This window comes from Anguilla anguilla, chromosome 5 (assembly GCF_013347855.1).
Source record: "Anguilla anguilla isolate fAngAng1 chromosome 5, fAngAng1.pri, whole genome shotgun sequence".
In the NCBI taxonomy this organism is placed as follows: domain Eukaryota; kingdom Metazoa; phylum Chordata; class Actinopteri; order Anguilliformes; family Anguillidae; genus Anguilla; species Anguilla anguilla.
In genome coordinates, this window is record NC_049205.1 from 42,824,363 (window position 1) to 42,968,541 (window position 144,179).

Below are 144,179 nucleotides of genomic sequence, written 5' to 3' on the forward strand. Positions count from 1 at the left end.
TAGGGTTAGGGCTAGGGTTAGGGTTAGGGTTAGAGCTAGGGTTAGGGTTAGTGTTAAGGTTAGAGCTAGGGTTAGGGTTAGGGTTAGGGTTAGCGCTAGGGTTAGGGTTAGGGTTAGGGTTATGGTGTAGCGCTAGGGTTAGGGTTAGGTTTAGAGCTAGGGTTAGGGTTAGAGCTAGGGTTAGGGTTAGGGTTAGGGTTGGAGCTAGGGTTAGGGTTAGAGCTAGGGTTAGGGTTAGGGTTAGGGTTAGGGCTAGGGTTAGGGTTAGGGTTAGAGCTAGGGTTAGGGTTAGAGCTAGGGTTAGGGTTAGGGTTAGAGCTAGGGTTAGGGTTAGGTTTAGGGTAAGGGCTAGGGTTAGGGCGTAGAGCTAGGGTTAAGTTTAGGGTTAGGGTTACAGCTAGGGATAGGGATAGTGTTTCAGCTAGGGTTAGGGTTCCAGCTTTGTTTAGGGGTAGGGCTGCAGCTAGGGTTAGGGTTTGAGTTACAGCTAGGGTAAGGGTAAGGGTTACAGCTAGCATTAGGGATAGTGTTACAGTTAGGGTTAGGGTTAGAGCTAGGGTAAGTGTTAGGGCTAGGGTTAGGGTTAGGGTTAGAGCTAGGGTTAGGGTTAGGGTTAAGGTTAGAGCTAGGGTTAGGGTTAGGGTTAGCGCTAGGGTTAGGGTTAGGGTTAGAGCTAGGGTTAGGGTTAGGGTTAGAGCTAGGGTTAGGGTTAGGGCATAGAGCTAAGGTTAGGGTTAGGGTTAACGTTAGAGCTAGGGTTAGGGTTAAGGTTAGAGCTAGGGTTAGGGTTAGGGTTAGGGTTAGCACTAGGGTTAGGGTTAGGGTTACGGTTAGAGCTAGGGTTAGGGTTAGAGCTAGGGTTAGGGTTAGGGTTAGGGTTAGAGCTAGGGTTAGGGTTAAAGTCAGGGCGTAGAGCTAGGGTTAGGGTTAAGGTTAGAGTTAGGGTTAGGGTTAGAGCTAGGGTTAGGGTTAGGGTTAGGGTTAGGGTTAGGGTTAGCACTAGGGTTAGGGTTAGCACTAGGGTTAGGGTTACAGCTAGGGTTAGGGTTAGAGCTAGGGTTAGGGTTAGGGTTAGAGCTAGGGTTAGGGTTAGAGCTAGGGTTAGGGTTAGGGTTAGGGTTAGAGCTAGGGTTAGGGTTAGGGTTAGCACTAGGGTTAGGGTTAGAGCTAGGGTTAGGGTTAGGGTTAGAGCTAGGGTTAGGGTTAGAGCTAGGGTTAGGGTTAGGGTTAGGGTTAGAGCTAGGGTTAGGGTTAGGGTTAGAGCTAGGGTTAGGGTTAGAGCTAGGGTTAGGGTTAGGGTTAGGGTTAGAGCTAGGGTTAGGGTTAGGGCTAGGGTTAGGGTTAGGGTTAGAGCTAGGGTTAGGGTTAGTGTTAAGGTTAGAGCTAGGGTTAGGGTTAGGGTTAGCGCTAGGGTTAGGGTTAGGGTTAGGGCTAGGGTTAGGGTTAGGGCTAGGGTTATGGTGTAGAGCTAGGGTTAGGGTTAGGTTTAGAGCTAGGGTTAGGGTTAGGGTTAGAGCTAGGGTTAGGGTTAGGGTTAGGGTTAGAGCTAGGGTTAGGGTTAGGGTTAGGGTTGGAGCTAGGGTTAGGGTTAGAGCTAGGGTTAGGGTTAGGGTTAGAGCTAGGGTTAGGGTTAGGGTTAGGGTTAGGGTTAGAGCTAGGGTTAGGGTTAGGGTTAGAGCTAGGGTTAGGGTTAGGTTTAGGGTTAGGGCTAGGGTTAGGGCGTAGAGCTAGGGTTAGGGTTAGGGTTAGGGTTACAGCTAGGGATAGGGATAGTGTTTCAGCTAGGGTTAGGGTTCCAGCTTTGTTTAGGGGTAGGGCTGCAGCTAGGGTTAGGGTTTGAGTTACAGCTAGGGTAAGGGTAAGGGTTACAGCTAGCATTAGGGATAGTGTTACAGTTAGGGTTAGGGTTAGAGCTAGGGTAAGTGTTAGGGCTAGGGTTAGGGTTAGGGTTAGAGCTAGGGTTAGGGTTAGGGTTAAGGTTAGAGCTAGGGTTAGGGTTAGCGCTAGGGTTAGGGTTAGGGTTAGAGCTAGGGTTAGGGTTAGGGCATAGAGCTAAGGTTAGGGTTAGGGTTAACGTTAGAGCTAGGGTTAGGGTTAAGGTTAGAGCTAGGGTTAGGGTTAGGGTTAGGGTTACGGTTAGAGCTAGGGTTAGGGTTAGAGCTAGGGTTAGGGTTAGGGTTAGAGCTAGGGTTAGGGTTAAAGTCAGGGCGTAGAGCTAGGGTTAGGGTTAGGGTTAAGGTTAGAGTTAGGGTTAGGGTTAGAGCTAGGGTTAGGGTTAGGGTTAGGGTTAGGGTTAGCACTAGGGTTAGGGTTAGGGTTAGGGTTAGGGTTAGAGCTAGGGTTAGGGTTAGAGCTAGGGTTAGGGTTAGGGTTAGAGCTAGGGTTAGGGTTAGAGCTAGGGTTAGGGTTAGAGCTAGGGTTAGGGTTAGGGTTAGAGCTAGGGTTAGGGTTAGGGTTAGAGCTATGGTTAGGGTTAGGGTTAGAGCTAGGGTTAGGGTTAGGGTTAAGGTTAGAGCTAGGGTTAGGGTTAGGGTTAGCGCTAGGGTTAGGGCTAGGGTTAGGGTTAGGGTTACGGTTAGAGCTAGGGTTAGGGTTAGGGTTAGAGCTAGGGTTAGGTTTAGGGCATAGAGCTAGGGTTAGGGTTAGGGTTAAGGTTAGAGTTAGGGTTAGGGTTAGGGTTAGGGTTAGGGTTAGGGTTAGAGCTAGGGTTAGGGTAAGGGTTAGGGCTAGGGTTAGGGTTAGAGCTAGGGTTAGGGTTAGAGCTAGGGTTAGGGTTAGGGTTAGGGCATAGAGCTAGGGTTAGGGTTAGGGTTAGGGTTAAGGTTAGAGCTAGGGTTAGGGTTAGGGTTAAGGTTAGAGCTAGGGTTAGGGTTAGGGTTAGCGCTAGGGTTAGGGCTAGGGTTAGGGTTATGGTTAGAGCTAGGGTTAGGGTTAGAGCTAGGGTTAGGGTTAGGGTTAGGGCGTAGAGCTAGGGTTAGGGTTAGGGTTAAGGTTAGAGCTAGGGTTAGGGTTAGGGTTAGGGTTAGCGCTAGGGTTAGGGTTAGAGCTAGGGTTAGGGTTAGGGTTAGAGCTAGGGTTAGGGTTAGGGTTAGAGCTAGGGTTAGGGTTAGGGTTACAGCTAGGGATAGGGATAGTGTTTCAGCTAGGGTTAGGGTTCCAGCTTTGTTTAGGGGTTGGGCTGCAGCTAGAGTTAGGGTTTGAGTTACAGCTAGGGTAAGGGAAAGGGTTACAGCTAGCATTAGGGATAGTGTTACCGTTAGGGTTAGGGTTACAGCTAGGGTAAGTGTTAGGGTTACAGCTACATTTAGGCTTAGGATTTCAGCTAGGGTTAGGGTTTGGGTTAGAGTTAGAGCTAGGGTTAGGGTTAGGATTAGGGTTACAGCTAGGGTTAGGGTTAGGGTTATAGTTAGGCATAGGGTTAAGGTTAGGCTTACAGCTAGGGGTAGGGTTACAGCTAGGCCTATCCTTAGGCCTAACCCTAGCCAGGCCAAAACCTAACTCTATTTCTAACCCTAACCCTAACTCTAGTTGAAACCCTCACCCTAACCCTAGCTGGAGCGCAAACCCTAAACATAGCTGTAACCCAAACACTAACCCTAGCTGTAACACTAACCATAACCTTAACCCTAGCTGTAACCCTAACCCTTATGCTAGCTGTAACAGAAACAATAAACCTAACTCTAGCTGAAAACTTAACCCTAACCCTAATTGTAACCCTAACTGTAACACTAACTGTAGTTGTAACCCCAACCCTAACCCTAGCTGTAACCCTAACCCTAACTCTAACCCTACCTGTAAACCTTACCCTAGCTTTAACTCTCACCCTAACCCTGACCTTAGCTGTAACCATGAACCTAACCCTAGCTGTAACCCTAACCCTAGATGTAACCCAAACCCTAACCCTAGCTGTAACCCTAACCCTAACCCTAGATGGAACCCTAACCCTGATCCTAGCTGTAACCCTAACCCTAGCTGTAACACTTTCGCTAACCCTTGCTGTAACCTAACCCTAACCCTAGCTGAAACCCTAACCCTGGCTGGAACCCTAACCCTAACTAGAACCCTACCTATATCCCTAACCGTAACCCTAGGTGTAACCCTAACCCTAGCTGTATCCCTAACCCTAACCCTAGCTGTAACTGTAACTCTAATCCTAACCCAAGCTGTACCCCCAACCCAAGCTGTAACCCTAAGCCAAACGGTAACCCTAACCCTAAACCTAAACCTAAACCTAGCTGAAGCGCTAACCCTAACCCAAGCTGTAACCATAACCCTGTCTGTAACAGTAACCCTAACCCAAACAGTAACCCTAACTCTAAACCTAACCCTAGCTGAAACACTAACCCTAACCCTAGCTGTAACCCTAACCCTAACCCTAGCTGTAACCCTAACCCTAACCCTGCCTGTACCCCTAACCCGAGCCCTAGCTGGAACCCTAACCCTAATCGTGGCTGTAACCGTAACCCTAAGCCTAGCTCTATCCCTAACCCTAACCCTAGCTGCAACCCTAACCCTAACCATAGCTGTAACCTTAACCCTAGCTGTAACACTAACCCTAACCCTAACTGTATCCCTAACCCTAACCCTAGCTGTAAACATAACCCTAACCCGCGCTGGAACCCTAACCCTAAACGTAGCTCTAACCCTAACACTAACCCTAGCTGTAACACTAACCCTAACCTTAACTGTATCCCTAACCCTAACCCTAGCTGTACCCGTAACCCTAACCCACGCTGGAACCCTAACCCTAAACGTAGCTCTAACCCTAACACTAACCCTAGCTGTAACACTAACCCTAACCCAAACCCTAGCTGTAACCCTAACCCTAACTGTAACCGTAACCCTAGAAGAAACACTATCCTTAACCCTAGCTGTAACCGTAACCCTTACCCTAGAAGGTAACTCTAACCCTAACTGTAGCTGTCACCGTAACCCTACGCTTGCTGTAACACTAACCCTAACCCTAGCTGTAATCTTAATCCTAACCCTAGCTGTAACCCTAACCCTAAGTCTAACCCTAGATGTAACCCTAACCCTAACCCTAGAAGGGAACTCTAACCCTAACTGTAGCTGTCACCGTAACCCTACCCTTGCTGTAACACTAACCCTAACCCTAGCTGTAATCTTAATCCTAACCCTAGCTGTAACCCAAAAAATAACCCTAACTCTAGCTGAAACCTTAACCCTAACCCTAGCTGTAACCCTAACCCTAACCCTAACCCTAACCCTAACCCTAACCCTAACCCTAACCCTAACCCTAACCCTAACCCTAACCCTAACCATAGCTGTAAACCTAATCCCAATTCTAACCCTAGCTGTAACCCTAACCCTAGCTGGCACCCTAACCCTAACCGTAGCTGTAACCCGAACCCTAGCTGTAACACTAACCCTAACCTTAACCCTAGCTGTAACCCAAAACCCGGCTGTAATCCTAACCCTAACCCTAGCTGTAACACTATCCCTAACCCTAGCTGCAACCCTAACCCTAACTATACCTGTAACCTTAACCCTAACCCTAGCTGTAGCCCTAACCCTAACCCTAGCTGTTAACCTAACCCCCACCCTAGCTGTAACCCTAACCCTACCTATAACCTTAACCCTAACTGTAACCCTAACCCTAGCTGTAACCCTAACACTAATCCTAACCCTAGCTGTAACCCTAACCCTAACTCTAACCCTACCTGTAACCCTAACCCTAACCCTAGCTGTAACCCCAATCCTAACCCTAACTGTAACCCTAACCCTGACCCTAGCTGTAACCCTAACCCTAACCCTAGCTGGAACCCTAACCCTAACCATAGCTGTAACCCTAACCCTAACCCTAGCTGTAACCCTAACCCTAACTTTAACTCTAACTATAACCCTACGTGTAACCCTAACCCTAGCTGTAACCCTAACCCTAGTTGTAACCATAACCCTAACTCTAGCTGTAACCCTAACCCTAACTCTCGTTGTAACCCTCACCCTAACCATAACCACACTCTTCAGGAACTGTCTAGTATTAAATATTACTATTATCATAATCATTATTATTAGTAGTAGGTGTATTATTAGTAGTAGTAGTAGTGGTAGTATTAGTATAATTGTTATTAGCAGTAGTAGTATTAGTTGTAGCAGCAATAGCAGTGTATTTTACCATCTCCTTGGTGCTTGGAGGAGATCTTGTCGGGGTTCTGGTTAAATGGCTCCAGCTCAGCACTGCTCTCCTGGAGGGGGGAGGGGGGCATATTGCTTACTCATTGTGAAAGCACCCACCCAGACCCATCCCCAGAACCTGGCTTTAGCACAGACAGTTCATGGTTAGACATGGGCAAACCTACAGCCCAGGTCGGGAAAGGCCTTGGAAACTGGGCATAGGTTCTCAGGGACGTGAGTTCTGCCTCTCGTTCTTTTCCGATTCTCACCTTGTATTCAGGGCTGGTGGGCGTGTCCTGTTTTGGGGTCTCAGAAGACAGGGTGTCCCTGAGTTTTGAGGAGGCACACTTGACTTCAGCCTGCTCCTGTGGAAATGGAGAAATAAGCACAGGCGCACACACACACACACACACACACACACACACACACACACACACCTCTTCAACAACTGAAAAGCAAAGATACAACAGATTTTAAGAGCAAAGATTATCTACACAGCATAGTTATGGTGGACAGCATCCCCAGCGTCCCTTCAAATACATTCCCAAATGGAGCTGGTATCAGGAATAACTCTCTCCTCACCTCCTCCAGCTTCCTCCGCGCCTCCTCCTGCTCCTGCTTGTCCTTGGCCTGCCGGCGTGTCCGCTCCTCCTCCGCTCTCCTGCGGTCCTCCTCCTCATTCTTCTTCGCCATGTTCTCAAAGCGAGCCTTCATGCTCCCAGTACTGAGGCCAGCTGAGAGAGAGAGGGAGAGGGAGAGAGAGAGAGAGAGAGAGATAGAGAGAGAGGAAGGGGGAGGAGGGGGAGAGAGAGAGAGAGAGACAGAGAGAAAGGGTGAGAAGGAGGGAGAGAGAGAGAAAGTGAGAGAGAGAGGGAGTGAGGGAGGGAGAGAGAGAGAGGATAGAGAGAGGGGCAAACACAGAAAAAGTCAGCTGCAAATGCAACTGTTAATGCAATGTTACTGGAATGAAATACAAAGATAAAGTGTGTAATAGAAAGGAAACCAGTTCAACAAAAGTACCCGGCTTTGCCTGCTACCAATTTATACATTATGTTGTAGGCATTTTTAAAATTATGAAAGACAGCCAGCTCTGTTATTTCTTAGATATTTCAGAGGTTTTATAGCAGACCAAACATCCAATGTTAGCAGGAGAGATGATGGAGGTGTGGAGTGGGGTCAGAACCAGTTCTTCACTAGAAACATGCCTAAATCAGTCATTAATACCGATTCACGCATGTATCAGAATTTCAAAGCTAGCCATAAAGATGAATGATAAACGGCTATTTGTTCTGTCCCTTCAACTTAATGCAAAATAAAATAAATAGTGCAATGAAGTAGCACAATAAAAATGTTCCTTTTCAATACGAATGGCAGAAGGGAAGTCTTGAAGCCTAGAAGGCACAGTACTGCTCTCCATTAAACCGGAAGGTCAGCTACGATATTGCCATGTGATATTGAATCCTATGACATAATCCAACAGCAAAATAAATTTTATTTCGTTATAATATGACGTGCTGATGACTCAACCGTTACTGTCACGAGAGAAGAAATATATTATATCGAAGCACATTAGATATATTATAAAAACCAACTTTCATTTGACAGGATGTAGTGCGGCCAATAAATAATGCATCTATAAGCAATAAAGTAACATTGACAATTTGGGCTCATCCATTCCCCTTTTTAAAGGGAATCCTTTTAAAACCTAACGTTGCATGCATATCTCTACATCCAATCATTTTATTCCCTTTTGAAAACCATTCAGGTGAGTAATTCATATACTCAATGCAAGTTAATGATTGCTGAGCTGAGCAGAGCCAATATAAGTGGCGGCTTAAAAAGCATTGTGTACAGTGGGCACAGGTAATGCTATGACAAATAACACTGATGCTAATATCTCACCTGGCAGACAACAGTGTAAAGTGAATGAATTCTTCTGCATGCACGTGCTTTAGTGCTTAAGGCTTCACGCCGAGGTCATACAGTACATGCACCGTTTCATTACATCTTTCAATTAAACCTTTTAAAATCCATTATGTGATGCGCAATGTTAGCTGCTGATAATACTAAGTCTTCACAGCATGTATAACAGCATGAATTTGGTTCGCCGTATTTCATAGAATAATTGCTGAGCAAAGCCATTATTTTATGCAGTGATTGCTGAACCTACAGTAGGCAATCTGACAGGAAACATTCATAAAAACACAATTCTACACTTAAGCTTCCATATTGTACACATTCCTTAATGCAGACCTCATAAAACTGTCATTTACGATTTACATAATGAAAATATTTTTCATTATTTGACACAGAATACAATACTTAAGTGCTTTAACGTTATTCAGATTGACAGTCTTTCCACAAATTTTGAATATGTGAAAATAGGTATTGGTATTGTTGCAATCTCATGAAAAAATGCTGAAACACCCCGAAACAAACATTTAATGCATTGCAGTAATTAACAGAGACTTGATTGATTGACAGCTTGCTTCAGGGAATAAACTATCAAGCCAGAACACACAGCTGAGGGACAGAATGTGCTCATTGCTTCATCTATCACATAAATAGCTTGTCCTATCGAGCTAGCCCATGGCTAGCCAGTTGGCTATAGTATACAGTTGTATCCACAAACCTGCTGTTAAGAATTTGATATAAACTTGAAGCTTTACTTTCAGATGACACAACCCTTTTGCCCCAAGTGCCAGATGTGTCCCTTTGATTTGATTTAAAAATAATATTTCTATTATTATTGCTGCAATGCTGTAATTAAATTTAATTCATAAATTTTGTATGTAAATACAAAATTTATGCATGTACACATGAGGATCTGAGGGAGTTGAAGTCTCGTATTATGAAACTATTCTTGTGATTGCCGTAACTGTGTGGACTTCCAAGCACGTCTCATTTTTTTGGCAGCTTGACTTCTACATGATTTCTACACGTCTGATGAATTGGTCCTGTTTACCTGACACTGACATAATCTACCAGCATTTGGCGGGTGGTCGAGTGCTAGTTTCAGACCCTGCAAAAGTGTCGAAAACATGTCTTAAACTAGCTTGACCAGTTTAGGCTGTTTTAAGCTGGAATTTTCAGCAGGCTTGTGTATCAAGTAAAAGTAGTGCTATTTAGGCATTCTAGTTTTTAGCGTTACTAATACGACACACATACTGTAGAACTCACCAGCTTCTATAGGTTTAGTTTTCTGATATGCTGAGCTTAGCTTCTCCACCTGTTCAAAGGTGCCTGCACTCTGAAAAGAAAAGAGATGAAGTCTGGCAAAAACATGTAATAAAGTAACCGAAGCCAAATCTGTAGTTTTATTAAAATAAAGAGGCATTTGCCTGTTATCAGTTGTAAAACCTAAATGAATGCACTCTAAGAGTTGCCTAATAGGATGTTATTTATTGAGTAATCTAAGTGCGTTTTATTGCAGGTGGTGCAAACCTAAAACCAAATTTAGCCTTGGGCATCTGTAATACTGATGGTAAAGTGCATTAACAGTGGGATACCTTGTCCATTCTGTCCTTCTGAATGCCGTACTTTCCACCAAACCCTTTGGAGTAGTCTGAAACATCACCAAAAGAACATGCTGTGTGTATATATAGAACACAGCTACACCTGCAGCCCAGCTGTGTAGTCATGCATGTTTTTTTCAGTGGCCCAAAAGCACAACGGATTAAAACAGCTGTGTGCCACAGGCGAGAAGTAGGCTACACTAAAACAAACACACAATGCACATTGCTTAAAGTCTCAGCAGACAAAAAGTGAATACTTTAGGACCACAAATGTGTGGCCTCTACAATGTGACAAATCATAGCTTGCACTGGAATAGCTATCTTCATAACATACGTCCTCGATAATTAACGTTAGTTAGTTGTCACATTACTGACAAAAAAGTGAATCCCTGTGCAAATGAATGCAATGGGGACATATTACAGGGAAATTCAGCCATCAATATAACATTCAATCTATATACATATGTACATGTGACAATATCGCCACCTACAGGCTAATACACCGAAATACATTTACGGTCATAACAATGTCAGGTTTAAATTGAGGGCATGCACCACTGCACTACAGAGATTTATTACACAGAGGTACCAATGTAATCATCGAGGTAACCAATGTTCATTTGCAGCAATGACTTTAGTGCAGGTAATCAGAGCCAGCCAGTGCTGATGAGATCCACAGGGCCTGGAACCAGGGATGGAATATGCTTTGCCGGATCTTGAGTTTGACCCATTTCTCCTCAAACTCAAAGCTTAGGGTATGTTAGTTCTGCCTCAACTCCATGCTTAATTCAGAACCCTGGCACAGTCAGAATGTCCCTGCTTGAAGAATGATGAATTCACATGGATTCACTTCATGGGAGGCCCTGAAAGTTTTATTAATTACCCCTGACCCCTCTACCAGTGAGACCTGAAAATATAAATAGTGACATGGACTCGGGCACATTAGTGTAGGGCCTCCCTAGAGAGAGAGGGGTGTGAATGTGTTAATGGACGCTATGTACCTTTCTGGGACTCGTGGAGCTGCGTTTTCTCCTGGTGATCCCAGCCCACGGCCGACTTGTCCTGCCTGTCCATCTGTACGCCAAACTTCCCTCCGAAACCCTTCGCGTAGTCTACGTGAACATACACTTTGGTTATTGCAGAAATTAAACCGGAAAATTCTGGAAACCGAACATGTTAGAAAAGGAAATGCCAACCTGATCTGCTAATTCCAGATGAGGCACAGCAATATAATGTGGTCATTTCAAGGAAATACAAAGGCACTTCAGTGCAGTGTGGGTAATGAAAAAAGCAAATGAAATCTGAGAGCATCAACTGTTCCTCCTTCTATCACACTGAAGACTGGAGTCATGCAATGGGAACGAATGTGCCAGCATAATATATCTGTTCAAATCCACAAGTAGAGTAGCCAAATGTGTGTAGAAAAATTTGAATGGGAAAGAAATGAGGGAAAATGAAAAGAGAAAGCAATTCTGGTTCTAGATCATCTGTAATCGAAGAAAAAGACTTGTCAATTTAATTTGCAATCTGCATGAGCCCCACGGTCACAGATGGAATCCGGACTAAGCAGGTAGCTCTGTGTCACCCAGGATATGGAGGGTTCAGTCGGTTAGTGGTCCACGTTTCAGTACTCTCTAGCGACCTCTGCTGGTAGACCAGGCAAGCGCATGTGGACTGCCATGCAAAAGTGTCTTCCTCTGACTCCACGCAGGCCAGCTTGGGTGTGGGCTGTGGTGTGAGAAGAAGCAGGCTGGAGACAGCACACGTTTGGGAGGAGATCCGGAGGTGTCTACACCCTTCTCAATCAGCAATGGGGTTCGCGGATGAAGGTGACCATAATTTCCACAATTAACTGGACATTCCACATCAGGGTGGGAAATGGATATGTTCTGACTCACGTTGAGCACCGAATTATTTTGAAAAAAAAAAATTCTCTCAGTTTCGAGCGCTAAGCTTGGTCATACAAACCTTTCTGCGACTCGTGCTTTTCCGTTTTCCCCTGATACTCGAAGCCGACTGCACTCTTATCCACCTTGTCCGTTTCCACGCCATATTTACCCCCGAAGCCTTTACTGTAATCTGAAACATGGCATACCAAAGACAGTCAGCATGGGACAGCCGGATTATGCAGATTATTACATTTTATGAGCAATTACTTCAGCTAGGGCTGAGGTGATTAAATAATCAATAGTACATAGCAGTTCAGACCAGCAATTATATTTTTAATAATGATGTGGTGGTTGGTCTACTGAATGATAATTGTCTAATTCACACAATAAATTAAACACAAGTTCATATCAAGCAAAGTATTACATTTTACAAAACTGTTATCAGTAAATATAAACTGACTGAACAAATTTCCCTCATACAACAAGAAATCAAATGTCAGTCCAAATTACAGTAAAGCTAAGTCAAATGTGTTGTGTGTTGTTTTTTATGGATTAATAAGATATAGCCTCGCCGGCTGATTCCTTGCAGTAATTTAAAACTATAATACATGAAGAAACTTAATTTTAGAGATCAACATGCTTGCTCAGGCAGAAAATTGTAAAAGTAAATGTTTTCTGATAATGCTAACATTCAGACAGGCGTAACTTAAGAAACAAACCTGTCTGGGACTCGTGTTTTTCCGTTTTGCCCTGATATTCGAAGCCCACGGCGCTCTGGTCCACGCGATCCGCCTGCACCCCGTACCTGCCCCCGAAACCCGTCGCGTAATCTGCGTGATTCAAGTCAAAAGAGTCAAGCCTCATGCTTCGTCCAGCCAATACACACACTTATTCAAGCAGATCCAGGTTCCATTAGCCTGAGAGACAGAGGGTCGTGTTTTACTGATGCCAAAAGCTGGGACTAACACAAATACTGGTGATTTTTGATAATAAGACTGTGCTTATTCTAAAAAGAGGTCCAGTATGTATTTGATAAAACTCCACAATATGTTTTTGGAACATGAAAAAGATCATAAATACAGATGAATAAGAACATCCCTCTCACTGTCCAGCAGCTCGGCCCATTGCCTCCATTTAAAGATAATAATAAAATCAATTGAGCTGAAGCCTTTGAATGCAATGCGCTGTAAAATTCATAAAAGGGGACCTGATAGATACTGGGCTAATTGAGCTGAAAGACGGGGCTGCCTGTCTGCTGTAATAGCAGATCTACTGTAACAATAGCACAGCTTCAAGCAGTTTCCCTACACATTGTATAATGCCGTTCTTGTGGTCAGACAAATGTTAGAATATCCGTCAAAAACAACTTCTGATAAAGTACTTTTCATAAGGCAGTGCTGCCGTTAATGGCAGAAGGAAACACAGACCTGACCACGATCCGTACACAGTAAAATGTCCCTTTGTAAATTCAACTCTAACAGTGCTAATTCATCTCCTAACCGATAACATGTTATCTATTAAGAGTTGAATTGACACCGGACATTTTACTGAACTCTACTTCATGTACATTTCTTTTTACCTTTCTGTGAGGAGTGTTTCTGTGTCTTGCCAGCGTATTCAAATCCAACTGCCGACTACAAGGAGAAAAGAAAACCTCAGTCATACTCAAAAAAGGGCATTAAATGTGCGTTCAAAGTTATGTGAGTTTTCCCCAGTGTGCAAAAGATAAGATCTGCAACAATACGGAAATGTCTGCTAATATTCAAGCTATAAATATAAATATAGCCTAAACATTAACAATTATTCAAAGTATTATGATTTATCCTGTTTTGGTGACTAGAGTGTGCCAGAAATATTTAATGAGTTGCTTGATGTGGTAGTTTTTTTCTATCCTTTTAGACTACATTCTTTTTATGTGCACAGTGCACGATTGTGTGACTGTACCTGGTCGACCCGGTCAGCCTGCACTCCAAACTTTCCCCCAAATCCCTTTGAGGTGTCAGTTTGGGAACAGTGCTTGGACAGCTTGCTCTGATACTCGTGGCCCACAGCAGACTAGAGACAGAGGATGGGAACAGAGATTAACCAAACTGAAAATGGACGTAACAGTAAGTTTGAACAAGAAAAATAACTCAAATTAGATATGGTTCCGTTACTATCAGGAGAGAACTGGCATATTTGTGCCCGTATTATCTGCACTTGGGAATTGAATTCAGACTGTAGTTGCTTGCTTTATTTGCCAACAAACATTTTCAAGTTCTCACCAAATTGATGTTGCTGTATTCTGACTTTTCCATTCCCTCTAGAGAGCTTACTTTGTTTAGCACTTTATGACAGTTTATTCGGAAAAATATACCAAATACATTTTTTTGGATTGACTGTAGTATTAAAGCCTGCATGTATTCCACTGAAAAGGAGAGAGGTGGGGGTAATAAAGGGGATTTACAACATTTATCATATCAGTGCATGGAATCAGTGTTTTTAGCTCTGAATTACAAACAGAAATAAATATCACTTCTCAGCCTCACAGCCCGAGTCCAAATTCAAGTCACAGCATAATTACCACGAGCCCAGAGTGATAATTAATGTCTGTGTGTGGTGCTATGATCCTTTAAGCACCGGATGACCTGCACAACACTTACGGTCTCCCTCATTAGAACAGTGCTTGATAATCACGTTCACAGCTACCCTGGCCAGGGTGATGACAGACAGGGGTGTGGAGCCCTGACCATGAGTGCATGTGTGTTTGTGTATGTGTGTACGGTACGGTGGGGGGTGTGAAAGCGCTAAAAGGCCTCTCTGCCAGCGGGGTGCTGTTATCCTGTTCACACCTCGGACCGCCGGAGGTCCGGCCCCGCTGACGGCTGCAGCTGCCCGCTGATCCGGGCGATGAGGTGGCGCACGTGCGCACACTCCCGCACGCTCACACACACAAGCACAAACACACAGCTCATTACTGCAGCTCTGGCTGCTCTCCTGGCAGTCTGTGTAATATTATACTTAAAACCGTGTGCAATTTATCAATTACGATGAAGAAGTATTAATTGGGTATGGTCCTGTAATTTCTATATTCTCTGGCATTCTCTAAGTAAAGTTAGCTTTAGTTTGTAGAATGTGATACAAATTCCATGTCATCATATGCTAGATTCAATGCAAATAATTTAAGACAGCAATAATTTCTGATGGACGTTTTCCTGTTGCTGGCTGAAAGAAGGTATGTTTCTAAGAAACACTGCACATTTTATTTCATCCGTGCCAAACAGAGAGATAAAATCATTCTTAATGCTAAGAAAATAATTTTTTGCTATACATCCCATCAATTACAGTTGAAAATATTACATAAATTACATACAACCACTGTTGTTCAAAACAAATACATCCTTGGGTGTTCTACTCTGTGTTCTAAATGTAAACATCGTGTTAGTGTGCAACACTGAGCTAGGCAGCATGGATGATGCGCATTGATAACGCGGCATTACGGTGCTCTGTTCCCGGCAGGGGCGTGGTGTTCACCTTGTCCATGCGGTCCTCCTGCACCCCAAACTTGCCCCCGTACCCGTGAGAGGCCATCGGCATGCTCTCCAGCTCTCTCTGCTTCAGCGCACCGTGCTCTGCTGACACGTTCTGGCGGAGCTCATGGATACTACAAAGAGAAGAGACAGACTAAGCACAGAACAGACCCGAACTGTGGATTTAATGTTACGAGGAAGGAAAAGGGAATGCACATTACGGGAGAGTAAGTACGCACTTTATGTGTTCCTGGTGGCCCGAACCTGCCACCGTCTTGGCCCCCCACCGCTGCTCCTTCTCAGACACATTGTTCTATTTCCAGGGAGAAAAGAAAACGGAACTGAATGGTTCTATCGATGGTGTCGTCGAATGCACATCATGAAGACACGACAATTTATTGCCTTGTAAAAAGCTAGATGGGAGATCGACAAAGCGGCTCATGGAACTCTGGGATGATAAAATGTGACGCGTGACAATTAAAGGGAATCCTTCAAACACGATGATATTCGATGATGTAGTTCTTAACCTCAAAGTCAGGGTCTGTCTCCCAGTCTTCCTCGCCGTCCTGCACAGCTTCTGTGACGGTCTGACCAACTGCTGCCTTCCACATCTGAAGGGCAGGTTAAAAACAGGGCACTCGGATATAGCATAGGACTGAAAAGCTTCACCTGCCACTGAAATTAGAATTGGTTTGAACGGAATTCCAATATCAGATTATACTGCCGTACTAAACTGCGCCAAATTTGAGCACCACCACGCTGTATGACAGCGAATCTCATAAAAGGACAGAAGTAATTACAGTAACCTAATCTTTAAATGTACAAACGAATTATTTTATATTGCATTTCCACGTTAACTGGACAAGCTTATCTTCTGTTGGCTAAACTAGTACTCACTGTAACCCACAAATCTCGCTAATCCCTAGAGAGAAATAATAACGCTAAACGACATTCAGATAATAAGGCTAATAAAATACTATGATTATGATAGACTTACAGGAATACATTTTCAGTCAACATCCCCCACATGGCCACAATAACAAGTGTTAGCAACACACATGCTCATTTTAAAACGTTTTATTATTTCATAATTATCTTCGTCCATAACTAGCTACCTAAGTTAGCAAAATAGCTAACGGTTGTTCGTAGTATGACAGGCAAATCTTAAATCCATAACAAGGGAGCTCGTTCGCCGCTTTCCGTAGCGATGGTCATTCATTAACATTTAAACCAACAGCAGGAAATTAACCTGACTTTCGTATCATCAAAGTCCTCATTGTAAACGCGCATCTATGTACAATATAGTGAACATTACATCAGAAACCTGGAGAACTGTAGTATTATAGGCATGCCACTCCTGATGATCGACCAGCCCTCTGTCTCACGTAGTAGGATGCAGAAATTGGAGGATGCAATTCAACGCTATCTTCGTTTTCAGACTAGGGATAATTTTATACGCTTACCTTATCCGTCGATAGCCTATTTCCCCCCTTTGTTGAACATACAGATGATATCTACACGCCTCCACAGTTGTCTGTGAGTATGTTATAGCAATGCACAATAACGGCTGATGATGCCTGCCTAATGGTCTTGACAGCATGTAGCTTTTCCACACAATTCTTCCGGATCTTCCAATATCCAACTTCCGGTTGTAAGCATCACCTGCCTAATGGTCATGGTATCGTGATTCAACAAAAATATCATTCTCTGCTGGCCCAGAGAACAATATCCGGAATAGGGGATTCTAATATAATTGCCCCCAGTCCTAATCTTCTATTTCTGTGTTAGGCAAGTTAGTTGGAAATCTAAATTGTAAAGTTGTATAAATTCAGTGGTCCATAATCTGAACTCGAGCTCTCGACCTTTAATATTTGAGCTAGGAATATTTTTCTTAAACAGATTGGACACCCAGTTGGCCAGAGTGGGGGAAGACTGGCGTAAGACACAGAGGTCCTGCTAACTAAAACCCCTCTCTCTCTGGTCGACACTATAGCCACTGCAGGGCTGTGAAGCAGTCAGAACTGGCACAGTCCAGATTCAGTACCAGGATGAACCACCAAGCAATCTCCAGATGTTTTACCTTTATTTTATACCATGTATTCTCCAAACCATCAGAAGCTTGCTCACGGTTTGAATTTTTTTAAAAACAGATTACTGACCTAGAGGGGAATTAATAAAAGAGCCTCACATTCAGTTTTTTTTTTCATTTTATTTAAACCAAGACTTAGTCTTTTTATTGGCAGTGGAAAACAAGTTCAGTATTTTATTGAAAGTCAGCAATAAATAATACTGTGATAAACAGTTCAAATGTACATAATTTCTGTTACAAGTTCATGAAATTTAAAATGATAAACTAAAGACAGTTACAAAAAGACAGCGATATGATCCGGGTTTCCACAACGAAAATATCTAAATCACAAAGAAATTAAGGGCTATTGTACGCGCAAGAAAACCACTTCCAAGCTTACATGAGTCTTAGGTTTCTCAACATTATAAACCCATATAAATACTGAGAAACCTGTGTTTGATATCAATGGAGCAACATATTCAGAAATGCACCAGAAATCACAATATGGATATGAATAAATGGCAACTGCTATACAAATACTGACAGACAACACAGAATAAATAAAACAAACAATAAAAATAAGGCTTAATTAAAAGACGTAATACAATGTGTTCAAAGGTTCTTGAAGGAATTGTGCTGCTGTCTTCAGACTCACCATAGGAAATGAGGCCACAGTGGAATTGGTCCTTTAACAAAGCCACGGCGTTAGCAGCTAGCCGCAAGCATTTCCAACAAAGGAAGGGGGAGAAATGCAGTGCTCTGGCTCCTACGGTCGCCAGAGCGTTTATTGTCAGAGTACCTGGCAGCCAATCAATTCACCCGAAACAAGTCTCCGCCTTCGTAGTGCTTATGGCTTCCTGAAAGTTTCCTTTTGGTATCACAATTTTTTTTTAAAGATATGTAGAGGTTTGTGTTGAACATTGGGGGAAACGGTAACCCGTGAGTATGCTCCATTTCTATCACGACCGTGACCCTCAATGTCTCCAGCACGCTCAAGTGCGATGTTAAACAATGTCACTTAAAGAAATGTGCCGGTATGCTGGAATACAGAAATTACTATTGACCTTCAAGCCGAACTCTAAAAATCAAAAGCTATATAATGAAGTATAAATCTGAAAGATTTTAAAGTTTGTGTTAAAGCAGTCACTTTAGATTAAATTCCATTATTAAAAACAGACATCTCTGTGGTCAATACAAGATCTGCAGTATAAAAAAGATTAATGCTCGTAGATAAATATACAAACTTCAGATGTGTAATACATTCATTTACATCTGATAGTGTTTTGCATTTGATAAGGGCACAGGAAAAGTTGCAAGGAGGAAACAAAGATTCAGAATGGAAAAAAAACAGGCAAACGATACATATTAAGTCTATATAAATGAAATGTCCCATACGTTCATAAATATAATAAACATACAATAATCTAAAATATCTTCTCTACGGTACTGAGGAGATCAGCGATATTATTCTCTGTAATTAAATATTTAGTGTCCTCAAATGGCCAAGATTCCATCCTGATTCAGTGAATGTTGATATCTTCAGCTGGATGTGTGGTGCATAATCACCTATAGAAGTAGTGGGGGTAGACTGGAGAGAAACAGAAGCATGCAACATTATTACAGAGAATAAATCATATTTTGCATCATCATTAGGAATTTACTTCTGGTTAGTCATGTTCCGCAGCATTCAGTTACACAAAACCTCACTTCACTCAGAGTTAGTTGCAACTGACAAAGCTGTTGATGCACAATGGACACTTTACTTCACTGTAACACAAACATAACAAGGTGAGTGAAACCGATTAAGCGCTTTCCACATTACGAAAGGGATTTCAATCGGATTCACAGAGAACAGAGCGGCTCCCGTCTTTCGATGGCCCACCCGAACCGAAACTGAACTTACCGAGAGGAGGGCTAACAGGAGTAAGTCCTGACTGTAGCGGAGTCCAGCCTTTGCGTACCAGACACCCCTCCTGCTCCACGGCATCCACAGAGGTCGCATGCCAAACATGCGGTTAGTCAAACCCCAGTTAGGAAAACAAAGCAACAGAACAGCACACTCAGCAAAAAATTCACTCTTTCGCAACACTTTGAAAATGTACACGTCATCTTGACCAAAATCTGTGAATGAATAATATTGCACTAAAAATCTAAGCACCTGAAAGATCGTATACGTTATGAAAATAAGGCTGGATGTGACCTTCTCCAGTGCCCTCTTGCAGTAGAAATGGTTCAGCTCATGTGAAATTTGAAGCTAATGCTGCCTAGCGTTCTCTTTATCTCCCCACAGAAGGGATGTTCTGACCAATACTGCAGTTCAAAACTACAAGACTATAATAATACAAGAACATGCAGTACTGCCAAATTCACATCAGGCTTCATTAGCGTGCAAATACAAACGTCCTTGGCTGCACTTCTACTGAAAGTACTAAAATCACATTAGTAGGACATACAGTACATTTACTAGTGCAAAACTTCTTTATACAATTAGTTAACAGTTGTACAAAGTACATATATTATTTCTGATACGGACCTTTTGTTAATAAATAGAAATGCACTGGTATTAGTGAAATGAATCGGAAAGAGTGGGGCACTGGCCTACTTCCTGCTCAAAATGCATGTCCCACAGAGTCTATGTGCACTTACAGCCCCTTACAGAATCTGAAAGCGTTTGGATGCACTGAGCAGGCCCAGTCCCTGCTGTATAGCCCGCGTCAGGCCGCGAGACCCTTACCGTCCATCTGCATCTTCTTTGGCTGCATAGATGGTGAGGACATGGTGTTTGTGACCCTGAAGTTGGCGGGAAGCGTCTCCGTGGAGCCTGGAGTCATCCCTCTCATGTCTTTGGGTCGAAACTTCTTCCGCCAGGAAGGAGCCCTCCTGAAGTTCTTGTCGTCATCCTGAGAGCAAAGGGGGGGGGGGGGGGATGGGGGCGATCAATACCGGCTGAAGGAGGCTTAGCACAACTGTACGTGCAGTTCTACTCAACACTAAACAATCTGTTCACAACATCCAGAACGATGAACGATACAATGAGCTCAATAATTTTTGGAACAAAGAAATTTATTTCTTGATTTGGCTCTGTACTCCACAATTTTACATATGTAATCAAACAATCACACACGGTTAAAGTGCAGATTCTCAGCATATTTTCATACATTTTAGTTTGGCCATATAGAAACTACAGCACTTTTGATATATAGCCCCTCGGTTTCACGGCACTATAATGTATCGTCTCTGGTGATACTCTGCCAGGCCTGTATTGAGGCCATCTTTAGCTCCAGCTTGTTTTAGGAGCTAGTTGCCTTAAGTTTTCTCTTCAGCATATAAAACTGATGTTCAGTTGGATTCAGATCAGGTGAATTACTTGGCCAGTCTTTGGCTTTGAAAAACTCCTTTGTTGTTTTAGCAGAATGTTTGGGATCATTGTCTTTCTGTAGGATGAAGTGACATTCAATATGTCTGGAGGCATTTGGTTGAACTTGAGCAGATTCAGTTCAGAATTAATACTGCTGCTGCAGAATTCTCAGCAGTTACATCATCAATGAAGACATGATTGCTTCCTTGACTTTCATTTCACCCTGCTTATGCAATAATGTCATTATGCACAACGCTATGTCCTACAGTCCACTGTGAAGGGCTACCATCCTGGCAGGGGGTGGCCCCTCAGTAACACTGGAAAAGGTCTCGTCTCCGTGGGTATCTACGTTAGCACTCACCTCCTCCATTCTTCTCTCGGTGCCGAGGGCCAGGAGGCTGTTATACTCCCTCTCCAGGGTTGCCCGTGCCTGGGTGGGAAAGGGGAGGGAAAACGTTAAACACCCCTGCTTATGCTCTGTTCCACATGTGGAAATGGGTGGAAGAAAGACATGGTAGGACTATTCATTTCTGACCACTGGACTTTCCCCCTCTGCTCTGTTCCAGGTATGGAACCCAGGCTGCCTATTACAGCATTCCATTACGCATGTACCTGTGCGATGCACCACTCATAGGGATATGGAGTTTGAAATTCCTTATCAGCATCACATTTTGCATTGCTGTTCAGGATCGGAGCAATGGGCTTTAGGACTCCGTTGTGTTGGAGGTATAATATGGAGGTCGGAATATGATTACAGTGTTTGCTAAGGCACAGATAATGCATTGTGTACAGATATTTTTCTTTCATAAGTTGATCAATGTTATTTGTGAGACATTTGGAGAATGAGACTAGTGGAGAAAGGGAGAATTAAATAGGGAAAATGAAATAGTAATTTGGTGCATACAGTAAATCATTTTAAAGCTGCTCACAGCAGACTGACAAATGCATTCATTAAACAACAGTGCAAGACTAACAAATACACCACAGAGCACCCCACATCTACAGTTTTTTGGCACCTGCCCATCTGTTATTTTAATACAATATGTATTTAGGTTTAACAGATATTCTGTTGGCTCAGCACGTCTCTAACAGATGCCAAAGACTCTGTACAGAGTATTTGTTCCGAAGGCCTCCATAAAGCACTGTGGGTGTGTAGATGCTGGATGTCAGTTGAGTATGCACCTGAATGTTCTGAGTGGGGATCTGCAGCAGCAGGGCGACCGCGTTGTGGTCGAAGGTCTCGTCCAGGGCCAGCAGGGCTCCGTGCACCCCGCTCTCCAGCAGGTGGTTGGCGTACTCCTTCAGTCCGATGGACTGCACCCAGTTTATCACCCGCTCATTGCTCCACACCAACACATCTTAAAGCACACACACAAAAACACACACAAACGCACACAGACATATACACACACAGACACACGCACACACGTGCACACACACATGCACACACACAAACGTGCACACACACATATACACACACAGACACAAGCACACACACACACATAAACACACTGTTCAGCCCTCCAGCGCACAAATTATTCATTACCTGGCATTAACTTCTCGCCAGCTGCGTGATACGATTGTGTGAGTATCTAATTCAGAACTCAAGCAGAGTGGATTCAATTTCTGGACAGGCCCACTGGGACATATCCTTGAACAGAGCCATTAGTCTGTATAATGAGCTATAAACGCAAGATGAGCCATAAATGTAAGACACAATGAATAAAGGGCAGTTGCAAATAGACTTCCTGTCCACATTATGCACCCTGGGCTTCACAAACAGCTATGAGCATCACTTATCGGTAAAAGACAGAAAATATGAAAGGCCATAGCTTCTTCATTTTTTTTTTTTTTTTTTTTTTACCTTGCATTTCCATTTGGGATTGTTCTCGCCGTCTTTCCAGCTCTTTCCTGTCGTAGTTTAGCCGCCGTAGACACATCACACCACACTGGAAACTATTTCTGTTGCGAAGGAAGTGAAGACAAGTGAAAAAGAAGTGTTGCTATGTTTATTTTACGCTTACCGATGCTCAAAATTGAATATTCATATGACTGGTTATTTATACATTCCATTCCATGAACACCCAATCAAGGTCAGAGACTTGCATGTTAAATCTAATTTTGCATCAAATCTAAATTCTGCTCTGGAAGCCATTTAGGCCTTTGAAGTAGGTTGTTCGGAATGTGTTTTTTTTTCCCCCTCAAAATTCTAGAACTCCAGTACTGATAGTTAGATCAGAGGTTAAAAAAACAATAGAGCACAAAATGGCTTTGTTTGTGAAAGGAACTTGGTAAAAGGAAGCACAGAACGGTAGGTTCCCTTGCCTGTGGAAGCTGTCCACCATTTTGAGCTGGCCGCGCAGGTCCTTCTTGGTCAGGTGGTCGAGCATGCGGGCGTCCACCAGGCACTCCATGAAGTAGCTACGGTACTGCGGGAGGCCCAGGCTGGGCAGCCACTCGTTGCCGATCCACTCGTGGTTCATGTCGCCGTACGCCAGCGTCTGCGCACACAGGCTGTCGTCAGAGAGGCACCGATACCGCCACAAAGCGACTGCTACGGCCCGCTATCCTGAAGCATTACCAAGTTGCCAAGTGCCACCATTTTGACTAAGCAGTCTCTGCAATTCCCCATATTACCACTAGGGGGAATAATGCATATGCTCTGACAAGCAGATCCACAGTCCCAAGGACAGTGAGAAAGTGTTAGTAACCTTTTGAGCAATCATGCAATTCACACTGCATTTTTAAACAAATACTTTGCGACGTTCGTGGGTAAACATGGCGTATTTACATCTTAACTGCTGACCATTCATGAGTGGGAACACAATATTTTCTCTCCTAGTTTACCCTGAATGCATGGGTTACAAACTGCTTCTGTATGACATCAGCAGTTCAGAGTCCTGTTTGTGACAGGCCACTAAACAAGAGTTCAAAACCACTCACTGATTCCTTATCAGGAGGAGCTAATCAGTCCCATTTCATAGGATTATCCAAAACAGTGGTGATTTTAAAATATCAAGAGCTACTTGAAACGTGGAAGCGTCTTTGGACCTTGGTAACGCAGTACAAATGTGGACTTAGTACAATTAATTAAAAACTGCATGATACGTATGGCCAAGAGAGAACACCTGGCCTATACTGTAGAAAATACTGTAGAAGTGTCCTTGTAAATCATAATGAGTTAAAATTACTGTCAATGTCTGACTGTCATCTTCACTACCAATGAAATCTTCACATTATATGCATAATGGGGTGACTGTGCTGTTGCTTTATTCAGATGGATCATATGGGGGGCCAAAGCAGGTCCAACAGCATGCGGTACAGTCTGTTTCCGTATGAACCTGTGACACTCTTAGATACGACCATACGGTACTCTCATAGGCCTGGCCATCCACAGCATCCAATCGTATACTGTTGCCAATCCGCAATATGCAATCGCATATTCCTGGCCATCTGCACCATGCAATCGCATAATGTTGGCCACCCACACTATGCAACTGCATACTGCTGACTCTAGTCCTGGGGACTAGAGCCCTCTAAGAGTGAGTTAACCCAGCACCCTTTCCCAGTAAGCACTTTCAGTAGGGCACATGGCTGGGCGTAAAGAGGGAGACGTTGTCTTAGGCAGTGACTGAGTGAGGCCGTAATGACAGAGAAGGCCCTGGGGAAAGGGCTTACGCTGTAGGTGAGTGAGTCACTGCTGGTCCTAGCGCCTCACTGTGGTGGCCCCAGGTATTTCACTTAAGACTCCGACTTAATGTCTTGAATGAAGAACGTGATTAGTTACTTAGCTGAATCCTGAATTTATTATTTTTTTGTACTTTCTTGTGAGAGTTAAATGTTATATAGCTACTCTCATTTTTAATGGGGGCATTTCCCACTGTTTCTAACAAAACCAATCATGCCCCTGTACAACAGTTAAAAATACTGCAGCATGTCCATAAGTAATCAAACTGAATTTAACATGCGAGTGTCACTTGTAAATCATCAATCGGTGCTTAATTAGTGCAAATTCCTTTATCAGCTTAGATTATTGAGGTGGTTCAAATGGGATAATTGTTTGAGAATTGGGGTTGATAAAGAGGCAATTGAGACCAGGCCACTAGCTAATGGAGGACTGAAGAACAATGCAAGAAAACAAGGGGTATTACTTATCCCTGCATATATACCGGTACTTTCATAATACACGCAGGGTTATGGAGTGGCTGGCAAACACAGCAGCATTTAAATATTGCTAAAAGTCACAGTCAAGGTTTTCAACTTGAACATGGTACCAGATTTCAGTAAGAACATGGGCCTTTTCACAAAAGGCTGTTCATGAAAGACTAGCTTCCACTCAAAACAAGCTGGCATCTCAGTCATCCATTGAGAAATGTGTTAGTCCCTCAGACACAAGGCCCTGCAAGTTTTCAGAGGAAATCAATGTGCAGTGCAATAATCCCACTGCAAGGCCTATCACCGCGCGTTCTCCTGATCGCTGAGGAAGATGAAGAGAAGGTGCTAACCTGGGCCCAGCTACCCTCCTCATCCTCCTGACGTTAGCGTGTTAGAGGCACAAGAGAGAGAAGACTGTTAGTGGTTAGCAGAGTTAAGTAGTTCAGAACAGCAGACAACAGAGATCACCCAAGGCCCTGAAAGCAAATTTCATACAACAGTGGTTCTCAAACTCCCTTCTTCTGAACAGACAACCAAATACACATATCTTGGTGGACTGAGGATATAATTTTATCGTACAAAAAAGAAATAAATCATGAAGACACAAAATGAAAAAGAAAATTACTGGAACAAAAAAAAAAAAAACAATCGCCACTGACAAAAAAGTGGCGGCCTTATGGTCAATGAATTTGACTTTGTCGTTTAAAACGTGCGTTTTCATGGGGCAGATCCAGAACTAGGCTCAACCACATCAGAAAAGAGGGACAACCCCAATGAAGCACTGCCAGCAGCACCACGGCAGCCAAATTACAAAGCAGCTAACACGCCTAACAAGCTAAGCAAACCAGTTTTCATTGATGCTCTAAAAATGTGCATGTTAAAAGTTTAAATAAGGAATCAGACTTGTGATTTGTTGGACAAAAACATCAGGAAAAAATGTTTTTGGTTATTTTCAGAATGGTTTCTTTTCTATAGCAAAATTAGGCTTAACAGCTCAGATTTGGAAGGATCATGTGTGTGCTGCGTTTCACATTTATGCAATTCCATACATTGTTAACTGATTCTGGAACAGATTTAAGGGTCAAATGTTACCGTTTTAATGGTTATCTGATAAGAAATTCCCCCCCCCCCACAACCAATAAGCTAAAAGAACATCCGTAGGGTGGACCATGTAAACACCTCCATATAAGCTAAATTTAATTTGATTATTTAGAATAAATAATAAGCACTGCTTAATAAAACCTGTTTAAATAATTTATGGGAATAGTGTGCCTGCTAACTGTGTGCCTGTTGATAATAACTGCCGAAAACATATCTACAGATAGCAATAGACCACCAGGGGGTTTGAGAAGCACTGAAATAGGAAGGAAAGAACTGGCCTTATAAAAACACCTTAAAATTCCAAAAGAGCCAGTGGACACCCAGGGTTCTACTATTTTCCATTTCTGTGTTGGTGGAGCTTCAGGAAGCTCTCAAACTACAGATGTTCAGCTTCTTTAATTCATTTTATGATTGACCCCAAAGAAAACATAGCTGGGTAGAAGGGTATTCTACATCAGCTTTGGACATTAAATTCAGCACACCAGCATTTACAAAATACTGGAATGTTGAGTTTACCACAGCAAAAGAGCACTTTGTTTAGCCTGAAATTTGTTCTTCGATTTGATCAATTTACCCGTAGATGCAATTACACAGGCCAATCATTTATGAAGAAAGAAGAACAAACGAGACTTAACAACAGTTTAAAGGTGCAGCATTTAAAACATACGTCTCAACAGGCCCGAAGTTTTAAAGCTACAACAGTAACTATGTTAATTATGCTAGGCTAAGACTAGCGTGGCCTCCAGGACGGCGGAGGGGGCGGGTGGAACCCGGTCATGTGACTAACCGTCTGAGGCGTGGCCGCGAGGCTCTCCATCTCTTCGTGCGTGACCCACACATTGCCCGTGGACTAATCACGTGACCCCCAGAGTGAGTGACACAAGCACAGTCCCGTGTGTTAGGAGAGCGGAAACAAAGGACAAAAGAGGACAGGAGGTGGAACATTGAGCACAGGGTCATTAATTGAGCGGCGAGCAGTGGCAACGAGCGAAACCTATTCATGCTGTACGAATACGGCTGGTAGCCGGATTAAAATCACTCGAGAGGAACCGTTGTCATTTTCACAATTAACATTTGTGAGCAGTGAGTGTATCATGCAGAGAGATACAGGATTTGGTGGTGGATTTGTTATGTTGCTTAGTGTTAGTGTGAAAAGGGCATGCAGCCTATCGGAGAAGTGTGAGTGATAATGCAGCAACCACTTCAGACAAAAACAAAGAGTCTGCTCTGGCTTTAGCTTTCACAAATGTCTAAAAATAAGTCGTTCATTTTTTAAATAAAAAAACATAGAAAAAAGCATACTTACATATACTACACACCATTAGTGAAAACAAGAAAACATTCTGGACTCAATATGTCCAATTAAGATCAATTTAAGTCCATCTAAGTGTAATACACATCTTCGTCTTCCAGACAGCGGACGTATTCACAGAGGCAGTCTGCAGCTCTATGCTGGAGCCTGAACAGGAGGAGTCTGACGCACAGCACAATGGCTGTATCCTACAGGCTAAGGGCTACGCGTTCCCTCAGTTACTGGGAGATTTTTACAGCCGGGAGAAAGGTCAACACGCAGCCAGGTCTGAGTCAAATCAGACTTGTACTATATGGACTGCTGTAGCAAAGAAAAAAAAAAGTTCTAGATGACTGATGAGTGGTGTATTATGTCTTTATTAGAGATGGGTCTATGATTTAGTTTCGGTTGGACATGGAGCAGACTTACCACTCAGAGGGGGGCTGTTCAGAGTGGTAGAGCCAGGTGACATGTATAGTACCGTTTGAGAGGGGGAGGAGGGACAGAGGGGCTGGTACCTTCCCATCTAAGGGGAGGGGCTTATTACGTACCGTGCGGGAGGTGGGCGGGGCCGAGGGGCTGGTCAGGGACATGATCTCCTGGATGGCCAGGCGCAGCTTGAGCCGGTGCAGCGGGTTGCTGATGCCGATCTCCCGCTGGATCTCCGTGTCGGACAGCGCCGACATGATGGCGCCGCTCTTCACGTTGGCCCGGCAGGCCGCCACGTACCAGGCGGGCATGCCCACCCACAGCTGGGAGGGAGAGAGGGGGCATCGCTCAGCGCAGGGCTAACGAGCGCCGGCTGTCTGCTAGCATGCGCTACACAGCACTGAGGACTGGATCGGGAGCCTGTGGCTCTACATACAGGTGTATAGGCTATATGAAGGCGTGTTTTATAGGGCTTTACAGTGAGCTGTGTGGGAATGGAGCAGGGCTCACCTCCAGCCATACCACCACTGTGGGCCCGTCCCACTGAGCGAAGGGCAGGCCCAGCCTCCGCGCCTCGTCCAGGAGCTCGTGCCTGCCACAGACCACAAGACAGCTTACACACGCGTAGACACATAAACACGTACTCACACACTCAGACACACAGCCTCACACACATGTACACACTCACACCACACCCGCGCACATGCACACAGGCGCACGCCACACCCAGTAAACGTATGCCTTGACACAGCCAAACCCTGACATAAGAGAAAAATGAAGACCCTGAGTATCACTGTAGCACATTCAGAGAAGGTCTGTATACAGGCAAAGCTTCAGACCGGAAAAGCCAACATATATTTTGTTTAGTATAACGCACAGTGCAAGTCTGAGCTATAGACAGGGACGTAGGGTCTCTCTCACACTCTCTATCACACACACACAGACGTACACACACACAGCATTGATTTTAAACTGCATGAATAATCTTTCATAAACGTTATGAAGCATCGTTAGACAGCCAGGGTTCAGAACTCCATGCAGAGAGTCATTCACAGGTTGACAGAAACAGCCAGAATGAGACATTGCTTTTGTAGAACAAGTTTTATAGCTAATTATAGCACTCAGTGGGAAAAAAGTGTTAGACAGACACGACCATTACAAGGATGATGTCACTATCCTCAAAGAAAAATAAGCAATCATTCTTACAGGTTCAAAACCAGAACCTATTCACTGTAGAATAATGTCCTCATCTACATCTTAGTTAATTAACTCGTTGAGTTCAGCTGGCTGTCAAGCTAGCACTACAAGTAAAACATCCTCAGTACAAATGGAATTTTTTGAAACAATTTCACCATTTAGAGTGACTTCACTGAGGGAAAAAAAGCCTCACGTCGAATAATGAAACACGTATTTGCACTCCACTGAAAATGAAACGAAAACAGGAAGTACCAAAGGCTAAAGCCAACATGTGTTAAAGATGCTGATAAAGCACAAGTGAAGTAAAACGGCTCTCAAAACGCTAAGCCTTTCCTCTTTTCAAAAGCTAATTTGGGTTCAGAAAGATAGAATGAGCGGGATAGTTGGCGAGCGGTTTGGGAAGAGGGTCTTTGGGGTGCGTTAGAGCATTCCGTGGCAGAGCGTAGCCCAAGGCAGAGAGAGGAGAAATCACGGAGGAGGATGCATGGACTTACCCGCTTTTGGGACTACGTGATATGAAAAAGATGGAGGGTGGAATAAAACAAGGACAAATCAGCAAAAACGAGACAAACACAAAAAAAGGCAAAAGCAAGACTAGGCAAACTAGAACTAAATCAAATGATTCCACTACAGATTAGACTAATCATTTTTTATAGCTCCTATTGGATTAGTCCATGAATCACTGAAGCCTATCGACATAATTAATCCATATTATTTTTGTGAGGGTTTGAAAAACAAGGCACAGCAAAATTAAGAATCATTATGTCAAGCCGAATGACATGAAATCGAACTCAAATGGAATGACAGCATTAAATCCAACTGTAACATGGATTTCATTGCTTTTTTGATGAAGATGCATGAATAAAATGAATCATGAATCATGAATAAATGAAAAGAATCGTGAATCATGAATAAATCAAGGAATATCAAATTTGGCTTTGATCAAGACCACTGAAAACGAAGCACTGATTAAATTAAGGAAAAGAGTGAATTATCTGGCATGGTGATCTGAGAGCATGAGACCAAGATGAGGAAAGATTAGTCCACTCTGGGCGCTGTTCTATTTATGGTACATGGCTGCACAATTGATGCCCAGAGGCAGGAAGTGAACAACCTACTTTTTCTGCAGTTTCCTGTTCTTCTCCCCCTGGCCTCCCAGTTTGCCAAGTCCTAAGGCATCCTGGGCAGAGTTCTCAGCTTCAGGGGTACCTGCTGGATGGAGCCAACATTCACATACATTCAGTCAAGTCAACTGCACCAAAATCAGCAATCAACAAGCTTACCATTAATATACAAAGGCCTTAGTCAGCACTCACTGGCAGTGACAGCAATTCATTTTAATACTCCTCTTTAAAATTCAAGTCAACAGCAGTTAGGAAAATCCAATGCACTGCAACAAAAAGCTTATTTGCCTAACTGGATCAATTATTAGGCTCAATTAACCAGTCATTGTGTTTAGTGAATATAAACAGGTCTTGGAAACTGGCAGGACCGTGCACTATGGGAACAGTGCTGACAAACTGAGGGCCGTGGTGCATCACACAAAAACAGTGGGAGGAGCATTGCTGAGGATTCTGGGAGGTGTAGGCGGATAACAAACCTTGGCTGGGGGACTCCTTGCCGGGGGGGCCGGGCCGGCCCTTCTCCTTCTTTCCGAAGAGGCGCCCGATGGAGGACTTGATGCCCTTCTTCTTGGCGGCCTTGTTGAGCGAGTCCTGGCTGCTGTTGCTGCTGCTGGGGTTGCTGCCCTGGCCGTCCTGAAAGCCGCCAGAGCTGCGCAGGCCAGGAGAGCAGGCTGTTACATGAGCTCCCATTCAGTGTGCTGCTACCCCCTTAGCCAGCACAGCCAGGCCTTTATGTGCATGCTTATGCACTTACACATTCTCTTCTGCAGCATTGTATGGGCTATGCACTGGCAGCAGTTACACAAACCACAGTCCTCATGGACAAGTAGAGCCTAGGCTTTTCGATGGCAAGAGTTATATAGCGCAGCATCAGGGCTTTGATTGGTACTGTCTATACACAGAAATGGTCAAAGCCCTGGCACAGACACAGTCAAAGCCCTGACACAGACACAGTCAAATCACTGATGCAGACACAGTCAAAGCCCTGACACAGACACAAAGCCCTGACACAGACACAGCCAAATCCCTGACACAGTCACAAAGCCCTGACACAGACACAAAGCCCTGGCACAGACGCAGTCAAAGCCCTGACACAGACACAGTCAAATCACTGATGCAGACACAGTCAAAGCCCTGACACAGACACAAAGCCCTGGCACAGACACAGTCAAATCCCTGTTACAAACACAGTCTAATCCCTGACACAGACACATTCTAATCCCTGACACAGACACAGTCAAATCACTGATGCAGACACAGTCAAAGCCCTGACACAGACACAAAGCCCTGACACAAACACAGTCAAATCCCTGACACAGTCACAAAGCCCTGACACAGTCACAAAGCCCTGACACAGACACAGTCAAAGCCCTGATACAAACACAGTCAAAGCCCTGACACAGACACAGTCAAAGCCCTGATACAAACACAGTCAAAGCCCTGACACAGACACAGTCAAAACCCTGATACAAACACAGTCAAAGCCCTGACACAGACACAGTCAAAACCCTGATACAAACACAGTCAAAGCCCTGACACAGACACAGTCACTTGCCTCCTGATATCCCGGATGTCTTCGTGGCTGGCGGCGTGAACGGCTCCCTTGTTGAGTCTCATGGTGCGCGGGGTTGAAGGAGGCGACGTCTCACACTTTATTGTAGCTTTGTCATCCTGCGCAGACTACACAGGGGGAAAAGGGCAGGAAAGCATTCATTATACGGGGGTCCTAACTGAGGCCGGGGAGGGGTGGGTGGGTCTGGGGTTATTTTAAGCATGGCTATTTTAGCTGCTCATAGCTCTCTTCCTGTTGTCCTCAAGATAAATCGTTTCGACCGTTTCTCGTCTGTTTGTTCCGTTACAAGCCAACAGACAGAAAGCTGTTAGCAACACCGTGGCGAATCGAGCTAAAGAGAAATTGACTAAGGCATAAGATGGTACAGCCTATTGCAAACAAGCTGAATAAGTCTTGGCTAGCCTCTACTGCAACCTTGTGTGTTTTTCAGGAACTGGGGGTGGGGGGGGGGGGGCGGGCAGGGGGGCTGCTTGGCAAACATTATCCGGGAATACATCGTAAATCTCAGGGTGCAGTTCCAATACATACAAAAATGACACCTAAGATAAGCATTTGGTCAGACTGCCAAAGCCAGCCTGTAACTGAGCTTGGCGTGTGCCCTGTGTACCCAGAAGAAAGAGCAAATAAATGCGGTCTTCAGGGAAATGTTGTGGTGAGATCAGATACTGTGCGTTCGCCCATTAGAAACTTCCTACATTTACCTTCCTGCGGTGTTTCCGTAAGTCACTAGGCTGTCGGAAGCATGGAAAGCAGAGTGGGTAGAAAAACCAGTTAGCAAAACAAATTTAACGCACAACCTTAGCAAAGCACTGCAGACAAAGGTGGGGAGGGTGAGAGATAGATGGGGGGGGGAGCACTCCATAAGTAGGAAGTTAAGTGTTATTTTTAAAGCAGTAAATGTGGATGAGCCAGTCTGATGGATCATGCTAGTGCAGTAATGCACCACAGACCAAACCGTTTGTGGAGTAATGACTGCAGACACAGATAAGGGTGGAGTAACACTCAGAGAACACTCGGGTGGAAGGAGCGGTGGAGGTGGAGGTGGGGGTTGGCCGACGTCAGCCACAGCATCGACTCCGAGATCACATTCTCACATTCTCACGAGGAGCAGTTCTACACTGCCACTTCATCAGATCGAATTTGCACGTACGTACATACTGGAGCTTTAGTTGCAATTTTCTTGTAAAGAGCCCTTGGATGTAAGCATGAATAGCGCTATATAACAGCTCACTGCATTGTTTTATTATAACACAAACTAAATAGTCAATAAAAAACAATATGTGAAACCAACAACCAGCCTCTCTAAGCTCAACCCTTAAATGTTGAGGCCAGGGAATGCAGTATATCTGGAACAGGCTATTTAGCGATAGCGTTATCTGACAGAGTTTAGTTACATAGTTTCCTCTTTTTCCCCGCAAAGCAAAACACAAGCAGGAAAAGAGATGGACAAACAAGATTAAGGCCGCAGAGGTTCTGAGGCAGCGACGAGTGCAGTCCGGCGAGAGGAATCTCAGTGGTCTTCAGCAGCAAAAACATATTCACAGTTTAAACGTGCTAAGCTGACAAACGGCAGTCAATAATTACAGGAAGCCGCGAGCCAAAGCACGCTGGGCTCCTTTTCACACGGTCTGCTAACCTGACCTTTCTCTTTAATGTGTGCGCACTGGCACTGGTGAGAATGTGACTCTCGGGGGCGTCGCCGGGGTTGAGGGGTGGGGGGAGGTACCTGGATGCAGTATGGCGAATAGCTATAAGGAGGGGTGGAGCTAGCGTAGGGGTATGGTGAGTAAGCTACGGTCTGATGGTATAGGGACCTCTGGATTACATATGGGTCATAGAAGGAGTGCTGTGGGATTACAAAAGGGTGTTAAACAATAAAAAATAAAAATAAAAATGGGACAAAACACTGAACAAAAACCATTTCACAAGATGATATAATGCATGAGCACAGTACGTAACTAACAAACCAAAACAGAAGATATTTTAGAGAGCATTAAACAAGGGTATATTCAAACAGTTGCATTCTAGAAAATTCTGAAGCAAAGTTTAAATGGGGAAACTAGCAGTCAAACACGGGGCAGGACTGTGCAAGACTTTAATCAATGAACTGATTGGAAAAAGGTTATTCATCACAAACAGTGGTTAACGTTTCACTCTTCTCCCCGAGATTCGTTATGAGATATCTCTAATCTGTGTTTTCAATAGAAAGCCCCAGGGTGGTGTTCAAAGGAAGAGTGTACAAGAGCTATGCAAGTCGCTCTGGGTAAATAAGTAGGTCAGTGTTTCACCCTTTATATGGTGTTCTGTGGAAGTGTAGGTCAGTGTTTCATACAAAGCCCTTCATATGGTGTTCTGTGGAAGGGTAGGTCAGTGTTTCATATGAAGCCCTTCATATGGTGTTCTGTGGAAGGGTAGGTCAGTGTTTCATATGAAGCCCCTGATGTGGTGTTCTGTGGAAGTCTGGTTAGCACCGATATAGGTTGATGTACTGACTCTGTAAGACCATGGTGGAGTCCTGCTTGCTTAGAACACAACCTGGCCTCAAAACTTCCTTTTATTTCGGCTATAATTCATTCACACAGCGAGGGGAGCACATTTTAAAAGACTACACTGTGAAAGTTGGATAGTGTGGTGTCTGTGTCCATATCCGCTACATAGCCTCAGTCTGAGGTGTCACATGACGGAGTTGGCGGAAGAGTGTGAGGCGGGAGGGAGGGGCCGCGGGGCTCACCAGGGTCATGACGCCCATGCGGTCCACCTCGCGGCTGGGGCTGCGGTTCGCCCGCCGGGGCGTGGAGGTTCCGGAGCCGGGGGGCGAGGAGCCGGCCAGGGAGGAGCCGGCGAAGGGCGGGGGGAGGGAGCCCAGCGAGCGGAAGTGCCCCCCCAGGGAGTCCCCGCCGCCCACGCGGCTCTCCAGCTCCTCCGCCCGCTGCGCCGCGCTGTCCTTCTCCTCCTGGATCATCCTGCGGGGGACGGGCCGCGTTAAAAACGCCAGGCGCCGGGAACGCGCAGCTCAGAGAGACTGAGTACCACACCCAACGCACTCACCCAGACCATGCAGCTCACAGAGACTGCGTCAAACTACAGTACCACACACCCAACGCACTCACCCAGACCATGCAGCTCACAGAGACTGCGTCAAACTACAGTACCACACACAACACACTCCCCAGAACAAGACCAGAAGTGGTATCGCTGTTCACAGCTATGACAGGCTTTCACGGACCACGGTCATACTATTTTCAGACTCCGATATCAATTTTGTGTGTGATAGTCGCATTACTAATCAAATGAATGACCATTTATACTAGTTATTAGTAATACATAAAGTAGGTGCTTGACCACGGACTTGCATCAATTTTGAGACTTTTCTAACAAATGGCTAATGCAACCTTGAAGAATTATCTCTGAATACGTTGAATCAATGTTAATTCACACAAAAAAAAGTGCATCTCTAGAAAACACATGGTAAGCATGCATAGCCGAATGGCACTGAACCACGTGCGCGGCTGCTCTGGAAGCCTTCCTTGCCTGATCTCGGTGTTGATGGCGTCCAGCTGTTCCTGCAGCATCATGGCGAGCGTCTGGGCGTCGGCCTGGCCGGCGGGGGAGAGCAGGTCCGCCGAGCTGAAGATGGTCTCGCGGTCGTCCTCAATGTCCGAGATGTCCACGTCGCTCTCGAAGGCGTGGGCCACGTTGGCCAGCACGTTGGCCTGCTGCACGCGCTCCCACTCCTGCTCGTTCAGCGTCTGTACCTGGGGGAAGGTGGGAAGGAGCGAGGGAGGGAGGACAGGAGAGAAGGGGGAGAAAAGACAGGGAAATATAAGTCAGTGCCTGGTCTCTGTAGAGGAGCTGAGAAGAGCTTCAGCTTCTGCTCTTTTGAGCAATGTTCACCAGGATGCACTGGTAGATGTGCCCTTAATTCAGTGTGAAAAAGAGGATGCTAAAGGTGCTCAAAGCAAAACTTCAAACAGTCAAATCAGTGACCACTCCATTCAGTGTCCAACGGCAGTGCTATCCAACGAGTGCTAACTAGCAGGTGCTTGCCCTTTACCCAACAGCTTACAACACTGGCAAATAAAGCACTGTATTTAAAGAGGATACAGACGTCTCACACGTTCACTTACATGTTTCTGGTGTCCCTTGAGGCAAGAAAGATGGGGAAACAGAAACAAGAGAACGATGAACCATAACTCAAACCCGGTGAGGGTCTTCCATTTAAACCGTGCGTGTTTAAATGACGAGACAAACGTAGCAGAACAACAAGCCAAAAACCCCAAATCACACACGCGCGACGACTCCACCGAGACCCGGGAGTTTACCAGCGGCGGGACGCCGGCGTCGCCGGGCTCACCTTGGAGGGCTCGTCCCTGAGCGCGGCCACGCGGCCCTTCTGCGGCCGCCGCAGCACCAGGGCGCTGTTGTAGATGTCCGCGTGGTTCTCCATCATGGACGAGGCCGAGACCGGGTACCGGAAGTCCGGGGTGCTGCCCAGGGGGGAGCGCCTGCGGGGGGGGGGAGAGAGAGAGCGGGGGAGGATGAAGGAGGGAGGGACGGATGGAGGGAGGGAGGGAGGGAGGGAGGGAAGACCGGCGGACCCCGAGGCTTACCCGTGCTGCAGCAGGGAGTTGCTCCTGTTCCTGCCGTGCTCGCTCTCCGCCCGCACCGTCTCCATCTCGATGAGGAGCTGCTCCTGAGGAGGAGGAAGAGCGCAGCGGTGAATCCGGTGCCGCATGGCTAACTCACAGATCAGGACCCGTGTTTCACAAAGCAGGATTAGCCAGTCCGCCGGATAACCGCACTGAGTAAAACCCGGAAGCTTCCTAAATCTGGAACATGGACTTCAGTTAAAAGAGCTGTTCCGGGTTTTACTCAGCGCAGTTATCCAGCTAACTCAGTCATCCTGCTTCGTGAAAATCCTCTGGATCTTCCACAACATTAAACGGGGAGCATTACGTGTGCACAAGCAAAAGCACTCAAACATGTTCCAATAACAGAAAGCAAGAACAGGAACAACACATCAACATTCATATCTGCAGCAAAACGTTAAGTTTCCAAAACTTTCACACGGTATGAGTTCACTGAACGCTAACCTTCTCATGGTGCGCTTCTTCAATCAGCTTCTTCGTGTGTTCCAGTTCTCGGATGAGGGAATTCTAGCCGGGCAAAGTGACGCAGAAGTTTATTAAGGTCCCAGGAAACGATGGAAAGAAAAACGTAAAGAAAGCCCAGCCCAGCCGCTCTCCTACCTTCTCCTCCAAAGCGGACATCCTCTCCTTCAGGTGGAGCTGCAGCCTCTCGTTGGACTCGGACAGCAGTTTGTCCACCGTCTCCGACAGCCGCTTGTTGTGCTCCTCGTTCATCTTCTCCCGCTGCCGCGCCTTCGAAACAGACCGCAGACCCGCTCAGTTCGCTACCCTCACCAAGTCAAACCCGACCGCACGCGTATGTATGCTAATGAGCAACGTACAGACTGCGGGAGCAGATGGTGGAATTCCCCTGAAACCTGTTCTTATGCACTGAGGTGAGACGGCCGATATTACCTTAGGAGCTGTTCAACAATGCCGCCTGCTGCTTTACCGTGTCCTATTAATTCAGGCCACTGATCTGTCGGCCCAACCATGTTGATACAGTGAAGTGGTGCAATGCTGAGGCAGAGGCCGTGACCAGCAGTAGCACAAACTACATACATTCCAGTTACATCTACATAACATAATGCTGTCTGGAATGCAATGGAATTCTATGGTGGTGGTGGGTGTGGTGATTGGCTGGCTGACGGCTAGCACCACCCCCCTCCTCCTCACCCTCAGCAGCTCCTGGTTCTTCTCCTCCAGGTGGGCCTCCAGCTGCCTCAGGTGCTCCTCCACGTTCCCGTGCCTCTCCTCGGCCTGCGGAGACACCGGCGTGGTCAGACCCCCCGCGGCTAACACCCGTCCGTCCTCCACCCGCGCAAAACCCGCGCGCGCACCGCTACCGGCCCATAAGCACCATGCGCTAAGAAAGCGAGGCAACCAGGCCGCAGCACAGAGCGAGGCGTGGGGGAGCCTGGCTACCATAGCAATGCAAGCCTTAAAAACAGAGGGTTCTGGGACATTGAGTTTTTAAGTCAGTTTCACAATGTTCAGTTAGGACACATGGAACTGAGAAAAACTGGTGTGTTTTCATGGATGAACTGATTTCCCTGAACTGAGAGAGATGCAATCCATGAACTTTCCACGTTATGTATTCCCAACTGAACTGTCTCCTACTGATATGAGTGTAAAATGAAATGAAGGGAGTCCCATACACAGTGAATTCAGCCCAGGGATGGGTAATTCCAGTCCAAGAAGGCTACATGTGTGGTCTTCCACCTCGAGCCTAACTTCATCTCTTACTTGCCCTTATTTGGAAGATTTGTTCGACTCTACTGTAGGAGAACAACAAAATCGTCTGGATCAAAGCCATCCAGGACTGGAATTTACCATCTCTATCCCATTCAATGCGGCTATGAGCTCTACAATGCTGTACACCTCTGTGTCCTTGGATAGGTATACTTTCAATTATGGTTACGTTATAAAAATGAAGGGGGGGGATAGAAAAGGAATAGTGAAAAGCGTGATCAGCAGCAAGCAGCAGGCAGCCGTCCTCTACCTTCCTCTGCGACACAGCCTCCTTAAGGCTGGAGTCAGCACACAGTGAGCGGTCTGGCTACAGTGGGCGAGCCACACACAGGGCACAAAGGAGAGAGAGAGAGAGAGACCGCAGAGACAGGACTTTAGTACAGCTATGGCTGGACATGAGGCAGTGAGTGAATGAGAGAGAGAGAAAGAGAGATGAAGGCAAAGAAGGAGAGAGAGATAGAGAGGAAGGTGGAGAAGAAGGGGGGAGAGAGACAGAGGGAGGGGGAGAAGGAGGGGGGAGAGAGAGAGAAAGACAGAGAGGAAGGGTGAGAAGGAGGGAGAGAGAGAGAGAGAGAGACAGAGAGCGACAGAGGGGGCACAGAGAAAGGCAATTTTTACAAATATGACTGGGAACAGAAAATCTGGACGGGTACATTACTGCAGCTCCATGAAAAATGGCAGTAGATCTGCTGAGAGGCCAAAATGTTTACATCATATGTTAACTTCCCATTGTATGTTTGTGCAGCGTTCAGTACTTCTGTCTCTCCTGTTGGATTTAATTACCGGCAAACTGGCATCAAAATGAACAAAAGCAGCTTAATATCCCAATTTTGCTGCCAAGCTTACGACAGTTAGAAAAGCATCGCATAGTTCTGAAGTGAGTACATTAGCCTCTTAACATTGTGTTAAGTGTGGTTTGGCTCCTCTTTCAGAGCGCACATCCAGATGGAGTATGCAGTGCATTAGCAGACAGTCACAATAACCATCAGCTTGGGAAGGCAAAGGGCTGTGTGAGAGTTCTCATTAAATTCTGCACATAAATTTTCACTCAAATGCCACAGTACCAAAAACAGCCGTACTGCCTCCTTTTAACACAATACATAAATTTATCGTATTTTTTAAAATTACACAATGTTTGGCTATGTCAAGTTCAGTGACGCTAGTGGACATTTTCATTAATGTTTGACAAAGACAGAAGGTATTGAAGAGGAATTTCAAAGCCCAAACAAATCAGCTTCACCCCAATGTCTTCTTTTGCAACGAACCATTCTTGCCGATGACTACCACCCGCCCTCCACAGGCACACTAGTAAAATTTCCTCATCATTTGCTGTCACTACTTCCTGTCAGGTGGTTCTGTCCCTCAGAATCCTAAACAAAGTTTTTGGTAGCATTTCTGCCTGAAGAGATACAAGTACTAAAAATACACTTTAATGCTATGGTAATTATTTATATTCAATAACTAACAGTTTGCCTCACAAACATTATTCACATTACGTTAACAGACTCCCTAGTGGCATGGGGACAACAGTTAGAGACAGGAGAGGGAGCACTAACCGCGTGGAAAGCCTAAAGTGGGGACCGCCTCCGTATCCCGGGAGACGGAATGAGTGGCGGCGGGACTGCTGACTCACCTTGGTGAGCGCCGCCACCCGCTGGGCCAGCTCGGCCTCCACCTCGGGCAGGGTCTCCGCCTTCCTCATGGTCTGCTGCAGCTTCTGCTCGGCCAACTCCAGCCTCTCCTGTAGCTGCCTGTTCTTATCTTCAGTCTGAGGAGGGGGGGACAGGACAGCACAGGTCTGACAATGCATTCAGCCCCAGCTGCTACGCTCACATAAGGCGCTCGCGCGAGCGTCTTCAGCCGACTCGGCATGTGTCATTAGAGCCATCAGTGTTAACAGGAAGCGGCTCATCTGATCTCTGCAGCAAAGGTGATCGATAAACCCTTCAACTGGATCGTTTCTGTCCTGAACAATGCAGCTCAGCTGTAGGGCTGAGCACCGCATTCTCACAGGGCTTATTTATACAGCCGTTTATAGGACTTATACTTTTGTAATCTGAACAGCTCGGTTGACGCAGCACAGTCAGAATAAGGTCAAATTCCTCACAGAACTCATGTGGAGCGGCGATGTGGCACAGTGGTCTGGAAACCACATTTGCAACCACATGATTGCAGGCTCTGAATTCTGAATTCTGTGCTCTGGTCGTCCCACTGTACGAGTAGATATTGACAGAAAGCTATCAATGTCATTCCAGATAAAGGGCCTTCAGTGAGCAAATTATAAACATAATCTTGAAAAGAATATTTATAATAGCAACATTAATAATAGTTTTTCAATAATATTTACACATTGTGTTTTTTTTTTTGTGGAAATTCGTAATGGTTTCCCCCCCATTTCTCCCAATTAGAAACGCAGAATGTTCCCATGGCAACTCTCCCCGAAACCTCCACTGTCGATTCGAGAGGACCGATGACAAGCCTGCGTTCGCCTCCGCGGCACACGGCTTCACCAGCGCTGCTCCACAAGTCGGGCGTGCGCTGAGCCCGAGGAAGACTCTTCACGCACAGCTCAACAGGGAAACTGCGAATGCCCGTTCCACCAGCAGGGATCGCTGGTGTGCGAGAAAACGTCGTCACCCAGGCTGGCTGAAAATCTCCCTGGGCAACCCTACCGCCAATTACCCATCGCCCGGCAGGGCAGCTGGCCACAGCTGGCACGGGCACGGTCTGGGGTCGATACTAGACTGTTGAGGCTCATCCATGAGATGGAACAGTGCCTCAACAAGATGAGTCACCAAACAGCCCAGTGTTTATAAAATACAAGGAGAAAGCTTAAATGCTTAGTTCAAATGTGCAGTTAACACTTCCCAATACCAAAGCTTTTCACAATTTCCGACACAAAAAAACCACCCCCCCCCACCCCCCCCCCCGAAGTTCTCTTTCCGTTTTGAATCTTGCGCAGTGCACTACACAAAGCCAATATTTTCTCAAGGGTTTGTGTCTGAAAAAGCGTCTCTCACAAAGCGCCATTCATTATGGGGGAGAAGAGGGGCTGAGGGCATTCTGTGGCCAGGGCCGCTGTGACTTTCAGCCCCTTCTTGAAAAACAAACAGGGCTCTGAGGCCTCCCATTCAGCGCTGCCACTTCAGGCGACGCGCGATCGGGCTCCGCGCAGCGCTCCGCTGCCAAAGCACCGTGGGCCTTTCCTGCCTTCAAAGGAAGCTGTCACACTGTCCTCCGCCAGCCTAGAGCCGTCTATTCTCTACAGCTCCACAACATGACCGCTTATTCAACGCTCGGCGCAACTCACAATTCAAATCTCACCAACTGCCATAAGCTTTTTTTCAGTCCCAGAGTACCAAACAGCATACGTGTATGTGAGTGTAAGTTTGCGTTTGTGTGCGCGTGCACTGCCCCGTATTGCGTAAAGCGCACGGTGCGGCTGGTGCACCGCACAGTGCTGGGACTCGTTGACCCACCTGCCTGTACATGGACTCTTTGTTGGCGATCTCGGTCTCGAGCTTGTCGTTGAGATCGTGCACGGACGTGGCTTCGCGCTGCGCGGCGAGGTAGCGTTTCTCCAGCGTGGTGATCCTCTCCTCCATGTCTTCCTTCTGGGCCATGGACTGGGGGGTGGGGGGGGGAGATGGTGAAACACACACTTCTACACAGAATGCAGGAGCTTGAGGGTCTGTGTTAGTGGAGACATTGTGTTCTAAATTACCGGGGACGTCACGGTCTGAATTACCGGGGACGTCATGGTCTGAATTACCGTTACCGGGGACGTGACAGTCTGAATTACCGGGGACATGACGGTCTGAATTACTGGGGACGTCATGGTCTGAATTACCGTTACCGGGGATGTGACGGTCTGAATTACCGTTACCGGGGACGTGACAGTCTGAATTACCGGGGACGTCACGGTGCAAACTAGCGGGGACATCACGGTCTGAATTACCAGGGACGTGATGGTATGAATTACCGGGGATGTCACGGTATGAATTACCGGGGACGTGACGGTGCGAATTACCAGGGACGTCACGTTCGGAATTACCGGGGACGTGACGGTCTGAATTACCGGGGACGTGACAGTATGAATTACCGGGGACATGACGGTCTGAATTACTGGGGACGTCATGGTCTGAATTACCGTTACCGGGGATGTGACGGTCTGAATTACCGTTACCGGGGACGTGACAGTCTGAATTACCGGGGACGTCACGGTGCAAACTAGCGGGGACATCACGGTCTGAATTACCAGGGACGTGATGGTATGAATTACCGGGGATGTCACGGTATGAATTACCGGGGACGTGACGGTGCGAATTACCAGGGACGTCACGTTCGGAATTACCGGGGATGTGACGGTCTGAATTACCGGGGACGTGACAGTATGAATTACCGGGGACGTGACGGTCTGAATTACCGGGGACGTCACGTTCTGAATAAACAGGTACATCACGTTCTGAAGAAGCATATATTTAGCCTTGTTGCATACATGTTTATAGTTGTGGTAAGAACAGCAAATGTCAGGAGTTCTGATCATCACTTTTCTTTTAAAAAGCCCAGCTGACTGATGTGAGAGGTGTGAGCAGAGATTAAACAAAATGAGTATGAGCAACTGCGCTAGGGCGACCCCTTACCTCACGGATGTCCCTCTGCAACCGGGTGTTCATGTCCTCAGACTTTATGAGGTCTTTGCGGGCAGTGTCCAGGTCCTCCTCCAGCTCGGCTACCCGGCCCGAGAGTGCGGCCAGCCTCTCCTTCATTTGACACAGGTCCCGGCTCTGCCTGTCAATCACCTCCTGCAGCTCCAGGGCTTTGGCCACGTCCTCCTCGTGGCTCAGAGACCCGTCCGAGGACCGCTGGAGGATGGGGAATGGGGGAGACAGACATGGCAGGTAAGATTCCTCTATATTCTGGTGAAACAGTCACATACATCACTGCAATCCTTAACCAGTCAAAATTCCCGGGTTGGCTGGCTGAAATCAGACTTGTTGTTTGTATTTATTGTTATTTAATTTTATTAAACCCCATTGATCAGGGCTGCCCAACCCTGTTCCTGGAGACTGTCTTGTAGGTATTCACTCAAACCCTAACAAAGGGCACGTCATTCAACAGCCAAACATAGCGTTGAGCTGCTGATTAGTCGAATCAGGTGCGTCAAATTAGGACTGAAAACCTACAGGACGGTAGATCTCCGGGAACAGGGCTGAGCAGCCGTGCCATAGATCATCTGACAACTGGATTCACATTTGCAGCAATGAGCTGGGGAATCACTGACTTTGCAAGATGCCAACTATCAACCTGGGCTAGAAACCAGGAAGAGCAGCAATTGTCTGTTCAAGAGCTGAATGGGATTCATGAACTCCAAAGGGGACTCAAATGTCTGATGTCCAAATATAAAGCAATAAAATGGGGGGGAAAAAACACACAAACAAATTTTGTAAAGGTTCCGGTTCAAAAACCTTCCAGTTTTCTCTTACAGAAAACAGATCCCAACCGCATTGCTGCCACTAGGGGGAGTCTCTTAGACACAAACTTGGCATACGTTTTCTATAAATTATCTACACGTTAAATGCTGATTTTACTTTGACTTTGGCAGAATCTGGAAACAGTCCCAGTGTGCATAAATTAACCCAAAGAGTGTACACACAGTTGAAGTGGCCCACTCTGACTGAAGTTTTGATTGCAACTATTAACCTCTCCACTCTGAAACACTCGACTTTCAAAAGACAACTCTATAAAAGTAATTCAAGAACGCAGCATTGACATTCATATGCTCTTTATGACCTTGCCTGCAGTAAGATAAAAATAAAAATAATGATAATGATAAAATAATGATAAATAATACTAAAATAACACCATTGATATAATTAAATACAGTAGAGTTAAATTATTCACGTGCGTGGGTTTTTTGGACTATGGACAATTAATTACAATTTCCCTGTGAAGTGATAGGGCTACTTATAGGTTTGGATGTCACAGTCACTAGGGTATGTTATTCTCCACAAAGCATTCTGTGAACTCCTGCAACCACCCCAAAGACGTACAGGTATTATGTACGTCTTTGCAACTGTGGGGCCTGCCCTATAAACGCGAATGTCTGTGACTGAGTCACTGAGTGATGAAGTTACACCATTGGTCGGCCGAGTTATGACGTTACACCAATACACGGTCCAGCCATATACTAGGTTTTGACCTGGTCTTGTTCCGGTTAGAACCACATGCAAAGGCTCCAGTTACAATGTCTTCCAATGCATTTTCTTCTATGACAGCCTCCAGTAATGTACACTTGCTTGGGCTTGAGTAATGCGTCCTGCATCAGTGCATCAGCACAGTGCAGTTTACTGCGCCGAGATGCTCAAATTAAACAGAGGAGGTACTTAAGGCCGCCGGAGCCTCAGAGGGAAGCGGAGACGAGCCAAATCCCATTACCCGGGATCTCAGCCGCGGAGCGGGGCCGCCGCGACAAACGCGTGCGAGGGCAGATAACCTACATGGCGGGAGGGTAACCTACATTAGGGCAGCACAAAGGCTGCCCCCACCGCCACCGCCACCCCCACCCCCACCCCGCGGCCGGCCGGCTAATCGGGCTCCGCGGACGTCGCGCGGTCAGCTCCTGGGAGACGGGGGCCGCTCTCAGGACCACAGGCGGTCGCCCCCCTGTGTTGTTTCCAGCACAGATGGGAACCGACCGTGCCGCCTCCGTTTTCTCAGGGGAGGGCTCGGAGGTCATACGTTAGCGGTTAGGCACCACAGTTTGAGAGTCTTTACTCTAATGAAACAAGGGGATGTTGAGTCACGGTCCTGCAGATTCTCTGCACTTCATCATATAGAGATACTAGATACGATGACCGCATAGTATATTCCATGCTAGATTTAGCATATGTGCTAGCTGAGCCTTATAATTGATCCAATTGGCTAAATGGAGCATTTTGATGAATCAGGAAACATGCCTTCCAGAGGCAAGGTTCAGACTAGCTGCTGGAGGCTGCTTACGATCAAGAAGAATGCGAGGCTGGTGTAGCTAAATGGTGCTACATCTGCCCAGCATTCAGGTACACTGTGATAAAAGTACACTGTAATGCCCATACCTTGCCATTGGTGCTCGGAGTATTCTCCCCATCATGGTTGATTTCTACCGCTCCATCAACCAACAGCTTCTTAGAGATGTTCTGCTCCCTCAGATAAACCAGCTGCAACAAAAATTCGATTTTTTTTTATATTGGTGGAGGAAAAAACACAAAGGCAAAGAAACAAATTCAAAACATTTTTTCACAATTGTATAAGGTACAACATATGGAACTTCCAGACTTCCAATCCTTGCAAAACTCATTTTAGAAACCTTTTTTTTTTTTCCTGTGTAGCAAACACCCACAACACTGGCCATTGCTATCTGTAGCTAGCCATCCCTCACCGCAAGCATTCTCTCCTCTTGGCAAAGCCCAGCAGGAAGATGGCACTGGCCCATTTCTGTCATGATGCCATGCTGTGGTTTGAGCTTAGATGTGGCACACTGGCACAGCATCACAAAGTCAATGGGGCCCAAGACTCTGGATCTATGCCAGGATTTCTCAAACTGTTTTCAAACGTGTTAAGCTGGCTTTGGTTACAGCCGATACCTTAATCAATAAAACATTGAAAGGTATTGAAAACATGTTTAAGCTCTACCCTCATATTCCTTTGAACTTCACTGCAAAATGCATCTATAGAGTTCAGTGGTTTCATTAACCAAGTGTCAATGCTTTCAGCAGTAAGGACATCACTGATCTGTTTAAAATCCTACCCTTTCTACAGGAAACAGACAACACGTTATACTAATAAAAGCATTTATTTTATTGAACCAATAAAAAGTCCTGGGTAACAAATCTGGGACATTTATTCTTCATGTCATGCAAGGCAATTATTCAAACTGAAGGGGAAAGACATCGCTCAATAGGCATTATAAGGGTCTAATTAAGAGCATTTAACAGCTCAATGCTGTTCAGTGTTCGCAGCTGTGGCTGGAATGAAAACCAGCATTTGCAGAAGAGCCCTGGTTCTATGCATTTTCACACTGATAAGCAGGACAGGGTGGAGACCAGGGGATTTCCCCATGCTCGCTTTTATTTGTGCTTATGTGTGCATGTGTGTGTATGTGAGAGAGAGAGAGAGAGTGACAGTAAGAGTGAGTATGAGTGTGTGAGTGTGTGATGCAACATTTTGTGGGGGTGTGGGGTGGGAAACTGAACAGTTTGGTTGGTTTCCCATGGTTCAGTTTGCACACGTTTGGTTTTGTTCACTTGCTCCAAACATACCCTTTTATGGGTAGCTATGTTTTTGAAATAGGCACTCACAACATTGTGCTTTATTTTGAATTGTAAAGCTTGTATTGGCAATTTGATGTCACAACACTCAAAATAAGGAATGGAATACAAAGATCAATGAATTCATTTAAATAGTTGAAATAAAAAAAAATGAAACGGAACTATTTTCACAGGTTAAGTTGCGGTGAGCGCAGTTTATAGCTGAAGCACCAGTCAGTCAGTCAGTTTATGAAATGGAAAGTGCATGAGAAAAACCGCAGTACGAGGATCCTCTGAAACACTTTGGAAGCATTATGGATTTAGAGTAAATATTTATTTTAGTGGGAAAAACGGTGGTGGATGTCTGTGTGCAAGCATTGCTTCACAAGTGTGACGTATGCTACGCTAATGGAAACACCCTAAACACGATGGCCCATTTATATCGACGTCACCATGGTGTTACAAACACAAGAAGGAAAGAGTCAGGGAGAGAACATCTCCACTTCCCCCACAGCACTTAAAACACCTTTTCCATGCAGATTCAGACATCCATAACCGAAGCCTTGGGGTTGTTTAAAGCTAAACATGCCCGATACGATCATGGAAGATTCCAGATTCAAGGGCGTAATTGTTGATGGCTGTACCCTATAACGTGGGTATTGTTTTCAGTTTGAGAATAACAAAGCGACTCTTCCTCTATTGAAAGAAATCCTGTCTGTGCTTTTGATAACCATTTTTAACAACACATATAATTATATATAGAGAAAGAGAGATAGGTAGACACAATGTCTTTAAACGCAATGCAACAACACAGAAAATATACAATGCAATAATAAAGCAAAACCCATAAACAGAAATCGTCACTTAAATGCCTAGAAGCAATCATCCAAATACTTGTCAATCATCTTAAATGAAAAACTCTGTCATAAATGTCAGAGTCTATAAATCAGTACTTAATTATAATCCCTCAAAGACAACTCGAGAATTTAATGAATCTAACAAAGGCAAAAACACATGCAGTACACTTGTCCCATGGTATCTGCTACCTTGTTTCCCTATAATTTGCCCTCTCTCAAAATATTAAAATATATAGATTCTACAACCCTTTGCCAGCTGGTGACTTGTGTACTCTGTGCAGACAGGTGGTTACACATGGAAGAATGACTGATGGACTTCCTGCGCAGAACCTGCTGCAGACCTGACTCAATGAAAGGATTAGGTGGCGTAATATTTTAACGCAGGTGAGAAAAATTGGAAGGGCTGCAATTCGCCGTCTTCTGCCCAAAGAAACTCCCTCGACTGGATGGGCCTGATCGGCTGGCCTGTACTCCAGCGCCTAAGCGTGTTCCCCGGGCAACCGAGCACGGCTTAGGCTTTGTTGACGCCGATCGCGCACGCAGGCGCGTTTCGAATTCCTGAGAAGGAAGAAAAACAGCCCAGTTTCCCTTCCAGCGAGGACCCGAGACTCAACCGGGCCATTCCGTGGCTGAGCGCGATTCGGCACAACAAGCGGAGCATTCTGGGACAGATGGAGCATTAAGTACCTCTTTCTGAGAAGACGTGAGCTGCTCTTCTAGTGCGCTGCACCGTTCCAGGGCGATCCGCAGTCTCTCCCTTACCTGGGAAGGACACAATTTAAAGGGGTACGTGAGAAACACATGCAGGGGAATTTACCAATGGGGCTGGTAACAGTCTCACCTCACCCCGGTCACTTTAAAGGTGCATACAAATGGCACCTTATTACATTCAACCTGTCATTTAACAGTTGAGTGCTAACACTGGCAGCACAACATTTATGCTTTTCTGTCACAACTGACTGCTTGGTGTGGGGTGGGCTGGTATCAGACTGGATGTGGAGGTGCAGGCTGAAAAACAGAAGCAGTCTCCCCTCCCCCCGCGGGGTTACCTTCTCGTCCAGGGCTTTGTGGTGCTCGAATAGAGACTTGAGGGCCTTGAGGACTTCCACCTCGCTGGACACGCCGGCGGGGGACTGGGCCTGCCGCTTCACCACCGTCATGCGCAGCGAGCGCTCGTGTCGAGAGACCAGGCACTCCAGGTGCTCCAGGAGCAGCTGCGCAGACATACGGAGGACAGAAACCTGCTCAGGATACACTCCGACACTTACAAACACACACTCACATACTCATACACTCACACACTTACAAACACACACTCGCATACTCACTCACATACTCACACACTAAAAAACACACTCCTACATACTCACTCGCATACTCTCACATTCACATACTCACACACTAAAAAACACACGCCCACATACTCACTCGCGTACTTTCACACTCACAAACACGTATTCACACACTCACTCACATACTCACACACACTTACAAACACAAACACACACCCACCCACATACTCACTCAGTCACATATGTACAAACACACACACACACAGACAGAGAGACACACACATACACACGGGACGGAGGAGCTGCCCACATTCCTTCAAAAGCACTACATAAGGCATTCATAATTGCTACACCTGTGTACCAAACACGTTCACACTTGATGGTGCCAGTAATAGTTGTCTGAACAATAGGCAGTCAACGTACCAAAAGGGCTATGGAAGTAGGCCACGATCATGACCAAGACACATAGGCACAGTCCTGGCAAGGTGTAATCTTGTTAATCTTGGCTGACTGGTCCAAGCAGTGAATTAGCTTGCTATTAAGAAAAAGTGAATCACAAAATCCTGTCACATTTTAATGTGCACATACACTTTTAGGAACTTTGGAAACTTTTGCTTCAGTACATATAATCGATGGACAATGGTGAGAGTGTGTCAGTGTAATTAGCAAGGTAGGCCATCACACATTTGGTACACATGCTCAGTGTACTTTTTTCTCAGTAAGAAACAATGCGGTTTGTGGACGTCTCAGGAAAACAGGCCAAATTTTCCGTGCCTGATGTCGAAACGGAACATTCCCTTATATGTTACTGGGTCTCGAGCTGGCAAACTGCCGGAGCAAATTTTCTGGAATGCCGACTCCTGCTCTCATACACAGATGGCCCCTAAACGGTGAAGTTCCGGAACGTTGCCAAGTCAGGCTCCATGTGTGAAAAGGGTTATAGTGTTTAGCTAGGTCCCGATCCATGCCAAACACAGCTCTTCCTCAATATAAGCTGAAAATTCTCTATGGATAGTAGAGACAAGTTAACCAGCATAAGCATTTTTAGTGATTATGCAGTACTTATAAAGGAGTCATGTAGTCTTACGACCCTCCATAAGGCACTAATGTGCTTTTCTTGGACTCCTCAGTAAAAGCCGAAATCATGACATTATAAAAGAGAAAATCCAATGCTTATTAAAAACACTGTAACAAAATGGTCTTAAATGAACTTGTGGAAGTGCTTTCCTTGGCCACATGTTGTTGCTAAACTCAGACTGCTTTAAAACAGATGTTGTACAGGCTGATAGGAGGTGGGATTACACCACGTTCTGAACCGAAGGCTGGGCTGCCTGTGTCTCAATGGAGCTGACGTCCGTGTTTGTCTGAGTGAGGGTGTGTGCTTGTGTGTGTGTCTGTCTGAGAGTGCGTGTGCGTGTGTATGTGTTAGCGCGCATGTCTGAGAGCGAGTGTGTGTGTGCACGTCTGAGAGTGTGTGTGTGTGTATATGTGAGCGCTCAGTCTCACTCTGCCGGGTCTCTCAGGGTAAACCCCTCTGGAGTCCCGCAGTGCTCTGACATCACCCTGTACCGCCCGCTCTAACTCCCTCCGCCCCCTCTCCCTCCCTCTCCGAGCCCCACTGGAGCAGCACGCAGGAGCCTGGCGGGAATGGCGCTGTGGGGCTCACGGCCCTTCAGGAGCAGTGTTTCATTAGGTCAGCAGGGCCAGGCCCCCGAGGGATTAACCCGCCACAGCCTCTGGACCTGCGTGTGCTCCCCGCTACCATCCGCTAAGCAGAGCAGCCTAATCTCCACAGCGAGGAGGAGAGAAGAATCTCTCACATGCACACAGGCACGCACACAAGCACACAGACACACACAGAAGCACATACATATACACACACACAAGCACACACAGAAGCACATACATATACACACACACACACAGAAGCACATGCGCACACACACACACACACTCACAAACACACGCACATAGACACACGCAAAAGCACACACATGCACGCACAAACACACTCCCACGCAAATGCACACTCACTCTCAACAGGCACCGCATACAAGGAACAGACAGACAGACAGAAAATATACTTTCAAAACACAAACAGACACACACACACTGGTGCACACAAAATCCCTGATGGATCAAATCCACGGCTCACACATCGAAGCCTAAAGTAAATAAGGCCAATCTGTGCAGCCACTGACCCGGCTGAAGGGTTTACTCAAACACACTGTGCAGCATTATTAAACGGGAACACTAACTGTAAGAGGAGAGCTGAGCCAGGGAAGAAAATCAGGCCTCCGAAGGGTAATAGTATCTGACATAAAAACTTTACGGATATTCATTTTCTCAGGCTGGTGGTAAGCCAGATTTATGATTTTCATAGAGAAGCTCATTGTATAACATACTGGAACAATACCTTTATACAGTATAATAAAATCATACTGTATATTGATTATAAAAAAGGCACTTAGTTGAGGCACTAAGTGACATTACCACCAAAAAGAAAGCTAGAGTGAAAAGGGTAGCACTCACACTTCTTTATCCAAAAGAAAGAGGAACAAACCTCATTCACACCACGTACACCCCATTAGGCGTCAGCCAGAACACGTTAGCGTCTCTGTATAGCTAGCTCGAGTCTGGCACAAAGTAGGCTACATGTGGTGCGTTTGAGGTTTTTCCGCATTTGTTAGATAAAGGCAAGCGCGTGCTACCTCTCCCATTCAAAATTTCCCTAAGAGGTGATGTCACGCTGTCGCCTGATCGTTTGAAAGTGGCATCTGATTATGACATCATCGTGAACAGCACTGCAGGGAAGTGCTGTGATTATCTGAAACCAAATCCCAACTGCCTCAAATAATTACCCCTGCATTTATGGCTTCATGAAGCCCTGCTCGGCCATACCGTGTAGCATAATGGGCAGGGTACTAGGCTTGTAACCCAATGGTTGCAGGTTCCAGACAGAAGAACAGTGTTGTTGTAGCCTTGAGTAAGGCACCAACCTGAACAGCTTCAGTATATAGAGCTGTATAAATGGACACGACGTAAAAATCCAAAACAGTATTTTTACATTGTAAAATACTGTTGTGTAAGCCTCTCTGGATAAGAGCGTGTGCTAAATGCCAGTAACGTACTGTGACATCTGGACAGAAGAGGTGAAAGGTGTGGTGTGTAACAGCAGGAGGACCCGCCCGCGCTGTGTGAGGGGCCTGAGCGTGATGTGTGTGGACGGGGACGGCCCCTCGCTCACCCGCGTGTTGTTCCGCTCGGCCTTCAGCTCGGAGATCTCCTCCTCCCGCTCCAGCAGCTGCTCCCTGCACATGTTCACCTCCTTGGTGAGCGCCGCGAACTCCTGCAGACACAGAGAGCGCGGGAGTCAGACCGGAGGCCGGCTCCACGCGACACGGGGATCGTGGTGACCGCCCTGCAAACGTCAAGTTTTAGAGCAGTCTGCCCGGTTCTGCTGCTCTTGCACAGTAGTTACAGTGCCGGCATTGTGACTCATCATTAGCCACTAGATGGATGCACTTGATATGAACATGAATGGATGGTGAAACACAAGATACTCTTTTCATAGTTGTGAGGATCTTTACATCACATCCAAATGCTGTCAAACAGACTTGGGTATCGCACATCTCTGGGACTGACAGCTCATATTGTCTGTTTACATGACAGGGAGTGTTCAACACAAATTTGATTCATTTCCTCTGTATCTTACAAAATGCGTGGGTCCAAGAAGTTGAAGAGTTGAACAATCAAACCAGGATTCATACCGGTGACCCTAGATTGTTAATAATAATAATAATAATAATAATAATAAAAAAATTCAGTGACTACAGTATACAAAAACAAGAGCTACACAGCGTATTTATTAAATCTCTCATACAGTTAATTCACATTCTAATATCACGCCTTTATTTTGAAACAAAATAGGTTCTAGCAAAGTTTGTGTGGGAAGTGATACAGACAATGTACAATACAGTGAGGAAGATGTCAGGCCAACACACCGCATCACTTTCTCAAATAATTTCCATTTTGTTTGAAAAAAGGGTCACGTCTCAAACGTCTGTACAGGCACCATCAGTGGCTGTGCATGGCTTGTCCTATAGAACGAGCGGGCTAATTCATTATTTACCCACAGGGCGCATTCTTAGGAGAGAGGGCGAGTACGGAAACGGGGGCGCGAGCATTACTGTGAAAGAGGCCCGAGGAGCACTACTCCGGCTCACAGGAAGAGCTCACAGAAAAAACCCACAGAAAGGGCTCGCAGAAGAAAACAGTCTTTGGACAGCAGAGAGTTTAATCTGTCTGATAAGAGGGTTAGGGGGAGTTGTGTGTGTTATAAAAGCACCGATTGTAGGGTGGCGTGTCCTGCTAATGCGCTGGCGCCCGTTATTGACACACCCCGCGGTCTGGCGTCCAATCCCGACTGCGCGAGCGCAGAGGGGCCAGGAGTCGCACAGGGTCACACGTCACTGGCCACAGCTTAGCACAAGGCTCTCGTTTAACTGTGCTCCCTGAACACAAACTCAGCCCATCCCAGGTGGGAGGGATGTGCTGCAATGACAGGGAAACACAGGCAAATAAAATCATTTATTAGAGAATAGAGAGTAAGATTAAAGACAAAGATTAAAGAAAATGAGATTAAAAATCTAAGTAAACTTGTAGACCGCAATCCTGGCAGCTAAGTACTTCAGAGCGTCGAGCACCGGCAGCTCCATTCTGGTTAGAAAATCAACATATCTGGTTTAACATAAAATAATTCCACGTATAGAAACAGAAATTCCTCCAAAGACCCAATAATGACATGAACAAAAAGTAATTACTTTCTCAAGCACCCTTTAGGGCAGCATAATCTATGCGTTAAAAAACCGACAAGGCCAGCAGACTGTTCTTCAATAACGGCGCGTTCCACTGTGGGGGAGGGGCCCAGCTACACAGGGATGCTCAACAGCCCCTCCCCTCAGTTCACCCTGAGCCCCGCCCCCCCCCCCCCCGAACCCCAGGAGAGGAGCATGGGAAAGGAGCTGGCCTTCTCGACAATGCCCGCTGCAAAATTTAACGGCGCCCTTCAAATACAGTTACAGCGTATCGCCGAATTTGACACGTACGTTTCAAAAGCGTTCTGCCATGGGAGACGGCCATCAGCCATTTGGCAGGCAGCAGCGTCATTTTACAGCGTGGTCTGCGCGAGACGCTACGCTTACACTGCAGGCTCAAACACTACTTAATCTGACAAGATCAGTGACTAACAGCTGTTTTACTGATGAGTATCTTCACCTATTTTGCCTTAGGAGGAAAAACGGAGCCTCTGGTGCGCAAATGATTGTAACTAACGGAAGACGGACAACGCGCATAAAATATCCAGCCCTCGGCTGAAGTGTTAAGTGCTGCACTTGAGCGCCGTGTTAATCTTGGCTGCATTTCCATGACATTATCTCCGCATTCGTTCAGCTCATCCACTCATGAAGCTCCTTTCAAGGAGCAGGTAGCTGACGTTCGCGACGCCGAGCTTCACATGCTAATCTTCCCACGCCTGCCCCCAAGTCGACTCCAGTGCTCCTAATGTAAATATAATGGTTAGCCAGTGGCGTTCTGGATTGTGAAATGCATATTGGTTTCGGTGGGGGAGGGGCGGCGGTGGTGGGGGTTGCTGGGACTGAAGCCCGGCGACGCGGAAGCTCCTGGGAAGAGGGCGAGGGACGAGCAGACGCGGCGGAGCGGGGGCCGAGGCTCGTATCTGACGCGGGCCCAGGGCCAGAGTCACACGCTGGACGGCCATTCATGCTGCCTCCCCTCCCCCTGTCAATCTGCCCGCCTCGCAACACTGTCGCAAACTGCCAGCGATATGCCGCTTTCTTAGAGGTAGGCTGCCAAGTGATCCAAAGGGTAGGGTGGGAAAAAAAACATGTTCCGCACTCTTAAAGGGACAGCGCGCCGTTCACATCGCCCGTCGGATCACATCCACGATGCTCAAGTTCAACACTAGCTCAGCTCTGATCTGGGCTGCGCTGCGTTTTTATAGAAAGAGCCACGGTTACGAAAAACACAGGCACACAAACAGACTTGCAGGATATCATCCAACCGGGTGCAAAGCCACAAACTCACTCTGGGAAGAAGGAACCCAATTCAAGTTGAAAAGTTCAGTTCCTAAGCAGGGAAGCCAAGTCAGAGTCTTAAGCAAGGAGGAAACAGGATGACATAAATGGAAACAGAGGACTATTTTAATGTATTTTTAAAAAGAGACAGTACAGGGAAATTTGACCAATCAAAAGGAAAAGAAGCAAGGCTGAACACTGACTAGCCTGTTTAATGAAGCACTGCATCCTGCAGGCATTCTGTATAAAAAATATTTCATGACATCTGTGTGTGAGACATAATGGTCGCAAAGTGCATGTTCAGGTGAAAAAAACAAACCCAGGATACTTCATTTTACATCTTTTTCTGATGACTCAGGTCCACCCTGCCCAATTTGCTAAGCAGAAAAGCATGTGTAACCAATTTAAATATCCATCGTGCATTCAGAGAAGAGTAAAAATGTTGTTTTTAAAAGTATTTGTTAAATATTAGATTTGAGAATCTTGCTCTGTTGCAAAAACAGATGGCACAGATCCAAAGTGATCACACACCAGGGGGAAACATTTCAATGCAGTTACAGCTAAAATCAGCCTTCAGGCTCAAGGTGGTATTGGGAGGAAGCCGAGAGTCAGAGTGGGGGGCGGGGCAGGGCCAGGAGGGACCTGCTGGCTGGTGACCACGGTGACGAGGGGCCCGGCAGAGGTGGCTTCGCGGCGCTGCGGCCCGGTGCCGTTCTCACGGGCGGATTAGGTTCGCGGCTGCGCGGGGCGGGAGCGGGACAGACGACACCGCGCTTAATCTTCCTTTCGCTCGCGAGGCCACCGGGATCCATTTCAGGTGCGGAGGTGGGACAATGCCAGGGGGAGGCGCTGTGGGTCCCTTTCTCTCCGTCTCCCAGGAACGGGGGGTTTACGAGAATGGGGGGGTTTACGAGAATGGGGGGGGTTTACAAGAACGGGGTCGCCGCGGAGACCCAAGGCAGCGGGACCTCCTTCCCTTGACGTCGTCATGTCAAAGCCACTTCCTGTTTCCAGGGTAAATACCCAGCAGTCCCCCTGAAGCATCGCGTGGTCATAAATACACCCCTACCCTTACCTAACACCTCCGTCCCCACAAGTCTATAATACTGTGACTCAACTGAACTGCGTGGCTGCAGCAGCAGGCAAAAAGCCAGCAAGACTAGTACAAGTATGACCAACTCATACAGGTACAGCACACACGCATAAGAGGAATAACTGCCTGTAGACATGCCTGTGACAGCAGCAGCGTCGGCAGCTCTGTCACTGGAACAGAGGGACGTATATTGAATACAGCGCAGAGCCCCCGTCATGAAATATGCATGCCCCAGAAGGCCGGAGTAATGAGTCAGGCTGGCGCGGCCTCCCGCTCCCCGCTGCACATATGTCACGCAGGTAAAGCATCTGTGCAAATTACCCCTCAGCCACACACCTGACGGCTCACAATGCCACTGCCCCAGTTACCCGCCACGGACAGCCGCAAACAAAACGCTGCTATTAAATTACCCACAGTGCTTTGCTCGCAGAGATGCATAATGCTACGTGACCGGTGACAGTAATAATCACCTTTTAGCACAGAGTGTTTTTTTTTTTGTAGCGAGCACATATTAACCCACTTAAAATGGCTACTGCACTGGTTTGAGTCTACTGCAAGCTAATGGCCCAGCTTCCTAGGCCAGGTCTCAGGACAGGTGGAACGAGTTAATATGGGAGTATATGGGACTTCTACCGCTTGCATTTGCTTTGCTTTAAGACGACCATTTATACTGATGTGCTGGTGCCCCATTTGGTCTGAGCAGCTCCAGGTGTCCGAATTACTGCTAGTTCAGCAAAATCCAGTTCGATAACGTGATGAGGACTCCGCAAGGGGGGCCAACGATGCGTGAAGTTCCTTTGTGTGCGAGAACGTCACGCCTTGCCGTTTATTTAAGGTTGCCCTCCACCTCCTCCTACCTTTCTGAGCCTCGAGCACAATGGCATTCATCAGGTTACGTCTTGCGTGCCGCAGCAGTCGCCCGCGTTTTAAAGGAAGGCCGTAAATACGGTTAATTTGATAGCCTCAGAGGTCTGGAATGCGCGGTGCTCCCGGAGGGGGCCGGCGTTGTTCCCGCGGGCGGAGGCTTCCGTTCCCCAGCATGCGTTAAAAGAATCCGAGAGGGCCAGACGCAGGAGGTAGGGCTACTCGTGCTAAAAGGCTACTCGTGCTAAAAGGCTACTCGTGCTTTAGCACGATCTCAGAGGCAGAGTGGCAGTATAACGGGCTGATGAGCGAATCAACACTGCAGATCAGCGATAAGGCCCAGTGAGGGGGCACCCATCACTCCAATAAGCTCTCAGGGCAGCTCGCGTACAGTCGGGGGTGGAGCTACTCGCCTGCTAACGTAGCACGTCCAGGCATGTGACCCGGACTCAGAGGCAAGCAGAAACACACAGTCTTTATTATCTTTTTAAAGAAATGGTATGTTCAGATGCTCAGTCGGGAGCTAAAAACAACAGGAGATACGGAACGACCTCGATGCCGGATTTAACTCTGCTCATCCCCCTGGTCTTTCTGCTGAGTTTAGAGAATGTAACATGTACAGTCCTGTGATCACATGGACACACATTAAAAGCTACTACAAATGTGATTATGTCAACCTGAATGCAAAAACGACATTTTCCAAACTCCAAAAGTACTCTCCCATTACCGTCCACATATGCTGACCCAACACAAACAGTCTCCGATATTGAGTAAACGGGTAAAAACAAAAAAACACCGTTTAACAGGCTATTCTCTGCAACACATTTGTCAACACTACGATATTGCAGGTTAAATATTTGACAGTTGGCCCTTCACGCAGAATCCAGCTACTCCCTACAACGTACGCATATTTCCTCACAAGCCGCTTGTGAAAGCGGCAATTACAGACCGCCGGTTCAGTGAGTTTCCAGCCGGCCTCCCTTCACGTCGGTCCCCTACGCAGGGCGGGACATGATGGGAAAAACAGGGCTGACCCGGGGAAAGATCTCAGCCCGGGCCTCTGCTGTCGCACAGCGGTGTGAACTCGGGAAGGTCTGTCGGTCAACGGTGCCGGGCCTCGGCTAAAGACTCAGCCGCGGACTCTGCACCGCGCTGAACTACCGTCGGCGAGACAGTGAGCTACCAACGCTTTCGGTTTCACCTCTTTGTTTGCACATCAGTGGCACTCTCGGCGCCACTCCAGGCTTCCGACTTCATAGAGCCGCCGCTGTTTGCGTAGTACACAGCTTCTTCCATTTTGCACAGGGCTAGCCAGAGCTGCGCCGGGCTGCGTGGCAGGAGCTACATGCCCGACCTCCCCCTGAGGGGTGGGATTGCCGCAGATCGGCGCTGCCTGATCTTTACCTCCAAACTGTGCCGCGGTCTATCTGGTCGGCCGTTTCGCTGGGATCGGCGCTGGCAGGATGTGGAGTGTGGACAGAAGTGCTGTTATTTACACAGCTTGCAGGCTTGTAAGCGTGCCAAGATCAGTGACCTCAGCTGGATGAGCTGGCATGGGTCAATACCACAACAGAGAGAGGGAGAAACCATCCATAACATGAACAAATTGGGCTAAAACCAGCAAGACGTTTAACTTCCAAAAATGAATGAACTGAATACTTTCTAATGCCTTAAACATAATATCTGCAATAAATACAGACTTTTAAAAATGTTATTACAAACTTGTGGTTTCAGACTACCCTATTGTTCCCCCAGCACTGTGCCCAAATAGTTCAAAAGGCAAAATTAAATTAAATTTAAAAAAGTCTTCTGAGTTTTATGTGCTTGTGGAAACACGTGCTTCATGGATCGTGGTAGGATAAAGAAAGCCTTTCCACTTCCTCATCTTGAGCCAGCTAAACGGGCTGACCAATGACCTTCCTGCTCCGGGAAGGCACCTCCCACCTTAGCCGGAGTCTGTCGCCCCCAGTCAGCTGAAACTGTGAGAGACACAGACTTTTAGCTGAATCTGCAGGCTTTACTAATCTGTGAAGGCAGGTTTCCCCTTCCTGGTCTGAGATGAGTAGCTATGGCAACAGAGATACCATTTGTAATTGCGTATTTAGAGTTGTGGTATGCAGCATTGTACATATTTGGCTGGAGCCCAATCAGTTTAGCATCAATCTGTAACTGCAAATACAGCACAGGGCTCCATTCATACACTGTTAGTTTGTTTCTTTTTTTAAATGGAAAAGGGAGACAAAATTCAATGTGTAAATTGCCAAAATACCAATTTCCTAAAAACTTGGCTAAAACTTGCTGGCTCATTCCTCCAGCACACTTCTTTCCTAGCAAAGTATGCAATTAGCAAAGTATGTACACAACGGATTAGCCAAGGGCAAGTACCTTTACAAAGCTAGTGATCCACACTTTGAGATTAGCTAAGAAGCTGAGCCTATCTATACAAAGAGGGAGTACCTCCCATTGATTCCACAAGGAGTACCATGAGACCGCATTAAGGTATCTGACTTGGACGAATTTAACATGGAAGAAGCTATTTACAAATTCACAGCACCACAAACTTCTCAAACCAATGTTTTGCTTTACTGCCAAACTCAGCGTGCTTCAGTGAATCTGCCCCAGAGCTAATAAAGTCACTCTCTATGACAACGTGCACATCCTTTAGCACTGCCGTGTTGTGCATTTTCCACAAGCTAACACCTGTGACTCATCACTGACAGTTAAAGCCATGGATTCTCATATCAGGACCTCAAATCCAAATCCAGCCCTGGGTTTCTTTTCCCCCAGGTAACTGACTGAACATTTAGTGCTACTGATCGACCAGACACATTCACACCTGACTCCCAGGTAAAGGGAAGGTGGAAAACCAGTAGTTCTGCGGACCTAGAGGGCCGTGATTCGAGTAACAGGGGTTTAAGCTTTCCAGAAAGAAAATCCCCTCCACAGTAAAATTTAAATGTCTGCTCAACATGCAAAAGCGCAAATAAACTCTTACGGACCACTCTAATACTGCCCAGTATGGCCAGACCGTGCACCGGTAAGACAAGGGAACGATGTAAGGTCACGTTTCAGCATGATTTCAGTATAACGCTCCACTACGGAGTGCGATACTGACAGAGGACCAGCTGCCGCTCAGAGCCCAAAACAAACAGCTGTGGCTCACGCCACAATAAACAGAGGGACAGCTTGCAACCCACCTGTAAAGAATTCAGCTTAAGGTTTTAAAAGAGGCCACAGACCTGTGGTCACCTCCCCCGATTATGTATTATCAAACTCACAATGAAGGCTCACACTCTTAACTGATGAAAAAACGATCATGTATTCATTACATCAATTTAAAATTGCATACGTAAACCCTAAATAAGCACGACTATGGCAAAAGCAGGTAACTTGATAGGTGGTCAATGACTTTGCATATCTCAGTTGGCCACATGCCACATTTTTTCAAATGTGAGTAGGATAGCAAGATGACCCATCATGTAAGCCTAATGCTCAACAACCATCCCAGAATCACCAAATGAACTGCAGAATCATCCACTGGATGCCAAATTTCAGCTTCCTAATTTTGTATCAGGAAACTGAAAATGGAACTGTTTTCCACAGCCATGCAATATTCGTCTTCAGTTAACCGCATAATGCACGTCTAAGTTAGAATATTGCAGGTTTTCATTTCATTTCATTCTTTACATACAGTACATAATGGGTACCGGGCATGAGGATTGATGAGGAACCGCTTGCTCCCAAAGGAAAACAGTCAACCACCCACTTACATTACTTAGATTGTTTTAACCAACACAATTAGTGGGAGACACAGATCAACTGACATTCACAGCCACATTACCCAGGAATCACAAATTAATTGTCAAATGAACCCGACTTACTAACCCTAACACTGCTGCAATTATCATGTTGCGGGGAGAAAAAAAGGGCCTCCTTTTCCCCACTGGCCGATAACTTGACCTTGGTGAAGGCATGCGGCTAGGCATTCTCTGCAATTCCGTGCCTAGTACGCAACAATTAGAATTACGCTACCGACAGTTTAATTTCTGTTATTTTATCGTTCATTAATTAAAAGGCCTCTGAAAGTTTTAACAATTCTCATGTTCTATATAGCCATATATTGCAATATTTGTAGGGGGAAAGTGGTTAAAGTATGTGTGGAGAGGAGTAAAAAAGCATTTAAAATGGAAACAGATGGAGTTAACCATTAACTTATCCTTTCTAAAAAGAATTAATAAGTAAAGCCCAACACCAGCCAATGCTAATGACAGTGTCCTGACGTGGTGACATCCTACAATTCAAAACTCCAAAATCAAAACAGTTTCAGTCCACATTCAAATGACTCCTAAAATTTGCATACTGCGACATGTGCACTTGCATCAAACTTGAAATTTCACTAAATTTACACCGCATGCCCTAGCTTTAAGATAACAAGAAAGACACTTTGGAGGTATGGGGGGAAGGGGTATGGAAAGAGAGAGAGAGGGCAAGACTGAAAGAGAGAGAAAGGCGGCAGCGAAGGAATGTGCAGTCCGAGAAAGAACAGAGCCGGTAAAAGCAGCCATTACGCAATTGCATTTGTGTGAAACATTCCCATTTTCTTCCACCGTGAGCTCCTCTTGTCTTCTCCGGCTCGGATCACATGACCGAGAAGCCTGTTCCTGATCGAAAACAGAGTGGGGTGGGGGCGGAGGTTCCGAGGGGGGACTGGGTGAAGTGGTTGCTTTCCCACCAGCACAAAGCCCCCACTGTACTGCAGAAATATAAATACCGTAAATCTCCCGACTCAGCCGGGAAGGGCTCCTTTTAATACAGCAGTCACTGGGAATCGCCAAGAGTTACAGGACCTGGCTCCGACAGGTAAGCCATACTTTTGACAAACACAAATTACAAAATACTTTCCGCAAGTCGCCGAAACGAAACATTTCCAAATAACAATAATAATCTATATTTGCGCTGAAAGCCTATTTCCCAACCGCTTTTCCCGGCCAAAGGGAAGCCTGCATTTTCAGCAAGGCATTCTGCTCTATACTGAAAGCTCCCGGTTCCTTTGTTCCACATAAAAAGCACTTTTCTATGAACACCACAATTTACAGCTTCCAAGACCTGCACGGTGTATAGCCCCTCAAAGTCAAATAGCAATATGTAGCGTGTCGCCCTGGAATGTTTGTGCATTCCTGGCGTAAAGCGCTCGCCCAGGACGGAGGGCAGGGAGAGGAGAGGGGTCAGGGAGCGGAGGGCTTTAGAGGCAGGTGGTCTGACCCCATGCCACAGCTCTCTCTCGAGAGAGACCAATGGAGACGTCCATTTAAAAAGCCCTTCCAGCCCGAGAAAGCGGGGGTAGGAGGCAACGTTTTTAGCCTCCGCCGCTAGCCCAGCCATTACCGCCGAGACGGCCTACTGCTTCACCGCGTGGGAGATGGCGGGAGGGGACACCAGACCGTCGGCTCTGGTTATGGCAAGCAAAATTTCACCACCGAATACGCGACCGCACACAAAGCAAGGCACGAAAATGTTCTGAGGCTGGGCTGTCGTTGGGGAAAACAAAACCGAGCTAACTACACATCATTCCAAATGACTAGCTTCATCAAGTCTGGCTTCCAGGGAAGCGTAGCGCGGTGCCAAAAACCAATCAACAGTCGAGAGTTTGGCCAACAACTGTGACAAATTCAACAGTCGACAGTCTCAAGGCGATGCATAGTCAACACGCACACCCACAAACGCTCAGGGACTGACATAATTGCAAGGAATGCAGTGGAATGCCACGCAGTTGCAACCTGGCAAAAAAGCATACGTGTCATTAGATCATGAACTTCACCCAAATCTACCGGGCGGCAAGTAAACCAGAAACTGGACCAGAGTATATTGGCAGCCTCAATAGACATTAAATTGCTTAATCAATTCTGTGCAAAAACATGCATTATTTATATGCACGTGTAACAAGCAGGAATCACTCGCCTGAGGTGCGATTTGAACCCATACCTCTCACTTGCCCCAAAGGCTCCAAAGACTAATGTGTTTCCAGTCACTGAAAGGCTAAATTGCCCCCAGCTAAGGGGAGCTTCGTTATTTGGAACCCGAGGGTTGGGTCACCAGAGAGCGTTGTCATGGTAACCAGCCACAAGGCCTTAGCTTTACTGCGCTTACTAGCCAAGCTACAGCAAGTTACACGTTTGGCTGCTCGCTAGATTTAAATAATCCAATTTTTCCCTCTCATCTCTAGCTAGCCATAACCGCATATCTTCTGCCAGAGATTTTTTTTTCTTTTCTTTTTAGGAGGTTTCCCTTGAGACAAATCGCAATAGTTTTTTTAACAAATGCCACCCAGCGGAATGCATGCATCTTGCTTCTGCGCAAGGCTGCAACATCGGGATGGTGACTTTCCCTATGCGTGTTGAGCCCCCGCCACTCTCCAGTATCACCAGGCACTCGCGGAAGCGTGCGAGCTGACTACAGACTGGCCTATAGGCACGCTAGCCAGAGGAATTTGTGGAGCCGTGCCGTTCCACTACCTCATTTTGGACGCCGCCGGCTCTTAAGACCGAGCGCTACGATCAGAGGATCGCGCCACGTTCTTCTTCCCAGTGCCGACCGTCCTCCGGCCCGCCGCTCGCACGCCAGCCGCGGCGAGGAAATTCCCAGGAGGCCGTGCAGCTGGCCAGCGAGAGCGGAGGAGCCCTTGGCAGCCCCCCACGCTCCGGCCGCACGCGCTAATCCGAGCGCTATCCCTGCGGTCTCCCGGGACTGGAGGACGGGAAACTGAAGCGCCATGTCCTGCTCGCGGTAGAGGGCGAGGAGGTCAACCCAAAGGGCGGGCTGGAAAGGAGCGATCCGTCAGCCGGGTTTGTGCTACGGTTCGCCCGCACGCGCGACGTAACGCCGTCCGTAATCTCCTCAGGAGAAGATGAGATTAATCAAAGACCTGGCCTGCGTTAGGTTTCCCTGGCGTTCTCCATCAAATTACTACTGCGGTACCTCCCCCCTCTATAAGATAACTGGTGGCCTGGGGTTGCAATAGAACTTAGACGCAATAAACTAGCCTGAATGAAACTGGCATTGCAGTTATCTGCCCCGACACAGAAACCCTGTGATTAAAAATGCCATTTAGAAGAAATTGTGATGCCAGGTTTTCTCCGAGTATACATTTTCTGCTTCGTAGACCTGGCAGCCAGTGGTTTAAATGGCATTAAATTTAATAATCCTAAAGTGAAACTAGCACTGCCATTTCTTATATTAGGCAGCCTTAAAACCATTGCTTTTCTGCTTTTGCCCCCCATTCCCCCACCCCCTCCCAAGTGGAGACCGAGCTACTGCCTCTGCACGGACGCCCCCGGCCCCCGAGCCAGGAAGCAGATGCAGACGACCCCTTCCGGGGATCACGGCGATGGGGCTCGGTCCTCGCCAGCCAACCGCGGCTGGCCGCCCCTGCTCCTTTTGGGCCCGGGACCAATCCCCATTCTTCAGCAGCGAAGCCAGGGCAGGATTCCTTTCAGGCTATATTAGGGAGAGCTGCAGCCCCGATTCCAGCCAAAAGAAACAGGGGGTCTGTCCAAACCGCAATCATCCACTAAGAGGGGGCATTTTTTGCTGCATGGACACGCTGTATCCAGGCTTTTTCGACGGTTGAGAAAGCTTGCCAGTCCGCTATATTGCATAGCTTACACCGCTAATTTAGTTTTTATATTAAATTATGAAGACCTCACTCATAAAATGTGCAATCGCTGCTGGGTCAAAACCAGCAGAAACCCACTCCACATTAAATGCATGATTACGTAATGAATGAAAGCCAAATTTTCTGTGTACGAATTGCAATCCAGTTCAGGGTAATCTATGGCCTAGACCATAGTTTTCTCCTCTCTGTCCAAGAAACTGCACAACAGGAACACATAATCAATTGTAGATTTGATGTATTCACAGTAGCATTTATTTGTCAAACTGCCACAAATGTGCATTCTGCGGCCTAGAACAACATTTGGACAAACAAAAAAATCAGTAACTGATACCATCATGTCTCTGCCTTTAGACCTTTGACTCCAGATAGGCCGGGGCTGTCTGTGATAATGGATAGTCACGTATGGTCATTGAACACAACAGGAAAAGCACTGTCAAAAGTAAACAAATACGTAAATGAAAGATGCTCCTGAGAGGACTTCGTAAAATAAAAAACAGCCACCTGAAAAGTAGTAGAAGCTCAGAGTCCTGAATAGTCAGTAAGTTCAGAAATAGCATTTCCAGTGGCATCCTCTGCATTAACCGTTTAAGGTCTAAGATCACAAATATGTGATGAGAATGTTCTTTAGCACTGGAATGTTCCGGAAAGAACAATCATAACTGGACGGCAGGTTTGGACATCGAAAAACTTTGCCATCTGGCACCCACTGGAATATGTCAGTCTTACAAAGTATCTAAAAATGTTGGAAAACACAGCCCATATTTTGATAGTTTATGGTACTTGTAGATGTAAAAGCTATTTTCGCAGTCAGCCAATCACTAGCAGTGTCGTTGTCTCCAGGCAACTTGACTGACAAGTCAAAATGAAGCCATTTGGGTAGCCTAAATGTAGTGATGCCGTGCCTTTAAGGTGAAGGCGGACAATCCATAAACAGCGATCTTAAGATGAAAACGTAATCTAAAGGTTGGCTACAATTTATTAAAATAGACACTGATTGTATCAAATGCAACAGCTACTATTAAATGCAAGACAGGTAACATGTTGAATATGGAACGGGTGTAAGCTTGAGATACATGTTTTATACTCAACCATTTTACAGGAGACAAAAAACATTGCTAAATCCCTTTCTGGTCAGAACTTTATACAGATTTAATACAGAATCACATTCCAGAGGATCAAATCTATCATTCACATAAGTTTCACAATTCAAATTGTTGTGTAAATATATGAAATTTTGTTACATATAGGGACTAGTTTGTCCTCCAGCATCCGACACATAAAAGACATCTTACACCCGGCGTAATGCTGGAGTCCCAAACAAAATTTTTGCATGTTCGAACATGTTCGTCATTGGTATGGTTTTACAGACAGAGATTTATCGGTCTTTGTGATGACAAGTTGTAATAAAACAAAATAGCCTATTGGTGCTCTAGTGTTAGAAAGTATTCTTGTTCAATGACAGAAACAGCATTCCTCATAGCTTTGAAGCTATCCTAAACAAATGTAAACAGTAGACAGTTGTGATCTTACTCTTTTCTCCCATTTAATTTCATTCTAAGGACCCTCTGTCTAAGCCAGCAGTGTAGCTGATTCCACCCCCTTCTATAATAATTTATATAAACTGCTGGCAAATGAATAAGCCTATGAAGTTTTCATTCATATAAAAATGTATTGAAGAAAGTATTGCGAAGGTATTGAATTAAATTTATCAGTTTTGGTATCGGAATTGAAAAATTTAAAACATCAAACCCCACTGGAGGGGAAAACCGACTTTTTTTGGGGGGGGGAGGTTCCAAAAAACCTACTCTTAAGGACTCATCCTGAGTGCAAAATTTAGTTAAGGAAAAACTCTTCAAAACTTCTAAATATATTTGAAGATCCATCTATGAACCACACCACAAGATTACATTATTACATTAAAATAATTACATTATTCCATTTTTAAAAATTACATTAAAATAGGCACAGACCAAAAAACAAAATACAATTTCTATGTGGTTTTGTCATCAAAATTTTCCAAAGGGGGTAAGCTTTGATTTGTCCAAAACTAAACCACTTCCATGTAAAAATACATCAAAAGTACTGTATTCATGAATTAGGCCTATTGGGCGGAAATTAAAAACTGATCCACAAGATGTAGAAAAAGATATATGTAACCTGGGCCAGGAGAACAATGGGGGAAAAGATCTCAATGAATTCATTGTTTTCTAATTATTTGTCATAAATAATTCAACGGCACCCAGTCATCACAGCTAAAGTCCGTTTGCCTGTCATCCCACAGAACGTGGCAAGGAAAGTGATGTAATCGACCCGGTTCAGAGCACCATGAGTGTCCTTTACCGGAGGACCACGGTAAATATTTCATCAACGGATAACAATAATGCAGTTTGATATGACAACAAGCCCTTGGTCAACTGAGCGAAAACTGTACCCAAGAAACAGGCTGTCGGCCTAAAAAAAATCAATTGTTAAGCACTTAGCTAATATCAGCGATTACAAGAATGAAGAAAAAACGAAACTTAACACGTCAGGTGAGGGTCAGCACAATTTGTATGCCCATCTGCTGTGAAAAATGCTGAGTAACTGGATCTAAGTTTTATCATTACACTGCAAAGAATATCATGTCCCCATCGATGAGGTCTGCTGTCATCTCTTTCAGTGGGTTTGCATCCAATAAGAGGAGAGAAACTTCACATTAAACATGTGAATTCAAATTTCACCCATTTTACAAACTGCATCACAATAAGTCTAAAACAATATGAAAAAGAGCCATCATTGTCAGTGTGCAGAGGGAGAATAACCCTCTCGGCACAGCAGCAGGAACCTGTCAGACAACACGATTGGACGCCGGGTCAGTGTGATGTCACAGAAGGAGGGGCGGTGACGGTTACCTGGGGCAGCGCGGTGTTGAGCTGCCTCTGGAGGGCATCCCTCTCGTGGCTGACCTCGTGCAGCTTGCCCTGGGTCAGGCCCAGGTTCTCCTGGGTCTCCCGCAGCGTGTCCAGCAGCCGGTCCCGCTCCTCCAGCATGGACACCATCAGCGACTCAAAGTGCCCGTCCGAGTCCGACTGCAGCGGCGACGTCGAGCCCCGCCCTCCGGCGCCGCCCGGCGGGATCTCCGCCTCGCTAATCGTGGGCATCACCTCGCACATCATCTGGGGGAGGAGGAAGATCGGCGGAGTGACTTTAGACCGACGGGGCCATGAGCAATCCATTAAATAACGGCCCGAACCACAACTCGGATGTATGAAAGGCTTTAAATAACACTCCCAGCACATGGCTGTCTGAGCTATTACAGGTCTGTCTTACTAGGTAGTGGACCGAGAGAAAGCCACAAGCAGGCAACTCGTTATGCTAACCAGCCTACAACGAGACCTGGAAAGGCACAACCTGCCACACTTTCTGATCCTTCCATATGACTATTAGATGGATGGGCTATAACTTACAGTATATTTTAACTGCCTGACAGCCTTACAGGGGACAGAATGGGTGGGTCCTCTGTATAGAACCTCGAGCTTCTGCAAGTCATTCCAGCTGCAGTCCATAAAGCAAACTAATATCTGACTGGTGCTTCGTTTCAAGGTGGCTCAGCAGACGAGGACCTACATCAGCGCTCATCATGCCTTTGTTGTGCCACTTTAGGGGCAATTTGACTGCGCCACGTCAAATCAGATACAGATCTAACTGCTATGCATCAGTCCTACCGCTCCGATGACATCACAGAGGGAGCCGGCTTCCATCTTCCATTTTGAAAAGGAATGGCTGTGGACAAACCGCTACCGCTGAAGGCACTTGTTCAATGTGGACTGCACGTCACAGGCCTTTGTGTTCAGTTCACTGACCAATGAATTTATACCCACTTAACATGTTATGTGCCTTGTTTACAGCCTTCCCCCAGTCCATCCCACCCCCACCCCAATGTCCAGCTCCCCCCAAATCTGCCAAGTCGAGACAAATAATGTCTACAAATTTAACCCAATTTCTGAAAACACATCAGTCTATATTGAGGTCAGATGGGTAAGCTTAACAATGGAGTTCAACACAAATGCAGCTTTATAGCACTGGAGACAAACTGACAGATGGTACACCTCTATCTCCATAAGCCTGTACGATATATACAAAATCCCGCATGGTTTCTCTCACACTGCAGCAACTATGTCGCAGCCATGGGGGCATACAGTGCTCTAGCTTCTCTCAAAGGTAAAAGCAAAAACCTACAAGCGTGACTGTCTGCAACCAGAATTTAATATCTTGCGGGAAATGTCCTTGTTCTTTAAATTAACAACTCTACTAGAAGAATGTACTTCACACTTTGAGATCTGTGATATCAATCTCTCATCATGAACGGGATTATACATTTGGATACATTTCAGTAACTGCAGAGCAATCATTTTTAAAAAGCAGTCATTACAATTTCAGCCACCTCTCCACTGCAGTAAAATAATTCTCTGGGTGGCCATTTGCACAAGCTATGAAAAGTAAGGTCAATGTTACTCAATTCAATTGTCATCGAGTGGGAAAAGTTTTAGCTAGCTGACGTTATACGTGTAAAGAAAAAAGGAAATTCTCAATCAGCTCATTTTAAAATTTTACAGGCCCACCTCGGAAGCGTATTAACTACGGACGTGTGGTTAATTAACCCACTCTCCGAACGAAGTATAAATGAACTCAGCGAACATACTTCTGGGCCTTTGCAGGTAACCAACAAAGCAATTTATTTACTCAATTAGTCCCGAAAGCTTCGTAGGCAAACGCCTTTGAGTTGTGCGTGGAGTGCTTCGCTTCCATGACAGATTTTTATTCAACCAACCATAAACACCAGATTCAAAAACCCAACAAATGAGTGCTTCAGATATTCAACAGAATGAAAAAAGTAAATACAATAATCGTAAAATTCAATAAATAAATAAATAAATAAATAAATAGTTGGTTAGTGGAATAATTCAGTACTGACCCACTTCAGAAAGACAATTAATGATTTCATAGAACGCGATGCTAGCAAATAAATGTCGAATTTACAAAACGGCAGTCAGAGCAATAATCCCAAATGAAGAACATCGTTTCCTGGCTTATAAAGTCATCACACAGGAGAAGTTTTTGTTTTCGTTGTACACAAAATGTACTTCATTATCATACTAGTCATAAAAAGTAATATAATCATTTACCTTGTAGGGTGAGAGGAAATATGTTATTTGCCTATGTGAAGTCCTTTTCCTTCTGTGTCGTTAGCCAGCAAACTATTTAGCTAGCTAGCTAGTTAACTAGGTTTGTGGTTAGAGCCTGCAAGCAAGCAAGCGAAATGCGACGGTACAAAATGTTTAAAGTGCAGTCATGTGTTCTCCAGGCCATCCAAAAATATATAATCCACAAAAATAGATCAAATACAACACAAAAAAATGGTCCAGAATGAAGAAAAAATCCAAAGGCCGCACCATCAACGCACAGCGGAGGATATCCCGAGAGTTCTGGCTAATGCTAACTAACATTCGCTAGCTGTCCAGCTAGCTAGCTAGTTCTCCAGATATTCCTAAGGATAAAAACATTAAGCTAGCTAACGTTACAACGTTTTATGAAAACACCAGTTAGCTCGTTTTCCGCAAGAAACACAACCACGCATACTGCCAAAATTAAAGAGGTTGTTTGCAAACTTACTAGCTATGTATGTGATAAAATATTCCACAGATAAAAAGGCAAAGTGTAGATTGCTACCTAGCTAACTGATGTAACGATAGCCAGCCGCTAGCTAATTCGTTAACGTTAGCTATGGGGATGTTTAGCCTGCTACTACTACTAGCTACCAAGCGTCAAAAAGTTAAATATTCTTGTTAGACTACCACCGAAATGGGCCAGTAATCCACCGTTCGCGGTCAAAGACACATTTTCAATGACAATGGTAGAAAAAACTTGATCCCCGAACAGTATTTCCTCTTGCTTGGTTCTCCGTTGTATGTTATGGATTTCTCGGTTGAGCCGCGTCACCACCAGCCTAGCGGTTACAGAAGGGTAGTGGACTTCAGGAGACCGGGGAACTTTAAACTCCTTGCTTTAAACGCGTTTATACCCGGCAGAAATAATTAATTCCAATTAATTTTACGAGCTGGGCAACTATGAATCCAGTTCCTCTAAGTATTACGTTTGAAAATCCGGATTTAGATAACCCAGTTCCGCCAGGACAGTTTCGATTCCTTTCCGTGAGCTTCGTGTCCTCCTCTCCGTTGTCTACTGTTTCCTTCTCTCCCGATAAATCAGTGCGTGAGGTTGCCGTGCACAGCGGTGGAAGCAAACAGAGCGGAAGTATAGCGCCCTCCACAGTGGAGATGTGTTATCAAAATGAGAGAGCTTAATTGCGTACTAAAGTGTACTGAAATAATTGAAATCACAATGTTGCGATCGGTAAATGTTTAATCTTTGGTACATTAATAATATTTGATCACGATTAACAGTTTATTCTCTGCAGTAGCATCAATAGATTCCATTGAGATTTTGTTCCCATACATTGCGCTTCCAGTTTGACCCGAATAATTTGTGATACAGAGATTTTTTTTTTTTTTTTTTTTTTTTTTTACATCCCCAGCTATTCAGCCGATTTTATTTTTGCCCCAAGGACTAATACAATTGATGTAATTAGTAAATAAAATCTTGACTACCAAATCCTCTTCAAGTCGATGAGGGCATGGAATTACCACGTACATTTCTAAATTAATTAGAATGCAGGGTGTAATAGTCTACCTCTCTTCTTATTATTCATGCTTTGTTGTTTAGAGAACAATGACTACAAAACAGTTTCATTGTAATTATACTTAGCATGTATACACAAAGTCATAAGACAGTAAAATCATCACAGTGCATTTTGTGATGTATACAATTCTTTAAAGCATTCAAAAATTCTCGTATCTTAAAATTCCAGCTATTAAGTGACTGCACACTCCTTGCCTCCTGTGGTTTTCCACGTCCACATTCATTCAGTGGTGCACAAAGGCACAGACTGTGAGAATATAAACACAACGTGTGTCTCTCTGTTTACATCTCTGCTCTCTCAGGGTAGTGGGTGACCTGCCCTCTCACTTTCCCTGCCGTCCCAACACTTTAAAAATAGATGAATATCCTTCCTCCTTGCACAGCTGACACATACGGAGGAATGTGGTGGTGACCCAGATGCATCATAAAGGTTGAAAACGGGACTCTAAACAATGACTCTAAACACTTGTTTTTTAAACAGAGTGATATTTGCTGCACTGGCAGCCGCACTGCAATTATCTTTTAATCGCTGTAAGAACATCTGATTAAAGATTATTGGCAAGTAATATCTAGCTTCTTGGTTGTGTGTGATGCACTGTATAAATTTAAAAAATCAGGCATTATAATATATTAAAGGAAGCATTCTGGCAGCTGTACTGGAGATTGTACTTTCATTTTTGAATTAACTAATTACTTACATAATTAATTATTCATGTTATTAGGTTAATCCTGGGCAATTTACATTTGGTAGCACAGTACAATGCTTTTGCTGCAGAGTCATTGATGTTAAGTACTTCGCACCACCCGTGAACTGAGTATGCCCCCCCCCCCCCCCCAGGTGTACATGTAGTGGTGCTCTTTCTCTCTCCCTCTCTCTTTATTTTTTCAATGTGTATATACAGAGGAAGGAGTTTTTTTGTTTAAAGTTTTTTTTTTTTTTTTTACAATTTATCTCTCTCTCATCCACCTTTTTGATTCACATGCATTTGTTTTTTTCCCTCACACCAACCATCAACCAAATTTGTATTTTAAAAAATTAATTTTCAATCACTGCTCCTTTCGTTATGATTGTAGGATTAAGTAGATATTTATTTTTACTGTCAGCCAATAGGAGTAGCTCTAGAGAACATAATGCAGCACAGTCAACATAATTATCACTCACACATCCGGACTGTATAAATTTCACACATAAATCAAATCATGTTCATATAAGCTTGGGAAATCAAGAGCTACATGAAAAAGAATTATTCCAAGTTGCTTATTCTTTTTTAAGGATCTATTACAACAATAAATGTGGAAGCCACATATCACAAGTTGGATAAATTCTTTGATCAACAATGGCAAATAAAATGGAAATGTGGAACAAATGCATAATTCTACAAAGAATACACTTGTGCAGGATTCCAGTGCATTTTTTAAACAGCCAGTATTTTGCTCAAAGCTATTTTATTTTATTTATTTATTTATTTAAAAGGGACAACACACAGTAATCAAGATTTCCGCAGTTGCGTCAAATGGTACAGTGCCAGAGTTAGCTCAAGAGCTAATTTTCATCTGTAGTCCTTTAGCAGGTGAGAGATGTTAATACTGGGTACAAGATGGCTACAAGTACATACAGTAAGTTACATTTTCGGTATAAAAAGTGATATAGGAAAGAAAAAAAAGAAATAATCAAACATAGTATATTTACAAATTTACAGAGTACTATGAGAGCAGCATTGATTTGCTTTTAGCCATAGCTTCAGTTTATGTATAAAAGCGCTTCAGTGGTTGCCTGATCTGATGTTTGTAGGTATAATGTTCCAAAAGTGGGATGATCTGACAGAAAAGGTGGATTGGCTAAATTTGCTTTTTCTGTATGGCACATCACAGACTTTCCTCTCTGTTGCTCGTGTGGTTCTTTCAGTGTATGATTTGTACTTTACAAACTGACTAAGTGGAGGAGGGGCCAAACCTTGAAGGATCTTAAAAGTAAGGCAGGCGTCATTATATTTTATAAAATTGTCGAAGCTTAATAGATTATATTTTCTTATGTTGTCACAGTGATGGTGTGTTAGGTATTCTTAAGGTCTAAGACTTTGAGTGTTTGTTTGAATAAAACCTCTATTGATTGTAGAGCAGTTATTCCGGTGTGTGTCCAGCATGTGTAAGGCAGTAAGAGATATGTGAGAAGATCCTGGAGTGCATATAAAGTGTAGCAGCACCAGTGGACAGACAATTACGAATGTGTCTGAAATTACATAGATTGAATTTGACTGTGTTGGCAACCTTTCTTATGTGTTTTATTTTAAATGAGAGGTTGGAGTCTAAAATGATACCCAATTATTTAAAATCAGATACATGTAAAAGTTTTTCCCCATCCACATAGGTTTCAGTCATTGTGAGCCTCTTAGAAAAGAACATACAAACAGTTTTGCTGACATTTAAATGCAGACAAGAGTGTTTCAACCAGTTTGAGATGTTGACCATAGCTTCTGTTAATTCAAATGCAATTTGTTCTCTGTTTTTACCATGTACATAAATAACTGTATCGTCTGCATACATTTGAACATCAACTGAAGGGCAGACAGACGGTAAATCGTTAATATAAATACTAAATAAGAGAGGGCCTAAAATTGAGCCTTGTGGAACACCTATAAGAGGTATTACATTCTTCCTAAGCAGAGCTACCCTACACTAGGTTCACGACACACATTTAAAACAGAAGTGTATCAAAAACTGAGCTAGAATGATACATTCATGTGGCCTGCAAAGGTGGATATGTTTCGCCCCCCAAATCCATACAGTAATTCCTGGAAGATTCAGATATATTGAAGAACATTATCAGCAAATGACACGGTGTATATTTCATAAGTGGTAGGAAGTCAAATATATCTACATAACAAGTATTAGTAATAATTTACCAATGAAAAGAACTAAAGCAAGGTTCAGACATGATGAACTTCTAATTTGCGCAATACAAACATTGACAACAAACAACTTATAAAATATGCATAAAAGGCACAGTACAAGCCTGTGTCTTTAGACATGCATTTACTTTTGTGTATGTGTTTTCCTATTAATCATGCTGTCTACAGTGGGACTGGGATAAGGAGTTTGAGGAATGCATGGAATTTATCTGTCCAGAGGCCAGGCTTCTTCCAGAGTTTTACATACCACCAGATTTTGGGCAGTGAAAGTGTCCTGTTTTGAAAAGTCCACCAGCTCAGGCATCTTGGATGTTCAACACATTTGGATTTGTATTTGGAGACAAAGCTTTCATAAATGTGCCACAACTTTGAAATCACCTACCAATGGATTTCAGGACGAGTGAAAATATAAATTATTTTAGGTGCATTTTTGTCGTTTAGCTTTTAATCCACAGAGAGGACATGTTCAATGTACAACAATTGGCTATCTTAATTTGATGTTGCTTTTGCGGCCAATTTTTAAGTAAATATTCTGTCCTGTTTGATAGTAAATGGACTGTGATTTTGAGTGATCTGTATATTTTTTATTTGTATTGTCTTTTGGTTTTGACTGTATGGAATACAAAGAGACAAGCTCATTGATTTTTTATATGTAAAAACAATAAGTATAAAAATTAATTTGTAACATGAAAAACACCATGCAAATGCTTGCACTGTAATTATGTTATATAAGGACCAATAGTGCTGAAGACAATTATAAAGTTTTCTTTTTTGCCCCAACAGTGGGTTTTATATGATTCTTTCAGTAGTGTACCATCTGAATCAAGAATGCAAAACAAGAAAATAAAAACAAGAATTGTGTCTTCAAAAGGGAAAAAACTACTATGACAAATGTCTATGTCTTCAGGGGCTATGACCTTAAGATACTATAAAGGAACAGGAAAATCCCATCCACCATGCACCACTGCTTTTCTAGTCCAAGACTGTAGTAGAATGATTAATGGGACATATTGAATATTACCATGTGTAACAGAGAGAATACAGCTGACCCTCTGTAACACCATATCATCCATAGACCATACAGTGCTCAGTTTCATTAGCTTCTAGTAGGCTAACATAGCGTTTCCCAACCTTTTTCCTTCCGCGGCACACATTCCAAATTTACAGAATCTCATGGCACACCACTCTCAAAAGCATAAAAAATAAACACTCTGCAGCCCCCCTCCACACACGGACGCACGTAGGCCTAAATGTTCTTTTGGGGTTTTAATTAAGAGATATGCATTTTAATGACATTTATTTTGGCTTTTGTGAATGGGATTTGTTCATTTAAGTTTTTTTAATTAATTTGAACATAAAAATTTTTTTTAAAGGATATTTCAGACGGCAGACCTGACCTCCCCTAACGGCACACCAGTTGGGAAACGCTGGGCTAACCATTCCAAATATGGTGGAGCTTCCTTCTTCCTAATCACTGATTTCTTTTAAATCAAATAAAAAGCTACCCTTGGGTTTGTGTGTTCTTCATTTTGTTAAAATGCCTACAATAAAACAGCAATACTACATTACTGGTTCACATTGGCAAGCCCTTTTGGTAATGCCACCTATGACGAGGGTCTCTTCATTACTCTACAATCACTGAGTAATGATACACTGGGGGTGTCTGTTTTAGGTCCTTCCACTGGAGTGCACCAGACTGAAATTTTGGGCTGGAAATAGAGGATCGTTATCCGAAAAATTTAAACATGCACACACAGCACAAACACCACTTATATTTGTTTTGTTTTATTTCTTTCAAAACACACACCCACCTCTCACATGCTGTCATTCATTTCAGGGGCAAGGAATGGACATTGACTCATGTACAGAAGATTTTCATCCAAGCATTCTGCGAACACTATGATTGGCTCATATCATTGGCTCATATCAGTGCAATTTCCTTTTACAATTACGCACCCAATTGTTTCAATTCAGCATAAATACTTGACAATAGCTCAATAGAGAAAACACAATGTATGAAAATAGTTACTGACTTTTCTATTATAACATGCATTTGAACCCAACGTTTCACCAAACAGAAAGAGGTGCACCTGATAAGAGCAATGCCTGTGACACACACGCGACTAAGGGTATTAATACAATTTAAAACTGTAACCAAAGCCAGTAACACAAATTGAAACTGGTGTATTCAATATCAACATCCCTTTATTTTTTAATTTCACAGAAAATTATGACATTCTATGGCACCCTATGTAAAGCAGCCACACTATATGTAGAGCAACCTGAGACATTACAGAGCCACTATGGTAATCAGCTTCGAACCAGAGAATTACTCACATTAAGGATAATACATATAATGTGCGTGCAGTAGAGAAAATAAGATGTACAATGAGATATAGATAGAATGTTGTAGCATACTTTGTTGGCTATATTACAAAGTTAAGGCAAACCAACAAATGTGCCATTTATTCTACCTCTAGAAAAACAAATAACCTATTGGTTTTCAATATTTAGTGATTTTGAAAAAGCCTATTGGTTTTCCATATTTTGAAAAAGATCACCAGCGCCACCTAGAGGCTTTAAGAAAGCGTGCAATTATTCAATAAAACTTACAAAGGCCTAAGCAATCGATACATAAGATATCGATACTTCGAAACCCCTTGAAGAGCAGAGCATGTAATGTTATTAACCTTAGGTTAGGCCTACTAAATGGCTTTAAAAATAAAGAAAATCTTGCTTGATTAACATAAACCTAAATATATTCTGTAATTTCATTGTCCAAGGAAATATTGGGGAAAGAAAATAACTCTGATGTCAATGTGGTTCCTCCGTGAGCTTTCTACTCAGCTGATCAGCGGTTAAGTTCAAATCGCAGGATCGAAGAGCTTTTATCAAATCGTCAACCTTTGCCTCTGCTCCCCGCATCTTCCGCCACTCTCTCAAAAGGGCAACTGTCTGCTCTTGTAGGTCGAAGGGGTGTTTTACTGATATGTGCTCCAGTTTGGGGTCTGTAATTCCTAGTTTTCGACCATACCTTCGCCAGTTCTTTCCCAGTTGTTCCGAAAGTACATCTGTCGCAATATCCAGTTTTGCTAGACCATAGAATAGAAATGGCGGGTCAGTTAGTTCATCGATAACTCACCGGTATTTTCTAATCATAGACAATAAGGAAATGGTGGCCACGTTTAGGGCCTAACTTACAAAATTAGAAAGATTAATAAAATTATTTTAAATTCAAATCATTAGAAATTTTCAATAATTCAATAAATCTAAACGGCCCGTGGCTTTCATATCAGAGCAGCCAAATGGCGGAGGCTACACGTAGCCTAGGCTACCTTACTATCGCTGGAAAAGACTTTACATATCTGTAGCCTGTCAGAACAGTCATAAAGGCTACTCTTAAGATACGTTACATTAAAGTAGCTACTGACCTCGCTCATCGGGATGAAGTTGGACCTCCTGCGGGCCGGATCCATAAGTTTCAAAGTTGGATAATATTTCAAGGAGGTCGGCCCTCTTAATACTGTTTAACAGGGATCGGAGGAACTGCGTGTTGTCAGGCCCTATCTTGTTCATTTCCCGCAGGCATTGGAACAGTTGAATCCCGTTGTTGATCTTCTCGAGCCTCTTCTTTCCTATATCCGGGCACAAGAACTTAATTTGTTCAACATTCTCTGGGCTCAGATCTTCAGAAATCTGGAGCAACACAGGGGAAAACGTATCCATCTTCGCTGTATCCGTGGAACAAAGTTGCAATTTTAAAGAATCTTGGAATAAAAATATTTTCCCGTAACCCGATACTGTTAGACTTCAGACCGAATTTAACAGTTGTTTCACTTTCATTTTAAACCTGAAGTTCTTGTGTTCACACAGCCAAAGACTGCGGAAATTTTAGTTTGATATTCGAACTGACTGACTCGGTCTAACGAAATGGCTACAAATAAATTCTAATATGATACGAGCGCGTTTGAAATCGCTAGTCCTCCACAAAACCTACGTGGAGTTTCATTTGACTCGAATATACGTTACTGTTTGCTTGCTTCCTATTAGCCTACTCTTCGTTCACTTCCTGATCACACAGCCTGTATTTTTTTTCTTTTTTTTTTTTGCGTCAGCGATCGATTCTGGTAGAAACTTCACGTAGCAGTAGTGCAGGATTGTGGATGCGTAGCGAATGGGTCCTCAAAATCTTGGTAAAAAAGTGAATTAGCATATGTCAAGCGGTTAGGATATGTTATTACTTCTACAGTGTCATTTACTCTAAGGGAACCGCCAACGATGACATATCGGGCTTATTTACATAAAAGAGAAAATCCTACAAAACAGTCGGTAGTTTTGGGTGGAACGTGAAAGAGAATGTGAGTGATATAGGGATATTAAATTGTAAATAGCCTATTGTCTTACTGTTGTGCTTCCAGTTCCAGCTATACCTTCATTGGTTGTAGCCACAACCAATGGAAAATTTCGAGCTGCATAAGCAAATAAGAGATGAATGGGGGCTTAATATAGCTTTTATGGTTTCTGCAAATATATACAGGTGAATCAAAAGATCCTAATTCAGGTATAGTGTCAACTGCTTTTGTCATCCTAGGGTTTGAAATCAATGTGGAAAAAAAGATTATCAAATGACTTGTAGCCTATTTAAAATTTTCAAGTGAAATGATGATTATCGTAATTGCCTTACAATGGGTTGGGCAATAGAGGACGTTCGACTTGAGAGTAATCTGTTATGACTTAAATTTTGTGTTAATGATTTTAGAGTCTTAAAATTTCATTAATAGATAGGACATTTTATTTAGAAATTCTTAAATCACTATTCTGCATCCAAAGATTAAGACTAAGTGTTTGGATTGTATGGATGCCTGCTCATGTTGGAGTCAGAGGGAATGAGGAATTTGATACAGTTGCTAAAAAGACATTGAAGACAGACCATATTCAGCTAGATGTAAACATTAGTAAGCAGAGTTACTCTGTTGGTTGGGAATAAACAATCATAAAGGGGAAATCAGAAGAAGGACAATGTTATTACTTGATTAGGGCACCCAGGTGTAAATAGTACTCTCTTTTTGTTGTGAATATTTATTTATTTTATTTCTTGGCAGGTGTGCAATATTGCAGGAAGGCAGAACACATGCACACGCGCACACCCCTACACACTTCTCAATCAATCAATCAATCTCAACCCACCCCACCCCATTCTCACACTACCCCAACCTAACCTCCTAACACCCCCCCCCAAAAAAAAAAAAATGCTGTTCTCAAACAACCAACATTTCATTAACTAAGATGATGCAATACAGTTTGGATGTTCCAAAGAGGCGATACAGACACAGTAAATAATAATAACAATAATAATAATAATAATATGCTCTTCTTGATCAATCAACATGTAGATGGAAGATTGGATTGTTATGGGGAAAAAGAAACGGTAATCCATGTAGCATACAGCTGCATTAAATATGATGACAGACAGAGAGCAATGAAGAGCCAGTCTGCATGAAGTAGGGCAGGACTTAATATAAAAAGAATCTTGGATCTACCTACTGGAGATAAATATATTTATTTTAAGGTATTTAGAGTATTTAAATTCAACAGGTTTAATCAATATAATTTGAGGCTTTTATTTTTAAAATTTATTTTAAAACTATTTTAATTTTCTTTCCTTTTAATAATGATACTATAGATTCGTAGTAAACACCCCAGACCAGATGGCGGCAGAGTATGCACCATTAAAGGTGTTTAGCACCACCATTAAACGAAGAAGAAGAACAAGAAGAAAAGGAGGCAGCGTAGGAAAAAGGATGGCTAAGGCATTTGTACAGGTGCATAGTTCAGATCATCATGAGTAACATCCCCAGGGAAAGATCAGATATATTATAGTGTGCTGAAACATCTAACTAAAATAAATAAAGAACAAAACCTGTATAACAAAGTTTGGGAAGAATATAAGTTACCAACTGTGTGGAAAGAAGCAGTCATAGTACCTATCAGGAAACCAGGAAAAGATTCAGTTACACCCTGAAGTCATCAGCCAGTAGTTGTAATGTCCCATTTATGCAAAATTATATGATGTATAATCAGTGAGGAGCTGTCTTATTTTCTAGAAATTTTCTAGAAAGACAAAGTCTGCTATCAGAATATCAAAGTGGTTTTTTGGATGGAAGAGGTACAATGGATCTAGTATTAAAATTGGAGACTGATATTCAAAAGCACAAGTTAATAAAAAAGTAGTAGTAGTATTCTTTGATGTGGAAAAAGCAGAAGATTTAACGTGGAGAATTTCTTGATCAATGTAGACATGTTAGGGATTAGTGGGAGGGTTTCTAATTGGATCAAACACTTTTCAATAGGGTCATGCACGTTAAAATAGTTTCAGAGATACCCAGTAAGTACATAGTAGATAATGAGACTCCCTAGGGTAGTGTTCTAGGTAGTCCTTTACTATTCTTCATTATGAAAAACATATTTTCAGGAATACAATCATTAATGAGTAAATCTCTCTTTGTAGATGATGAGGCATTGTGGGAGAGGTAAGAGCATTCCTTGTGTGGTTAGAATAGTGCAAGAAGGAATTAATGAAGTGGAGAGATGGGGAATCAATTGGGGCTTCAAGTTCTCCACTGAGAAAACTCACTCACATTTTTCACTTGGCACAAAAAATGGAGCAGGTACTGGTCTTAAAATGTATGGGGGTCAGTTGGAAAGAGTGGAGGTTGTTAGTTTCTTGGGTATTTGGATTTCAGATTAGGGGCGACATAGCTCAGGAGGTAAGAACGGTTGTCTGGCAGTCGGAGGGTTGCCGGTTCGATCCCCGCTCTGGGCGTGTTGAAGTGTCCCTGAGCAAGACACCTAACCCCTAACTGCTCTGGTGAATGAGAGGCATCAATTGTAAAGCGCTTTGGATAAAAGCGCTATATAAATGCAGTCCATTTATCATGGAAAGATTGTTTCATTAAAATGAGAAATGTTAGAAAGTGTTTAATGTGATGAGATGCTTAACAGGAAGATTGTGAGGAGCTGATAGAGCATCTTTAAAGCATATGTGTGTGGTATTAATAAAATCCATAACTGACTATGGCAGTGTTGCTTGCGGATCTGGAGCAAGATCCCATCTAGAAAAGTTAGATGTACAGTAATCCAATCACAAGCAGTTATGATATGCTGTGGAACTGTTAATTCTTTCCCAATTTCTGCACTGCAGGTGGAAGTAGGAGAGATGCCTTTAAAGATAAGAAGATACAACTGGCTACTAATTATTGGATAAATCTAAGGACACAGAGATGTACATCCATCTAAAAAAGTCCTCCAGGAATGTTGGAAACATGGTAGGGCACAAAATTAAAGTTAAAGCTGGGTGGGAAAGTTAGCAGAAGAGATGGGAGTATCGGAGGTTGAAGTTAGTCCTACTTTAGCAATTTGTGGAATGGCCCCTTGGTTGTTCATATCTCCAGAAGAACAGATGGGAGTATCGGAGGTTGAAGTTAGTCCTACTTTAGCAATTCTTGGAATGGCCCCTTGGTTGTTCATATCTCTAGTAGTTGATTTATATTTTCTGGAAATTAAGAAGAAGGAAAACAACATGCTGATTTAGTTGCAAGTTTTTATAGTTATCTTGATGGGAAGTACTCAGAGTATATACTGTAGATATATACACAGATGGCTCCAAGGATCCAGAAAGGGAGACTACAGGATCTGCTTTCTTAGTTTCGGTCCCAAGTCAGTGCAAAAAAATGCTAATTCTTTTATTGTCTATACTGTGGAGATAATGGCAATAATGATGGTATTATATTGGGCTGAGGAATTTAAGCCTTAGAAGGCTCTGATGTGTTCAGATTCATGCCCCACATTAACTCGCCTAATATCTTCCAAATCAAGCCAAGAAGATATCCTGTATGACATACTCTAAGTTCATTTAAGGCCACAATGTTTTCATTCCTGCAAAGAGAACATCACTCTCACTGGCCAATTTTCATACGTTGTGACAATAAACCCCTGGTAAGACAGCCGATGCAGGAAAACAAATTTGTTCAATTGGGCTTTCTACCTTTTGATATATTACTCCTGGTAGGGGAGAGGAGAACATAGAGAGAATGTTGGCACACACCAGAAATAAAATACACAAAACGTATTTTCCCTTCGCGCTCACAGGTTCCGGTACTGAAAATAAGACAAACTAAATAACACAGAAAGAAAACGACACCTTTCGGCACTTAAGCTTTTCAGCCTTCTCTCAGAATGACCTGGAACACCTCCTAGTACTGCCAGCTGGAAACGCTGAGCAGGTCAGAGACCTGATTCACCTCCCTGGTTCTCCAGGCTCTGGCTGTGAACAGGTGTTTGGGTTCTCCAGGCCCTGGCTCTCCTTCAGCTGGAACTGGCAGACATCTTGCAGAAGTTCTATAAGACCAAGGCCACAACCACCTCACTTCAAGCACTACTTTAATATCACAATCATTTTTCCATGTATCTCCCCTTTATATTTTTGTGCACAAGTACAAGAGGCAGTAGTGCACATTTGCAATTGCCCTCCCCTGACCAGCAGATGGATCTCTGAACAGAATCAACTGGTTAAAAGGTGACTACACAGAATGTGAAACATGGTATATTTATAGGACGGCATGTAGCACAGTGGGTAAGGAACTGGGCTTGTAACCGAAAGGTCGCAGGTTCGATTCCCGGGTAGGACACTGCCGTTGTACCCTTGAGCAAGGTACTTAACCGAAATTGCTTCAGTATATATCCAGCTGTATACAAATGGATACAATGTAAAATGCTATGTAAAAGTTGTGTAAGTCGCTCTGGATAAGAGCGTCTGCTAAATGCCTGTAATGTAATGTAATGTAATAATGGCAGGTGTTTATTAATTCACATGAAATTATAAATTCTAACAAAAATCAGTTTGAATAACACTAGTAATTCTGGAGTTTAACCCTTCCCATGACCATGTAATGGACTTTTGTGCTTTTTTGTGCCTTTTGGTCAAAAGGCTGTTGTGACCATTGAGTATTTTTTAAACGATTAACATATTATTAAAGACGCAAACATGAAATTAAAAGTGTACAATTTATGTCTTGGGAAAAACCCTCCTATGAATCATGCTTCTAAAAACAGACCTCAGCGTTGGCCATAAAAAATATGTCTAAGTTTAGACTTATGTCCCAGAAATATATACAATCAGCAAATCTAGACTAAATAAAAATGATGAATATTTCTTCACATGCTGTCCCTTGAGCATTATTCTGACTTGAAGTGGGATCTTGGGTTCATTTATCCACTGATCCTGTTTTATAAATGCTATCAAGGAGAGAAAGAACAGTACATTTGAGATGGAATATTTAGTCTGTTTACATTTTTAAGAGCTTCCTCCATTCTTATTTCCTGAAGACTGGGTGCTAATGCATCTGTCCTGTGTCAAGGTTGTATAATCTTAAAAAAAACAGGGTTTCTGACACTGAAAAGCATCCAAGATCCTTGGGTTCTCAAAAGAATTTCATAAACCTTTCAGATGCAATGCAGCCCCAGAGGATGAGAGAGGAAACAATGTAGCACATTTATTTTGACAGCACATTTTCTTTGTCAGCAGTGACCAGTAGGTGACACGGTCAGCTTTCAAGGTAGTGGATGTTTTTTGAGACTGTATACTTTTTATGTGATCATATCTTAAAAAAAACACTCAATTGAGATTTTACATGTAAAGTTTTATTTTCATGACTAATTTCTCATCAAAAATGAAAAGTATATATTCTATACAATTACAACATCTGTATCAATACAATAAAAATAGACTGCTCTGAAAGTATGAATACCATAGATAACATATAAAGCACTCCATGTTTCTGATAAACAGGAGCAATGCAAGCACAGGAAAAAGGTTCTAGAAAACATTTTTTTATATACCCAGTAAATAAATGTAAACATAGTTCAGATAGATGCAAAGATATTGTAACACAACTCCATACTTGTAATAATCTAGATACAGTCAATCTTAATAAGCAGCTGGGGCCGAGGGCTGCTAGTACCTTTTCAGCTGATTAAAAACATACACATCCTGCCTCAATGCATTCTGTGATAGAAGCATTTCCAAAGCATTTTTTCTCCTAAGTATCATCCTCCTTTCAGTGGCCTTAGAATGCACTTATCACATTTATCAGTTTTTATCATACAAACTTTAGGATACAGAGTGGTGCAGAGGTTAGTGCATGAAGTTTTGAGCTTTAGTTCACCTCAGGCGCTCCAGTATAACTACATACATATACATACATTGTCAGTTAAATCGCATGCATCACAGTGGCCAAAGATTGACTGGCAGCTTTTGATAAGAATTGGAACCATTTCTGTCTGCTTCAATTCTAATTATGAAGACGGTTCTCCATACAGTTATCTAAAGCAGACATTCTAAAGAAAAATATTTGTATTTAAAGCCAACAAAACAAAGAAAAAACAGAATGTTTCTGATTAAACTTCTGAGTATGTAAGCAAACGGTTCCAAAATGTGACATGGTGATTCATTTGACCTACAAATTGCTCATAGGTAAAAAACTTGCCTACTGTGGAGCATTTACATTTGAACCCTTAAGCGATGACACTCACAGGAGTTGTATTCGCAAATACACTAAGGCAAAGCATAAAAGGCACTACTGACAATATCATTTTGGAATGGTGATACAAGTCAAGCTATCCACCCAGTGTAAGATCAATGAAATAAAGGTGGCCAGATCGCCTTAAACTGAATAATGGAAGGATTGGGTGAGGCGAAATTGGAGAAGGCAGTCTACCACCCTTCAGGACCTCTAATACCTAAAATCACACTCATAAAATAACAGGGTAAAGAGACTGGTCACTCACGGGAGCGTTTTTTGATATTGGGTCAGTATTAGTGCATGTTTTCAATTGGGCCAGACATGTTTTGGGTGCAAAAAGGGCACTTCAAATGCTTACAGACATTTCTGACAACCTGCAGGCTTTACATTGTTGGATATGAGGGCATTCATGACTTTGTAGTCTAAAGCAAGAAAATGCACTCCAAGTGACTCCAAACCAGCTTATTTAGCTTATGTCATGCCCCAAGAGGTTGTACACTAGAACTGAAACAATATAAAAAAACTAAGCAAAAGTGATCTACCTCCTTACACACACATAAATATCAGCTTGACGATGAAAAATAATAATTACATTTGAGTTGTAATTTAAGGTATTTCTCAATAGTTTCAACATTCAAAATTTACTAAAGGTGTAAGGGCATTGAGTTTGTGAAATATTAAGTGGGACCATGTTTTTGTATTGGTGTTTAGTCGTTCTGTCCCAGCCGAAAAGCTCTTCAGGGAGTGCATTGAGCCAATGAACCTATCGACTTTAATTTCATAATTTTAAAAATAATTGTGTGTTATTGCCATTTATAAAATCGACTGTAATCCTGACTGAAAAATAAAATACATTTTAAAGTATTCAAAATAATATGATGCTAGTCTTTGGTATTGTGTGAAAGGTGGTGCAGAAGTTTGGTAATTATAATTATTTGTACAGTGCATGCCAATATTTATGTGCAATATTTTTTGGCCTTAAATTCATCCAAAGTTGTTCCAAAGGCTTTTTTTGGCTGCATTTCCCTTGGTTTTTGATATGAGGCATAACCTCTCCCTCCTGGAAGAGGTGTCTTATTATATAATATTGCCACATATTACACTGTACAATGCTTAATTTGAATTCCAGTGCTTTTCAAAATGTTTTACAAGTGATATTTAATTTCTATTTATCAGAACACATTTCTGGGAAATAAATAGGTTCATTCAATTGAAAAGGCAAACAAAAACCTTGTATTACCTCTTTACTTTAATTTACTTTCTGGGGTTTTCGATATTTCAGTTTTAGCGTATGCTTTCTAATGGCTGGGATGGTTTTTGCACAATGAAGGACATTTCGGATATTTAGAGAAGTTTATGATGTTTTGTCGACTTTACAAGCCAAGTAGACAGAGTTTTTTGGGGGTTAATGGTCCAAAGCAAGAAAATACAGTTAAGCTCCACAGCAGCTTGCACAGTGACATTATGTCTCCAGGTTGTATGTATATGTATGTTGCCTGATCATTCTCCAAAAATTGTGTTAAATATTATTTCTGCTTGGAACTATTTCCTATAGGGCAGGCAATCTGAAGCCATGGTGCTCAAGAAAAATAGTACTGGCACAATATTAAAACTGATGTTCATGTTTAAAATTCTAACACCATAAAAGTTATATGTTCATATGTACAGCCTCCCGCTGTACAGACTGCTATAGTGAAAAACCCCAGAAAGTTAACTATCCCTTTAAATACATGCATCCATCTTTACACTTTTTTAAAATCAGGGTAATTCCTGTAAATTCACCTAGCAAGAGGAAAAAGATGTATATTGTTTAAAAAAGGTGATTTCCCACTTTAATCTTTGTATAAAAAACTTAAGGCCAAATCCCTGATAAACAAGTTCTAGCAAATATCTACATAACATTTAACAACTAACAAAAATGAGGATATGAAAGAACTATTCATGAGAAATCCCACTATGATGGCCTTTTTTGGATGAACAAATAGTTTGTGAAGCTAGGTATGTAAACTTCTTCCTGTTCCAAAAAAAAAAAACACACCTGAGAACAGGACAAACTGGAGTAAAACTATGCTTCTTTGGACTGGACTTAACTGGACTGGACATAAACTGTTGTCATCATTTTGGCTAGATCACAACTGCTGTGACCTCACTAATTGGCTAAGTTAAAAAAAAAAACTAAAAGGCATGATGGGCTGTCATTGTAGCTTGTTCCGCTTTTAAGTTCCTTCTGTGGGACCAACTCTCATTCTGTGGAATGTCCGAACAAGGAAAAGAATGCAGACAGACGGACAGATGGAAGGACGGGTGGGGCGGGCGGGTTAACAGTCATGGGAGTGCGCCTGGGGGCCAGCACGAGGGCGGGGCGCGGGGCTGTGGTTGTTGCAGGCGTCCTTGCTGCCCCTCAGGCCCATGCTGTCCAGAACCTGCATCTTTCCCTGCTCCTCCTTCATGAAGAGCTCCACCATCAGGATCTTCTCCTTGTGGATCTGCTGGCTGATGTCCTTGGGGATGTCTGGGATCAGCCAGTCCACGACGTCGCTCATCAGCATCACCACGTTCTGGGAGAGGGAGAGAGATGCTGTCTTGCTTAGCCCACGTGAACATGGCACTGAGAAAACTGTGGTGGCTAAATTTAAAAATGGATAAAACCTGTGTGGTTATACAGAATCCAATCAGAAATAAATAGATATACTGCATATCCATGTTCGTAACCACATGTATCATTCCAAAATACATTACTAAATTTATATTCTGTGATGGAATTGACTTTGATGTGCCTGAATATTCTACAGCACTGTGTGACTGGGAACTACACGGATTATGTGTATAAAGAACAAAAGTTAGTCCACATAATAATTTAAAAAAAAAAAAAAGCAGAGTCACATTTTTCCTGACCTGGAAGACTATGACAAATGCCAGCCGAACTGCCAGCACAGCCCAGAATTCTTTGGAGATTTCGTATGGCGTTGGTGACCATGGAGGCTCTCTGTAGTCTTTGTACCTGGAGTGATGAAAACACAGTGAAGGAGTTCTGAGGAACCCATTGTTGATACATTCTCATAGATTCTGGTGAGATCCACGGAATTTCATATTGCTGGCAGTCATACCACCATACACCCTGCTCCTGCCAAATGGGTGAAGCTAAGCAGGTGTAGGATAGGAGCAACAAAGTTGCTGCTGGAACTTGTTGTGGTGGGACAGCAGGGGGCAGCATTCCCTCTGAACCAAACAAACCCTAATGCCCCAGAGTGCTGATGGGTGCGCTAAGCTGTCTTTCTGTTTACACATTACACCAGTGACCTGACTTACAGTAGCCAATAAAGCTCCCATGGCACTCATAGCAAAGAGTAGAGGGTTGTCTGAAATCTTGGCAAAATTCCAAAACAAAGCTTTCTGAACTTTGCCATGTAATCATTCCCAGTTTAACTGGCTCAATGATGTCCTCCCTCTCCACCTCAGCTGATGTGATGACCATTTTGGCTACCGTGCCTCACCCAGACGGCTATTAGACATTGGTGGCAATTGATGTGAGTTTCCCGCCTACAATGTGATTTCCCCCATCCGCTTAGATTATTATTATTATTATTATTATTATTATTATTATTATTATTATACTTGAGACCTTCAAGCATAGATGATCAGTCAAGACAATCCACAAGAAGACTACAAACTAGATAAGTTATTTAGTTGGTTTGTTTTTGAAATATCAATGCGTCCAGTGGTAAAACGCACTTCTTAACTACAGCTGATGCTCGGGTGTGTGGGTACCTGCACATCTCCACATGGTAGCCCAGGTGAAAAGGCTCCACAGGCTCAGTGCCATCCCGGAAGTGGCTGACGTTGAAGTAGGACAGGGTGTGGTTGACAAAGCCATGCATGGAGCCGTCTGAGCTGTACATGTACTGGTAAACCAGACGTGGAATGAAGTCCGACGTGAAGGCGATCACGAATGCCTGGGGGACAGGAGACCCCACGCCAAAGCGGTTAGGAGAAAAAACCTAGACATATCCCTTGTCCTGATAGTGGGGTGAATCCATACAAGGTGCGAGAAACAGTTCCCCATTGGAATGCGTCTTTTAAAATGATTCATTTAATTTAGTTAAAAGGGACAAATTGTAATCAATATTTCTGCAATTACGTCAAAGCACCATGTCAAATTTACTAACAGCTCATTTTCATTTGTAGTCACTTGGCTGAATGCCTAAAAGAGAGATTATACAATACAATTAAACCTTCTTACTTGACATAAGAAAGTGCCTTGGGTTTTAGATTTAAATTGCCATACTCTAAACAGGTCCACTACCTTTCAACATTCATGTCATCATAACTCTTATCCATGCAAAAATTATGAATTAGAACCATCACTGTATACTGAGTGCTCCCTGAGCACCATACAGAGTGCTTCATTCACGTTTCAGTAACTTTAACAGCTAAAAGATCCATGAGCATTATTCTCAGCAGTGGTTGTTCCATCTTCACTTGCATATTCATTTTTTTTTTTTTTTACTGTGCAGACAAGCACATTCAATTCAGGACAGAATAATACAAGCAATGTTTGGTAACAATTTGGATTTACCATTTCATGTTAGGAAAAGTGGTATGTCCCCCCTCCCCTCCCATGATGAAAGTAATACTTCAGTTGTTAAGGAATCTTATGTGATGAGTACTTCTAGTCCTGCCTCCCCTGGTACAGAGCTCCTACAAATCACATTAAAACCCCCCATGCCATCACACAAACTCAATCTCCAGGTCAGTAGAGGCAGACAGGAGGAACACAAACACCTCCTGTCCCAGACAATGGGGTATCAGGCAGATGCTAGTCAGCAGAGACAAGAATTCTGGGTCCTGGAGGTCATCCTATTGTAAGGATGCACACTTTCAGATTTACTATGGGGGGTGTACTCTGTCAAGTCTTCTCTCTGGCACACCATGTAAGGCTTGCTTTTCTCCTGAAGAGGGTCTGTTTTTGGTGGGATTCCACAGAAAAACCTGGCCAGAGAATGAACTGAGGAGTTTTACAAGGTGCGGTAGAAAGTGGGGGCGGAAGCTAGCTGGAAGCTTTAATGGCCTGTAACAGTAAGGTTTAAGGAGGGAGAGGAGTAGGCTGGGACAGCAGAACCTCGCAGTGTCTCCTCGCTCTAAAACATGCTTTCCTGAATCTACCAAATGACCTTGTTTGAACTTTACGCTAAACTAGCCATAATGAGTCTACATCTCTTCAATCAACTTCTAAGATAAGGGGTATACAAAGTGAAGTGTTGTAACGTAAAGTCCAGAGATAACGTTTAAGATGGCAGCGAGCAGGTTTTAGTGATTGTGCTCCAATTATACTCTGTGCTTTGAGAAAGAACACTTACATTGACGATAACAGCCACTTTGCCAATCCCTCTGAGAATGTTGTACCAGATACCTGCATAAAAGAGTAGAAAGACTGTGAAATGTATCCAGTGCCTCTGCAGTAGTCAGGACAATTAGTCTTATTAAAGACAAACTCAGAGTCTGCTTAAATAATACATAAATAAATCAAGTTTGCTTAAATAATACACTTAATTTGGCCCACAACATATGAGGCACCTAGCAGGTCGCATGTCTGTTTCCCCATCTTTCAACTGTCTAAGTTATGTGTTTACAACAAACACAGTTGAGTGGTATCCTGAACGAAGTACTTGGAAAAAACATTACAGTTGGTGTGAATAGCATTTTGGTGTTTTTTATTTGTATCCGCTTTGGTGGGCAAAAGGCCTTCAGTTTCCCCATTGTTTCAACTGTCAAGTTTAGGAGTTTACGACAAAACCAGTTCAGTGTGTGTGTGAGTGTGTGTATGTGTGCGCTGCAATCACCACTAGATGATGCCACGAGTTAAGGTCAAAATGAGTCCTTACCAACACAGTCAAAAAAACAGTCAAATTACTGATACTGGTGATATTCTACCTGCCTGCGCTACAGAGGATGACCTCCCAATCCTATCCTACCTGCCTTTGCAGTATATACATTCTAGAGGAGATGACAACCCCCTTATCCCTCCAGCTTTTGGTGTATAAACATTCTGCAGAGAAGATAACCACCCATTCTGCATGTGGTGTATATACATTCTACAAAGGAGATAACCCCTCAATACCACCTGCATGTGGTGTAGATACATCGTATAAAGACGAGAAACCCACCAATGTCTTTTGCTCTTGCGGCTATTGGTCTCCTGAGCTCGGCTACAAACTTCTTAGCATCCAAACGGATCTCAATGATGTTGTTGAGCAGGGCGAACAGCGGAGCCAAAGGGAAGGATGCCACAAACAGGGTCACAAATCCAAACTGGATGACTGTAGGGAGAAGACGGGTTTATATACAATACCCTGATCAGTGGATATGTGATAAACGTATAGCATGGGACACATAAGATTAGGGTTTCTTAAAACAGTGATTTCCAGGGTCCATGGGCCGCAAGAAACAACTTGCAATCAAGCAGAAACTACAATAGCATGCACCAACTTTAAATACCAGTGAGTTTACAGAATTAAAAAAATTCAGTATTTTTGCAGGATGACTCTGTGTCATGAGGGGACATGTGCCAGGTGGAAAACTGATCGGCCTAGCATTAGCCCACAATCTCCCCTTAAGTTGTCTCAGGGTATTAGCCGTACAGCTAACATGCTAGCTGTAGGTGGCATAAAGTATTACAGTGAATATGCGTTCCATTGTAACTCACTGTGATAACTGCTTTTTTATTCATACAGAGAAATTATCACACTGTGTAACAATGAAACACATTCATTCTAATACTTTATGCCACCAACAGCTAGGATTTTTGCATTTCATTTACTGCGGCAGGAAGTTTTTAACCATTTCTCCCTTTTTTCATTTTTAACTATTATTTGTTTCACTTTCTCTCATATTTATTTCCATGTTGTATTACTCCAAAATCCACTGATTAATTTGGGAGATCTTAGATCAACACTTTCCCATGGAACCACTATATTCAAATAGGCTAAGCCCTGCAGGGCTGTAAGCCAGTCAAGCACGAAATGCCCAGGATGCAACACCAGAATGCAAGGTATGTCATAAGACTGAACCAGTGGCACTTCACGGCCCTAGATTTTAATCTCTGATGTTTATCTCACACTAAGACATGCTCTGCAAAGGCTGGCTGAACAAGCACACATAAACCTAGATTGTGGGTTATTAGCACACATCAAAGGTGGAATTTTTTAATCTAACAGGTTCTGAGGTTAAACATCCATTCAAGTGCTGTAGCCATAACCCACATTCTACTATACTACCAGAGGTGGCACTAGGACATGTCTCAAATAGTATGTTGCAGCAGTCTGGAAGTAGCAGTTTCACTCTGGGAAATGCAATATCATATCCGTGAATCCTTCCTGGATTATAAATGGGTGCCCTCTAAGTGTTGGGGACTGAATGAAGAGTGCATGGTTACATGAGAGCTGGCCCGGTCTCTTTACACTTAGACTGGAGCCACATAACCCAAGAATACAGTGTTAATCCATCACAATGTCTCAGGCAGTGGAATGGCATCTTGCACAACTGGGCATTGGTGGGGTGCTGATTGACTCGGTGTTTGGTGCATACTTTCTGAGGCACTGTATCTGACTGAGCATCAGCCAGGGCCTTGTTTATGTTGTGTTTGGTTGCACAGGTTCTGAGCCGTATGAGTCTGAGCACAGCAACAGAAATAGCCTCCGTAAAGGAAGCCGTTGCAGTAAAATCCAGTCAGGCACACCAGAAATGCGTCTCCTTCTATGGCCTTCAAGGAAAGTTTAGCTGCCATAAAAGACGGAAGTTAGCTACTGTACTATGAGCTCTGTGACAGGACTATCAAGGACCTGCTTAACAAAATAATTCTGCACAAAGATTGCAGCAGAAACCAAAAGCTATTTGAGGTCACCGGAGATTCAACCCAGCTAATGGAAGGGGGACAAGAGTTAGAGAAATGGGCCGTCAAAAGGCTCCTGTACACACACCGAGGGTGAGGTGAGGCTGTTCCTGCTGGGCCTCAACTAATGTTACAAAAAAGCACTTGCGACTTGGCTGCCTGCTGTAAATAAGAGCAGGAATCAGCCCATCCACTCTCCCCCAGTGGTGTCAGTCCAGGAGCTGTACGTGAGAATCACTTTCATCTAGACCGTTGGGTTTTAGCGTTAGCCATACTCACAAGGGAAGAATGACCTGTGTAAAATACATAAATAGAGAAATAACCAGCGAGAATTCAGGAGGGCGATGTATCGACAGTGGGAAAGGTCAGAACTTCAATACCACTTGATTTTGAAAAATCTATTTTGCAATCTTGAATATTGACTGTCTTCAACTAATTGCTTACCTTTCCTGTTGGTTAATATTGACAAAGATAAGGGTGTTCATCAATTGAGGTAATAAGATCAACATGATTAAATGAGAATACACTTAAAGAATGCAACAAACATACATTCTCATTAACCTGATAGAACATACTCACAAATTATCCACAAACAATTTTTTTGAAAACTAATTTTAGTCATTTGTGCATTTATACACGGCATAAAAAAGTTCATATATTTGAGTGGGCTTATGACAGGATAGCTTGTGAACGTACAAATATGGTTGTATTTGTGCAGACTTCTGTGGTTTCTGCACTTGTGGTCCATCAAGGAAAACTTTCACAAGTGTCACAAGATGAACAAAGAATGCCACGTCTAACACAAGTGATAGAGGAGTCACTGTCACGCTTGAGGGTGGGAACATCAATGTCCAGGAGTCTGAAGCACACCTGTTAACAAGATCATGACCTGACACGCTCAGATCCATTTAACCCCTGACCAACAATGACCAGGGCAGTGGTAAAGCGTCACCACCCCTGCACAAGACTGCTCTATTCTCCTAAGGGATCTTTGAGATCAGTGTCTTCCTGCATCTTAGTGGTGCAGACACGGGACTACAGCTAGACCAGGGAGGACTTACAGTACCACATGGCAGGGCATACAGGCACTCAAACAAAGATGAATGATAATTACAACAACTAGTCACAGTTCTATCTGTTCTGGTAAAGGCAATTTATGAATTATTTCATTGCCATTGCTGTAAATTTGGAGAATCCTAGTTATTAGCTCAATTTATTTGCTTTTAAAGACAATTAGAGTTGCAGAGTCATTGTTATAAATGAAGTAATCTTGAAAATCGTTTTTAATTAGTGTTGGGAAAAGGCCAACATACATTTGCATCCATTAATTACTTCTGTCACTGACATTCATCAAAGCAGCCCCCTGTTGTTAATACAGCCAATAGGCAAATTACATACAATAGACACCTCTCTTTGGCCCTCTCTCTTGGATTTTTCATCTTGTATACACAAAATCTATCACATGATTTTTGAAGGGTCATATCCAGGCTGGGACCACAAATTAAATAAACTAAAAAAATTGGTGAATCTTTGAAATAACAAATTAATTTGAAAGCAAACATACAGGCAAATCAAAATTCTCTCACAGTGGGGGACAACCATAATGATCTCTGCAGCAACAATAAACTAATTTGTGTGACACCATTGGGTATTCTGAGTGGATCAACTGCCTACTCCACCAGCAAACAAACTTCCTCAAATTGGCTTTATCTCTTCCCGCTTATACTTTCTGCTCAACCCCACAGTTGGTCAGCTGTCATTCTGATGTGTGCAGTGCCTTACTCAAACATGTATGCTGCATAAATGTATAAATCCTGCCTGTCAACATACAGAGGTGCAAAGAGAGTCACAGTTGTATCGTCATCTTCATTTCACATTTCGCAGTTAAAATAACATCACACTACAATAACACTGGTACCCCCCCCAGCTCTCCCCAACCAGTGCTGAACCTCAGTGTGCAACCCGATTCCAAAGGTGAGAAAGCGTGCAACGACTTCCATGAGATACCGCAGTGAGGCACTGCTATTTTTGACCTACACCCTTCCGGGCCTGTCACCGTGTGGGTGTGTTGTTTAAATACTGCCTCCACGCAGAACAGGTTTCTATCTGAAAGGGAAGGGATCTGTCACACCCAGAAAAGCAGAATCAATTTCACTTCACGTGCGTTTAGCTAGAAACAGAGGGAAATTACAACAGCTATCTGTGGCTGTTTATAAACATATCAGGTTTGGAACTTGACCGGCCTGGTCTAGAACATTCCGAAAACAATAACCCTAATCACTGAAATGACGACTTGTTAAAAATAAAAGTACACAGGTTTTGATCTTATTCAAAGTATTAATATTCACCAGAATTAGACTACAAATAAATGCATGTTAGTGAATAATATTTCTATTTAATTTTCTATTTATTTTCTATTTAGTTTCTAATTGAAGTTAAAAATGAATGACAACTGTTGACCCAGGCTATAATCAAAGATCCAGGCGCACCAAAGACCAGATTTGCAAGCGAAATTTGAATACCCTGCAGGTGCCATATGCACAAAGTGTGTCGCACGAAGGGGCAGCGTCGCACGGAGGGGCAAATTAAACAGCAGCGCCTTTTCTCTTCTGCAATGAACGCCTGACTTACTCATCTCCATGTACTCGGGGGTGAGCCCGGCGAACGGCTCCAGGAAGTAGTCCGTCTCGTAGCGCCGCAGTTTCTTGTGCTCCTCCTCCTGGGAGGTGCCCCTCTTTGACTTGATGTACCTTATCAGCTTCTTCAGCTTCCTGTGGGAGCAGAGGGGAGTGGAGGCAGAGGCGCAGCGCCCATTGTGTCAGACTGAGCTACGCCGTGCACACACGCCACTGCCACGCTTCCAGGAAGCTTATCGCCCGGGGTTTGCATGTGGCCAGGGATGCGCCTGAATGATATGAAGGGACAGTCTCGAGTCATGTGATCTGAAAACCCTGCCGCGGGATCCCTGATGCGAAGCAGGGCCTGCCAGCTCAGCTTTTGTGGGCCTCAACTGCTTTTAGTACCCGTGTGCCCCTTGGAACAGAGGGCCTGTCGCTGAGAGTGTGTCAGGTGTGTCTGCTGACCAGTGTGGTGAGGGCCTGGGGCCTGTGGTCAGATGTCCTCACTGTGCGCAGGGTGGGGGATAGTGCACTCTGGGGTTAGTGGAGGGGTATGTGTGTGCTCTCATAGGTACGAGATGGCATCTGTGACTGTGTCTGCATTCATTACAGATTACACTACCTTACAGGCATTGAGCAGACGCTCTTATCCAGAGCGACTTACACTGCCATCCATTTATACACCTGGATATATATACTGAAGCAATGGAGTAGCTTGCTCATGGGTACAATATGTACATTCATGTGAAGAGGCACGTGTGCGCATTGAAAAGGAGCTGCAGATGTGTGTCTGTGCATCCTGCAGATGTGGACACTTTTCGGTACGTGTGCATACACACAGGATGTAGATGGCTGCGTTTCTTTATCTCACAGGTCTTGAGGCATGCACCTTCACGGAGTAACTCCACTTATCTCTGGTGGCGTTTGTTTACAGGTGAAACCTACTTTTCTCAGTGGCTTTGACTTAAAGTGTCTGCCAAAAGAATGCGTTGTAAATGGCAGTCTTCTACTCACGGGATGCCAATTTCAAACAGGTTGTTCTGGATGAGCTGCTTTCCCAGCATGGTGATACTGAGCTGGATGCACAGCTCCATCAGGCAGCCCCCGTGTGCACACTGGGGAAGGGAGAAGAATGACAGTTTGGTACACCGTAAACCAGAGTTACCCCTGACACAGATATGAAACAGAATAACACACTCCACCGTGTCATGAAAAGCACATGAGCAAACAGGTTTCGCAGCCCTTTTTTCAATTTCTGCACATCTGCCACCATTTCACATTTTTTAAGGGCTGTACACAGAAACATATGCCATCAATTTTTTTACAGACAGTGTTGTGAGCAGAAAATCACAAGCAGAAAACAATCTGCCATTTTACACTAACATCAACTTTGTATTTAAGGTATTACTTATTTAAGATATTACTTTTAAAAAGAGCAAATCGTTAAAAAAAAATTACCTCCTCCATCCGATAAGACTCAAAAACATACAGGTAACTTCCTGGACGACCAACAAGCCTTCAGGGAAATGAATAAGGCGTAACATAGTTAGGAGACTTCAGCTATATCATTGTAGGTGCACAAAATCAATACAAAAACACATGTACAAAGGATTCGTACCTGCCCCTGAAGAATGCAATGTAAATAATGGGGGTGAAGGCATTGGCAAACTTGAGGATGAATGTCTTAAAGATCAATTTCTCCTCAAAGGTCTTGTCGGTCTTTGGCACCTCTGAGGACACATGAAGTTCAGCCATCAAACACACAGCCATGAGATGATATGGGTGCAGAGCAGAGGATCAACTGTGCAAGTAAATTGAGGGGCTCACATGCTATCTTAGAACACACCATCTATTTTATAAATAAGTATAAGCATGCTCTTATTGTGAGAATGAACACACAGACAATGGTAAGCGAAACAAACATTGACCTTACAGATATCAAAGAGTTGCTAGTTTAATATGAAATTGTATAGAAGAAATCCATAAAATGAATAACAACATGCACATATCTGAATGCATTAAACAGCCAAACTGGAATACTATGTAAAGCTACAGTCATTCTAATGCAACCAACTAAAGGCAATGGCATAATAAAATTCTACAGCACCTTATGGGTAGTGGACTGTAAACAGAAACATGCTTATTATGTCAGATATAAACTGCCGTAGAATGAAGGTCATTTGAAAGGATGACTGGACTGGATGACTCCACTGGTCTTACCAAGGACTGTGAGCCAACGGGCAATGGCCGCGTACACCTCGTCCAGGATGAGGATGACCACGAGGTTGATGATGGCTGCGGTGGTCTTGACCGTCAGTCGCACATTGGAGCGTGTGGTCGGGTTGGAACTCATGTGCAGAGCGGCCTTGGTGGAAATCCTGTAGATGATGACCCCAAAGACGATGGCAAAGGTCACCCCAATCTGAGGAGTGAGGAGATGTCAACAGTGAGTTCAGTCAGGTAACATGAGAACGGTGATTTTCGCAACCTCTAACAATTAACAGTAACAAACAATCTAACGGTCAGTACAATGACCTATTATGGAAAAATGTATCAAGATTCACTGACATTTGAGAAACTGGAAGCTTACCATGAACAACATCATGATTGCGTTGGTCAAATAAGCTGGTAACCTGTCTTTACACGTCAGTTTTTCTTTTTCTGTCTAAAAGAGAAAATAATTAACAGATACAAAATAAGTGACACTTTACTATTGCAAACCACATGAGTTACAATGAGATCTATAGCTACTATACTACAACAGTAGAAAAACTGTTGATTCTTGATGCTGACACAACCATTTAGACATATTGACATTCTGTAATGGAATATTCCTTCACCCAGAATACCCCCCACCTCTTGAAAGCCTACACCTCTCATTGAAGAGATGCTATTTCACAATTGCAGATGACGAAAGTGAATACGTTGATGAAAGGGTCAGCATCTTCAAACATTAATCCAAGCAAACCATACAAAATGCAGAAAACACTGTACAAGTTCAAGCAGAAAACAGCAAAGGCCACTATTTAAAACATGATCACACAGTTGGCGAGTTTACAGAAGCAAGCATTACTCAAAGCAGCAACGGTGAAGGCGCTACCAAGCAATAAAAAGCACAAGAAGAAGAAGAAAGAGGTGACGTGATGCACCATTTCAAACGGGTCTAAAAAGTGTTGTGAAGAAAGCTTTGTGGGCAGAAGAGTGCTTTGCTTTAGACACTGAAATGTCAAGGCCAAAAAAGCTTCGCTTCCTAATTAATCACCTGTCAAGATGTTTGTGAATGTTTTAATTTACATTTTTTGGACAATGGACACTGTTTATCCTCAATCAAATAAAACATAATTTATTCTCAAATGTACACCAAAAATTTAACTCCAATTCCAAGTGCCATGGAGATATTATGTTTCCATTTTAAAAATGTAAAAAAATGTATGCCGAGCTTTATGGTCTTCCACAGATTGTCAGAACAACTGAATGATGATCAGAGATTACTGTTATGCACATAGGTAAAACCATTTCTATCCAGGCAAATTATTTAGGCTTCTTCGATATCTGACTGCTTGTTGGGTTACTTCTATAACTACAGCAGGACAAATGCACATGAAAAAGATTTTTCACGGCTAAAATGCATTTCATTCATCTGAATATGCTTAGCTACAGTTCACAGTTCACAGTGCCCCTCTAGATCCTTGCATTTTTGTCTTGACAGATTGATGTGGAACAAAGAGCAGGAAAGGGGGGGGGGGGGCAGCAATCAAAGTACCAGCTTAAGCCCAGCGACGGCGGTTTGTACAGTGTGCCTCCATTTGTTTGCAGACTCCTCCGATACCTCTGAAGGCTTCTAATAACAAGAAGGGTACGAGCAAGAGCAACCCGAGAATATGAAAACCAAACACCGAGGAAATGTGAAGCAAAAAAAAAACACTAGAGATGAGAAACACTTTGCAGGTTAACGACATCGGAGTTTGGATTAATGGCTCTGTTTAAATGTAGAGACAAAAATGTGAGAAAAGTTAGCTACAAATTAAAAATACACCCGTAAAACACTGTTTCAAAACAAGACTGTGAGTTCTAACATGCATAAACACACCCATGTCCCACAAGAACAGCACAGTTTCTCATTACATAAAAAATAAAATTCCCTCATACCTGAATTTTATGAGTTTGCCGCTCCTTCCTCAGTGTCTTTTGCATGACACGGAATTCATATTCGGCACGAGGATGGTCCTGAGGGGGTAATGGTACAGAATTAACCACATTTGCATATTCTACCTGAAAACTGGCAGTTCCCATCAGACACACCTAGTTGATGTATAGATTACCCCATTAACAATGCACTGCGACAAAAAGCACAAAGAGAAGACACCATAGGCTGTTTTGCATTTTTAATATGAGGGATGGCCATCATTAGACCGTGAGAGTGGTTAATGTACACAAGAAGCTACGTAAGAATCAAGTAGTTACAGTATCTGGGGCATGCCTGGGGTAGACCCCTAAAAGTCTAACAGCCCTTGTGGTCTCCAGGTGACCATCCCTGCATCATAGACCGTACACCACATTTTCTGACAAGGGTCCCAGTAGTAAGAAGTGGCCTGAGACCTCCAGAAAAAAGCAGATCCAGAGACCTCTGTAGCAGCCCCCAGGATCTTATCTGTGGGACGACAATGTGACATGCACAGACGAAAGAAAGAAAGAACCTGAAAGAGGAGTGCGAGAGAAGAGACAGTGGGGAGAGGCAGGCAAAAGACCAGAGGATGTGCTGGAACCAACCGCTGACAGAGAACAGGGTGTTGTGTTATGGCGACGAGGCCAAGAAATGAGCAAGATTAAGAGGCGCTCATGAAAGGCAGCTGGAGAGCATTAATACGGCCCGGGGTGAGACAGAGAGACAGAGAGGAGATCCAACAAGCTCGCTTTGTGATAAACTGCAGAGGAGAAAGACTGCTGTGAAGGCAGAGAAACAGCAAAGGCGATCTGGATGGACCATCGCCATGTTAAGACTGAAACATGAAAACAAATAATGTCCAAACCTTCAGCGCGTCCTTCAGGAACCCAGGAAAAAAAAGAAAATTACAAGAAAGTAAGTTTAAGGTTTACCGATGCACTTCAATAAGTCATCCATTCTCCTGGATAGATGTCGGAAAAAATCTCTAATATCATATTGCAGGGGTATCTTCATATTATTAATATCCCAGATGGTTTCTAGAATTACAGTTGCTCAGATCAAAAATTCTGCCACTCTTGGAAAGAAACACTGCCCGTTTGGATGGTGTTTATCAGGTCTGATGTTATCTAAAGGTTAGAGGTTAAAGAGTGAGCAACAAGGGAAAAGTGACTCTAACAGCCATACCAGCAGCTATACCACCAGCGTAACTTTCTCCTGCTAAATAAATCTATCAGTCAATCAATAAGTAAGCTAACAAAGCAATCAATCAACTATATTTCACTCTTCACACCAAGGTTGCTGAACAGTCACTGTCCATGGGGGATGAATAGTTAAAAGAATAAGCAAAATACAAGCAAGGCACAGTTCAGTCAGTACATAAACATACATAAACACACACAAAAAAACTTTCAAATGCTTTTTTTTAAAATTCTCAATGTTTTCGCAACATTTCTGATCTTAGGTGGAAGATATTTCGACAAATGAGGAGCATCGGATGAGGAACACCACTGACACCAGTAGTCCCTAACTTTCCAAGTGCAAGAATTGAACTGACTTGCAAGGAGCTAACAATTCTGCAATGTCGGAGGACCCCTTCCCATTTAAGACCTTATATGTTGTGATGGCTACCTTAATGGACACACTGTTTAACGGGCAGCATAATGCAGGGATTTTAAGACAGGTGTGATATATTCAGTCCTGTGGATGTGGAGTCAATACCCTGGAAGAAGTTTTTGGGCAAGCTGGAAACTACTGTCTGGTAGTCAAATACACAAATTACTGTGGTCCAGCCAAAGGGCTGAAGCTAAACCAGGCAGGTCTTGGTTAATACTTGGGCCAATTGAGGCAAGGCTAAGCAATGGACAGTGGAGAGGACATATGGTTCAATGATGGGGAAAATGTGCTACAGTCTTATGGATAAGATGTTTAGGATAAGCAAGTCTAGACACACTATGTTAACGATCTCATGCCACTTATCTCAAGTAGGGGTTTGCTGGCATCCTGGCTAAATCCCAACCCACCCCTCCTAATCCAGCTATCTAACCGTCCTCTTGTTTATTTGGCTTCATAAATGGCTTCCTCTCCATTTTAACTTATGTGAGCTCTGGCATAAAATGGCTGCTGTGCATCACCTGGGTGGGTGCTACCCATTCGGGTTGATTGAGGTGACTTTCCCACATAGACAATCACACTCAAAGACTGCCAAAATTAGCTACTAGAATGTTAAGTAGGAATGCAGAGCTATAATCTTGTGTTCATTGCTGCTAAAGTAGTTAAAGTAGCATTCTGTGTTTTACAGGGGTATGAATGCTAACAAGACAATGCTACTTCACCAAATAATCTAGGCATTCCTTTCATTTAATTCAAAGCCAATGGACCCATTAAAGCGAATGCTTTCACTGGCCCAGGGAAACACGGTGTTCTTTACGACTGCTTACTTGCAAAAAAGTACATTCAGACAAGAATCCAGACAAAAATTTAATGGATCCATTGAGAGCTTTGTCTCTTCAATCCACAGAGACAACTAAAATCAATCAATTAAATTTGATTCAGTGTAGTGCTTTTATCCAATTAAAAGATGTTTAAATAGACATACAGTAAGAGCAATTCACGACCCACATTCCATATTCAGATGATATCCCACAAGAACAGTGTGCATAAAATAAATGATGTTATGTAAGAGATAAATAGAAGAAAAAGAAAGAGGCCAGATCTCACCTCTTGGTCCTCAAACCCGGTAAGATCCCATATGTAATTCAGTCTCATCTGTCTCCTCTTCCAGTGCTCCATAAACATGGCAGCTGCACGACACAACCAGCACAGAGTTTCTCTCTCTTGCATTTCTCTCTGCAGCATTCAAAAAAGCATATTTACACGCAGACATCGGCAGTGCAACTATGCCCACTGTAATCACAAACTATGGAATGCAGATAAAGCATTCTGGGTTTGTTCCTCTTAATTTAGCCAGAAAGACTTTTGTTAGCCATTTAGCCCATGTTAACAAAACCAGCATGTGAAAGACAGTCCAAAAGAGTGAACTGTTTCAGACATGAAGGGTGCCCTGAAGGGTGTGGGTTCGAATCCCAGGTCCAACAAGCTGTTGTTGCCCTAATAGGTAAAATAATTATGTAATAATGATACAGTATGTCCATCGTTAAAACCTGAGCTTAGCACAAAACCACAATAAAATTTAGAGCGGTCTCAGACGGGCACTGAAGCACACTGCACTCTGTTAAATTAATCTTAATGACCTAATGGCAACAGTGCCGTATAAAAAGGTTCACTAGTGAGTCAGGCAATTATGTAATAGTCTGGCTAATATATACTTCCTTTAAATCCGTCTCTCTCCCCATGATAACATCTAACAATGAAAATAAAACTCAAGCAGTGTGCCACATTAAACTGCAAATAAATTCTAGAGCTGAACCCCATGATGTTGTACAGTGTTCAGGTCAATTGCTTCCTGCTTCCTGCCTTCATTTGAATGTCCATGACAATGAACAGGCCGGAGGAATGCAAAGGAAAGGTCCTGTTATTTCTGCGAAGGCCCGGGTCATTATTCTTCTAAATGTCAGAGATTGTAAAATTGCACAGAACGTGCAGGCAAAATACTGGTACTTAGACAAGAGGGACCAAGAGGGACAGAGATAGAGCGAGAATGGAGGGAGAGGGAGAGTGGGTGAGAGGGGGGAGAGGGGGAGAGAGATCGAGAAAGAGAGGCAAATATTTTTTTAAATATATATAAATTTAATATATAAATTTGAATACTACTGAGGTGAATATATACACAGTGATAGTTTTGCTTTTTGAAAAGTTACTGGACAAATACTTTCCCTTTTTAAAAAGAAATATGAGAGAAATATGATTTCAATGACACCTGAAGTGCCCACTACATTCAGTGGTCAGCTGGCAAGCTTTGATTTAATAATACATTTGTCTGCAACAGTAGCATTAAATGTCCTTTGATATCTGAACTTTCTATATATTTGCAATAGAGACCACAAGGGACAAGCAAATGAAAGGGAATTAAGTAGGGATTATTGGCAAGTAAGATAAATAAATGCAAACTGTGAGGGATTGATTTTTTTCTCAATGAACACTGTGTTAATAGCTGTGAATGGTGGGTGGGTGTTCAGGTGAGCATTAACACGTCAGTGGCTGTGCAACAGTGAGTGGGTGTGGAATCTAAGGGAAGGTGAGGGTGCCTTAGTGGGAATGTAAGTGTACATTTTTTTAGCGGGCGTGGATGGGTATTGCGAGTGTAGATAATTGAAAAGGTCTTAGAGGGTATGTGTCATCAGGGAAGGTCTGAGTGCTTTAGGTATACAGACAAGTCCAAGTTTCTTAGTGGGAGTGGGTGCACTGTGAGAGAGGGTGTGAGTGATTTAGTGGATATATACAGAACGCTACTGCTCGATTCAACTTTGCAACTTTCTTCTTCTTCAAAGTTCTCACATGTCACTCCCCTGCTGAGGTAACTCCACTGGCTACCGGTCATCGCCAGGATAAGGTACAAAAGTCCTGACCCTGGCCTACACTGCAGCCAACAGGACGGCCCCCACCTACTTACAAGACATGATTCAACCCTACATACCACTCCGCTCTGCTGCAGGGCGACGTGCACTCCCTGCCTTCCGGGTGAATGGTTCTCGCTCATCCAAACCACAGATCTCCTCCACCCTAGCTCTCATGTGGTGGAATGAACTCCCCATTTCTCTATGAACCACTCAATCATTGCCCATCTTCCACGGTGGTCTAAAGATGCATCTCTTCAGACTGTACCTAGACTAACCATCACTACTCTGCAGGGCACTCCCAATCTGGGATCTCTCTTATCATTGGAATCCTTATAATTTGTTCCTGTAGCACTTTCATGTTACAGATGTATCTCCATCCATCACTTATATTGCACTTGTATCATTATCTTCATGTAGTAGCTCGTCATCCTACTTCCTAGTTTGACTTGCCGTAATTTTCTGACCTAGCCTATGCTTACTGTGTGAAATGGACTTAATGTATTCATGGCTATGGAAAACTGTTACATAATGAGTATTGCATCTAATCAGGCCATTGTTTTGTAGTTATTTCAATCCCCTTTGGTATGCACTTATTGTACGTTGCTTTGTATAAAAGCATCTGCCACACAAATGTAAATGGAATGCAGCGTATACAAGCAAGAGTGAGTTTCTAAGTGGGAGTGGGTGCACTGTGAGAGAGGGCGTGAGTGCTTTAGTGGGTGCGCAGGCGAGCTTGTAAAATGCCTTAAGCCAGCTCACCCCACAGTGCCATGAAGATGGAGAAGAAGACGGTGGCGGGGTTGTCGAAGAGGTGGCTGGCCCTGGCTGTGCCGCAGGCCGAGCTCAGTTTCCAGTAGCTGCATGCCCGGTCACACATAGGACACATGGTGATGTTGTTCTTGGGGTCACAGATCTCCATGCTGGGGAGGGGACAGAGGGTCTAACAGTCATCTTTAGGGACAAACAACGATGAAATAAGCTTGACCAAGTTCTCCATACATGCACACACGTGTCTGTATATGCATGTATGTTCCTCTGTGTGGATGTGTGTGTGTGTGTGTGTGTGTGTGCACGTGTGTGTGTGTCCATGCTTGTGAGTCTTTCAAAAGAGAGGTAAGAGCTTCCTGAAGGTTACAACAGCAACATTCCATAATAATTAGTGAACCCCAAGCGCAGGCCTAATGGTGCCTAATGGCTAACATCACCCAACATGAGTCACACTCTGTGGAGATCCAAACAAAGAGGAAACCAAATGCATCCCACAGCAGCCCCACAGGATTGCTCATGAAGCAGCCAATATTCATTTGCTGAGCGATGCCCAGAGGCAGTGCAGCACTCACATGCTTAACAGTACATGACAGGACAAGAACGAGATTCTTTACTGTTTTATCCAGTACGCCTGACAGCTAGACTATCAGCAGACTCAGCTAAACACTACATGTATTATTACAAACAAGCAAAATCAAGTTTTTCGAGGGAGTTACATTTTAAATACATTGTGAAAATAAGGACAATCAAAACAGCAAGAGCAACCAATGAGGGGTCAATACACCAAATGAAGAGGTGAGATACTCATCCCCAATGCACCAATACAAACCCTGCACAATGAACTGCTATAAAGAAGTATTTCTTTATAGCATTTGAGGTGATGTGAAAGTTCACATCACACGACAAGCCATCCAAATGGCTGCAGCTGCACTAGCCCTGTTCAACATTAAAGGTACAGAAAAAACGTAAAACTCTCAAAATGATTGGATGGCACCTCTTGGAGTGGAGGGTCTAAGGATTTCAGCAGCACAGTAATGTGTACAGTTCTGCCCTTTGGGGAAGGGTGTGGCCAGGATCAGTGAGAAGTCAGAGATGGTTGTCAACTTAAAACTGTCAGTGAAAAGCTGGGGGGTAAACCGCTCATGTAGGGCAGGTATTTCAAAACTATCGTCATTTCACAATTTTTCAGAGGGGGTTGTCAGACATGCAACATTTTGTGACCCATTAACTGATCACTGCTTCATGCTACCTATCTGCTTATCATAGACCTTTATCCAGCACGATAGCTTCCATTTTACTTAGCGTATTCCCTATCTAAACACCACTATGGCGAAGAAGCCCTATGTATTGCTGGGCATATGCCTAAGCATTTCAGGTTAAGAAGCCATCTGTAGTGCACAACAGTGGTGTCTGCCCCTGGCCTGGTCCACTATCCTTGACTTCATGTTCTGCAGCCAACCCCCAACACTAGGCCCTGATAAACTGGAGAATGTAGGTCACATATCTGCGCAAGCACTCAAGGAGGGTTCTTTTTTTTGTAGTAGGAGTGACGCCGTCCTTTGTTCGGAAACTGTTGTGGCAACAGGTGTGTTTTTCCGATAGCTAAAAGTGTGAGCTGTACAGTTTTATCTTAGCTGTTTGCCAAGTGCCACCTGGAGGTGCTATGCAAATGCAACACCCTTCAGGTTTTCCCGGCAATCTCAATCGCACTGCAAGCAAAACACACTGAGCCGATACTACTACTGCATCTGTGAAGGCCGTAGTAAAAATGTCATAATCCTCTCTGCTAGACGCTAGTGTTTACACATACAAAGTAGGCCATCCATGGCCCCTTATGAAACAGAGCTGCGAAGTAGAAAAACTAGATTCTCCTGAGTCTGCATTCCAGCATTCGCCCTTGGCAGTCTGGTACTTTTCCACCACGTCGGAGTGAATGGGGAGGCTGACCTGGGAATGTCATCGTCCACCGTGGCACAGCCGTATAGGAAGACGATGACGCCAACCAAGGAGGCGGGGATTAGCATCTGCGTGTATACTCCCAGCCAGGCAAAGTACAGGCCAATCTTCTCGCCAAAGTACTTTCTGAAAGAATACAGAAGAAACTTGACCATTGAAAGGGTGGCTTACAGTAGGACTGGTCCCTGCGTACATGATATGGGTATGACGTTACAGTTATCATCTTAAGCTGATCACATAAGCTTTTAATTGAACAGGTGTGTTCAAGCACACAATGAGTGCACAATACAGAATGAGGAAGACTGCAGTCTCACCTAATCAGGCTAATGGGCTGATACTTGTAGAAAACACCGTAACTTGCCCACTCTTCACGTAAGAGCTGAAAGACAAAGAGAACCACACAATCACAATTTTTCCATTACGTATGCCCACAGGCGCATTCGTAGGCTCTTCAATTTTACTTATATTTCCCAGCAGGCTAAGAAAGTATGCAAAATAAATAAATAATTAAATATGCGTATTGAAAAAAACTAATTCCTGTGCGCTATTGACAGTGTATTGACCCCTGTGCGCTATTGACTGATTGGCAGTCCAGAAGAACTGCAGTCAACCTTTTTCCCTCAGCTGACGACAGATGTCAGGAGTGAGTATGCGATAGTGACAGAGATGGCTCTGGGGATTAAAACGCTGCAAGGCCAATGCTGCAAGTGGTTCACACTCACTGTTTAACGTTAGCCCCAGGACAAATACTCACAAGAGCAGAAGGTCTTATTTCAAACATCTGTCACCTCGATGACTGCAGCTAGCCAAAATGTGCAAGTTTACGTGTGAAAATTGATAAAATCGTCACCACTCCAGACAAGTTAACTGGCAAGTATATTCATATGCTTCTATCTCGGCAGCAAAAACTCTTCTTTGACAATGACCAGGTGGCATATACACCTCAGAGCACAAAGGTACAAGGTGGAGTTTGAATTGTACATCCAAAAGACGCAAATACATTTTCCCTCTTAACACATGCTACAGCGGAAGTCTGATGAATTAAACTCCAACTACAGTTTGAGCAAATAATAACTGTACAAACATACACAAATGCAAACATAGTATCTCCGGCAGCACACACACGCATGTACACACACACACACACCCTTTATTAAAGCAGCATGGGCGGAGGTATGTCAGTCAGCTTGAAGTAATGCAATCTGGGTGTTTATCAACTGCCTATGTGTGTGCCTGTGACCTCAAGTTACCACACATACACATGAATTCCTAGACCTTCACTCCACAGGTGTGGCCCCATCCTTTTTCATGCTCCATTCCCTGGTTACTGAAGTTCATATAATCAGCTGTGAGATCCAACATACCCCTTGGCACCCACTGCTTCCGGTAGAAAATGAATTTGGGGATACACAGTATGCGCTTGAGTCTCTGCTCTCCACCAACAACCCTGCTTGCTGACATTCAGCCACGATTTGGCTGGACCCTGTGAGAGTGGCAGGGGATGAAACTGCTACCCACTGGTCCGATGCCAGGGTGGGCGCACTCATGGGGCACATAAAAGCCTCGCCCCGAAAGCTGGAATCTCGCAGCAGTGCGCTCCTTTCCACCTACGTACAAATAATACCACACCTTCTCCCATATCTCTGCTAAAGAGCAAGGTGTGCAAACAGTTTCATTACAATCGCATAGTGCCAATTTATTTTCCTGCAAAAGCCTCCTTCTTCAAAATGCTGTGCACATATAAAAAATGATGCCAGTAGTACATAGGTGTATGTGTGCCACTGGCTTGTGAAAAGACTGTGAATACACATAGACCATACTCATCCAAATGCAAAACTGAACTTGTGAGATAACAGCCAGGAATTAATCAAATGAAATGGCCTTTTAAAATGTGGAGAGAGAAAGTGTGTGGCTGTTGAACCACCACCTTTATCCCCTGCCTGGTCAGGCACAGCTCTTTCAAACGCTCTCTACAGTTACCCCAGAGACTGAGCCCTGAACAGATTTCACTTCCCCTCTGGGTTAATAACAAGGCTGCCCATGCTATTAAGCTCTGTATGGGCAAGCGCACTAAATTACACACTGTCCCCACTGGATTTCTGGACCCTTTGTAGAGACTTCCTGCCCACTCATTTGTCAGCTTGCTGAAGGAGGTAACCTATAATCTGCACAGCTGTGGAGTGATAAAATTCCACAATTCTACATTGAGTCATCTTTGTCAGATGTCAAGGGTGAATGAAAGAATGAGGTTCAGGAAGCTGTCATACTGTACATACAAATCTATCTATAAACATATAAGCACGCATGCACGGACGCAAAAAAACACAATATTTGTATTGACAATGAAATTTAATTAACAAAAAGTGATTTTGTGCATGCAAATGACACACAATGATTTAAGTATATGCCATGTGGATGCTGAAACCCTGTGCCCCCATATGTTTGTAAGAGTAGGCATACATATGCACACGCATATGCATGCACACACACAAAAGCTAGTAAACATGAACTAGGATTAAGATAACCAGCTCCCTGAAACCGCACCCGGCCCATTAAAGTCGGATGCCTACGTTCTAATATTTTTGAACATTCTAACACTAGTGTTATTGTTCCATTATAATAAAGGCAGATGTCTAATGTCTAACATATTCTCAACCTTTGGATACGGGGCCATACAGGCCTCTTGGGAGCTCAGGCTTTCAACAGCTGTGTTGTTTAGACACACGACACACCCCCTACCCTGCACTCCCCACCCCCTCCTTGCCCCCAAAGCTTGGACACTGGGGTTACATAACAGCCTGCTTAAAAGATGAGGAAACACAGACAGCCCATGCTATCAGGGAGGCTCATTAAAGGGATTACCCCGGTGACTGTAAACACCTGTCCAGACACACACGTCGAGTGTCCCTTTTCAGTGATATGCTGGAACTCTTCTGCCAAGGTGCTTCAACACCAGGACAGACTGATAAGATTGTTTGAAAGCACTCAAATGAGCTGTCAACCCCCACAATAACACTGCCTGTGGATTTTGAGATGGGTTCGCCCTGTCGAAAATGGCGCACCCGTTCTTCTCACAAATACCAACGAGCAAATGGTTAGTACAGCTGCGCTGGTCTGAAAGGAGGGATCAACTCTTACCTTCCTGTCGTTAGGGTCTGTGTTTTCACCCTCTATGTCTCCCTGAAATATAGACAAAGAACGGCTTACTGTTCAAAACTATTAAATTCAGCATACCTTCCCTGCAATACATAACCTAACAGAATGAGATATAGTCTCCATCCTCAAATTAGGTTTGTGTTCTTCTATTGAGTTTGCTGGAACTGAAATATGTACACTAAGCAAAACAATGAAATGCATACAGTGCTGCAGGCAGTACCTTCCTATGTAATGCATATGGCCTTATTAGAGGTTTACATTTTAAACCGTGACTACCAAGGTGCCTATATATTTTTTTGTTATCATTACATTACATTACATTACAGGCATTTAGCAGACGCTCTTATCCAGAGCGACTTACATAACTTTTACTTAGCACTTTACATTGTATCCATTTTATACAGCTGGATATATACTGAAGCAATGCAGGTTAAGTACCTTGCTCAAGGGTACAACGGCAGTGTCCTTACCCGGGATTCGAACCTACGACCTTTCGGTTACAAGCGCAGTTCCTTACCCACTGTGCCACACTCCGTCCGTATCAGTGTTAAATATACACCATTACTCATAATAATACTTACATCATGTAAAGGATAAGCCGACATGTATACCCCACTTGCAAGTAGACTGGTGATTCCTGTGAAAAATAACAAATTAATCACGCAGGCACAAGCATGCATGCACACATGCACAAATATAGAGTGATATATTACATTGCAGCGATAGCTATAAAGGCCATCACATCAACAAAATTTCTATTTATTTCAAAAGTGGGGACATGCGGCTTACCCATGATGTATTTGGCTCTTGTACATTTTGTGCGTTTCAATATTTCAAAAACCTGGCATGGGCAAGATTCAACAATACATCAGACTCTATACACCACATACAGTTACTGTCTTGAGCTAAACACTCTAAAGAGCATTCATTTTCAAAACCCAAGCAGGATTTGTGGAGCTTCAAATTGGACAGTTTCCATTCCTTTCCATCTGTCCAAATGAGCTCATATGAAACAAAGCAGATGGGCGGTGCGGAAAGATGGATGGCTTCTCAAAAAATGGAGATTAATAACTGCTAATGAATCAATTATATTATAAGAAAATCGCTCATTACTATTTGCATTTAAGATGACAGACACAAAATGTATAATATTACAAACACCACAAACAATAAACTGAGGGTCAGGTGATTTGGCATTAAAATCTGACACAGACATGAGGCAACTTGCGTCATACATACAGTAAATGGATAAATACTTTGCTATTTGTATGTGATTCCTTGTTTTAATGTACTGGCGGTCCAAGTTGGCTAGTAGACAACTTACAATTGAACTTCTTGTTTTACTGTCAAAAAAGGAGTCTCTGTCGGACAAATCAAACCTGTTGAGAAAAAAAAAACAGCAGAGGCCCCAAAGTTAGCTCATCATATTTCCTGGCATCACACTCATTTCACAGCCACAAATTCCCCAGCCATTCGGTAACATCATAAAGAAATACTCCGTAAATCCGTAACCATCAAACACCATTTCAAAAGGCTTAATACACACAAACATGCGCATGCGCCCACATGCATAGGCACACGCATGCACACACACACACACACACACACACGCGTGCGCATAAGCACACGCATGCAGACACACACACACACACAGACAGAACACAGGCACATCTGGTTGACCAGAGGAAATGAAACACTTTACAGAGCTGCAGCAGACATGCGAATGAAGGTGATACACCATGGAAGGATTCTTCAGTATCCATAGGTAGCCAGCTGGGTGTTTGATTGCAAGGACAGAATTGCGTTCCAGGGGAGAAGGGTGCCCAGAATAGCAAATGACCTCTGGCTACACTCTCTTGTACAAAAACAGACCTGGTTACAGGCTGTGCCTTAAACAAATAAACTCTTTACCATTTGTTTAAGATAATCAGTGTTTTTATTTAGTAACACAAATATTTATTTTCTTCTGGTTCTTGACCAATTTATTTATAAGGAGGCTTGTTTTGGCCATTCATTAGTGCGATTACATGAGGATAAGCATGTTTTGGTTATCCAAGTGGCACAGGGTCGGGTTTGTTTTTTTGTGTTATTTAGTTTTCGATTGCACCTCACTTGAGCTCTTGCGGAACTTTTCCAGCTGAAGAATTTAGCCTTTGCTGCGGTCCTGAGAGCATTTTCAGGATTGCTTTTAATACTCTAAATTTACTTTAATACGACTGCCTTCGGGCAGGGTAAAACATAGTCCTGGAGGGTTGCAATGTTTTTAGGGCTTGCCTTTTTAATTCCAAACCTCTGTCCACACCAGCAAATAATATTAGTACATTAGAAGTTTGGTGAGCCCATACAATTGAGCCAAGATCTCCAAAAGAGGGATCAGTAAAACCTGGTTATGCCTCTCCATCAGGAGAGATCGTGCAGAAGAGGACTTACAGGTGTTGCTTTTCTCTAGAGAAGGGGTAGGAGAGGTGTTTGACATTCTGTATCCTGTTCTCCTCCACTTTCGGATGCAGAGGCTCTGTCACTTTGTGAATGAACGTGTTGATCTTCTCCACCAGGTTGCTTCCCTCATTGACCTCATATACCTAAATATAATTTAAAGAAACAGGAATAAAAAAACAGATTGCACATTCAACTTACTTTCAGGATCAGGAAGACCAAGGAGGTGTGGCTTACTTTTTTGGTTGGCATCTTCAGTTTCATGAACTCAGCCTCTCGACAAAGTACATGCCATGGCGCATGTATCTTCACAAACCCTACCCCAGGGATTTTGGTCTAAAAACACAAGAACACAAACACACATAGTGACGTGAAATGCTACATGAGCATTCAGTCTGAAGCTATATAGGGAGCAACTTATTTCCATAAAAATCCTTTAATACATATTTGCATATTTTACTCCAGTTAATACCGGTTCAAATATCAACAATACAAGACTGGAAGATAATTATTGTGTCCTGTGCAACACTCACAGCCTTGGGGATCTCTTATGTCAACTTTGTCCTCCATGTGAACTATGACTTTCTGATCCAGCAATCAGGTGTATTTACAAACAACAAAAAGAAATAATACAAATACACAGACAAATAAAATACAAAATAAGATTATTATGTCTTGAATGGTTTTTATTTATTTATTCATATTTTGACAGCCGTGCACCCTGACTGAAGATGCCTGATCAACCAGAGGGGATGGCGGGGGGGGGGGGGTCGCTGGGGTATGAAGACGCATTAATCATACCGAATGAATTCCTCCCTCATTGAGCAATGCTACGGCTACCCTACCATCTGCATTGGCATGGCCTGGATTTGATATCAGTCTATGGGGCCCAGTGAACCAGCCAGCAATGTCTTAGGTCTTAGGCCTGGAGGCCTTGCCAGCACAGTGCCAAAAGAAAACTACTTCAGTTAAGTAATTCTCCAACCCTGACCAGAAGGCAATTTAGTAGAAAAGTTGATTAAACAAGACAATACACCAAACTTAAATGTCATATGAAATGGCCAGTGTGCATGGATTAATCTCATTATACTATCTGTAACAAAATTTCATTAATTTCATTAACTACATGAATTTCTTGATAAAATTATTTAAATGTCTGTTCAGCTGTAACATTAGTCTGCTGACAGTAAGCAACTACATTGTATTTAGTTTGAAGGACTTCAAATTTTAGATTTTCTCTAACACTTATAGGCATCATTATTTTATACAAAAGTATTGAAGATCTGTCAAGATTTAGTCATTAACAACATGCGATTCAATTCTGGGTCTTGCTCCAGTCTTAAAACTCTTGTGGTATGACTACATAAAACAGTTCAAAATCTGTTGCCAGCACTCCAAACAGCAATAAAGAGTCATGTCATTTTGGCAAATAGGGTGCATATTAAAGGAAACATGCAATAAAGTAAAAATACAAAACTTAATTGCAGAAACTTAATTACAGTTTGGTTCAATAACCCTTGGTAGGGTTATTGAACCAAACTTCAATAAATGAACTAAGAGAGTCAAAGCCACATTTATTTTCTTTTAGGAATAGCAGTGTAATCAATACTGTGCACCACTTTGAAGTTTTGTATACTGAGTTTGTTACTCATGAAAAGCTTTCATTCACAGGATAGTCATTTGTTGACATGAGGATGACAGGAACTGGAGGGGTTAAACCGAAATATGTGCAGAATTTACAATGCAAACATTTCTCTCAAAAGTTGTATACCCTTGACAGTGGAGCAGATTTAAAGAATGCATCAGTCTAAATTCCATTTCAAAGATTCAATTCATGAATGGTAGGCCATTTACTGCAAACATTACCAAACATCTATCAGTGCTGGTCACAGAATGTAATATTGACCTCTTTGTTATCAGAACACTAGATCGAATACATTGATGACAGATTTTGGTGGCGGAAAAACGAACAAAAAAAGGCAAATGGAGGCAAACATTGCGACAAATGACTTCAATAAAATACAAAAGAAAAGCTAAAGTAGGTCATTCGTGATGAAAAAAGACATGTCAAATCATATGGGAAATTAATTTGAGAAAGTTCAAGGCACTTCCTGTATAGTTCTGTGGAAAACAGAGTCACATACCAAAACATGCCTCAGTCAAGTGCAAACGTAAGCATGAGTATTATTTGGAAGTGGACAGAACAGAACACAACCAGCTACTTAAAACAAATAGCTTTCAGTGATCAGAGCTGAAGCCACAAACAGAAGCCAGCCTTTATTCATTGCTCACAACTCAGCTTCTATAAAGTGCACAAGACTAAAGCATATCAGCTTACAAGGATTGGCTGATTTGATTACTCATTCATCACAGTCATACTCATGTTCACCCTTTTATAAACTCATTATGGAAAACATCTGTTGGGACCATGACATCCCTTCGGCTATAAATAAATCTTGGAGCAAATTTAGGACGGCCAGATTTCACAGAGGGGGTCCCAGACTGCAGATACTGGCTTAACATTTCTATCTATCTAATCAATCTAATCTATCTATCGACCTCTATCTATACATAATTTTTAAATTATTGATCATTATTGAAAACAGGTTAGAACTATCCAGAACTCAAGAAAGTGTAGTAAGGAGGCACACCTAAAACGTGCTCATAAACAGTCCATGAAATCAGATAAAATAAATAAAAATCGCACACTTCCCTCCATGTAATTAAAAAGCATTTTTTGTGAAAAACTTTAATTGCATGAAGAGAAGTATGCGATTCATCTACAACTATCAATCCATCTCCTCTAACACTGAAGTGCTTAGACTTGGATAGGCTAATCTGTGGACATGTAGTCCATTCTGTATGCTTACAGCCGGATATTTACTGAGGCTACCTTGCACAGTGTCCCACTTTAGTCTGCAATCTTTAGGTTACAAGCCCAGCTGTTGCTTCACATCCATTTAACTTAACCCCATAATCTACCACTCTTCACAGCCCAGTGTCCGCTCATCCTTTAACTCTGTTCTCAAGTCCCTTGTTTTCGACATGAATACCACATTCCAGGTCGTTTTCGTATTACATTCATTTTCTCAGGAAACCCAAGCATGTTCAGTAAAACATATAAATACTTCTCTCTTCCATTCCTTTAAAAAAAATGTGTTTCCAAGCATATTCCTAAATCCTCTCAAACAGGGATTCTCTCCCCCCCTCTTATTCAGTCTCATAACTGCATAACTCTTTCCTGTCGCATAAGCCACTTCTCTTTCCTCAATCTTAATTCTATTTGATCCCTCTTACATTTTCAGAACGGCATATTGCTAAACTTTCTCCCATTCTGCTCATACACAGCCCCCCCCCCCCCCCCCCCCGCCCCCCCCAGGTTCCAATTCACAACCAAAATTGGGTGCATTTCAGCCATCTAAAAAAATTAATCCATTATAAAAACATTGGTCATTTTGCCTTGAGTATTATTTTATTATCTCCTACCACCCTCCCAACAAATAATTTATTATATTTTAGCTTTGGTGGCCTTCTTCTTATGCACTGTGACCTCTCCAAATGACACCTAACGCTCCTCTCACTTCTGGGATACTCAGATGCTACCTTTCTGCACAACTTCCAAAGCCGTCTCCACTGTCCTCACTCATATTGCTTTTTATCTGTAATATGTGATTTCTTCTTATTCTTTTCATTCTTAAGATCACCTCATAATACAATCTTTCACTTTCCTGGCTTTATCTGCATCTCTATCTTACACACCAGTAGGGTACAAGAACTCATTTTTATTACTGCAAGTCACTCTCATGATGATGATAGATTATTATTATTATTATTATTATTATTATTATTATTATTATATTCATTCATTTATACAACATCTTGAGGAATTATTATTATCTATTATAGTTTATTAAATAAATATCAGTCATCATTTGACCTCCTCCACACAGTGAATCAAGGGGACTTTTTCCAGAGGTACAGTATAGAAAAACAACAGCAAGGGCATTTTGGTTTTGCAAGAGGGGAGACTTGCGGCCAAGAATCACATCACATGGGCCTGCGATCGCAGCTGCTGCCGTTGCGGACGTCCGTGACGCCGGCGTTGTCCTCGGCTCTCAGAGCGCCACTGAATTACTGCGAGTCTTGGCGGGCAGCGAGCGGTTATGCCCCACACGCGTCCGCAGAGACGTCACGCTCTCTCTGCATCTGTACTATCTACGGGGATGGGATAATGCGCGTCCATATCGGTCATCACAAAGTCGTGACAGATAAAATGTCTACAGCGAAGAACAGCACGAGCTCAGGGCCCAATGGCTCTGCAGTGGGCATGGGCATAAATCACGCGGTGTAAATGTGAAGGATACCGAATGCCCAAAAAGAATGCACAACTGAGCTGAGCTAACAAAGTCAGATTACAAATACGGATACACGCAGTGAGCATGCACATTGAAAGAATGTGATTTTTTTTCTTTGCTTAGTACCGCTGAGTGGCAAACATAATTTTTGTCACACAAATGTGAAATCTGTGCCACAGGAGACAAAAAATAAAAAAATCTGGCCAGTCAGGCTGACTGCTGCAAAATTTTGCTTCCTACTTCATTATTTAAAAGAGTCCAAGAACTCCAAGAAAAAGTAGCATTACACTGTTCCATTTTAAAAGCGAAATCGTAAAGTGTGAAAGTCAAGCTTGTTAACTGCCGATCCACACAAGAATAAGTCAGGTCTTTAAAAATTGCAATACACTGTGCAGCATGTATGCAGCCTTGATAACATTAAGTCTTAAAAAATCATCATTTGAGAGCAACAGTTGCAAACCAGGGTAACATCCTTACAGACAAGACAAAAATAATAGCAGAAGTTAATTTATAAAATACACATACAAATCAACAGAAGTGAAATAGAAAATGGCTTCTCAAAACAAGGAAGACCAGCCAATATATCATGTACTGTACATGTTTTATACCGAGGCATGCATATCAGCAATTTTCAAATTCACTATTATTCTTATTGGGCACTGGTTTTATTTAAATACATTTTTATTACAAGAGTAATAAACACGATAGTCACCATACATGTCAGTTTAATATAAATAAGAGCAAAATATAAGACAAAATAAATACATTTTTCTCTAAGCCACTTTATTTATGTGCAATATTTGACTCTGTTTTTTTGTTGCATAAACTTTTTTGTTTTTGTAACTGTTTGTTAGTTGTGACTAAACTTTTCTGAGCAAGGACAGGGCACAGTGTATTGTTCCGTATTCATACTGGGCCATTTGTGATAACAGTTGACTGCCTTTGGAAACATTCCAAAAATGTAAATGAAGCTGAACACTAGGTACAAGTAATAGAAGCATTGCCACTTATGATTCATCAATGGTGTGTAATCCTCAACTGTATTAAAAAAACTATTCCTTGTGGCGATGAAAAATTTCACCGTGGGAAGAGCAGCTTATTCCTTTATAAAGCTCGAGCTACGGCATTCTCTTTATCATCGAAACAGGAATTGTAGCCAATCATCAGGCTGATTTGATTTCTCCTTCATAGTAAACAATACACACAATACACTAAGAAGGCATGGTGGCAAGGTAAGTATCTCTGTAAAGCCTAACACAGTAGATTCATTTCCCCATTTACTTGTTTTTAACAGATCATGATTACAGGTGATCCAGAACTAAAACTACACACACAAGAAAGGCAGTTGTGTGAAATGTATAAATAGTGCAAAAACAGAAGACAATAACAGCATGTGAAAAATCCCCTGTATTCACCAAGAACCTAACTGGCACATAATGTTCAAAGGGAAACTGGTTCAACTCTTCCTTTATCAAGCTTCTGTCCCAGATAACATCTGTTTGAATAGTCAAAAACTTGTATGGTCGCACCACACCCTGGGAGACTAATGAAGGCTTAACTACATGCGAGTGAGGATTATTTAAACTTCTACTTCCCACTGCAGTAGGAAAATCAGGCCCAGATGTGAATTACTCAAAACATCTCTTATGCACGGATTAGGCTGTGTCAACACTATCTTTAATGATCTATAATACACAAGAAGACTATTTTAATAGCATAGAACACTATCTCTAATGATCTGTAATACACAACGAGACTAGATTAATTGCATAGCACTCAATGAAATTAATTTTTCATTATCCCACCCTCCACCCTCCCAACATATCATTACAAGAGATCATCTGTACAGTCCATGTTCTTTAAAACACACAAGTAATGCAATGAGAGGTCAAAAAAGAAGGTATGTAGAGGGTAACTGGTAGGAGATCTCTTATCTGTAAATAAAAAGACTATACATTATAGAATGGCTAATTAAGAAATACTTAAAAAGCATTCAACAAAAGCAAAATGAAAAAAAATGCTTGGTTTTAGAATACGTTCTGAAAACACAAAACTAATACTAATGTGTGGTCATTAAATAATAGCCACCCTCTTGTCATGGTTTACAGACAATAAAGAAAGAACACTAAGTAGCTATTTATATATGTGATTACGTGTTTTGCCTGTTTTCTTAATTGTATTCAAAGGCCCTGAAGGATGATCAGACAGAAAAAATAACAAATTTTGAAAAGAATATTGCTAAGCACAACATGTTTGAACACATCACAAATGCATTTCAATGAAGAGTTAACTGCAGAAGAACAAAGTAAAATTGAATTTTTCTTTTATTGAATATTTTCTTTTCTTGCATCCTCCATGTTCTCCCAATTTTGAACACCCAATTGTATATCAGGACCCTCATAATCATATCATAGCTGGACCCTTGGCTATCGATCTGGTTGAGTGCAGACGACAAGAATATGCTGTTCTTCAAGGCGTTGGTCTAGTACAGCGAAAAACCAGAGGAAGCCACAGCAAATGCAGCTAACAGAGGGACTCGTAGGCACCTCATCCACTAGCACTAGGTCGCTAGAGAACGATGAGACACGGATCCCTAGTGACTGAACCCTCTCTGACACTGGGCATCAAGGCCAACAATTATGCTTTGCCCTGAGGGGCTAGAAGCCACAGTATGGCACAGGCACGGTCTGGATTTGCTCTGAAGTGCTCTGTGTGCTGAAATAAATCACACAGCCTGTGCTGATCGCATGGAGAAGGATATTCTTTGCTGCTGCCTCTAAACCCATATTTGCTACTTGCTGGTGGGTAATGCAGACCCCTTTTTTGCCAATGTTTTATTTGCCACGGTCAGCGTTTGGACCAACTGGCAGGCTCACAGACTCTAAGCCGGTTGGGTGGCAGGTGACATTCTTCTTCATTGGTCTCAGGCTGGCATGAGGAGGAACTATTTCTGCTATGGTGCTCCGTTCCATCCACATACACACAAATTATACCCTTGTCACAGACAGGTTGTGACTGGATTTTGGATGAACAGTAATTCCGTTCATGCTTTTGTCACCTCAAGGTAGAAATGTTTCTGGCTCCTTTGGGCCTGTCACTGGAAACAAACTGCATCCCAAATCCTGTTCAGGAATGACACATCATGGAAACTAGAACATGTCATGTCGGCCATTGTCAGTCGTTGAGAGGAGCAAAGTAATGTGTACTGAAGGCAGGCCCTTCCCTGCCTCTGAGGCCATATGGAAAGAGTAAGAAAATATCTTGGGGTTTGCATGTTTAAACATATGCACTGAAACAAGAAAAAATTGTGAACCAATCACAGCACATGTTACAACGATACCACGCCCCGGGGCAGCTGCTGTGCTGGAGGGGGGAGGGATTCAGCTGATGCCTGAGAGCCTGTGCTATGCCTGACTACAATATACCTTTTGTGAGCTTTTTTATTGTGGTGGCTTCGAGCAAACCGGCTGACCTCAGCTCAAAGACAAAATGCACTGATCCAACACCCTACTGAGAACAAAGAAACGATGGTCAGCCAGAGCTCGGGTGGTGCATGTTCCCACTCCGGAGCTGCCACCAGCAGTTGCGCAAAACTCGCCTCGAATCCCCTGAAGTTGGGAGCCGAAGGGGTGGCGGGGAACTTTGGTGAAAAAAGGAAGAAAGAGTGAGATGGAGAGAGCGATCACGTGGGTACTCACGTCCTCGTCCTTCTCCAGCTCCAGGCCCATCTCCTGCAGGTTGCATTCGAACTCCTCGCGACGGAAGACCTTGTCGTCCTCGTGGTAGTCCATGCTGTGCTCCTGCGCGGCGATCTCGGGGTCGTTGCGGGGCGGCGGGGCGCGGGCGCGCCGGATGCTGCGGGCGAGCGCGCTGTCCATGATGCGGGACGAGTGCCGGCGGTAGCGGGAGCTTCCGGGCTTCTTCACGTGGTAGGTGAGAACGTAGTCCACCCGCCGCTCCCCGTCCCGGAAGTAGAGGCCCTGCCGGCATTGTGTGCTCCCCTCGGACGTCAGGGGGTTTAGCAGCTGGGGAGAACGGGGAGGGCAATGCATCAGACAGGCTGGGGAGGTCCCGGCGATGTGTGCTGCCGTGTGTGCGGTGTGCGTGAGCGCGTGTGTGCGGGACATCGCTAATGCCATCGTGAAAGGCACGGGTTCGCGACAGCCAGAGAGGGGGTCAAGGTGGAAAACTCGGTTTTCCTCTGTAGTGACCTGAACCCTCTGGATTCCCGCGGGCTTCTGGGAAATGTGCACCTGGGAAGTGAACACTCACCTTTTGACCCTCAGATTTGCAAGACAAGCAGGATAAGCAAGCAGCTTAGGAATTAGGATGTTGGGGTAATATATACAGTATATAGCAAAATAAGGATGAAATGAATTTGACCTTGAACTACTGACAAAACAAAACTGCTGAAGATAATGCTGTAAGTTTTGGATAATGCCAGTGATGTTAATATTCAAATTGTCTTACCAGGTTTGTCACTTAAGACTTCAGATTTGATTGTAGTACAAGTTAACAATGACCTCCCAACATTAAAACTACAAATAGCCACTTAACAGAGGCAACAACCTTCATAAAAATGTTAAATCGTGTTCTAGTTCGTCGTGTAACTTATATACTTATCCATTAACGGTCATGCAAGTTAGCAAAATCAATGTTAACATCATGGAAACATTAAGGCTGGGCTTTTAACCTTTCTCACAGAACAGCAAATGCTGCTATCATGGCAATGTGCACATGCCCAAAAACAGAGGTCAAACCAAAGATTAGACAGCAAACCTCAAATAGGATATTGTGATTAAGTTACACACACATGCGGTACAGTATATTAATTTAATCGAGAGTAGCTATTGTTTCCTGTGCAACTTGTGGCAACCTGTTAAATAAGATATGGCATAAAGCAGTAAATGTATAGACAATTTAAATGAAATGTTGTCGTTGTAATCCATAGCTTAACTTTCGCAATCAAAAGCGGCTTGATTTGCAAAAGGCAATCATAGATTGAGGACTACAAGTCATCTTTCAGTTCCCTTTATTTTTGTGAAATTTAGTTTTTTCTCTTATTTTCAGAAGATTTCTGATAAAATCTACAGAAAAATACGTAAACAGCAAGCAATGCATAAAATATGAAGCTCTGGTCCGAGATTGTGTTAAATCTCAGAACAGTTTAACTATTAAATACACTGGCAATGATCTACTACAACTGGCACCCAGAATGAAAGAAAAAAATAAAAAACAGTGACAGTGTATTTCTTTTGAAATAGCAATATTAATGTTGAAACATTTGTACAAATATTTTGAAATACCATCGTATTGTAGTTCAGTTACTTCCTTAGTAAAGTAAAGTTTTTTTTTTTTTACTGTATTATTAGTCATTCAAAAAAAAAAAAAAAAAACGATTCCAAGAAAGATACAAAGGATAGTTAGATTCAGTCGAGGCCCATGTGCCCATTTCTGGCATACAATGTCTTAAATGCTTACCAGAATATCCAGTGCCATTTGTACCCCATAGACAATGTACAATGAGTTGATAAGACATCACACCGAATACATGGGATAATATTCTGACTTTAGCTGAAGCCAAGTGAAGGTGTCTTACTATAAGTTACTATAAGCAAGCAGACCCCAATTAAATTTAACTGGGATGTGCTGACACATTCCCTTTGATTGAAGCCCAAGAGTTGCTGTACATTTGCTTGTACGTTTGTTTTTCTTTCCATACAGTACAGAACACATACAGCATTCATTATTTTGTGTAGGCCAGTGTTATAATAAAAATGGCCAAATAGCCATAAGCTATGTACAATCAAAGATGGTTAGTTTACTTCCCTGATATATTGATCTAATTAAATGAACCCACACAGAAAAGAAAATCCAACATTCACATAATCAATAAACTCCGCTATCTACAAAACAGCCCATTACTGATTTCCAATTGACAGATAGGCTATTTAACCAATTGGGCCTTACACAACTGCGAGAAATTGGATTTAAAGGCCTTGCATCCAACAAACTAAAGTCAAATTAAAACTAAATCTATTTAGCTACTGTGAGACATGCCAATGCTTTTAGATAAGGAAACAATACAATGAGGCTCAATGAATTTAAGTTGCTTGACAGACATAAGAAGTTGTACCTATAACAATTATCTTATATGTTCTGCACAGAACCACATCTTATAAAGTGCTAGGGCTTGATGCCATTTTGTACAGAAGGCTCTGGGCATTGTGTGGTCATCTCAGTAACCAAACATCAAGGACAGAGCTGCCTCTGAGTATGACACTAAAGGAGAGCAAACCCCCCGTTTGGCAAGACCAAACCTGCAGGGCAGGGACCTACCTGCCCTTTGGGGATTTCCAATTTCTGGGTCTGGGTTTCTGCCTTTAATTTGTTTTGTTGTTTTATTCTGAGACAAAGATAATCACAGCTCTGGCTAAAATATTCTGCATTCCATCTTTAAAATGTGCCCGTAGAGATGTTTTTTTTATGGTGACAGGGTAACTCATTCTGACACAGTGAGGGAATGTCACTTTGGATACATCATATTGACATGATCTTGTCACGGGGGATTATTCTTTCATGAGGACAGTGCCCAAGGATCCTACTCTACATCTAGTACACAAAAGCACTCACTCAAGCATTACAAAAAAATATTTCCACAATTCTTAAGACAGCAATCTCTTGTCAACTAACATCCACATTAACAAAAAATGTATTGAACTTGATTCTTAAAAGACCTACAATGCTTTTCACACTTCGGAACCTTACGGTACCTTAGTTTTATACCTTATATAAAACATTGTCACATACTGTAGGTACAAGTTATATAAAGATTGGCTACCAAAAAGGGCCACAGGCTTTGCCATTTAAAATGTTTGTTCATCTTTATATTTACAACTTGATAAAAGCCTTACTGAAAATAGAAGCTCTGACTGGCAACCCCCCTATAATAAATTACACCTGTAGTGACATTTTAAAGCTAAGGTATACATGTTTGCTATTAGCATGTGGCACCTTTTTCTGATGAGGCAGGTATGCTGAAGACTGAAAAATGTTTGAGTGCGAAAATTTTTGAAGACAGCAACTGAAATGATTTTAGTCTACTACACTGCCAGTTTTATCATCAGGCTGAAATAAGAATGTACAATAACTAATATTAACTTTAGCTGCCATATTAGCTGCCGTAATAATGTTAAATGTGACCACTGTACACATTTGTTTAAAAAGCAAATTTGATTATCAAACACAGCGCAAACGCGAGAACCGTGGGCTTTTAATATATCAGTTGGTGAGGTCACAGAATAAGTCCAGTCCCAAATATAGCTGCATGTGTTTATAACTGGTTCGTATTACATAAAGCTGAAAAATGTCATCCTGGAAAATAAAGAGAAAAGACACAAAAATCAAACATCAACAAAAGCAGCCTTGAAAAACCACTGGCTGGTCCCACTGGAGAACATGTGTCCGTCTGCTCCAAGCAGGAAGATGGAGCAAAGTTCACTTCTCACAGGAAACTTGAGGATGTGGTCTAATCACCCAGTGGCTGACTTATAATTCGAGAAACATGCCACCCATTCGCCACCCCCCCCCCCCAAAAAAAAAACTAAAACAATGAACACCTGAGCTACTTGCTGTTACCATTTTGTCATTTTCAAAATTATCTTCTATTAAATATTAATCGTCTATATTTTCATATTGACCTTGACAATGACAATTGACTATGCTGAATGCATTCATCAACTTAGGTTAGTCTTCTGACCTTCTGTATCAGACTGAACCTGAGTCAGCTCCATAAAGGGGCCTAAGGGGCCTAAGGGGCTAAGCCCAGCACAGCTCTTTTATTATATGTGCAGATAAGTACATACGACCTTTAAATAGATTAGAAGGTCATTATGAGAAACAATTCTCAAAATGATAAGAGTTAGGGCATACCATGATCACTGTATTGCATAATGATGCATTTAAAAGGAGAAACACTGAAAATAATTTAATATGTTAGATAGCTTTCTTAATGCTGACTCACTTCACATTTTCCAGCAAAAGACAAATATATTCGGATCTATTGTAATTATTTATTATAAAACGGAGCACATATGCTTATAGGTATAGTTGCAATATTTGAACCAAATGTATGTTGTCCAAGTGAACAAAGCATTTACAGGTTTGGCCAATTCTGCTCATTCCTGGCAGAGAAAGAATGAGCAAAAGGTTAAATCAGAGAGTTCCAACAAAACTTTATTTTGAACCGTAACTTATTTTATACACAAACTAAACTTTCCCCTTTTGTTCCTTCCACGGCTCCAAAAGATTCATATGGGCTCATATTGGGCTCCTAACAGCTGCTTTTCCAGCTAAACGCATAAAAAAACACCCCAGCAAATGACCTTTATTTTAGCACCGCGGGTAGAAATACCTTGGTCGTAGCTACATTGGATGTTATTCACTCACGATTTGAACCCACATCCAAGGTCCATAATAAGAATGAATCCACTCAGAATGAACATTAACATGCTAAAGGGACAGCAGAAATGCAATCACATGGATGATGTGCCCCTCTTTGCTCTTTCTGTTCTGAAGACTAAGCATCACTACTGTGCAGGGCACTCCCAATCTAGGATCGCTCTTATCATTTGAATCCTTGTTCCTGTAGCACTTCCATGTTACACTTGTATCTCCATCCAGGACTTATATTGCACTTTTATCGTTATCTTGATGTAGCTCATTGTCACACCTCCTAGTTTGACTTACCATAACTTTCTGACCTAGCTTATGCTTACTGTGTGAACTGGACTTGTGTTCATGGCTATGGACAACTAACAAAATGAGTATTGTACCTCATTGGACCTGGGTTTTGTAGTTGTTCCAATGACCTTTGGAATGTACTTACTGTATGTCACTTTAGATGAAAGTGTCTGGCAAATAAAAGTAATGTAATGTTCACAGACTGCAGGCATGGGCAGTGGCAGAAGCCTCGGTGCTCGATTTGGGATGTCCCCTGTTAGGTGTGATATAACGTAGGATTTCACCCTCCCTGCCAACACTGCCCCGGCCACACTGGCCGGAAAAATGGTTGCGCAATGGTGGCAGGTGATGAGGTGACCCTGTCCAGTCTCAATCTCTAAGCTTCTGTTGCCGAGGGTGACTATGACAAGTACACATGACGAGCAATGAAATGCCAGTGCTTTCTCCCTACACAAATCATTGTAAACTAGATCACTGCTTCAAACTCTCATTTCTGGTAACATCCAGAATTTTCATGAATTACGACATGTGACAAGCGCAATACAGGCACCCTTCCTACCGCAACTCCCCTCCCCCGGGGTGGCAGTGTATCATAATGGTTAAAGAACTGGCCTTGCAACTCTGAGGTCAAAGCACCAATTCCCACAAGTAGCACTCTTGCTGCAACCTCAGGCAATTACTTGAATTGCTTCAGAAAATATCCAGCTGCTTAAATGGATTGTATGTTAAGAATGTAAGTGGTACAAGCTGCTCTAGATGAGAGCGTCTGCTAAATGCTTTAAATGTAAAGGAACTCCAGGGATATTTCCCCCAGGGCCAACATCAGTTTTTTGTTTCTGTACATGACATAAGCTTCATATGCTGGCTAACCGGTACTGAAAATGATGACTTACGATGGAGCCCGGCTGGACATAACCAATATCTTCAATGCCCTTGATGTTGATGATGTCCACCCCTTTCTCTCTGCTGGGCACCTGGGTGTATTTCTCATTCGTCTTCATGGTAGATAACTGTTCCAGCTCTGGGAGGTGATTTCCTGAGCGATTGTGAACCAAAAAGGTTTTACCTGCGAGTAAGACAGAAAAAGGGTTTACTAGCAGCCCGTGACACCCACTGTGGGATTTGAGCACTCCAAGTGAACATCCATTTTGGAGTTTCTAATCTAACTCAACATCAGCATGGATCCCTGGATCTAATAGATCAGTGCTGGCGAACACTGGTCCAGGACAGCTACACGGTTTGTTGGTTTTCACTATAACATCAATTACCAGTTCAGACCCAAGAACAAAGATGAGGTAGGTTAACTTTGGAATTAACCACTCCTGAGTAACACCAAAAACAGCTGACCCTGTGGCTCTCCAGGACTACAGTTTGCCAGCCTTGCATTGCTCTGTTAGCTGTTACTACTCAAGTGTCTGGACATCAATTAGAAGAGAAAATGTCTTGAGTTCAGGTGCAAGTCTCCAGTTTCAAGCTACACAGACTAAATTAGCCGCTGGGTATAAATCACAGGTCAGAATCTGAAACACTATGTTATGAAGATGACATATTTTACTTGTGGAATAATGACATTGTTTGAAAGGTACACAGCTGTCTATTGCTGCAATGCCAGCCTGTCAGACATTTAGCATGGCATCATAACATGTCCATGGTTATCATTACATTTGGAACTAGGCATAGATGAAAGACACTTTATCCAGCATGAGTCCATCTAATCCATGGCCATGTTTCAAAATGAAGGCTGCAATGTGAAAACCACATCTACTAGAAGCATTGACAGTGACAGATGCATACTATGACCACAGTCTCTCTACCTGTTGCGAAACAGAAATGGTCAGCACATTTTTTAAAAAGTGAACATTATACACTTTAACCTATCAACAACAAAAACATTATTCAGGCCTATATTTTAAGATATGTTTGGTAACATTAATATAGATCCAGAAAAAAGGTATGCTACATGTTCAAAAATGCACTGAAATGATCTTGATTCCTCGAATATTGAGTTTCATAATGTAACTGAGGGTCTGTAGCTAGTGCAATTATTAACTGTCAGGTGAGTGCAGTTAAAGATCCGTTTGCCTCTCGAGGCTGCTTCGCTGTCAATTTGTAAGTGAGCATCCTCACTGATAAGCTACAGTCCAGCTGCTTTTCGTTAAGCTCATATCGTTGCCTTGAAGCTTGCTCCCCAAGCGGACTTGTATTGACTGTTGATTTTCGACGCTGGGCTGCAGTCCAGTTGTATGCTTAGGTCGTTAGAAAAAAAACTAGAGAACAAGTCTCCGTGGGAATGAATGCTTTAAAAACAGCACAAGAAGGAGGAACTTCCTTAAGTCTAATATTAGTATCGCTTCTCCGCGGAATTCGGATATGTGGCTTTACAAGTACGAGTTCATGTTGGCAGTATTCTTTTCTGGGCTTCAGAAAAATAAAAATATCACACCCTGTACCCTACTTTTAAAACAGAAAACTTGCGATTTAGCCAGCTTTCAAGAATACAAGGTTATTAAAATCAAATAGACGCTCCAGGAATGTAGGATATTAAACTTCAGAACCTCTGCCGTATTAGGGTAAATAAATATAGTAAGCAATATTATTTACATCCCCATATTCATACACACATATTTTTTATCAGAATATACAATAACACAGAGAAAAACAGAATTTGTTACAGTGTTTATTCCAAATGTGTGATTCTTCTATATATGTTGCTTATAAAAGCTAATAATTTATTCTAATTAAAAAAAAAATCATTATCATTAAATACGAGATACATAATATTCCTACCAGATGCTTTGGAATGATTTTGCATGCTTTTCCTCGGACCCGTTCCATTTCCATCCATTCTTTTATTTTTATTTTTTACCAGTGCACGCTGCTCAGTTTTAAATTCCCAGTAGAGCCTTACAGTTTCCCTCTCTCGCACTCGCTTTGTAGTGCCGTTACACTGTTCCTGTTAATTTCTTTCGTACACCAGAGGGTTCAATTCCGTAAATGTCCGGAGATGGAACTTTCGCCAGCTTTTCTTCTTGAGCATCGCCCACTCCTACTGGACTGACACCGCGTAATCTACATAAAAAAAGGAAAATGTCTTTCCCAAACTCCACTGAAATGCAGCAAGTTAACCTTTTGAAAAGAATAATACAATGCGGTCCCTTTTACAGGACTCGGTCTTGTGAAATACAGTGACGATAAATAGGCTACATTAAGACATTAAAATAGGCTGTGTGGTAGGATCAGCTACATAAACTAAGACGACAAACGAGAGGCGACAGCTACTGTTACTACTGTAGGCTTGTGCGAAGCAACATTACAGTAGCCTATGACACGAATACACACAGTACGAAACAAAGACCCCATGTGATGTTTAAAAATAGTCACAACAGGTCGCTGTGGACAGCCTAATCAAAATAACGTTTATTTGAGAAATGCATTAATCTCCTTTACATCTATCACACTGCTGCCTGAATACGGATTGCCACTGTGTTTATATCAAGGATTTGCTCTCAGTTCAACAAAATAGGCTTTCCTGCAAAATGATCTCTTATGCTCTTCATTTTCTTCTCATTATTATTATTATTATTATTATTATTATTACATCTAAGTACTGAGGCGTTTAAAAATATGTCCCACTGTCAAATAGGTATGGGGCCTTATTTGAGATGTGTTAATATGATTCCTTGAATTCGTTGGTAAGCTGTGGAGTCTTCAAGTCTTAGAGTCAGTACAATTAACCAAATCAGAGTACATCAAAGGCATTGCGTTTTAGATTTCACCTTCCTATTGGTTCGCTGAGTGGCTCCAGAGTGACCGAGACAGGTGAAGCGTACAGTGAAAACTAACTAATGTCACATGCTTGTCGTGCAGCAGGATTAGTAGCCCTTTGACAACCTTGCAATGGAATGGGCATCTCAAAGGTTCGATCACTAAATCATGTATCAACGATGAGGGAAAGCAATTGTATCAGTGGAAGCGAGGCGGACAGGATACTTTGAAACGCATCACATTTTTGGGTTACAACTCAACCTGAATAGGCGCCTCGACTTTAAAAACGCGTAGGCTATTCTTTATGGTCCCATGTTTATCACCACTGGAAATAATAGTAATTAACATATGCGAGCAAATAGCGAAAGTATTCAATACTTTGAATGTATGGATCTATTCTAATATCCACAAATCATTTGGAGAATATTTAGCAACAGGTGTGTCTCGTTTGAATTCTTTAGATTCGCGCTTGAGGGCGCTCTGGAGCCCTAAAGTTTCCAGGTTTACCCTAACCTGCATTTTCCAACCGTAATCCCAGAGACCCCCGTTTTTCATTTAGTCCAAATTCTTTTCCGTTGATAGAATAAGAATGATTGGCATATCTGCTCTTAATGGTCTGCAACCCTTGCGAAAGGTGAATTCTGTTAAACACGTGTGCATATTAGTTAAAAGACGACAGCACAAGTTGTTTCTCAATCTGCGCTCATATCGAAAAGCTACACTGAAAACATTCTGGATAGCTGTCTAATTAGCTGTTACATGGGTAATTGAAGGCTTATCATTTAACAATAAATGTACGAAACTGAGCACATCCACACCAACATCCAACTATGTTTCTGGACTTCAACTTCGTTTCAAAATAACTTATAGAAGAAAAAAAAAAAACATTTAGACTCCCTGAAACATAATGTTAGAAAATATCACAAACATAGGACAACCATGTAACCCATAAGAACAGTAGACATTAAATAATGACAATTCCAGGTCAGACTTAATTTACAACCATCATTTCCCTAAGGGAAATTATTTATAATCATTGTTATGTGGTACACAAACCGGTTCGAAGCACTTCTAGGCAATATTCATGTATCCATTTACCATGTTACATTATGTATAGCCATTTTCTGACAGCAATAAACAGATTTATTCTTACGACCGACTATACCAGGTGGCTCGGTGTGATTAATTCACAGCTCAGCAAGACAACTATTTCCAAATGAACACTTCAGCACGGAGCCAGCAAGATGGATCTCAGTTCAGTTTTATAATAGAACCTTCAATTCGTGATTAAAACATTCACGTGCACGCAGCTTGCCTACTATACTATATCGCTTTCATTCATATCTACAGTTGGAAACGCATAACTGTTACATACGTGACACACAATAGCACTGTCATGCAAACATTAAATCATAAAATAGAAAAAATCGTATTTACCTCACCTTAATGAAATACGTTAGATGTACAAGACGTCCAATCTACAGGTAGTCTAACACAAATCCATAGCGACCACGTAGCCTCACCGCCTTCAGAGAGCAGTATACCGTGCGTTCACCAACCAGAACACGAACCTGTCTTCCAAAGGGATTGACGGAGTAAGAGGAATGAGGAAATGATCATCTTTGTTGACGTTTCTCGTGTAGACGATCTAAGTTAGCAATCTACCTGCGTGTAGTGCGGGCAATTAAAAAATGAAACGAAAGAAAGCAGATAAGAAACCGCGTGGATATAGCAGCTGTAGTTCAGCAATGCCACCTGTCGTTGTATTTATTTATTTATTTAAACTAGGGATTCCAAGTCGTGTATGGGCAGGTACTACTGAATGGTGGGAGGGCCAGATGTTATCGCAGCACCTGGCTTCATTTTTGGAGTGTGCAAGCATTAACGTGACAACGAAATTATAAGAGGTTAGACTGCACTTCTTGAATATTGTATGCGAAAAACACAACCATATGGACAAATTTATAATAAAAAGCGAAGTTACTTAAAATTGAACAAAGATTACAAACAATAAAATTAAAAAAAAAAAAAAAAAGGTCAAAAGGTTTGAGAAAAACATACGGCCATACTGCAATGTTAACAGCGAAAACTAATTACGTCTACATGTCTATTTGAGGAAATTTTCCTACGGACCAACTAACATTGGTCACTGCGGAGATGCAAAACATATTCAAAACCGTGACACATCACAGTGTATGTCTCTGATAGAAAACCCTCAATTAATTTATTTTGTAGATTCAGAATTCTTCTGCCTACTTGGTTCTTCCCTGCATTGTTTTCCCATGCCATTTAGTAATGAAAGAGAATACCTCAATATATTCATTTTGTTTAATTAATTGAAATGAGATTATCTGGGTCTTGCAGATGTTTTGTACATAAGTGAAGATGAATACAACCCCTAAGTCATCAGCTGACTCAATGTGCCTATACCTGTTCCACCTTTGTCTCTACATACCTGGGAAACATGACCCGGGGGCATCATCTATACCACAAAATACTGCTGGTTCCAGGAGCATTAACCATTCATAACTTTCCCAAAATGCTCCAGCAAATTAGGCAAATAAATGAGGCACCGTAATATAATTTCCTAGTTAAAGGAAGAATACAAGCTTGCAAGAGCACTCCCCTGTAAAATTATGCTATCATTTGACACACAAGACAGCAAATTCCCTTTTCATAGCAGTGTTATTGTAAATGTCTTGAGCTTTGCTGTTTCATATTCAGGGGCTCAAAACCCTACATGCATTGATCTGTCAAGTATAGCATTAGGTTGTCTGTTGTGCATTCTTTTTCTTTTTTGAAAAAATAAAATATGGATGAAAGCATCAAATTCTTACAAAGATTAAATACACAAGGTTTTGGACACATCCTTATAAGACAACTCTCGAATCAAATATCAGAATTACACAAATCAAATTGAGCTAATTAATTAGAAAATGACAGCACAAAATTAACTGCTTGAAAGATCTCCACCAGACTGTCAATAGGCATGCTGGAGGAGGGGGGGGGGGGGGGGGGGGGGGGGGGGGGGGGGCATTTAGACAGGCTGTGTTCCAAAAACCACAACTACATGCCACTCCTCCTGAAATAGCACTCATGAAGCACTATGAGTCATTAAGTAAATTGAATCCATTTCCAATTTGGTTTTATGGTTTCCAAGAAACTCAGGATGTATTTGAAAATAAACTGTGAAAATAAAGAGCTCATTAACCATTTTTGAGACCAGGAACTTAGTGCAGGATAGCATGCAATAAATACGTCCTGATACGACTCATTGCACACGATTGATCTAACCGCCATCATAAAAAGACCACAGCGCGAACTTAAGCTATGCTTTCCTGCCTTGCTCTCATTTATAGCTGGTTGCCACCCTTCTGACACATGCCCAGAGGGTGGTCTTTATGGCTGGCACACCCAGCACTGCGTAGTATATTTGCATTAATGAAAATGAAATTGATAGGCAATGTAAATTACTGATAACTGCCAAAACAGTTTAAAGACAAAAGTACTTTTTCAGGTTGACAGCTTGTTACAGTTTTGAGTCTACAGTTTTGAGGTTAAAGGTTAGCATGCTGACACGAGAGGAGGAAGCATTATTTAAACTTTGACAGCAGAAAGCAGAGCTTATTTAACTTGCAGGGTTCTAAATGGCCTGAACTACATGGAAAATTGCAAGACTGCAAAAAAAAAATATTATAATAAAACAGCTTTTTAGTGTGTATACTATGATTCAGCATCACACGTCCTTTCATTTTCATGTACCCTGAATGGTTTTCATCTGTATTTCATTGACAAAATGTTATCACTTCTATGAATACTCCCAGTCCGATTTCTCTCCCAGTATCTAATATTTTTAAAGATTTTTAAAGTTTTTTAAGATTCAGAAGTTTCTGCATCATCATATTGTGAAATAAGGAATTCAGAGGTTCTCCCTGCAGTATTCATAGCAAAACTTCATTGCCTGTCATTTCCCCCTGTCCTTTCATTTTCTTATTTGGGAACATGAAATCACTTTGGTTCCTCCAGACCCTCAGAGATCCTCACAGAGTGATGAATTATGAGTCATCCACAGAAGGCACTGCTGGAGAATGGCATCGTGGGAAGTTCCTGTCTGTTTGGCGAAAAAAACGGTTTCCCATCCTGAAACCTGACTCTGAGAAACGCTATTCTCCACATGCAACATGGCTCCCCAAAGGCTAGGCACAGCCTGCACCACTTCCTGCCATGTTAAATAACACCTCTGTATCTGATGCTCAGAAGAGGTTGCAAAAACTCATTTAAACATGATAGTGAGTAAAATTGCAGAACAGCGACATGGCCTAGGAGATAATATGGCTGTAATGGTAATGTATTTGACTGCTCACATTGGTGTATGTGTTGCACATTCAGAGACCCATAAAGGGTTCAGTGCTGTGGGGGTTACATTGCACAACTGATAATATACTTTCACCATGGTTCATTTATATCATGTATTATATAATATAATATAATTGCCATAATTCCACAGCACAGTCTTGTCATAATTTTCTACTGGGTCAGACATATTGTAGAAAAAAAACAGCCACAAGCTGCTTTTACATCTGCAGGTAAAATGCAGTTTCTCAAGGGTAATTGGAAAAATCTCTCCTCGTTGGTCCCATAATAATGTTCCAGTGCCCTCCAAAATATATATATATAGTTGATGCATTTGAATTTGTAATCAAAAGATGAATATGAGACAAAAGTATAGACAATCAGCTTTTTATAGTATTTACTGTACATGCCTATATATTTGACCATTTTTACAGAAACAGAAGCAGCCATGCTTTTTCAGCCTTTCTCCACACTTTTGGCTTTCCATTGCTTTGGAGAAATTTTATTTTGGTCTCATCTGCCCATAAAACTTTGTTCGACAACTTTTCTGGCTTGTCCTTGCATGTTTTGGTGAATTATTATCTGAACTTTCGATTCTTGCCGCCGATTAAAGTTTTGCATCGTGCAGTGTAGCCTCTATAATTGAGCTATTGAACTCTTCTGTGTGCAGTGGCTTGTCATATTTTTACCCCTGCCCTCACGAGACTGCTGGTAATATCACTGACCGTTGTTTTAGGGTCTGTCTTCACAGCTCATCTGTTATCAACTGCAGTTGCCTTCCTTGGCTGACCGGAGTTTACCAGTGATTCTTTCATGGTGATATATTTGTATGTATTTTGTTCTATGTGGACCCCAGGAAGAGTAGCTGTTGCGATGGTAACAGCTAATGGGGATCCTAATAAACTAAACTAAACTTTCTTCTCCATGACCTTCCAAACTGCTGTACTTGATATACTCAGTTTCTGTGATATTCTTAATTAATTCTGCCCTCTCAGCTTATAAATTAATTGTTTTTCAGCCATAGTTAGTTCTCTCTCATGATGGTGCATGCTTTCTGACTCCAAATGCAATCTCCACAGATGAAAACAAAGACACTGACTGCTTTTTTATGTGTGACAATCCATGCAAAAGGAAACACCTGAGCAACAGCAACACTCATCAGTCATCCAGACAGAAACACCCCCGAAGGCATTTTCAAAAAGCATACCAAACATTTGGTGATGTTAATGGATCACACACTCCATGCAGTCATTGTAAACTCTCGGTGCTGTATAGGTATGGGGTATGCCCCCGCCAAGGCGTAACTTGGCGGCATGGCATACCTGCCATCCCAATTAAGGGCCGTGCAACCAAACTGTTTATTGTTTTGATTTACTTTTAAGTTCATCCGTCAGGTTTATTTGGTACACCTGGGGGGGGGGGGGGGGGGGGGGGGGGGGTTGGGCTCAAAAACAGCCTGTAAAATGTATGCGTGTATATACCATGAAATAAAATCTGACTGTAGGTAGTTTTGTCCCAAAGTTATCTTTTTATCTGAAATCCAAATGCCTTAAGTACATAGCAAGAATAACAAATTTCACTCTACTGTAACCATACTTGGAGGTACTGCATAGATGACCCTTAAAAGTCCCTTAACAGTGTCCTTGGCCCTGATGAACATGAGGCTGTGCCATGACTGCTGCAGTCGCCGTTGGCAACACATTGACAGAACCCCTGTGGATGCAGCTTTTGACAGGAGCAATGTGGCCAGGTCAGTGTTGTAAATGATAATTTGTTCTCATTCACTTTTACCTGGTTAAATAAAGGTTAAATAAATAAAATAAATAAATAAGACCGGTGGTCGTCAGGGTTATGTCCGACAGCCAAAACCTCCACAATACTGTTTGTTTTTTAGCAGTCTGTTTTTGGTGGCTGGGAATAGCAGGATGCTATATATAAATGACTAATTAGTTTTACAGTGAATAAAAAACATCTGTAGTCTGAACTGGTGGCGTGGGATACTTATTTATGACAGTCATCCCTTGAACAGAAAGATAACCAAGTGATCTTATTATAGCAAGAAATCCTCTCCCTCTCTAACCAATGAAAATTTGCATACGAGCATCCAATAACAATACGAGGGTTTGACAGGCAAACGAGGATTGTTGAGAGCTTTGGGTCGGGGGGGGGGGGTTAAGTGAAAAGCAAAACAGATTTTGGTTGGAGAGAAACCAAAGGAAAGAAAACAGGAAGTGGAAACTTGGGTGTCCATAAGTACAGTACAACACGCACGCAAACTGGCTCATTCAAAAGTCTCTGTCATGATTAGAACAGAAGTTTTTCCCTCAGTGATAATGGCCCCATGGCACAAATACAACTTGGTGGCACACAGAGCGAACATCTTTGTTATCAGGCACCTCATTTTTTAAGAAGCTAAAGATCCTCATTAGACCATTCAGAATCACGGGATGCTATGAAGTTCTACACTAGCTCTCTGGGGGCTTGTGGTGTGGCGTGACCTTTCAGGCAGCTGGACGTGAACATGGAAGCGCACTGCGTGTTCCAGTGAAGAGTTCACTCCGTCCCCACGGACAGCCTGCTACACAGAGGGCGCAGAAGGGCTGACGCGCTGACCAACGGCTGTGACCACACCGGCGATCGCTCCTTACAATTTCCTCCTTTCGTACTCAACTTGGCCTGGCTGTCCGAGTTTACTCATGGTGTCTCAGCATCCCCTAGACAGTTCTGCAGTCTGCTACGTGCTAATCTGGAGACATGTACTTGCACGTACCCTGATTTGGAATACTCAGTTACGCTGTCCCATTGCTGTGACCTCTGTCAGTAAGAGAGGGAACTGTAGTGCACATGCCCTTCAGAATGTAACTCGTGTGGTATACCACACAGAACCCTTAACCATTTGCCAGTGGTTTAAAATTAAGGGGCAGTAAATTGAAGTTCCCCATGGAAACAGCAGAATGAAATGAGCACTTCTGAAAACTGAGGACCTTGGAATGGTTTGGCCTCTTACATTTGGGGCAAAGATAGCCCTGAACCCATATTTGCTAGCAACTATGAAGACTATCAAAATTTCATGAAAAAACAGAACAAGAATTCACTGGCCAAACTTCAAGCTGCGTTAAGACTGGTTGATGAAACAATACCTAATATTTATGCAGTTGTAACTACACTGGTTACAGTAATGTTGAAGCTGAAGAACACAAACTTTGCTCAGAGTCAGAGGAGTGATTTAATTTAAAAAGACCTGCCTCTTCATGTTAGTATCTCAACAGTGTGAAGAGTGGTTGTGAGGTAAATCATAATTTCTTATTAGCGCTTGTGGCTATTAAACCTTGGCCCGGATTACGGTTTGCACTAGTGCAACCCATCGTACTTCCCAAAGCATGCTACCACACAACCAATGTGAGTGATCCACCATATACTTTTCTAAGGTACAACTTACTTTATATAGCAGCATAACATGGACACCACACATTAGTCTTGTGGATCAACGTTTTACACCATAGGAGCACTATAATCCAAAATACAGTACAGGATATATTTAACAGTAGATATTTATATAGGGCTCTATTTACAGCATACTCTGGTCTCTGGTATAGGTATGTTGTGCATAAAGATATTTTAAAGCATTATAATGCAAAAACCCATACTGCTGTATGTGGATATTTTAGCGCAGTTTTCCAAAATGATTCATTTTAACTATGTAGCTGGCTCGTTCGTGCCTATATTCTTGTTGTTCCTGAGATACTAATTTAATGTTTCTTCCTAATGTAAGGCCTTGTAAGCCACTTTACATAACAGCATCTTGGCAAATAAAAATAAACACAACAACAATAATAATAAAAAACTAATATTAAATCCATATGTAAAATGAATAAGCAAAATGATAGCAGGTATTTCTAAAAAACTGCTTTAGTTTCAGCAAAGCTGTGACTCAGTATTTTCTGGCTTTAGTCTCACTACGGTGAGCATTATCAACCAAAACACTGTTACTCTCTATAAAGTTTGGTTTATTAACCACTTCCCAAGCATTGTCCTCTTCCTGTCATAATACATAGCCTGATTAAAACAGCCAGTCCTCCTTCACCAACAGGCGTGATGAGAACTTGCTATGAAGCACTGCAGAGTTGGTGGAGACACTTTCTCACAGTCATTCAATGGCCATAAGGTTTAATGAACTCCAGCTGGATGGGCGGGCAGCCTTCAGGGGTCCGATAACCACTGACCTGGGTCTCACACGATGGGAATCGGCAGCAGCGCAAAGAGGGCAGGGCTAGCTACGCAGTCTGGGTTGTTTTCGACAATAAACATTTTAATGAAAACAAGCCACTCGGCAAAACCGATAGCTGCCTATTCACTGTGTACAGTGTGATGTACACAGTCCCCAAAGGATAGAAATAGGTTTGAGGAACAGCCTGAGAATAGTTCTCCAGTTCCTCTGATTGCTTACACTGGGTAGCCCATTGTCTTTTTGAAGCAGTTGTGACAGTGAATTGCAGGGCAAATGGCAGATGGTCACACGTTTGCCCAAAGCTGCCGTGCAGAAATGGAGTCACAGAGGCACTATGGTAAGTTTCCCTATATGGAAAGTGGCAGATTCACAGACTGCTTGTGTGCCTTTAGTTGAATAATGTCCCACAGGGAAAGCCCTACAATTTACTGCCACAAAACATGCAATGGTAGCCATTCATTATCTGAAAAACAAGGATTATTCAGTGATGTAGTGCATACGATGTACTGTCATGCCTGAACATGCTTCTCCCTTTGGTTTCAGGGTGTCTGGCTACAGAATGTTCACTGCATTTGTCAACATGATTCTTGTCAGAAAAAAGATCTCTGGAAATGGACTCTTCTAAGTTTTTTCACTCTAAATTAGTCTAAAACATTTTCTAATCTTAATTTTCTATTTCTTTCCTTTCAGAATTTTCTATTTTATTTTCTTTTTAAGATTCAACACAAAATGATTGAAGAGTCCCCAAGATTTTATCTGGAAATCACTAGATATTTGAGCGCATAATGGGTCCGTTTATCATATAACCAGGAGGAGTCCTTGATAAATCCAAATGTCATAGCAGGATTATAACAGGTGTAACATGTTCATCCATCTACACTCATTATGCTGCCATTATATTCTAGTCATATTTACTATTTCCTCTTGGGAAAGGTACAAACAGTGGTTCCCATATATCGGGTTTCTACCCCCTGTCATTAGTTCCTAGTAATAAAACCCTGTTTATCTTCTAGTCACAGTGGTCATTGTGACCTCCAAGTCCACAAATCTTTCTGGGAAAAAGAACATAATTCACTGTCTCATAATTTACAGGCCATATGGAATATACACACAGTTTATATAGCACATATAAATTGAGAAACACAAAATAAAAATCCAATTATTTCCTGTCCTGAAAATAATTCACTGTTTGCTCATTTCCCTCAAATATATGTCCTCAAATACACTGCCACTTTTATGCTTTTGTCTCATGTTATGTAATAATTTTAGCATTGATCAATCAGAGATCATTCGGACAAAACATTGTATAGATGCACTGCATCTGTGAGGCTGTCACTTTGAAAGTTGGCATATAAATAAAGTTTACTATAAACTTCTCACTTCAGTTGTTGATACAGTAGGAGCCACTGTCATTCAAATTCAGCCATCTTATAACTGGTTCTTAAATATACAGAATCTTACAAAAATCTTAATGGCAAAGTGCTTTAGGTTTATATGCTTTTAATACAGTGGCTTGTGCCAAATACTTCTTTATTTTTAATGTAAAAAAATAATGAATGTAATACATTATAATCTATTCAACATTAATATATATGTATATTAATGTTGAATTAAACTATATCAGTACAAGTATGAACATCTAATAACATGCTATCAGTCTTACTATAACACATGTAATACAAATTGATGGCAATCCATATGCAAGTCACTTGATTTTGATGACTCTTTGTTGGGCTAGGAGCTACAAAAACAAAATCGAGCTATGCAAATTAATTGTTGGATCAAAATGTCAAAACAGCAATGGAAGAATGCAAAAGGGAATCTGAAAAAAATATTTCTTTGCGCCTCCGAATTAAAGCTTTAGTCAGCCTTAATTTAATCTCTGCTCAAATACCACTTGATGAAATGTGGTTGGTACACGCTGCAGGGAATTTGTTTCCCTTCTTTGTTAAAAATTTACCTGATAGATTTGACACCAAACATTCTGCTCCACAGAATACTGACATGAAACCTCAGATTAGGTTCCCTTCAAACCTGTTCTCTAAACAGTAGTTTCATCTTACAACAGAAATTGGCCCACCCTTCACTGCATGGCCTAGAGACATTATGGAGTATGCAAAGACCTTAACTACTTTTAAATGTGGCAAACAAAAAAAAAACTTGACGAGCAGGTTGCGATAGGAACCTACACAGTAAAGAAATGTGCAGCGTCAATTCAACCCTAACAATGTTAATTCAGCTCTTAACAGATAACATATTTTACCGTTTACAATACTGCCAGTGGCCGTGCACCACAACACTGAATACCTACATGCCAAGTATATTTTTCAGGCACTATGCTACTGTATCAGTTAACGACAAATTCAAGCGATGATACGGCATGATGATGTTTGAAACAGCAAAGAAATCTCAGTTGTCAGACGGATTGTCAAGATAATACAATATATTTGGGTTTGAAAAAGAAGAATGGGATGTATTTAAAATATTTGTTTTAAATAAGAATCATTTATGTATTTTGTAAGTGTCAAAATAGCTTTACGGGAGCATATTTTTCCTTTTTTTTTTTTTTAAACAAAAGAGTTGTGTTTAAAAATGTTAAGTTGCATAATTTTAAATAATTTTATATATAAAAAAATACCTCTGGCCTGGACAGTTCTTTTAGTTGAGACCGCAATTTCACACAGTGGATAGTGTTAACAACAGTGACATCTTCTGACCAGACAGAATACTGCTTTCACCAGCTGGTGTAATTGTATAAAGTGAAATAAGGCCATTGCTTTATGACTGTGCTGAGTCATATTTAAATATATAATAAGAACCCTGACATGTAACTGAGAAGTGTAGCTAGATAATAAAGAATTCTAAAGAATATCTACCCCCCCCCCCCCCAATCCCTGTTGAAAGAGGGTGTTTTGTGATAAATCAAGGGCTGATCAAAATTAAATAAATTATTTAAAAACAATACTCTCCTAATCTGGTTAGTGAGCAGAAACACTGACACCCATAAAAAAGTGTAGATAGTGTTGTTATTATTATTAACATTCAATGCAATATAACAAATGTGCAACAAAATCCAGCTTTTAATGCAATATAGCACTAAATACAAAAGGGGTTCACTGAAGACCATTAAGATGATGAATTTTGTTCTGGTGGAGTACATCATGAGGTGCTTCAGAACAGCAATGTGCCCAGTAAGGATATAGCTATAGTCAGTAAATAAGCAGAAGTGGTTAATGTGGGGCAGTACCTGTGTGGTCACAGGAAGGTGTTGCAAAGACATGCTGAGGTGACAGAAGACCCCCAGGCATCTCTTGGGTGCTCTCATCCTGTAGACTGCAACTGAACAAAGAGAAGAATCTCAGTATATTGTACAAAAGGTGGCTTAAGAAATAAGACATGGATAAGAACAGACACATCTAATGTTTGCTCTGATGAAAGCCCAAATAGATGTTCAGGATTTAAAAAGATTATTAATACATTTTACAAAATGTACAAAAGATGTCTGATTTCTGAGTTGTGCTCTGCTACTTGCAGTGAGCTCCATAATGTTTGGGTCAAAAACATGTTTTTTTTTCTGGATCTGTCTCTGTACTCAATTTTAGATTTGCAATCACATGTGCATAAAGTGCAGATTCTCCTCTTTGTTTAAAAAGTATTTTTATACACTTTTGTTTCAGTCACGTTTAGTACTTTGTCGCATGCAATGACTCCTTGAAGTCTGCAGCCTAGAGCCATCAACAGATGCTGAAGTAGTATAATGGGTAAGGAGCTGGTCTTGTAACCGAAAGGTCACAGATTTCAGATGTATCAGACACAGGGTTTGGGAGGGTTTTCTCGTTATGGTGAGAATTCTTCAGTCATCAACTGTAGAGGTCTCCCTTGGCTACCGGACCCTTTGGGATTACTGGGCTCTCTTTTTTCTTTATGACGTTCCAAAACAGTTAATTTTAGTAAGCCTAAGTGTTGGCCTATTTCTTTGATTGTTTTTTCTTATTTCTCAGCCTCATAATGGCTTCCTTGACTTTCATTGGCACAACTCTGGTCCTCATTTTGACGAATATCAATAACAGACTCCAAAGGCAATCAAAAGCCTAGAATCAAGAATAGATCCTAAAAGCTCTCATATAGCTGCACTGTTTGAGCAGCAATTGAGCACACCTGACTAATCAGAAACGCCTAAGGAGCCATTTGTTCCAAACATTATGCTGCCCTGAAATGGGGAGGCTATGTTTAAAATTGCTGAGAATGTGCACTTTAACCACATGTGAATCGTTTGATTAGAAATCTAAAACTGCAGAGTACAGTTCAAATCAAGAAAAAAAATCTTTGATCCAAACACTACGAAGCTGTACAAGTACTAAGCCACTGATCTGAATTAATCTTTCTGAATATTTTTAACTACACTTTTTTTGAATTCCATTAATTTTGTATGCTATTATCTTTTCAACCAGTAGATGGTGTTAAATGATCTCCCCTCTGTGTTTAAGTATCACTGAGAAGTGTAGGACATTCAAATTAAAAGCACATGGTGACGACTTGAATCTATGCCTAAAGGTTGAATAATTCCTAAAGGTAAATGCAAGCTTTATCAACTTTCATAAACCTGCTTTACAAATAAAGTATATAAACCTAATGGCTTTCATGTTATGAATTGTATATTGTCTGTGATAAAAAAAAAAAAAAAAAACAATCATTAATTTTCTGAAGTAATTTTGAGTGAAGCTGCACTTATGAAACCATTTTCCCAAATGAGGAATTTATTATTACATTACATAACATTACATTACAGGCATTTAGCAGATGCTCTCATCCAGAGAGACTTACACAACTCTTACGCAGCAAAAGTTATCTATTCAAGGCGTTACAATGCTACTTTTAAAATGAAGGCAATGCACAATATAATACACTTTTTGGTTATCTAGAGTGTTTCAAGCTGGTGAATATCAAATTTTTTGCTTCAGCATGTCAACATCACACAATAAAAAACATCCCTCTTCCTAAATTACATCAGTGTAATTTAAAACAAGTTGTCTTATGATGAGGGCCTTGTTTGTTCCACTACTGGTTTTGAATGAAGAGGCTGGGGGAGTGGTTTGTTGTGGGAGTGGCCATTTAACCATTTCCTGGTGTAATTGGAACCACACTTCACACATTACCAAACAGAGCCTGTGCCGCCACTTTGGCTTCCGTATCCTCCCCAACCACAAGAAAAATAGGCTTCATGCACAGGCTCCCCCTCCCTCCATTAGCCTCAGGTTGTGCAGTGCACAAATGACCACAAATGTATGGGGCTGATCTGCTGGCTATGTCTGTATTTAGATTCCTAAACTACTGAATTTCTTCATTAGTTACAGAACACCCACCTCTCAAAGTAACTGAATACACACCAAACAAAATTAAAATTTTTTAGAAGTATGCCCATGATGGGGTGGGGGGCGGGCAAATACTGCACTGCCAATGAAAAAAGTAATTTCCAATCCAAAGTTCTCCCCATGACAGTGACACTTCTGCTTCAAACAGAGACAGTGGTGCACTTTAACCACAAGGTGTCACATCACACACACAAAACAATGAGTTGAACAATTGCAGATGCACATTTGACAGGATATCAGGGTGAATTAAACCCACTTTATTGCCTAAAAAAATTACGAATATGTAGATGTCTGGGTCACTGAAGAGTATGTGCTCTCAGCCACCAACCTGACACAGACCATATTTCTGGTGCCTCCATCTCTACGCTACTGAACGATTTTCCTTCCCTGGTGGATCTTCAGATCCCAGGATTAGTGAGCACAAAAATCTACACTGCAGTATATTCCCACTGTACTAGAAGACACAAGCATCACAGAGCCTTAGAATTCTCCATCAACTGGAAATTAACTACAGGTAATAAGCATATACGTTTACAAGGAACACTGCAAGATAAATGTGAGTTTTTCAATCCTTAAGCTTTCACCTAAAAGCACAGACAATCATCATTAGGAGAAATTTTTTTTTGAATGTGTTCCACATCTGTTAAAAATGGTTTATTATGATAATTCCTCCGGCAATATATTACTATGAAGAATGCAGAGAATCTAATCTCATTATGTCTTTGACAGCAACCATAAAACAAAATGTAAAGCAAATATATATAGTACTTATTGTCATCGCAAATCTATTTGCTGATGAGATCTTAATATTAGTACAGCCATGTAGACACATGACAGATGCTGAATGTAAGGGCGCAAATGTTGCTCTTGATAGCCATAATACAATGACATCTGGCACCGGTTGGTCTTTGGTACAGTCAATGAAAGATCGGATTGGACTTCGGTTTTAGACAGAGGTGGGACACATGCTCCACACACTTGCTAGCACAGTTTGTTACCTGGTCTTGGTACAGGACAGCAGATGGAGTGTCAGCCAAATAACTGGGTCAGCCTTATCAAGTTACTGAACGTTCTGACTGTGGGCCTGAGAGAATCCGGTCTTCCGTGACATGCTTATTTTGGCTCACTGTACCCTACATCCTCTGGCGGCAATAGTACATCACATGATGAGGTAATGCCACCGGCTCAGCAATTTCCATGATTCTGAAAGGCACAAGATGACACAAACAATAAAAAAGCACCCCACACCTAAGCCTAAACAAATGACGCTCTCAAGAGTTCTGTAAGAAATTATAAATTCAGTGCATTAATGTGAGTAGGTGCATGGTGCTGCAAAAGAGGGGTACAAGCTGTGTGACATCACCTATCTTTTACTGTTGGTTGCATGTCTTTCACAATTGTTTGATGCAGCCTCAGTCATATTTTGTCTTAAAATCAGGTAAGATCAGAGGTGGCAGACTGCGCTGGAGCTTTTCCTGGACTCTTGATGTGACGTCACCACCCCTGGCTGCTGTGACTGTTCCGGAGAATGCCCCCCCCAAATGCAGCGCACAGAACCAGCCATGTGGGACCCGCCTCGCTTCACATCTGGCTCCTGCGTAAAAAGAGGGGAGATGGAGGAGGTGGCCTACGTCCCGAGAGCGACGCTCGACTGGGACACATCTGGGCCAAGTGGACCCGTCTCACATCTCCCGTCTCTCACTTCAGGCCCTTTTTTTTTATTTGGATTCCTCCTACATAGAGATACA

General features: G+C 42.8%; 4 protein-coding genes across 23 annotated transcripts; all 4 read right to left on the bottom strand.

Annotated features, from left to right (window-relative positions):
* Positions 1-5,942: 5,942 nt before the first annotated feature.
* LOC118226852 (src substrate cortactin-like) lies at positions 5,943-16,695 on the bottom strand. 2 transcript variants are annotated; one of them, XM_035416812.1, is made up of 14 exons: positions 16,512-16,695; positions 15,576-15,659; positions 15,288-15,361; positions 15,053-15,182; positions 13,484-13,594; positions 13,119-13,173; positions 12,259-12,369; positions 11,619-11,729; positions 10,652-10,762; positions 9,645-9,700; positions 9,316-9,385; positions 6,718-6,869; positions 6,405-6,494; positions 5,943-6,206 (listed from the first exon to the last, which is right to left on the bottom strand). In XM_035416812.1, the coding sequence occupies exons 2-14, from the start codon at positions 15,657-15,659 to the stop codon at positions 6,105-6,107; spliced, it is 1,257 nt and encodes a 418-aa protein (XP_035272703.1). In that variant the 5' UTR covers positions 16,512-16,695; the 3' UTR covers positions 5,943-6,104. The 2 variants fall into 2 exon arrangements, with proteins under 2 accessions (XP_035272703.1, XP_035272702.1); XM_035416811.1 differs by having other exon boundaries at positions 5,944-6,206; positions 6,405-6,500; positions 16,512-16,694.
* A 542-nt stretch (positions 16,696-17,237) lies between these two features.
* ppfia1 (PTPRF interacting protein alpha 1) lies at positions 17,238-70,139 on the bottom strand. 15 transcript variants are annotated; one of them, XM_035417873.1, is made up of 34 exons: positions 69,051-70,139; positions 66,777-67,040; positions 51,409-51,510; positions 47,919-48,083; positions 47,557-47,631; positions 44,822-44,923; positions 42,368-42,589; positions 41,204-41,350; positions 39,358-39,492; positions 37,975-38,031; positions 37,149-37,232; positions 36,594-36,725; positions 36,438-36,500; positions 35,955-36,037; positions 35,699-35,849; positions 35,472-35,486; positions 34,876-35,099; positions 34,076-34,307; positions 32,046-32,075; positions 31,327-31,451; positions 30,248-30,420; positions 29,766-29,859; positions 29,142-29,153; positions 27,961-28,042; positions 27,573-27,773; positions 26,518-26,580; positions 24,980-25,006; positions 22,800-22,975; positions 22,339-22,436; positions 21,657-21,832; positions 20,836-20,904; positions 19,851-20,016; positions 19,020-19,089; positions 17,238-18,704 (listed from the first exon to the last, which is right to left on the bottom strand). In XM_035417873.1, exons 2-33 carry the CDS (start codon positions 67,038-67,040, stop codon positions 19,031-19,033), a joined length of 3,804 nt encoding a protein of 1,267 aa, XP_035273764.1. In that variant the 5' UTR covers positions 69,051-70,139; the 3' UTR covers positions 17,238-18,704; positions 19,020-19,030. The 15 variants fall into 15 exon arrangements, with proteins under 15 accessions (XP_035273764.1, XP_035273772.1, XP_035273768.1 ...); XM_035417881.1 differs by lacking the exon at positions 37,975-38,031; XM_035417877.1 differs by lacking the exon at positions 35,472-35,486 and having other exon boundaries at positions 34,876-35,093.
* Positions 70,140-75,301: 5,162 nt separating this feature from the next.
* Positions 75,302-77,734, bottom strand: fadd (Fas (tnfrsf6)-associated via death domain). 2 transcript variants are annotated; one of them, XR_004765082.1, is made up of 3 exons: positions 76,964-77,734; positions 76,062-76,624; positions 75,302-76,025 (listed from the first exon to the last, which is right to left on the bottom strand). XR_004765082.1 is itself a non-coding variant. In XM_035416444.1 (2 exons), exons 1-2 carry the CDS (start codon positions 77,256-77,258, stop codon positions 76,347-76,349), a joined length of 573 nt encoding a protein of 190 aa, XP_035272335.1. In that variant the 5' UTR covers positions 77,259-77,734; the 3' UTR covers positions 75,302-76,346. The 2 variants fall into 2 exon arrangements, 1 of the variants encoding a protein (XP_035272335.1); XM_035416444.1 differs by having other exon boundaries at positions 75,302-76,624.
* Positions 77,735-83,209: 5,475 nt separating this feature from the next.
* Positions 83,210-143,634, bottom strand: LOC118227534 (anoctamin-1-like). Of its 4 annotated transcripts, XM_035418083.1 has the most exons (28): positions 143,430-143,634; positions 140,307-140,398; positions 125,607-125,779; positions 119,670-119,996; positions 111,854-111,952; positions 111,611-111,762; positions 110,505-110,559; positions 109,970-110,021; positions 109,762-109,817; positions 109,163-109,204; positions 106,339-106,403; positions 106,016-106,150; positions 104,060-104,220; positions 101,502-101,584; positions 99,649-99,660; positions 98,768-98,845; positions 98,382-98,459; positions 97,209-97,283; positions 96,839-97,040; positions 96,237-96,348; positions 96,077-96,134; positions 95,633-95,733; positions 94,632-94,771; positions 90,277-90,429; positions 89,470-89,522; positions 87,881-88,065; positions 87,008-87,113; positions 83,210-86,670 (listed from the first exon to the last, which is right to left on the bottom strand). In XM_035418083.1, the coding sequence occupies exons 2-28, from the start codon at positions 140,365-140,367 to the stop codon at positions 86,431-86,433; spliced, it is 3,054 nt and encodes a 1,017-aa protein (XP_035273974.1). In that variant the 5' UTR covers positions 140,368-140,398; positions 143,430-143,634; the 3' UTR covers positions 83,210-86,430. The 4 variants fall into 4 exon arrangements, with proteins under 4 accessions (XP_035273974.1, XP_035273977.1, XP_035273975.1 ...); XM_035418086.1 differs by lacking the exons at positions 140,307-140,398; positions 143,430-143,634 and adding an exon at positions 129,921-130,189; XM_035418084.1 differs by lacking the exons at positions 140,307-140,398; positions 143,430-143,634 and adding an exon at positions 127,501-127,981.
* Between the last annotated feature and the right edge of the window lie 545 nt (positions 143,635-144,179).

Excerpts from the sequence above, each read along its gene's own strand:
- LOC118226852 (XM_035416811.1), bottom strand. The coding sequence starts at position 15,659 with ATGTGGAAGGCAGCAGTTGGTCAGACCGTCACAGAAGCTGTGCAGGAC. Across the intron at positions 13,595-15,052 it reads AGGAGGACCGCATGGACAAG|TCTGCTGTGGGCCACGAGTA; the intron begins GTGAACACCACG and ends CTCTGTCTCTAG. Across the intron at positions 9,701-10,651 it reads GCTCCACGAGTCCCAGAAAG|ACTACTCCAAAGGGTTTGGT; the intron begins GTACATAGCGTC and ends GTGATGTTTCAG.
- ppfia1 (XM_035417873.1), bottom strand. The coding sequence starts at position 67,040 with ATGATGTGCGAGGTGATGCCCACGATTAGCGAGGCGGAGATCCCGCCG. Across the intron at positions 25,007-26,517 it reads TCGCGGCCACGCCTCAGACG|GAGGATGAGGAGGGTAGCTG; the intron begins GTTAGTCACATG and ends CGCTAACGTCAG. Across the intron at positions 22,437-22,799 it reads ATGGTGGACAGCTTCCACAG|AAATAGTTTCCAGTGTGGTG; the intron begins GCAAGGGAACCT and ends CCTTCGCAACAG.
- fadd (XM_035416444.1), bottom strand. The coding sequence starts at position 77,258 with ATGGATACGTTTTCCCCTGTGTTGCTCCAGATTTCTGAAGATCTGAGC. Across the intron at positions 76,625-76,963 it reads ACTTCATCCCGATGAGCGAG|CAAAACTGGATATTGCGACA; the intron begins GTCAGTAGCTAC and ends TCTATGGTCTAG.
- LOC118227534 (XM_035418083.1), bottom strand. The coding sequence starts at position 140,367 with ATGCCTGGGGGTCTTCTGTCACCTCAGCATGTCTTTGCAACACCTTCC. Across the intron at positions 125,780-140,306 it reads ACCTTCCTGTGACCACACAG|GTAAAACCTTTTTGGTTCAC; the intron begins GTACTGCCCCAC and ends TCTTACTCGCAG. Across the intron at positions 88,066-89,469 it reads AAGTGGCTGTTATCGTCAAT|GCATTCGTGATCGCCTTCAC; the intron begins GTAAGTGTTCTT and ends CCTGTCCCCCAG.